The sequence below is a fragment of the Pararge aegeria genome, chromosome 21 (assembly GCF_905163445.1).
Source record: "Pararge aegeria chromosome 21, ilParAegt1.1, whole genome shotgun sequence".
NCBI lineage: Eukaryota > Metazoa > Arthropoda > Insecta > Lepidoptera > Nymphalidae > Pararge > Pararge aegeria.
Window position 1 is genome coordinate 14,216,460 of NC_053200.1, and position 108,809 is coordinate 14,325,268.

Below are 108,809 nucleotides of genomic sequence, written 5' to 3' on the forward strand. Positions count from 1 at the left end.
ACAGAAGTAGGTACCTAAAAAAATCACCAAAAGTACAAAATCCCACCACCTCAAGGTGTGTACTACCTAATTTGGTTAAACTAATCTAATCTTAACCTAATTTGGTTATGAACTTTGTGTTTCGATATTCGAAATCGAATTCCATATTCAGCCCGAAAATTTAGACCGGATTTAGGCCGGAGTCCTGTGCTAGCCCTAGACTCCGGTCTGATTGAGATGAATCTTCCAAGACTTCTTCCAGCAATGAAATAGCCAGTACTTGGTTCTTATTGGATATTGAATGACGTAAAGAGGTCTCTTATTAGACAATAAGATACCTCTTTACGTTATTCAAATATACCTTAATAAATTATTAATATTAATATTAAACAATACCTAAATATATAAACAAAAAAGTATATTACTTTTTTTTTAATTTAAACGTCCAACAATAGATTCATTACACTTTGACTTCACAGTGATACTTATTTAGTTATAAAAAAAAAACTACGATAAACTGTTACAGGTAGGCATAACTAAATTTTCGAATTATGAGAACACCTAAATTAGCTTTTTACTTCTGTCACGAATTGTCTGTGTTTCTAAACTATAAAGGAAAATTACTGGAAAGATTCTCAAGCGCGCTCTCTGAAACACTATGATCAAAACTATGTTGTCCAGAAAAGTAACTTCAAACCCATGCGCTTTTACAAACTTTTAACACATTTATATTACAAAAAGCAATGACTATAAAATTTAATTTCCGATAAAGCATGCCATAAAAATTCATTGAAGACGCATCGCTATTGAATAAGGAATTTAACCTTTGAGACTATCACTTCACGTAGGTACAGAGTTAGTCACTGCATCCATATCTTAGTCTGAAGGCAGTGAAGGTTGCTATTATTGATGCATTAAAAGGCTTGGTTTTAGGGTTCCGTACCCATAAAGTAAAACGGGTCCCTATTTGCAATACTCCGCTGTCTGTCCTGTCGCCGTCTATCACCAGGCTGTATCTCTTGAACCATGATAGTTTCCCAAATGATTTTTCTGTTGACGCTATAACAACAATTGATAATGCAAAAAAACAGGATAAAACAAATAATTAAAGGGGCTCCCATAAAAAAGATAAGTTTTTTTTTGCCGTTTTTATAGATAAATAAATAAATATGCTATGACAATACACACATCGTCATCTAGTAAGTAGTAAAGTAAGCGTAGCTTACTTTACTACTTACGTAAGCGTAGCGAGTTATGGGTTTAGGATGTCTGATGAATATTTTTTTAAATAATATACCGTACCGGAAGAAAAAGACTTCGAACATTGCGTGACTTATGGCTCCGAAACGTGGTCACTGACTATGGGTCTCATAAGAAGGCTCAGAGTCATAAAACGGGCGATAGAGAGAGCTATGCTCGGAGTAACTTTTCTGGATCGAAACAGGAATGAGGAGATCTGTAGACGAACCAGAGTTACCGACATAGCTTAACGAGTCGTTAAGCTGACGTGGCAATGGGCGGGGCACATAGCTCGGAGAACCGATGGAAGTTGGGGTCCCAAGGTGTTGGAATAGGGACCTCGCACCGGTAAACGCAGCGTTGGTAGACCCCGACGAGGTGGGCGACGTTAAAGGGAGGGTGTTACCGGAACCAAGCGACACAAGACCGTGGTATGGAACTCCCTACAAAAGACTCCCTATTCCAGCAGTTGACGACAATCGGTTGATGTGATGATGATACATAACATTAACTGATATATAATAATATAATAGTACGGCTTGCACAGACATAATCAAGAATATAATAGGGTAATACATCAACTACTTGCTCTTCGGTATGGCCTTATCGATTTTGAGATGCCTTACTATAGGTGCGACCCGGCGTCAGTTCTTGAAAATTGCATTACTGGGATCGAACGATTATCACTGGCAGGTGTCCAACTAAAAGACCTGACATAGTGTTTGTCGATCGATCAGTGCGCCGTGCAATGATTGTTGACATTACTATTCCACACGACGAGAATCAGGTGATAGCTGAAAAGGAAAAAGTCTCAAAATACTTGGACCTTGCTCACGAGATTAACGCCGTTATTGTTCCGATCGTCGTTTCAGTCAATGGTCTTCTCACAAGCTTCGATCAAGTTTAATAGTGTTTTTTATTTTTCTTTTATAACTTCACTGTTGAAAATTTAAAAAAAAAAGTAGGTATATAAATAAGTGATAGATATAATAGTACGGAACCCTTACTATTATATACAGCAACCTAAAAATACAGTCATACATGAGTCGGACTCTTGTATGACTGTATTTCTTAGTTTGCCGTAAGACGGTGCCATATGGGACCTTAATACCACAAAATTACAATAACCATACAGTAGCAAGACGCGTATGAAAGTGGAATCGTTTATAAACTGAGCAACACTTCACAGAGTATGCAAGGAACACGTTCTGTAAATTCCCGCCCTGTGTACGGTTGATGGCAACCGTACGTAGGTATCTTAAGCCTCCGCGTCTGCAAACAACCCATTAAGGACACGGGTCACCTCCTAAATGATAAGGGCTTCTGTCCAACACGCTATTCAAGTCCGGATTTTTATTTTGACGGCCGATTGGCGCATTTTGTAGCGACCCTGCTTTCTGAGCCCAAGGCCGTGGGTTCGATTCCCACTACTGGAAAATGTTTGTGTGATGAGCATAAATGTTTTTCAGTGTCTGGGTGTTTATATGTATTTTCTAAGTATTTATGTATATAATTCATAAAAATATTCATCAGGCATCTTAGCACCCATAACACAAGCTACGCTTACTTTGGGGCTAGATCGCGATGTGTGTATTGTCGTAGTATATTTATTTATTTTATTTTGATTCCACTACAAGTTAGCCCTTGACTGGAATCTCACCTGGTGGAAATGATGCAATCTAAGACGGTAGCGGGCTAACCTGTTTGCGAGTATGGTAGTCATACCCCTAATCGGTTTCGACGCGACATCGCACCGGAACACTAAATAGCTTAGCGGCAAGCCACAGCCGAAGCCTCCCAGACCATACCACAGAAAATTCAGAAAATATAGATTCCCGAATAGCCGGGCGTCGAACCCAGGACCTCCTACTTAAATTCACAACGCTCACCGTTGCGCCAGAGAGGTCGACAAAAGGACAAGATTGGTGGACTTTACACGCTTTTGAGAACATTATGAAGAATTGTCATGCGCTTATCATGTGCTAGTAATTACATAGGCAACTGCGTCCTTTAAACTGGCAGCAATGTTTCTTGACGGCACAAATAATACCCAAAAAGCTCTACAAGTAAATACTACAAAAAAACTCTACTACTAGAACTCCTTTATAGCCGGTTTCATTATAATTATAATAAAAATTTCAAATCCGTGATATTTATGACAAAATTTAGCACGTACACATAAAAATTGCATTTCGTTAAAGTAGCCTCGCTTTGCTGTCTGTAAATTTATTGTTATGAATCAATAATATCTAGTTTCCCGTCATACGATAAACTTAGAAATGTATGTGACCGCAAGAGGTCAAACGGTGTTTTGTAATGTTGACGCCTTGGGAACACCTATATTTTGTGCCTCAAACTATTCTGTGTCAATTTATCTCCTCGGTTAAGAATTTTTGATATCTAACGTAGGTATAAATTAATGTAAGGTACATCCACACTAAGTTTATTTATGTTACGCGTCACATTTTTCCGTTACGCGCCATCTTTTTCTGTTACGCACCATCTTTTTCTGTTACGCGCCATCTTAATTTCTAATACATTGAACACGTGGGTATGGTAGTTTTTTATTCGTTTTTGATTGTAAATCAGTGAATGTAATTAATTTCAAGCGGTAATTTTTAGTGGAAGAGCACTGGGCCAGTGGTGGAGACCCGTGCTCTGTAGTGGGCCGGTAATTTTATTAAAACTAGCAATCATTAATTAATACAACTGTAATCTAATAAATATCAATGAATTTTAATAATGAAATAAAAAAGGATGTCATAAAGAAGTTACACTTCTTACGTTTGTACACTAATACACACACACATTTTTTTAATTCCACTTAAAGTTGGCACTTGGCTGCAATCTAACCTGGTACATTCTGACTAAAAAATCGGTCAGGGAGAATCTGAATTGAGTTTTTTATTACTAGTTAACTAAAGATGAACGAAAAATGTAAGAGGACTTTCTCAGAAGTTTTCACATAGGTTGGAAGGTTAAGGGTAGGCAATATGAAGTGTATGCACATCTATGTTTGAACTGTTATTACCGGTTTGCACATAAAGATGAGATTGGATGGTTGGTTTTAGAGTGTTTATTAAATTACCAATTATTCTACCTTTTGCTAAATTTACCACAGCCTATTATTTTTCTGGCCATCGAAAAGTATACCGGAGAGGGCTTAGTGATCAAAGTTTTTTTCTATGCACAATTTTGCCAAAGACGGTGTAACTGTGAAGCTGTGCATGGGAAAAATGTTCCTTTTTTATATGAGCCAAATTGTTGCCGGGTGAGATAATAAAATTGAATCTCTCGCTACGCACACTTAGAATGCTTTGTTTCGCTTTGAATTTCGAAATAAAGCACTGCAGGGCTAGCACAGGCAGGAGTCAAAAATTATATCCCCGACTATATCCCCTGGCAAGGGATATAAGTGTTAAAACACGGGAACATGGAATAGGAGAAGCTGACCCACGTTTATTTTTTCATAAATATTATTTGGATATTATTTCCACTTGTGCGTCAGTGCTCTGAGAGTTGATAAAGCTGTCGGAGAAAAAAACTTTTATCTTTTACCCAGAGAGATAATTGTCCCCTAAATGGCTAGCCATGCTGGAGGCACAAAATATAACTTTGGCCACAAATAAATCTAGCACGCCAATTATAAACGAAGCTTCTGTTAGTTTTATTGTTTGTTACGCACTCAAGCACAATATTCATTTTGAAATACACTAAGCAGAGCTGCAGTTAGATCGTTCCAAAGCGGCATTGTGTTGTTAACACCCGAATCCAATCTTAACGCGCGGAAAGATTTCCCAGCGTCTGTATTTCTACATGCTGGTTAAAGCTAGAGCTAAATATTCTAGATCTTTAGGGCTTTCCGAAACTATGTTTGCAGCGTGTAACAAAATGAAGAAATAATATTGAAGGATGCATACGCATATTTATTTATTTTATTTAAATTAATATTTATTTATTTTATTTAAACAACTTTATTGCATAATAAAGGAAACACACACAGGAACACTTACATTAACATAAATTATATGCAAAAGGCGGCCTTATTAGGCGGCACTAACAGCGATCTCTTCCAGGCTACTTTAACTATTGGAATAAGGCAATGAGAGACGGGAAATCGCAATTAATACATATATATATTTTATATACATAAATAATTAAATAAAATAATAAATGTAATGATGATGATGATGACGATGATGATGTCCTCCATGACGTATCCTTCAACGGCGACACCTTGGCTTTATCGTCTCGAGTGTGCACGGATATGACTAGCGTAGCCAAATTTAGTTTTGAAGATTCGATTGCAGGACCCGCAGTAAAGTTGACCGCTGTTATTATAACTATACGTATAGGAAGGCTTAGGCCTAATTTTTTTGTTGTAGCGCTTTGAGTCAATGTGCTCTAGACGTTTCATTTCGAAGGTTTTACATTTTTCACTTATGAGTTTGCGCCATTTAGACCTCTGCGTGGCAATTCGCTCCCAATTGCTCCATGGTATATTGCATGATATTAGATTGCGTTTTAGATCCTTAAAGCGCAAGTACTGACCACCAGACTTTCCAATAAATGTAATAATATAATATATATTAATAAATATGCATAAATACACATACATATACATATAATATTAACATGTTTATAGTGACAAATAGTGCCTCCTTACACGACTTTTAATATTTTTGAATGTATTTAGATTTTTCGATAAATATCTAGTGAACAGTGGTAAATTTTAATTTCTTGGTTCTTGACAGTATAAATTGAGAAACGCCTCTAAGACTTTGCAATGAATAAAACAAAATCGTTGCAGTAGTATTTGTCTAAGGAAGGCTTCGGGCGTGGCTACTTACCACCCTAAAGACAAAGTCATGTCTCATAGGAGTAGCGACAATTAAGATAAGAGGTCATATTAAATACAACTGCCAAACGCCTAACATGTTATTTTATATATAAATAAATAAATATACTACGACAATACACACATCGCCATCTAGCCCCAAAGTAAACGTAGCTTGTGTTATGGGTACTAAGATGACTGATGAATTATGAATAATATACATAAATACTTATAATATACAAATAAACACCCAGACACTGAAAAACATTCATGTTTATGACATAAATATTTTCCAGTTGTGGGAATCGAACCCACGGCCTTGGACTGAGAAAGCCGGGTCGCTGCGCCAGTCGGCCGTCAATTATTTTTATTATAGTATTAATTGATGGATGAATTAGAACGATGATAGGTTAGGACTCGACTTCACTTTCAAGGGTCGAGTTTGAATCCCAGCCGCACCTATAACTTTTTTAAGTTACATGCGTTCCAAATTCAAATTTCACTTCTTTTAACGGTGGAGAAATACATCGTGAGTAAACCTGCATACCAGAGAGTTCTCGATAATGCCCTCAAAAGCGTGTGGAGTCAATTGACCGACCAAACAAATGACCCATCTGATGATAAGCGGAAAACCATCTCACCAGTCAATCTGAGGTGTAGGTGTTAAACTTCATCATCACATCAACCCATTACGTATCACTAAAGAGCACGGTGGGTTCTCCTTCCACAATGAGAAGGGGTTAAGGCCGTATTCCACCACGCTAACCCAGTGCGGATTGGTGGACTCCAGACACCTTTAAGAACATTATGTAGAACTCTCAGGCATGCAGGTTTCAGCAAGGTTGAAGCAAGTGATATTTTAATTAATCAAAACGCACATAACTTCGAAAAGCTAGAGGCGAGTGCTGGGATTCAAACTTGGGTCCCCGAAAGTGAAGTCGAGATCCTGCCGCTAGTTGAACCTCATGTGCCTGTAATTACGCCCTACAGACCGGAACACAGCGTCATAATTAAAGGAAGGAAGAGAACAGTAACAGTACCATAACCTCATACCCCAAGCGTTGAGTAACCCTTCAACATACTGTGGTGGGTAAAAAATATGGTGATAGGATGAAGTCAGTCGTATTACCCTTTTATATGCTAAATATCCACGAGATAGCATCAAAACTGATGTAACTACGCCCATTGTTCTCAGGCCACAGACGAATGAACCTTGACTTTCTGATTTCTATACTTTACGTGACCTTGAACTTTTTGAAAATGGTTTTTCACGTTTTCTAACTAAATTGTCTTATAAAGAGAGATCTTATATTTTATTGACAGCCTTTAACCCATTTGCATTTAAATTTCTGAATTTAATCCGTAATATAACCAAAATATGTTCGCATGAAAAGTTTGGATTGACAAAGCGAAAGCGACAAGTTTTCAAGATTATATTTCTGGACTTGAAAAAGTTTAGAAATCTAATCTTGAAATCTTTCAGAATTAGAAGAGGCTACATTTAAGAAAGAGTCACTAAAGCTATCTCTTGTGTGAATAGGTTTTATATAACTCTTTTTGGGACTTAATTGATTTTAAAATAAACTAACTGCCTTCTTTAATATCTTGACTAGCAATAGTACTGTAGTCACACATAAAACTTTGGAAGGTCTCAGTTGTGTGGGTACTTAACTTGACCCAATTTTGCGAGCCAACTTCTAAAACTTTTTCAACCGGAAATCTAAAGCTCTCGCTACTGAAACATTCGCAAAGTGTTGACAATGATCAAAAAGCATAAAAACTTAACTAAATAGGCTAAAACTTATCCTAATCCTACACAAAAAAAAACTTACGCAAAAAAAGTTTCTAAAGTTCAGTTATTTATTGGGAAAAGTGGTTTCATTATACGTGGAATGAATTTTGTAACCTACACGATGCGTATATATAAATGTGAGTACCGATGTCGTGGCATCACTTGTGAGCTCACCTCCGACCTGATCTAACACATTGCAATATGCAGCTGGTGAGTTATATCGATTATAATAAAGATCCATCGATCACATTAATCGATTGAAATGTCACGGAGAGGCACTATCGGTTTAGGATCGGTTCTTGCGGATTATGTTATCAAACTTTGTGACTGTGAAGTGTTTCAATTTTGAATTTTTAAACTTAAGTTTTTTTTTGTTTTTTTTTAAGTTTTTTTTGATAAAGCTGCCTTTGACTACGGGACTAAATCCGTTAAAAGAGACTTTGGCAGTCTTTATATCTTTTTTAAAGTCCTGTTCTTACTCTTTTTCTAAGCTTTTACAATAAATACCCCAGAAAAGAAATAGTTGGGTGTCTGTTTACCATTCCCTATTTTATTGTATATATATGCGCCCCCTTTAATTATAGCTTTTGCAATTAATTATGTTTTCGGTTATATATTAATTGTTAAATAAAATTATTAGCTGTAAAAAAATACATTTTGCAGACGGTGCCAAAATTGCTAAAACTTTGTATTACCTTTATGTAGATAAAGATTATTTTAATATTGACGGCCGAGTGGCGCAGTGGGCAGCGACCCTGCTTTCTGAGTCCAAGGCCGTGGGTTCGATTCCCACAACTGGAGAGTGTTTGTGTGATGAACATGAATGTTTTTCAGTGTCTGGGTGTTTATCTGTATATTATAAGTATTTATGTGTATTATATTCATAAAAAAATATTCATCAGCTATCTCAGTACCCATAACACAAGCTACGCTTACTTTGGGGCTAGATGGCGATGTGTGTATTGTCGTAGTATATTTATATTTATATTAATATTTTCGATCTCCTTTGATGAAATGTATAATATATATACTAAATAAAATGTTCCTTAATAACTACTGACCTTATTGTTGCCTGACAGACTGTCAGAAGAGCGGACTGGGAAAATTTACACACAAACATAAAAAAAAACCCTGTTAGGATAAAAAATGCTAATTATTTTATTTAACGAGATAGTGCATTACTTAACCATAACTTAACTGACTTTTGCGGTTCACAAAAAGTCTATTTATGTCTAAGAATCGATATTGTACAATTGCAAATCTAGCACGCGGTCTCGTTATACAAACTTGGTTAACTTTGCGGTTTGAAAGATATAAATATATAAATTGCACTTTTTTTCTTTAATGAATAGAAGCTAATTATTTTCAAAGCAACGTACTGTCTGTAGTACTGCCTGCCCGATCCTTTTTTTTTCGTGGGGTTTTTGTCGCTTGGATTAATTGTTCACGAAAACCCTTATAACGTTTATAATATAAACATAACTTAACCTAAGGCACAGATGATACAGCTTTTTTGGACCTCAAGGCACATATCCTAGAAAACTTGTCAGATCCTAAGTGCGCATCCTTACTACGGGACCTCTCACGGAACCTCCTTTTTTTTCTCTCGCTGGGAAAACCTTTTCCCTCCCGGACATGAAGCAGACAAACATTTCCAAGCCTCATTTCCGAGATGGTATGTTGGACACTGACCGGACTAGATTCCTTCAATGTCAATTACAGTGACTTGAAGTTGTTTTTATTTGTTTAGTATTCTCTTTTGTTTATTCGTTTTGACAATTAGACAAGTTAGGGCTCTATCCTACTTGCGAAAGCATTTCGTTAAATGGTGTAAGCACCGTTTTTTGAGCGCGTCAAGAAGATCTTTTTTTTTATTTTTATAAAAGTAGTAAAAGTTAAAAGTTTTAGTAAACTATTGAAAACCCTAACGGAATTTTTCTAGTTAGCACCGATGTCACATAAACCTGTAATTGTGTGCAGTTTTGAAAATAATCGTTTTGACGCCAATATCTGTTTATTTGACCACTTACTCTTGTACTGGCACCGCGAGCTTGTCAATAAAAAATTGTATGTATGATTAAATAAACTTTAACAGAAATCCTTACTTCCTAGTTGGATTAAAATTTAAAGGTTCTTTATTTAAAAATAATCGATATATAGTTGTAGCTGTGGTTATATTCTTCATCATCAATCATCAATGAAATAAACTGACAACAATTTTACTCATTATCAGTTTACAATAGTCTATTAGTTTACCTACCTTAAATCCGCATAAAAGAGTCATTATGGCTAGGCTGTTATTTTAACACGAATTCGTTTTCAATTTACTTAAAAACTACGGCAATGTAATACTTTCCATACGTCACATTGGGATTAACATAGCTAACCTTTAAAACGGCCGCAGTTAGGCAACAATCACATTTATACACAATAATATTTTAATGAGATTTTGAATACGCCCATCTGCTCATTGCTTAACCTGTGTCGAACTTGAAATTTATGCATTTCCTATTAGCATATCATTAAAATTTATTCACACGATATTGTGCCTTTTACGAATAAAAAGAAGGGTCAATATAACTTGCGTTTTTATTGTGATTTATGTGATATTCTTTGTTTACGGTCGTAAGAGATGGTAACATTAAGACAATGACTGTGTTGCGTTTGTTTTTAGATACTTGAAGGATGATTAATTGTGGGAACAGTAGCAGAGATCGTGATATTTGTTTGTATATTTCGTTGAATTACAATTATTAGGTCTTCGTCCGCGTTTATTTCGGTGTTTTTCAAATCCCGTGGGAACCATTTGTTTCTCTGAGATAAACAGTAACCTATGTTACTCCCCGTCCTTTCAACTAGTCTATGCTAAAAATCAAGTGTATCGGTTGCTTAGTTAGGGCGTAAAGTGAGGACAAATAAACAAACAAACAAATGTACTTTCGCATTATTAATATTAATGTGGATTACAAAGTATCCAATGCTTTGTTCTTTTGACTTGTTGATTGTTTTGATTCATGTAGACAACATGAATGTTGTGCTCCTGGTGAAATCTAAACTTCGCGCTAGTAAACTCAAAGTCTCCATCGGCTTCTATAATACATTTACTGATATCAAAAATCAAAACATTTTCTTTTTAATTTTCAGTTCATTGTCGCCACCGCCCTTTTCGGCATCGCCGCGGCCGCGTATGCGCCCTACCCAGAGCAATCCAACCGCCCACAGGCTGCCTTAGAAAGAACCGCGCGAATCCTTGCCTTAGACTCCGATGTGAAAGAGGACTCCTACAGATACAACTTTGAAACTGAAAATGGCATCAAGGCTGAGGAGCAAGGACGTGAGGTACGTAAAATTTCTGAATTCTGTTTTTATATACAACTTGTAACGAAATTACGTTAAGTACTGTTGAAGGATGCATAAGTGTATTTCCTGAGGATCACCCTGTAGAAATATTAAATCAAAATAAGCATATTTATTTTTCCATACAAACTAATTCGAAACATTCTTAGTACTTACTTATGAAAACCCTATTAAAGATAAAAGACCGACACGAGCATAGTTCCTACGCTACTTGAAGCGTACCTATTAAAGTGGCGGGAGTCACTCGATTTTAATTGTAACATGTAATGTAGCGCTGTATCTGATTTCTTTCCGTAAAAACTATGGCAGTGGTTTACTGAAAAACTATTAGCGTTTCGGTTTCACAGATAAGTCTCAAAGACGATAAATACAGTACCTCTAGTGTGTGTTAAGTAATGTTTTGAATTTCATATACACGTTGTATTTTACGATAAATATATATACCTCGTCAACCCACTTTAGAGCAGGTTGTGAACCTAAAGTGGCCAAGTACGCTCCAACGGATCTTAGGGTCGAAAGGTGATTTCTTCGAAAGAATGGCTATCTTATAGCATTTATCATAATCATCAAACAACCAATTGACGTCCACAGCTAGACATAAGTCTTTTGTATCGAGTTCCATAATCCAAGGTTCTGGGCTGCTTGAATCCAGCGGCTCCCATTGACTCGTAGGATATCATCTTTCCTCATCGTTAGGGTTGACCAACGCTTCGTTTACCGATGCAGGGTTGCCATTCCTCTGGACCACAACATCCATGAGTTCTCTTTAAACGTTGGTTAAACCCGATGGACAGATTACATAAAAGGAGTCTCATAGGGCACAACATTGTAAAGTGGGAAAATCATATACTATTATAGCAAGACCTAAGACAGAAAAAGATGTCCATTGATGAAGATAAATACTGATGAAGCACACGATAAATTGGATGTATAAACCTAACATTTCTGTAACCATATAGATATATAGGTACTGTAAATGATGGTGGAAAGCTGTTGGTCCTCCAACAGCTTATAGATATTTGCACTTTGACTTTACATCTAACCTCCATATCATACTATATGGAACGAAGAAAAACCCAAGGCACATACTAGATACAATCTCCGGACGAAAGGGCACTGGCCAGGATTGCATTAAAGGTCAACATTGCCTTAACATTTTTAGATTTATTGTAACATCTTCTTGGTTCTTTGGGCAATATCGCTATGAAAATTTGATTTAAATTACACGTATACAAAGCTGAGTACATCGTAAGTGCTTTGGTGTAACTACAGTTACACCCAATGGTAAATCGCGATGTAGATGGAACATACAACGAACTTGAAGGACATAAAGATTAGTAGGTAACAATGCATCTATTGAGTCTAGATACGCTTAACCTTGCAGTTTTGGAAGAAATCTGTGCCAATAGAATGTTAGGATCGCTATGAAAAACACTATTTATATTTAAACAAAAGGTTGCTCAAGATGATGTACGCCGGTTTGTCATCAGACCATTCCGTTATTAAGAATACCATTTTGGAACTGCAATGCAATAGTTAAATTAGTTTCGTTTACATTTCAACATATTATTTTAACTATTTCCAAAGCCAACTAATTTATGGGAAATTTAAAAATTAACCTACGAACTTAATAAATTAGAAATAACACTTAAAAAATAAATTAGAATATTTTTTAGGAAATTCAAAATAAATGTTGCATTATGAAATAAAGAAGCCTTAAGGAAATATAATGATTCCGACTTATTGCGTAAAATAAAACGAAACTCCTACTTTAAAAAGCTAGGTATTTCACGGTAAATACTGGCATAGTATAACGTTTTGTACATTTGTGCGTGCATAATGAAAAAGCCGAAAGAAAAGTGTTAATACTCGAAAACTTTATAAATCTGTTCCAACTTCGTTCCAAATCCATGATAAACTTTTACCAAATCCAAAATATGAGTAATGTTAAAAAGAATAATTTACTTCAATTAAAGTATACCCTTGTATTAAAATTTGTAGATGAAATTTCTATTTGAATTTTTATTATTTTATTGAAATTTTATTCTAATTTGACATATTTACGCTACTCATATACTCTATTGTCTCTTTGTCAAGTTTAAACTTGACTGAATAACAGTAATATTTCAATATTACGGTTAGTCGTTCTTTATTGTAATCTTTATTTTTTGGACGTCAAGATATTGTTATATAAACATTTAATTTTCAATTGACAGTAGTAAGCCCACTGAAATTATTTCAAAAGTCATTATGTATAAATCATAAATTTACTTAAAGTACGGTAATAATAAATTTCAGGCTGACGGCATCGAAAACCAAGGCTCATTCCAATACGTCGGCGATGATGGTCAAATCTATGCCGTGTCCTACAACAGTGGTCAAGGAGGATTCCAGCCTGTAGGAGCTCATTTCCCCACACCCCCACCGACCCCGGAAGCTATCCTGAAGGCTCTGGAGCAGAACGCCCGCGATGAAGCCGCTGGCATTATTGATGATGGTAAGCTTACTTTTAATGTTTATAGCGAAGGAAATGAATAGGAGAATCTTTAAATTTGCTAATAACAATAGTTTGCACTTTACATATAATATGCATATCAGCACTGAATATCTTTATTTATCCTGCTAATCTTAGAAAATGATAAGGAGCTATTTTAATTATTTCAAAAAATATTAATTATATAATTTTATGCTGAATAATATATTAAACTAATTGTAAAACAATATTTTTAAATATTGTGCTATCAAGGCTATGCATATATTAAGTCATGAATTTTTATAAAATTTTGAATAGACTTGGTTGGCTAAACCCTACAAGATAGATTAAATTAATGTACGGCGGAATTTTATTACCAACCACTCCCGACTGCTTTACACTAATATCTACAATCGCACACTTGCGAGGCAAGGTGGATCACTAATTACTATAAAACACCCACACAGTCCATCCAGAGGTGTGGGAATTAAAAACGATTTAACCTTAAATTTTTGAGTTTGATGTCTTAAAGGCTCTTAGAAGCTGCACAGGGAGTGAACTACATAAATTTCTTTACTATGGTGTAATATTATTTGTTGTAACTCGAGAATAATTCAGGGCCCAGTATCGATGCGGCTTTACGATCACAAATAAATGAATAAAATTTTAGTACAATGGATAATTTTCAAGATGCTTACGAATACAACGCCTTTATAATTTTAAAAGTGAAAGATTCTAGCCTTTGAATTTTAATGGCAATATATTCCGAAATGGTCAATAGGTTATCGAAAGCTAATTATACAATTCACAAAAGCCTTGATTCTAATACGGATGACCTTTCCTGCATTGTAAAATGTCTAATCGGCGTATCGTTGCAAATATTTATGTTCATAGACCACTCCATAATAGATACTATGTCCGAATCAATAGAGTTCTTTTGTATTAGACTCTTTAGTATTGCAGGCACAGGTAAAGATTGACTCACTAATTCATAATGTGTTGAGGGCAATGCTTTCTTCCCTGGAGTGTTAAATATAGCCACTAATATTTAAAACCAATGGTTAAATAATTTAGTAAAGACAACACGTTTTTATCATTGAGTAAAGGTCAAAGACATATCATAATTTCCGATCACACTGACAGCTTCTGTTTTATTCGATGTGGAGATTTGGGAAAGTATCCTAACCGTTCCTTTGTTAACAGCTCTCTTTGTGCCGTTTAGTTTTAACTTAAGACACTTAGATTGCTAAGAAACTTAAAAAAAAAAAAACACTACAAGTTGACTGCAATCTCACCCGTAGGTGATGCAGTTTAAGATGGTAGTGGGCTAACCTATTAGGGGTATAGCAGTTTTATAAAACCCCCCCTAATCAGTTTCTAAACGACATCTTAACGGAACACTAAATCGTTTAGCGACACGCGTTTGTCGGTAGTGTAGCCACTGCTGAAGGCTCACACGAGACCAGACAAAATAAATTTCTGAAATTATGAATTCCCTAATTGCACCTGCCGGTATTCGATCCCTGATACCAAACTAAAAACTACAGCGCTCACCACAGCGCCAGGGAGATTGTCAATAATATTTTTCTTGTCTGCATTTCCAGGTTCATACAGCCCCGGTAAATATGGTGACGGCGGTGCTGCCGCTCCCTTCGCTCAACAAAACAACGCGCGCGCGCAAGCTTCGGCTGGTTTCCGTCAACCCTACAAATTCTAAGACGTAATTAAGCTTACAAGTTAAGCCATCTTTACATTTAGATTAACGGCTATAGAAGCTTACTCACCTCCGAATACTGAATAAAATCCTTCTGCTGTTTTTAATGTTTTCCTGGAAATGTTAATACAAAAACGTAAAAAATAACTTTCTTATAACAAATAATTTACTTTTGGCAGTTGGATGGTTGAAATCATTTTTGAGGATATAGAAGATAATTAATTCATGATTCTCTAAAAACTGTTTGTCATATTAATTACCGAACGAAATCTTTAAAATGTCAAAATGGAACCTCAAAAATGGTTTCAAAATCGCTCTTCTTGATTTCTATTTCACTTAGGGGTTTTTAATAGTTCAAATGGAACTAAAATTTCGTTCTTTAGATTGGTAAAATGAAACAAGTATTTACGAAATGTCACTTTATATCTTCTTTATAAATTGTAGCAGTACTAATTTTAGATATTTCGTTTATAAGTGTTTCTTGTGTTTTATAATCTGTCATATTTGCTTTTATACTGTCATTTGTTATTTCCTCTACTTTTGTTGGGGCGATGAAAATTTGAAAAGTATATTAGTAAACGACAGTGTTTTCTTTGATGAGGCTATTTTTTCTTTTCTCTGTCTTATTTTCTCACTAACTGACCAACTATCTTGATGTAAAAGCGGCTTTATTACGTATACAACTTAGCTTATATTCAGTACGAAACGTTAATGTGATAATAAACTAAATCCCGTACATTTGTAGTTATACCGGTCCAATTAATGGATAGATAATAAAAGACTATTTATTCTATGAATAAAAAAATGAATTTTCTAAATTACTGTTTTTGTTTAGTCCCTTTAACTTTTATTTACTTAGGAGATATCAAAGTCAAAGTCAAAAATATCTTTTTTCAGTATGCCCATAGGTGGCACTTTTGATGCGTAGGTACATTATATGAGAAATGTGTACACGGTAGTAAGATGATTGCGATAACCATATTCGCAAACATAAAACTAAAGCTACGAGGGTTCCAAACGCGTCCTTTCTAAGAAGAACCCCACAACTAACTTAGCCGGGTTGTCTTTTTGTTATCTCACATTGTCATTTAAAATTATTAGAAGAGCAACCTGGTTAGAGCAATAATTCGCACTTAACCTTTTATATCGATTACTTATTCCTTTATACTAAAACAGGACTTTTCTATAAGCTTACGTTTAATACAAACTTTGAACTTTTTAAGAGACATCTCCAAGATGTCAATGGGTAGTTTACTGAAATATAATAGCTTAAGGTTACATAACCTATATCCTTCGTAAACGGGCTGTTAAACCTTAAAGTGTTCTTTCAATCCTGACAGATCGTAATATCGTAAAGTAATCGTAGAACCAAGTTTTTCTAAATTTTCTCTCTCTTTGGCGAAATTCTACTCACTAAGTAATAAGATATATATGAATAGAAATCTCATTAAAAAGATTTCAGAAATGCCCTTTAGCACTTTAGGTATGGAAAACAATTGTCGCAGAGCGACGGTTCCCAGCGGCCTACCACTAAAAGTTCAGAGTGAAAATACTACGACTTTGGAGTCACAAATTTCGGTTTTGTACTCTCTACAACAACGGCGCAGCGTACACTAGTTTTTTTAGAGCATTAGAGGCAATGTAGTTTAAGAAGTACAATATCAATAATACTGTTACAATTTTTTTTTAATTCGAGTCCTCCGAGTCTCCTTCACGGCGACAAGTTCACGCGTACACGACATTTCCAGTGTCTTGTTCACTGGCGTAGAATATTTTTACGGTCTTGATAATATTAGCTATTAAGATTTATATGGTTGTATATGTTTTGTGTGACACGCTCATATGCCAGAACGTGGTAGCCTGTAATATTGGTATATTTCATCTTAAATGAAGACACGAACTTATACAGTGTATTTCGTGTAGGGTTCATTCACATACCCTACATTTCATAATAGCTTTGGGGCATCGTCGGTGCGAGCACCTTGGCGATGCTATCGGTTAGTAACTTTTCACTACTATAAATTTTTCCCGCTCTTCAACTTTTAAACCCGTTTTGGCGACGACATTTGATTGTTGAAAAGTATTAGCTTCAACTATTTTGAATTACTTTGTGTAACTTGCGGAGTCATTTCAGGTGGACATTAGTATGTGTACTCTGGATCTTTGAAGTATAGCAAACGGTGGTATGATTTTGGCCCCCAAAATAGTCCCTGTGCCGTTGACAAGCCTGCACATAGTTAATTACTATATATTAGTAATGTGCAAGCTGTAATAGCCTAGTGGTTAGGACTTCTGCTTATTTACATTATTTACTTACGAACATTATATACGTACGTACATTATTTCCTTAAGATCAATTATTTACTTATTTGCTTTATTTACTTACGTACATTATTTACTGAAATACATTATTAACATATATTTTTACTTAGATTATATACTGGTTTATTTACTTACGTACATTATATACGTAAGTGCATTATTTACGTATATTATTTACTAACATAATAGTATTATTTATAAATTTTTGTTTTTGAGATTTCTTGAAAATAGATTCCGAATCAATCTCGAAATTGTAGAAAATCTTAGTTTTGCGAAGCCCTTTCGAATGCCGCCAATTGCGATGCAATCGATCAAGCCGTTTTAAAGTTATGGGAGGTTTACATACATACATACACACACAAACACACACACACACACACACACACACACACACACACACACAGACACATACATACATACATACAGGCACGATGACACCATCGCTGGAATAGTCAGGTAAGCTTTCTAGGACATCAAAACGTCGACATGAAACAGGAAAATCGATTTTAGAAAAAAAAAAATTCTTATCGGGAAGTTAATAATGCAAATAAGTAAATAATGTACGTAACTTAATAAATAATGATATAATGTTAGTTAATAATATTGGTAAGTAAATTATGCACATAATGCATGTAAGTAAATTATTTTAATAAATAATTTATCTTAAGTACATGAGTAAAAAGTAAATAAGTAAATAATATATGTAAAGAAGATTTTAAAAAACATAATTCCAAATTCAAATTAGAAAAATGTGTGAATTTTATTTGTTTTTCTTACTACTGAAGATGAGTGAATTTAATGAAGAAATTCGATACATTTTAAAATTTTACTACAAAAAAGGTAAAATGGAACGCAAGCAGCGAAAAAAATTTGCGATGTTTAGACCTAGTGCAGCGTCTGTGAGAGTAGCACAAATTTGGTTTAAGCGTTTTCAATCCGGACATTTTGATGTCAAAGATGCACCTCGCTTAGCACAATTTAATTATTGCACTATCCCGTTTTCTCTAATATGTTTCTTCAACCAAAGGTTGTCTGGAGGAGATCGCTTCAAGCGATAAGACCGCCTTTGTGCATATATATAGTTTTTATTTTTTATTTTTTTTGTTAACCTGATTTTATATTTGTTTGTGCAATAAAGACTTTTTCTTCTTCTTCTTCTTCTCGCTCTGGTCGCCCTATTACGGATAAAATGGATGCCATTTTTTAAAAAGTGGAGCAAGATCATATCAGTAGTTAAAACGTTAGCTACGTTTTAAGAACTGGGAATTGACCACAAAATAGTTATGGCGCATTTGAAAAAAACTGGGTACACAAAAAAAGCTGGATATTTGGGTGCTTCACGAGCTCACTGAAAGAAACCTAATGAACCGTGTACTCATTTGTGATTCTTTATTACGACGTACCGAACCATTTTTGAAGAAGCTGATAACTGGTGATGAGAAGTGGATTATGTACAACAAGAACGTGCGAAAAAGGTCGTGGTCAAAGGCCGGTCAGGCTTCACAAACTGTGGCGAAACATGGGTTAGCTCGCAACAAGGTGATGCTGTGTGTGGGGTGGGATTGGAAGGGCATTATTCATAATGAGCTGTTACCATCAGGTAGGACCATCTATTACGAACTCTACTGTGAACAACCGATGAGAATACAGCAAGAAGTTGAGAGAAAGCGGCCGGAATTAATCAACAGAAGGGGTGTGGTTTTTCATCATGTTAACGCTAGACATCACACATCTTTAGCCAATCAGCAAAAATGATGAGAGTTTGGCTGGGAGGGGTTAATGCATCTGCCGTATAGTCCTGACCTTGCACCTTCAGATTTCCACCCGTTTCGGTCTCTTCAGAATTCTCTAGGCAGTGTCAGTCATCACGAGAGGACTGCCAGAACTACTTGTCGCAGTTTGATCAGAAGCCCCAAAATTTCTATAGCAATGGGATTATGTCCCTACAAGATGGCAAAAAGTTATCGAACGAAATGGTATTTACATACTCTAGTTAAATGTAAATAAACTATATTAAAAAATGTTTGGTTTTGAATTTTCTTCAAAAATGCCAAAAAACTTTTTCCCCAACCTAATAAATAGTTGTTGACTCTTCCAACAAGATTTATATTTATTTATTTATTTAGTACTAATAGAAGTGATAAACTCTGATAGTCCATATATTGACAAGGAAAAACATTTTCTTTTTATAAATTTTTAATTGACAAGGAAACGCTTATAACTGTCTGTAAGAGATCACTACCAGTGGCCCTTTTTCTTCATTTACTTCTACGTTTTCATCTTAGTAGCTGTACCCTGAGTTAGGATTGTAGTTGCCTTGATGATTAGCCGACCCAAACCCTCGGCCTGTGGATCTTTGCCCAGCTTTACCTCCATTTTCATTATTTTCTGGATGATATAATCCTGTAAAGAAGAAACAACTAAGAATAAAACCCAAGAATCCGTAGAGTATATTTTTACAATAAATTAAGTATCTAACACTGGCGTAATATCTAAGAATATTAATTCGCAAGCTAAGACGCTATATCAAGCATTGCTAAACTATAAAACAATTTATGGCGACATTATTTACTTAATATCGTCTGCTCAACAATATACTCGTAGAGTTCTAAAAAGCTGGTTCAAGATTGCTATTACAAACTATAATAAACGATATTGCTAAAATCAAAAATGAAGAAATCGCAGATAAGTTACAACAATGGAGTTTTCCAATTATTTTGAAATAATTCATCATATCATACAACAATACTGGGTGATTACACGAGTTTCCTCTCAGAATGAGAAGGGTTTAGGTCGTCGCTTACCACACTGGGCTAATGCGTATTGGTAGACTTCGCACGCCTGTGAGAACATTATAGTTAACTCTTAGGCTTGCAGGTTTCCTGAAGATGTTTTCCTTCACCGTTTAAAGCAAGTGATTTAAATTGCTTGAATTAAAAATGCACATAACTCCGAAAAGCCAGTGGGGCGTGCTGGGGCTCGAACTCGGTCTCCACGAAAGGAAACCCTGACCACTAGGATATCACCGCTTCTTCTGAGATAATTATTTTATACTCCAACCTCCATTTTCCACAGCCATTCTAATTTTAACGATAATTTAATAAATTCAAATAATTTATTTATGTATTCAACTAGGCCAAACCAACCTTTCTATATCGCTTTCACAGTGAATTAGACTGCGGCATTATTATAGTTACCATCATCAAAGATCCCAGCAGCCTCATCTTGTTCATTTTGCTTCAAAGCGAGTAGTATCTCAACAGGAGTAGGAGGCGGTACGGGAAGATGAGCTCCTTCAGGTCTGAAGCCATTCTCTCCAGCTGTAAAGGTTACGGTGTAGACCTGACCATCGTCTCCTTTGTAGGAGAACCCCCCTTGAGTTTGAACCGCGTTGCCAGATTCTTCCGCTTGAATGCCATTTGATGTCTCATAGGAGTATTGAAAACCTGGAAATTATTTTAGTCATAATGTAATTAAGATCAGGCTATTGACCCACTGATTTGCTCAAGTATTGCTCACATAGAGAGAGTTTTTTTAAATAAAGATCCATCGCGCTACTTTTCAATAGGTTGTCGAGCTTAATAATTAAGGTTTTTTTTATATATGGTTTGGTTTTTACTATTTTTCTTTTTGTGTTAAGGCAAATAAAAAAAAAAAATTAAATCAGTCCAGCTATTTTTGAGTTCTTCTGGCACACACGTAATGGGATAGATTCTAGGCATTACATCTTTCTTTCTCTTAACTCAACCTGTTTCAAAACTTTACTCGTAGATTTCAAAAATGGTTTTTACTTAACCAAGATAAAATGTATGTATCGGCAAGGACGAGGAAAAATTTGGCGTCTAAGCAAACATAGAATGTTATATACATATTACTTGTTCATAGTCGAGTATAAGTAAAAATAATTAAATTACCATTCTCATTAGCTTCATTACTCATTTTCAGTATAGCTGCACTCTTCTCCAACGCTTGCTGAGGACGAGTATTACCATTGCCTTCCTGTCTTCTGTTCCCATCGAGCTGATTCCCATAGTCAGATCCAGTTGGACCAACTCCTGAATCTCCTGGGAGATACTTTGCTGATGGTAGCTGGGCTGCTGTTGCTATTGCTACGATTGTGGTGGCGACAATCTAGAAAAGATAAAGTGCTTGATAAAATGATGTACCAGTGGTAGCCATATCATCATCATCAGATGGTAGTTCATCATCATCTAAGCCAACCAATGCTATAACCCTGGGTAGGCGTTGACGTGATCAGCCGTTTTCTTCATTGGTGGCTGTCATAAGCAGCTTCCTTTCATCTTTCAACTCCCAAAACCCTCATGTTCTTGTCTACACCATCACTCCATCGACCTTTTAGTCGTCCTTTAACTGTGGCATCTAGGTCTTTCCGATTTGCATCCATCAAGTTCTTGGAAATTTTCTTACCTATCATGCGTTGTGCATGTATTAGTTGATACTAAGAAATATTTTTGAAACTGAATTCGTGTTTGAAATGTCTTCAAAACAATCAAGCTTTATTAAAACCCTTCGGCCATTTAACCGTGTGTGAATTTTTAATTAAGAATCCTCAATATAAGAAAGCGATTTCAAAAATTAAAAGCTTATAGGGTTAAGAGTTCCTTTCATTTTCCTTTTTTAGCCAGTCAGCAATAATTTGGTTTGAACACTGTTGCTCATTGTAATAATATCGGTAATGAGTCAATTCTGTTTATTTTGTAGCTAAGCAGCGGTTTGGACGTCTGCCATACTTTCCAGGGTGCCCGAGTTACTCTTCAGTACGCTCCTCTAACTTCTTACTAACTTTATAAGCTTAAAGGTTTAAGCAATTAAATATTATTTGCTTTATCGGTGAAGGAAAACACCGTAAGGAACCCGCATGCCTAAGGATCCAAAAAAAAATCCAAAATCCAGGATGTTTCCAAAGGTGTGTGAAGTCTACCAATACGCACTTGGCCAGCTTTGTGGACTTCAGTCAAAATCCTTCCCATTCCATAAAAGGATACGAACCATTAGCCCACAACAGGGCACGGGTGCCTTGTTGTGGGTTAATGGTTCGTATTGCTATACTTGGTTAATATTGGACTTAGAATATTTATTATATATTTTTTTTATGTCTAACTTACCAAGTTATTCATTTTGTAGTTTTTATTTCTTAACTAAATTCAAGTTCACTTGTTAATCCGAATTGTGGAATTGAACTGTGACTTCTTGAAATTCCGATGCCCTTATATATTTACCAAAACAATATTGAATTAACAATTAAGCGATCGTTTTGTCGCTGCTTCTGCAAACCTTGGATATTAATAGTGTCAAACTCATTACTTTCTAGTTAATATGCAATTTAATGATTATTTTTCAAGCAACTGCTCTACTAGAGTGGGTATATTTTAACAATCTCGTTGGACTAGTAGTTATCATGATCGACAAAGGATTACTAGGTTCTGGGTTTGATTTCCGATTTGTTTAAGTAGGTACAGCTAGCTTAGTCAAGAGATAAAAAATATTTAACGCGATTATATCCCCTGACAAGAGGGGGGAGAGGGTACTGTATGTTCTGATACAACACAAAATCAGAACATACAGTACCCTCATTCAGCCACTTTTGTATGCAGTCAATTTGTTCCAAAAAAGAGAAAAGTCCCGAGCACGTCTCACTTCACACCCGCGGAATGTTACTAGCTCACAAACTTTTCACATTTTCCCCTTTTTATGGTAAACATTAGTGGCAAAATAATATAATAACCGAGAAACACTTCAAAAGTGGAGTGGTTTTTAATGCTTCAATATTAGTCGTGTACACGGTTTCTGTATGTTTTTAAGTCTGTGGGACACCATTTGTGTATCTACTTGCCCAAGCACGTCAACAGGGAATAGGAGAAGTTTACCAACTTTCATTATTAATATTACATTTGGATATTATTTCCACACGTGCTCTATATTATTTCCGCTCGGAGAGTTGGTGACATTGTGGGAGAGGATAAAATTTTATCCTTTCCTCGGCGAGAAAGATGTCTCTTGCTCTTACTGTTTGAGTAAGGATGTTTTTTGCTACTCACGTGAATCATAAAGGTAAATTAATAATTACATCCGTTAGGTTTTATAGCAAAGGCTGACCGCATCAACTTCTTACAACCCAAATGTTACGACGTTGATGCATTCTTCAGATCATTTTATACCTTCTGTCTATTTTGCTCTATTGTATTTATATTTCTTTAACTTTTTAAATTTTCTTTTTCACTCTCACCTAACCACTAAAAGACATTTTCTTTACAAAAAAAAAAACCGATTTTGTGTTACAACTAAAAAGCAAGAAATAAATATTTTCTACAGCATTTTTAAGTTCTAAGTTAAATGTAGTAAATTACTAGGTATACCTAGTAATTTCGTATTTCCATTTATATAGTAGCAAGAAAAGTACCAGTAATTTTCTACATTGTATTTGGGTCAGATTTAAAAATGTTATATTTATTTCTTCATTTTTGGTTTTTGACGCTTTTTAGTGGTTAGATTTGCAATTATCTACGTTGCATAACTGCTCATAGTAATTTTAGGTACCTGCATGCATGCCGATATAGCTGTCAACATTTTTTTTTATACCACTACAACTTACAGCAAGCCCTTGACTGGAATCTCACCTGGTGATAAGTGATGATGCAGTCTAAGATGGTACCGGGCTAACCTGTTAGGGAGTATGGTAGTCGTACTCAGTTTCTAAGCGAAATTGCACCGAACCTAAATCGCTTAGCGGCACGTCTTTGTCTGTAGGGTGGTAACCAGCAACGGCCAAAGCCTCCCACCAGACAAAATACAATCATCATCACATCACATCAACCGATAGACGTCCACTGCTGGACATAGGTCTTTTGTAGGGAGTTCCAAGTTCCACGATTCTGAGCCGCTTGGATCCAGCGGCTACCTGCGACGTGCTTAATGTCGTCGGTCCACCTCGTTGGGGGTCGACCAACGCTGCGCTTACCAAAATACAATACTTGCAGAGTTTTCTCGATTTCATTAGCAACCACTTCAACGGATCTTGATCTGATAAAAATGGAACCACATGGGACAATTTTTCACATCGATTTATAAAAAAAAAATAAAGAATTGATAACCTCTCCTTTTTTGTTAGTCAGTTAATAAGTCGTTAAAAAAATAAATAAAACGGAATCATATGTATGTTCATTAAAACTGCTAAAAGACTTAAAAGTGGGTCAATCCACGTAAATTCAAGGACGAATGTTCCAGCAAGTGAGCTTTGCTAATGAGAAATTGTAACAAAACCAATTACGCCAAAACGTGTATGTACTTCGCGCAACCTTGAAATCTTGATACGTGACCTTCTTCGGTTTGCGAGCTTTTTAGTGTAGGTTACAAAATTTCTTATTATTTTGACTGTATGGGAACTAGTCTATTTTAGTATGAGCAATGTGGGAATGGCGACTATGCCCAGCCGTGGGATATGAATGGACTATAATGATTATGACTGAACAGCGATAAGTTTTTTTTTCTTAACAAATTAATTACACAGCCGAAAACCGTTGATTTTCCGGAAGTATTTATGCGTGTCTAGGATGCATGAAATCTCTATCTAAAATTACGCCAACGTCGGTTCAGCTGCCTTGGGTCACAAAGGCAGGTCACAAAATCTGTTTTATTTAAAGAACATACCAATAGATGCATAATATTATAACATACTATCCACTATTCTACGCCTGCACGCCTGTGCTATTTGGTTTCGTAAGGCGTTATATCTGTTTATTGTCGTGAGTGTGATTTTTTTTTCGTTAGACTGATAAATAAACATCTCATAACCTTTATCGAAAAATAAGCTATAATATTTAAAAAAGATTTATCAAATCCAACTGATTGTTCCAGAGGTAAGCGCGTTCAAATAAAAGAAAAAACATGACCTTAGAATGTTATCCTGAGTTTATAGAAAAATATATCATTTTAAACAACTAAATGAATTATAACGCGATAAATTATTTAACCTCAGGTAACTCTCAGGTGTACAAAAGACAGCCCTTCATCTTAACAAACCTCACAAGGAGTAGTGTCAAGTAATAAAAAAATACTATCATGTTATTCAATAAAAAAACCTCTTGAGTTAGTTAACAAACGTAAGTATGAGTCTATTATAAGGGTAGTATAACATCAGTATCGCATATTACCCATTACAAAATTAATTGATGCCACCTGTGATTGTAAAAATAAACATAACATTAATTGGTAGAAAAAACAAATCTACTGAAATCTTCCTTAGCTCCAAATTACACCACTACACTACACACAATGAACCGTAACTAAATATTAATTGCAGATATTAATGATGATGTGAATATGACGTAATCAGAATAGGGCATTATGCTATCAGACGATACAATTTTGAATCTATGTATAATTCGTGATTTAATGTTTAGATGTTTTAATTTTGCCGTTTACACAATATAATGTCCCATGAAATCTTATAGCTTATATCGAATTTTAAGACTTATGACGCGAATCACTGAGAGAAAGATTTAAAGTCATATGTTTTGCTTCGTAATATATTTAAGGTAATAAGTCTTTATTAGAAGAAATATTTGTCTTCATTATTTTACAAAAAAAAAAATGATACAAACAATCGACTTACTAAAAATAGACTCAAATTAATAACATGTTCTCATTGCCTGCAAAAGTTCATAGCAGGTATCGCATTAATAATATGATTTCAAAGGTAATATAACAGGTATCATGAACAACTTACTCGTTTAGAAATGAATTAGAAGCAAGAGTGTATTTAAAAAATCCTCCCTTTATATTATCATCGCTCCTAAACGACTCTCGTCATAGGTACCCATTAGAACTAAAAACCTCATTCAGTAAGATTACTTATTCTGGACTACTTACTTCGACTCCTAAAATAAAAGTTTTTAATTTACACTCTTAATTTCATTTCGTCATTAATAGTCAAATTAAAATAAAACAAAATAATAAGAGAAAATATAAAGAAAATGTATTTATTAAATTATGTTATATTTAAACACATTTGTAAAATAAAAAACCGACTTTTCTTCTAATAGATATAACCAAATTTTTCGTCAAAAGGCTGCTGAGGAGGGTTCTGAGATGAAGGTTTCGGAGGCAAATATTGTCTGATGCCTGCTCCTTGAGATCCAAACGATCCTTGAGATCCCAAAGATCCGCGAGAACCAAACGATCCTTGCAATCCTTGAGATCCAAACGATCCTTGTAATCCTTGAGATCCAAAAGAGTTAGATCCAAAGTTACCATTTGGAGACGTAGCACCAAAGTTAGAATCAGAAGGTTCAGAACCGCCGAACTGGGATCCAGTTGATCCAGATGTAGATCCAAAGTTTGATCCAGTATTGGTACCATGGGAAGAACCAAACTGTGGCACTCCGTAGCTGGTGCTTGGTACTGATGCTGATCCTTGATTATATTGCTGAGAGAATCTGGATGGACCACAGGACGAGCACGCGGCTGTAACAGATTTTTGGTAAATTATACAGTGGAAGTATAAATGATTCTTTCAATTGGAAGCCTATGAACTAAATCTGGTGATTAGTCACTTTTTCCATCAAATAAAATAGGAAATATTGGCTGACTGTCTGATCCATCAACGCAGATCTCAGACTAGTGAACGGATCGGGCAGAAATTTGGCACAAAAATAGGTATTTTAACGGCAACTGGAAATAAGGATTTTTTATCGAAACATCCGATACCCTAAAAGTTTTTGCCTGATCCAAGAATTGAAACAAAGACCTCATGATCTGTAGTTTAACAGGCTAAATATTGTACAACGTATCAGTTTGTAACATAAATATATTACAGAAATGTAGAGGTACCTCACTAGGATTTACTAATATATAAAAAATAAAAAATTTACCACGATAATACACACATCGCCATCCAGACCAAGACTAAGCATTGTGACGCATCAATACTTATAATTTACAGATAAACAGCCAGACAATGAAAAATATGCATCACACAAACATTTTCCAGTTGTGGAAATCAAACCCATGGCCTTGGACTCAGAAAGGAGGCTCGCTGCCCACTGCTGCTATTTCATAATTTCTTTAGGTGCGTACCACTGTGTCATATGAACAGAATAATCACCATCATGATTTTTAATAGTCAAAATTAAACAATAACAAAAATACTAAATAACACTCTACTACTTTTCAAAGAGGAATATTAGGAAAAAAAATGTTTTCTTCTAAACATTTCATCATATCAAACCATTACCACTACACGTCGCTGGTATCCTCCCTCAATAAAAAGGGGTAAAGACCGTAGTCCACCACGCTGGCCCAGTGGATTCCACACACCCTTGTGAACATTATGGAGAACTCTCAGGCATGCAGGTTTCCTCACAATGATTTACTTCACCGTTGAAACAAGTGATTTTCTTAACTGATTAATTCGCACATAATTTTGAAATGTTAGAAGTAGGGATTCGAACTCGGCCCCCCAAAAGTGAAGTCGAAGCTCTACCCACTGGGCTATGACCGTTTCTCTAAACATAAACGAAACATTTACTTACGTTTAATAGAAAGTCCTCCAAAATTGAATCCCGCTACAGATCCAGAAGAAACTTGGCCAGGTGGGAGATACTGGTTGGAAGTGGCTCCGGAGAAGCCATTCGTTCCTCCGTTGGAACCAAAACCATTGGTACCTTGAGATGCCCTTGAGAAACCATTACCATTTGTACCACGGGCATTTGATCCAAAACCATTGGTGAAAGAGGAGCTATGGCCATTTGATCCAAAGCCATTGGTGCTGTGGCCACTTCCTCCGAACCCATTGCTTCCAGAGTTACCATTGCTCAAGCCATTGCCAGAGTTGAAGCCACTGTTGCCGGAGTTACCAAAACCATTGGAACCCAGTCCATTACTGCCAGAGCTTCCTTGTATATTGTTGTCCGGAGGAAGGTAGGAGCGTTCGAGGTGTTCAAGACGAGCTGCTGAACTGACAGCTATTACAGCGGCGACTAATAACTGCAAATATAAATAATAAATAATAAGAAATATACTATGACAAACACATCGCCATCTAGCCCCAACGTAAGCATAGCTTGTGATATGGGAACTAAGATAGCTAATCAAGATATTTACGAATATAATATACATAAATACTCTTAATATACAGATAAACACCTAGACACTGAAAAACATTCATGTTCATCACACAAACATTTTCCAGACGGTCAAAGCAAGGTCCTACTGCGCTATTCGGGTGTATATATTTAACGATTTTGGAAAAAACTATTTAATATGAAATATTAATGAATGTTCGAAAAATTATATTTGCAAGGGATTCGCTCCTATAAACAGTAATAGTTTTCCATTTGGAGGTGGGCACATTAAAATATTGACAATAATTATGTGACATAAAAAATATATTTATAGGCATTTTTGAAACGTTATATCTAAAGAGATAAATGGTTAAATTAAAAAATCTCACTCTCTCGTTGGTAAAATTACATGAAAAATTTACTAATCGGTGCAATCTAAAAAATCTTTCATACGGCGTTCATCCAACGGGATTCTTTTAAACATACGCACTCAAATTTTACAGTTAATATTATATTATAAAGACGTAAGTGTGTCTTTCTTTAAGTATAAAACCTAACTTTTGAACTAAAGAACTAATATGGATGATAATATGAATTGTTGGAGCTTGCTTTCTGGAGACCGGAGATTAAATAGATTTCGAATTTTAAATTATGCATTCAAGCCTAGAATTTAAATAATTATTGTAAATAATTAAGCTAGTAATTTTATTACACTTTACTGAATGCACATTTTCACAAACATTGGAATGTAATCTCTTTCAGAAAACCCCTGAGAAAAGTTATTCAAAAATTAAAAGAGTTGCGGCAAAACAATCTTTCTATAGAAATATAAATGGTATTTATTTGCTCGAACAAATGTTTTTAATGTAAGTCACAACAACTTTCGTTTGTGACAATATATTACCATTTCAATCATATAGTACTGAGTATTACGAATATTTATTAATATTAATTAAAAATAAGGTACCCATATTATAAAAATAAATATTATTATATTATTTAATTCAATAATTGATATTGTATTTAAACTATGCTTATGAAATTAAAAGGTTTACCAATTTCATTTTTAGGTCAGTGTATGTACAACCAAAACTGATGCTCGCACAGAACTGTGTGTTCGAGAGACAATTGACCTATTATATACCAGATGATCTGCTCCTAATCCTGAGAATCTCGTACGTGGCCTGACGTAATGGTTTGTGACGAAGGTAATTCATATCCTTGACTAAATTCAGCCTGGGACTTTATACGCATAACTTATCATCTCGATTTTGGATACGATTTCTTAAACGGATATTTTTCTCACATTCGAGGGCTTCTGGAAGAAATTTCTTTAGAGATTGTCATTATGCACGTCCTGCACTTTTAATGTTAATTTTTAATTTTTGGTACTAAATAAGTAAATACATAAATAAAGATGAGGCATCTAGAAACTGTTCAATGTATATATTACGGAAATTAAACTTAATTTTCATAAGATACCATCTCTATGTTTTTTTAACCCCCGGCGCAAAAACGCGAGTTTGACGTGTCATGTGTATGTGTATGTGTCTGTTTGTCTGTCTGTAGCATCTTATTTCTTGAACGGTTATTTTTCTCACATTTGAGGGCTTCTGGAAGAAATCTCTTATAGGCAAGTAGTCATTGTGCACGTCCTGTCCTTTAAATGTTGATTTTATTGAATTTTTTGGTACGAAATAAATAAAGATGAGGCAGTCTATAAACTCTTAAATATATATAGATTTAGAATTTAGATATGATATACATGGATAAGTAATTAGTCGACAGTTGTTTCTATGCTCCCGGCCTCAGCTGTCAAAGTATGTATTACATTCAAGGGTAGGCAATTCATAAAATCGCGCACAATTGTAGCATCCGTTTAATTATGAAAGCTGTCTTAGCTGTTATCAGACCTTTGTACGTCGCTGATCTTGGTGAGATCGTGATTTTAAATGTGCTTCGTGATTAGGAAAATATTATTATGCCTAGTACTCATGTATTATTTGTAGCAGTACAGCACAGTATTAGTCATTTTTGCACAAACTCCGTTACATCTTAAAATGAAAAAAATTCCACTTCTAAATGGTGAAATGCGTTTAGAAGATTCGTGACCATAATGGGAATGAGTCCTACAAAAATTACTTAAACTATAAAAAAGCTTGGGTGTGAATTGCTCTAACTTTATAGCTTCATATTTATTTACTGTGAGATGGTGATAACATAAAAAACTGGCTTAGTTTGTTGCGGGCTCTTCTTAGACCAGGGCGCGTTTGGAACCCTCATGGCTTCAGTTTTAAGTTAACGAACGCCGTTATCACCATCACCTAACATTAGCGTTAACATTTTAAATGTATGAACGCTTTAAAAGTGCCTGTAAAAGGTCTACATGAATAAAACATTTTTGAATTTTGAATTGACTGTAAGATGGTGATAACAAGAAACAAATCTAATTAAGTAAAGTTTGTTGTGGGCTCTACTTAGACCAGGGCGCGTTTGGAACCCCTTAGTTGAGGTTTAAGTTGTAGAACGATGTAATCACCATTACACAGTTATGTAAACATATATGTATACTAGCTGTTGCCCGCGACTTCGTCTGCGTTAGATTTTGTTTTTAAAGTATTCAGTATCGCTAAGCCTTAAATGAGTATATATATATATAACATGTGACTGTCAATTAATTATAGACAAATAATTTGCAATAAAATAAAATTGCGACTATAATTAAAGATCTAAGCTATCCTATCTCTTAAGTTGGACCAGACTGCTCATGGTGTGCCAATTTAATTTAAAATCGGTTAAGTAGTTTAGGAGTCCATCGCGGACAAACATCGTGACAGGAGATTTATATATATTAAGATAAGAATACTTCATAAGTTCCTGCAAGAGGTCTACATGAATAAACAATATTCGAATTTGAATAGCTACTAATACGCTTTTAAATCTTTTACAGTCAGTTGCTACCTTAGGATTAAGCTAGGAGGGTTCCAAACGCGCCCTGGTCTGAAAAGAGCCCACAACAAACTTAGCCAGGTTTTTTTTTGTTATCACCATCTCAAAGTCCATTAATATTTAGCTATGAAGTTAGAGCAGTTCACACCCAATTTATTATAGATATGTACATGTGAATACTCGGCTTTAGTAAAAAATATGAATTAGCTAGTTTTCTGTGATTTTGCAATCAACTTTTTTTGCACGTAAGCAAGCCTCTAAGAATGTTTTGGCAAATCGTGTAAATACGTGAGGAAGTGGCAGATGGTGGGTCACGTAGGAGCTCGAAAATTTTGAATCGTCCTTGAAAAATACGCTGCTAACCGAACTTTTAGAGAATACTTTGTCATTGTTTGAAATTGTAATGCCTTGTTTAGAAATATGATTATCTTAAGATCAGATAAGAATTTTTTTTTTAAATCCCCACAAGTTAGTGTAGTGATGTCTAAGGTTAAAACGGGCTAACATGTTAGGGGTATGGCAATTACATTCAACCCATACCTAATTGGTTTCTACGCGATATCACTAAATCGCTTAGCGGCACGTCTTTATTGGTATAGTAACTAGCCACGGCCGAAGCCTCCCACCAGACCAGCAGTAGCGTGCATAGAGGGTATGCAAAGGGTATGCAGATGATATAAAAGGAAGGAAATCTTCAGTACTTGTTATAAATACTAGAGGGTAGGCTTTTTATAACTCTTACAATGCCTATCCTTAAGTTTTTTACATACCCTCTGCATACCCTCTGTGCACGCCACTGGGAACAGGAAATAGGAGAAATTTACCACCGTTTATTATTACACATACATTATTTGGATATTATTTCCACTTGTGCGCCAGGGCTCTGAGAGTTGAGTTGATTAGAAAAAAACTCACCGAACACTTATCGGTGAGTTAAATTTTGTGTTAATTTTTTTGTAAAATTAAGTTTACGTTACTTTGTCAATGCTATGTGCACTTGTCATTGACGTGCATATCAGTCCATGTTTTTGTGTGTGTGTGCTATGTTAAAAAAAAACGTGTAATATGCATGTTGTTAGTGCTCTTAATAAATAAATAAATAAAATAAAGCTGTAGGAGAAGATACATTTTCATCCTTTCCCCGGGGAGATAATTGTCTCTAGCCCATGCTAGCCGTACTGAGGGGTAGGTGCTAAGCCTTAATGTGCCTGTAATTACAGCGACAACTACGCTTTTCAGACTGGAACATAGCATTGCTGCTTTGCGGCAGAAGTAGGCATGGCGGCAGGACTTCCCCAGACGAGCTCTGTCACAAAAAGCTATACTGTGATTCAACCGAAAGTAGGTGGCATACAAACAAATAAGTTTGTTTATTTATATCATACTAGCTGTTGCCCGCGACTTCGTCTGCGTTTGTTTTTGTTTTTCGAAAGACATGTGGCATTCAATTTAGGTGTCATTCTACTGAAATATTTAAGTTGTGTATTCTTATATAAAAAAGTAAGTAAGTAATTATTTCAATCAGTTATCATTTGAGCGCGTTATTTTGTAAAATCGTCAAACACTTTCGTCTCCACTCCCAAAATAACTGAGCTTAATTTCAGGATAAAAAGTATAATATATTACTTCTAATACCTTCAGGAATATTTGTACAAAGTTTGAGTGTGAAAGCGTAACAAACAAACTTACATTCGCATTTTTAATATTAGTAGGGATAGGGATAGGGTAGCCATGGTTTTCCTTTTTGTTATATCTCCAGTCCCGACCTACAACTACCAGCTCTCTTATTAGTTATGCAGCTATACGGTTCGTTGTCAAACATAAAATTAATACCAGTAATTAGGTATGCAAATGTTAAAATACCTTCCTCGTAGGTTGTATGACGTCACAGATGATCCAATACTACAGACGTTAAAGGCAAATTTTAAATCATTCGTAAGATAAATATCGCTTGCTTAAACGGTAAAGAAAATATCGACGGAAAACTCGAATGCCTGAGAGTTCTCCACAATTTCCTCAAAGGCGTGGAAGTCCACCAATCTGCATTTGGTCAGTGTGGTGGACTACGACCTAGACCCTTCCCATTGGAGAAAGAAATCCGTGCCCTATAGTGACCTCTAATGAGATAGATATGATGATGATGATAAAAATGATTAAAAATAAACTGATTTCAAAGTGTTATCTGCAAGTTAAGTAATGAGCGAAGGTAGGATAATAAATGTTTATCTACGTAAACTATTCCATGTATTGGAGTGATGATCATTGAATGGATGAGGGAATGAATAAATATCAAGTTATCATAATATTGTCATTTTTAACAAAAGGATAAATATTTTTAAATATCACTAAGCACTATTCCACATAATCTTTAGGGAAATTATATAGATATTATTAATTTTTTGTAGTGTTTCTTTTTTGTTTCAACTGTAATTTTATCTGTAGGTACTTTTTGTTTAATTAAATTCCAAGTTGTGTACACATTTGGGTTCTAGCTTAGAACAAGACCTGTTATTACTTATATTTAGATCTTCTTATAGTTAATAACAGTTTTGTGTACCTAATAATAATAAACAATAAACAATACACTATTATTTTTCACCACAGAAAAATAATATTAGAGAAAGCAAGAAGGCATAGAGGAAGTTAGATTGGGTTTTCCGTTGAGTACTTCCTATTACATCTCATCTTCAAACCTTCACTAAAAAAAAGTGATTGAAGCTTCAAACCATATATTTTCCACCTTATTTAACCAGGATCTTTTATACCTGACAATGTAAACTAACAACTGATAGGAACATTTTGAAAATCAGAAAACAGGATTTGGTTTTCCGATTTTTAAAATTGATAATTATAAAATACATATATACATATATTCTACGGAGATGGCATACGAAAATGTTGTTATTTTAATAAAATCTACTTTAATAGGCTCTATGGTAAAGTTGTATCTGTCTATTTGTAGTAAAAACTAATGAATCCAAATGTATATTATATTGAGAAATAGAATATCTTTATAAAATTTTGTGTGCTTGTATAAGCGGAGCTATATTTTTCATTAAGAATACAATTAGATGGTCTTAATAAATGTTTTACCGTGTACCTAGGACACACGATACAGTTAGGTAGGTCCAATTTCGACAAGGAGGTGAACCGCCGAATCCAACTCGGATGGGCAGCGTTCGGGAAACTTCGTGACATCTTTTCGTCAAAAATCCCTCAGTGCCTGAAGACAAAAGTCTTCGAACAGTGCGTGTTGCCAGTGATGACCTATGGGTCTGAAACATGGTCGTTAACTATGGGCCTCATAAGAAGGCCCAGAGTCACTCAACGGGCGATGGAGAGAGTTATGCTAGGTGTATGTCTACGCGATCGAATCAGTAATGTGGAGATTCGTAGAAGAACCGGAGTTACCGACATAGCTCAACGAATTGCGAAGCTGAAGTGGCAATGGGCCGGGCACATAGTTCGGAGAAAGGATGGACGTTGGGGTCCCAAGGTGCTGAAATGGCAGCCCCGAACTGGTAAGCGCAGCGTTGGTCGGCCCCCAACGAGGTGGACAGACGACATTAAGCCGCAGGTAGCCGCTGGATCCAAGCGGCACAGAACCGTGGAATTTGGAACTCCTTACAAAAGACCTATGTCTTTTATAGGGAGTGGACGTCTATCGGTTGATGTGATGAATAAATGTTTTTGGTACATGCTTAAACCATAATTTGCAAATTTAAACAACAATGTCTTAAAATTGTATGTTCCATATATACCATACCATACCCATATTTTTGCTCTTTGCACTGTTGCAATAGTTTGTCTTTATATGGTAAGTCGATTGTTCGTACGTTGTACAAATATTTTGTCTTACAAAGGCTTACTCAGTTAAATAAATGCGATCTGAGATACAGCGTAACATCGCTTAGATCTGCGACCTACTTACACCGTAGAATTTATAATAATAATAAATATACCACATCACCAACCAGCCCGAAAGTTAGCTTTTGTTAGGGATACTAAGATGACTGATGAATATTTTTATGAATAACTAGCTTCTGCCCGCACTTGGTCTGCGTTGGTTTCAGAATTGGGTCTCACTTGTTGTTAACAATTTTTAATCCTACCACGTGAACTATTTAAGAGATCGGGATTTGAAAGTACATGTCCTTTTCCATATCATAGGTGACCAAAGGTCCATGAATACCAAAGTCCTGGGTTCGAATCCAGAGTCAGGCCAAATTATATAAGATATTATGTATTTTCTATTAAAGAATTTTCGGTACCAATCGGATTTAGGAAGTTGGTGAGGTCAGCCCTCGTGCCTCGAAGAACCCGTGAAGCCGTCGGTCCCAGTTATAATCACTAAATTGTGGTAATAGTAGCTATAGCCCACTAGCCCACATTGGAGCTATGTGGTGGGTCTATGCTCTAAAACCGTGTCTCCTATGAGAATCGAGGCCTGCGCCCAGCAGTTGCACGTTAAAAGGCTGCAAATGATGACCATGATGCTATTTAATAGCATGAGGATTGTATCTTTGTGGTTGATTTTGGTCCATCTAAAGAAGATCACTAATAGGTATAACGACGCACTCACACCCACACAGGAACATACATGCATACGCACACTCATCTAAAAATTCACACACAGACACACACGTACGCCCTACCTACGTACCTACCAATGGCTCGCTATCCCTACTTCCCTATCCCTACTAATATTATAAATGTGAATGTAAGTTTGTTTGTTACGCTTTCACGCAAAAACTACTTAATTATTAAGAATGTGTGTACAAAGTTTCATGAGGATCGGCCTCATGAAACTTTGTACACATATTCTTGGAAGGGTTAGAAGTAATAAAGGATACTTTTTATCCCGACATTAAGCTCGGTTCTTTTGGGAGAGGGGATGAGTGTTTGGCGATTTTACACCGACAAATTATAACCGATTTAAATAATTGTTTTTGTACTAAAGAGTAATATGTGCTTAATTTAGCCCAAACTGTGGTTGGAGATAGAGGACAGAACTCCTCAGCGGACAGCGGCAAACCCAGATACTGAATACTTTATTTTATTTTTTTTGATCTACAACTATATTTAATGCCACATCAAAAAACTAAATTAAACGCAGACGAAGGGAAGCAGCTAGTAGTAAACATAATATAAGTAGATGTCAATAAAATCATTTCAGTTAAAGTAATTTTATTACTGAAACTTTTAAATATTTTAAGCTCCTTTCATGCAAAGGTGATTTTCCAGAGCAAGCGCTCAAGATTTTTTTTAAATCAATCAGCAGGACTGTAAACTGTCTTGTTTGTCATAGCGTGACATAGGATAACTTTCCACGTTGGCCAATGAACATTGTCAGTTGTTGGGTTTATAGCTTTTCGATACCAAACTCTACGAGTATCATCACGTACTACTCGGTGACACTAACTAGAGGAATAAAAAAATATACTTCATTTATTTATTAACTTTCCTAGGGAAATAAACAGTACGTTTTTTTTAAATAAGAGCAACATAGTTTTTTAATATAAACCAATAAAGTTTCCACAACTTAGATTATATAAACGATAGCATTAACCACAAAATGCTTAGGGATGAACACCAAGCAAAATTAGCATAGCAATGATTTCTAGACTAATACGGACCAAAGGTAAATGATTCCAAAATGAGACAAAAGGCTTTCAAAATAAAAACCCCGACTATCAATATAGTGTAATTACATTATTCTACTATTCAAGCCCGTTCATTTGATATCCATTTTGATTTAGTTGTGAAAAATTTCGGATTGGGATTTTTCTTAGGTAGAACTATCCCAAATAATTCACCTTTCAAACAAAAAAAAACTATATCAATATCCAAATACGATGATACAGACTGACATACACACAAACACACACAGACGCAGACACAGAAAAGTCGAAATTAAAACACCCTTACGTTTTTGCGTTGAGGTTACAATAGGGGTAGTGTACCGGCCAACTAGACTGGTCTTGAGACACGGATGTAGTTTCATCGCTTAGCTTCGTAACCAAACACCACGCACAGCTTTAATGAAAAGGCGGATTCAATTTCCATTCACCTGCTTCCGTATCAGAGGAAAAAAAATATACCAGACAAATTTAAAAATATTGTTTTCAAAATAAGAATGAGTTTAAGTCTTTACTGTATATCTAAAATAAAATTGTGAAGAGATTTTTTTTTTCTATATCTGTGAGCTTGTGAACAGCAATTTAGACGTAGTTACGGTCTAAGGCATAGGTCACCAAAAAACAGAAAGATTGCATCGAATTGAACTTGAAATATGTATATAAAGTTTATTGGCAATACAAATATCAACGTACCTTATTTGTTTCGTGTTAAAATAATTAATGACGCCGCGCAGCCAATCAATTAAACTATAGTCTTTTATAGCTTAGGCTACTTGCTAACTAAAATCTAGGACTAAAATTTTACATAAAATACTCACTCGTTTTATTTGTCTTTATACAATGACAGACGAAATAGAACGTAAAGGCGAGTTTTTAATTGACAAGAAAAGAATTGCAATGAAGCATAGCTTAAATTGCTCTGATCATCATCATATTATACAGGACATTGCCAACTAAACACAGTCCTCTGTGCAGAGCATGCATGGAGGCATGATGAACACCGACACACGTAATGCTCCGATGTAGAGGAGTAGCAGAGCAACGCGCAGCATACCTTGGCTCCATCACTCCCTGAAGCACTTGGCGGCCTGCTAAGCTTCTGGAGTGAGCTCGGCTGGCTGGAGTGACCCAGCGGGGAGCCGTACCAGTGGCACTACGTACAACGGAAGGTTCCGGCCGACCAAGTACGGAGACTAGCCCAGAGAAAGAAGAAGAAGAAGAAGATTATATAGGGCACGGGTATCCGCCGTAGTCCATCGCGCTGGCCCAATGCGGTAGACTTCACACGCCTTTTGAAAACATTATGTAGAACACTCAGGCATGCAGGTTTCCTCTCGATGTTTTCCTTCACCGTTGAAGCAAGTGATATTTTAATTACTTAAAACGCACAAAACGCACAAAAGTTAGAAAAGTTAGATGTGCGTGCTGGGATTCAAACTCGACCCCGCGAAAGTTAAGCCGAAATCCTTACCACTGGGCTATAACCCTTCAATCCGCGATAATTAAGCAACATTTTATAACACAATACAGATTTTCGCCCAATGTAATCAACCTGATGCGTAGGTGTTAATCCTTTTGGGCCTGTAATTACACCAGTGACCACGCTATTTTGACCCGCAGGGTGATTACGTATCTCGTGACAGCAATGTGACAGGCGTAAATCTTGCAAACACTGCTGTCAAAGGTCACTTTTCCATACAATAAATAAACAAAAGTGACGTTTAAGCAAGCATTGAATTTTGAATTGAATAAAAAGTATTTGTAAGTATTTGTAAAAGTATTTTGACTAAGGATTTGGACTATTAGGACCAAGTGAAGGCTACAATCGAAGCTCCTCTATATGAATGCGCAAGAATGGCAACCGTTAGAGAAGAGTGGCGAAGTATTGTCAAGCGAGCCACAACACCCAGATGACGACCACGACCAGTCTGTCAAGACTGAAACGACTAAGAAGAAGAAATTCTCTCTGTGGTGTAGGTACAATAAAAGTGTATTCATTCATTCATTCATTCAAAAAGCATTACTGCGGCACACAGAAATGCTTGCAGGGGGCTAATTAAAAATATTGTTTGTAGAAATCTTTATGCGTAAAGTGTATTTGATTTGACCTTTTCATAAATTTTGTGATATACGGAACTGATCGGTTTCCATACAATATTGTTCACGAAAACCACTTATTATGCTTGTTAATAAAGGTATTTTTTTTGTCAGCACGTTAATGAACCTTTGCAATTAATACCCGAGTGGTAAAAAAAGATTATTTTATGTACAGGCTGATTTTTTGGGTAAACAAATGATTTCATTTTAATGAATATGGCCGGCCCGCTATTGGTGGGGGGGGGGGGGGCACAAATGGTCATCTATATGATGGTCATCTATAGATGATGAGGATGATGATTTCATGTTCCGTATTAAATAACACGGTTTATGTTATATCTTTGAAATCATTGAAATCTGAATTGGGTAAAAACTCTCGAACGACGAAATGACGAAAAGCCTAGTGGTTAGAACTTCGGACTCCCTTTCGGGCAATCCAGTTATATATCCGACGCACAAATCTTTTCGGAGTTACGTGCTTTTTAAGCACTCAGTTTTATGTACTACTAGACATTCCCTGCGGCTTCGCTCGCGACATTTTCGACAAACTTTATTTATATTTGGAAAAAATAATTATTTTTTTAAATAAAAAGTATCCTATATTACTTCTGATACCTTTAAGAATACGTGACAAGGTTTCATGATGATCGGTCAAGTAGTTTTCGCGCGAAAGCGTAACAAAGAAACGTACATTCACATTTATAATATCAGAACGATGATATTTGTTTAATTTTTTAGTTTCAATAGTACCAACTCAATAATCTTCAATAGTATTTTCTTCTACGCCTTTGGTTGCGTGGAAGAGATCACTATATAGCGATAAGGCCGCCAAATTGTACCTTCTACCTTCACGCTCTATTATATTTGTATTTTGTGAATTTTCTGTGTGTGCTTTACAATAAAAGTTTATTCATTCATTCATTCATTCACTCATATAACAGTGAAGGAAAACTTGCATAATTTGCACAGCATAACGTTTCCCCATTATGTTTTTTTGTTATTATAAAAGGGTTTGTTCAACACGTCACCCTCATAAGTTTACAGTTTGAAGTATCAACACTTACTTCTAACTACTCTCTACGCCGCATAGTTATATAAATCATTTTGTATAGCTTCTAGCTTCCCGTGAAAGTCGAGAAGCCAGAATTCTATTAAAAACACCAGAATTCATACGTTCTAGATTAATCTTAATAAATAAGTTTGTACTTTAATATATTATGTTTAATTCGTGAGGCCTAAACAGACCTGGAATGCGTAGATCGTGATTGCGTATCGTAAAAGGCAAGGCATTTTAATCCTAGGTCAGTTTGAATTCACTGATAAGTGGCGTAAAAGGCTACTTTGAAGATGTGCCCCGCTACTTATTTACTAAAATTTTTGGAACAATGTGGCGGCCGACTGGCGCAGTGGGCAACGAAACCGTGTGCTTTCTGAGTCTAAGATTCAATCCCCTTAACGGTACAATGTTTGTGAATGTAAATGAATTGTACATGAATGTTTTTCAGTGTCTGGGTGTTTATCTGTATATTATTAGTATTTATGTGTATTGTTCATTAAAATATTTATCAGTCATCTAAGTACGCATAACACAAGCTACGCTTACTTTGGGGCTAAATGGCGAATTTAAAATTCAAATTCAAAATTTGTTTCCATCCAGCGGCTACCTGCGACGCGCTTAATGTCGTCTGTCCACCTCAGTGATGGCTGCCATTCTAGCACCTTGGAACCCCAATGTCCATCATTTCTCCGAACTATGTGCCCGCCCATTGCTCTGCACCTTCGCGACCGATTTTATATATTTATTTGAATTTCTCGTACGAGTATTTTAAAATATTATTTATCTGTTCCCAGTTGTAGTCCATCTTTGTACTAACACGATATATTGATAATATTGGTTCACGGGTTGCCAACAACCGACAAAAGTATATTTCTTTTACGAAACTCTTCTTTTTTTTCATTTTATATTATAACTACCTGTTGCCTGCGAGTTCATCCGCGTTCGTTAATGTTTTAAAGCATCCCGTAGGCACAGTTTATTTGAGTGATGTGTGGCATTCAATTCGGTGTAATTTTTCAGATAACTTTAAGTTATTTATTCTCGTAAAAGGAAACTGGTTGGTTGGAAGTAGATTTAAAAAATAACTTTTTCAATTAAATTAATCTCTAGAAATAACTTTTTGTTAAGTTTGAAGTCCTTAAATTTTTTTTAACTCGCGATAATTCTTTATTGCGTTTGTTTAAACTTTAGATCTATTGGTTTGTAACTTTTTATTGAAAATGAGAAACAAAAGGCTTTGTGTTATGTATTTAATTTTAACTGTGCTTATTATTTTTATGTTTTAAAGTTCATTAATTGAAATACTCCTAAAACTTATATTTAACAAATTGCTAACTACTGTTTGAATGTAATAACATCCAGTTAACATGCCACGAGAATCACATAAATATAAAATAAATAAATATACTACGACAATACACATCGCCACCTAGCCCCAAAGTAAGCGTAGCTTGTGTTATGGGTACTAAGATGACTGATGAATATTTTTATGAATTATATATACATAAATACATAGAAAATACATATAAACACCCAGACACTGCAAAACACTTAATGCTCATCACACAAACATTTTCCAGTTGTGGGAATCGAACCCACGGCCTTGGACTCAGAAAGCAGGGTCGCTGCCCACTGCGCCAGTCGGCCGTCACATAATGCACTCATGCCCTTAAAAATAAATAGCAATAGTGATATGTTATCTTTTGCTCATAAATATATAAAAGGGAAACCCAATGACTCATTGACTAATCACGAAAACTCGGCAAGTTTAAAGCCTACAAACCTCAAATTTGAAAGTAGGTTCCTTTTAGGACGTACTCGTAGGTGGCAGCTAAGAAATTACCCCCTTAAAGGGTTACAAATGGGTAGGAAGTTTGTATTAAAGTATCAAGCATCAGCGTCCTCAGTGCCACCAACTCTCTACTCTTGGGCTCTTTGAACCGAAACCCTCCCATTGGAAGTGACTGTTAGTCTACCATTGGACTGGTACGGGCTATAGATGAAGAGAATCTACGCAGACGAAGTCAGAGGTAAATTCATAAACTAAGGAGTGGCAGGCTCCCTATATACCTAACGGACAAAAAATAATAAAATAAATGTCTATCGGAGGATTTGTCTTCATTAATTATTGACAATTAAACTCCGACAGTTGATTCTCATGGCTTCTTTAGATTTCATATTTGGTATAATGCGCGTTAGCAAGATTTACTGGTTAACTTTATTTAAGGGAATTCTCGCACTTATTCGTGGCTGCATTGTTGTAAATAAAAGGTTTTATGTTATTTGTTGTTGTTCATTGAGTTTTTTTTTACTCTCGTGGGTATTCAGAATAACCCAATGACATAGAAAGAAAGTAAGAAAGAAATGATATATTTGCCCACATAATTGCTTCAGTCGGCCAGTGTCCATGGTGACGCTAGATACGCCCTCTTTACAATCCACCAGAAATAAAGTACGGCCCTGCTACTATAGTGTTACAGAGTAACCTCACATGCAACAACTCTTGTTATTCCTTGGTACAAAGTATTTTAAACAATTAAAATTTGTTATTTTAAGAAATTTTAATGATTTATTCAAATTTTAAGCACTTAACCAATAAATTTATCTATTTTTGTTTAAGCACGTTTCAATGCAATAAAGTATAGATGTTCTACAGCTGCACTTAATTAATTAAACCATTCGAAGCCTTACTTGCATTGCTTGCTTAGGTAAAGTTGTAGAGATCAGCCCTATACGGATGAGATCAGAAAAAAAAACATAATTTTCTTCAAATTCGATGCTTCTTGCTGGTTCTTTATACTGTTCTAAAACTTTCAAGCACCATATTAAGTAGGTAAAACTTTTTATACGACTAAACCATATATCAAATCGGCATACCATTTAGGACAAGAGACTTATGAAAAAGTGCTTATAAACTAGGCCTACAAATAGAAATAAATTCATTTTGAATTTTTAAGACAAATTGTAGATCAGTAAGAGTGCGATAAGTGTGTGTTCTCCCTGACGCGTTATTTCACCATTTGAAGCCAAACTTGGATATCTTCGCATACCGCTGTTAAATACAGCCATATACATTCGAGATGAGCCTTATGACTATGCATGAGTAAAGATTAGTCTTTCTTCACATCTTTAGTTTAGATAAGTAAGGTAAAGCCTAATATGCCAATAATGTGATTCCGTCAATCAAATGCCTCTTGCCTCGTTATTTCAAAACTTCTAAACGGCCGTGCGTTTAGAAATTTTACAAAACCAAATTTTTAAGAATAATAACTTCAAATGAAAACATGTGCGATATTTTTTGCTGTGCGTGCAAATGTCTAAAAGTTGGTGTAATTTCGGAGTTATGTGCGTTTTTAATATTATAAATCAAAATATCACTCGCTTTAACGGTGAAGGAAAAATTTCGCGGGACCTGCATGCCTGGGAAATCTCCATTAGGGCCTCAAAAGGAGTGTGAAGTCGTAATTCTTCTCATCCTGCACGGCTAGCATGGGCAGGAGACAATTATATCCACGGGGAAAGGATATAAATTTATCTTCTCCCACAGCTTTATAAACTCTCAGAGCACTGACGCACAAGTGGAAATAATATCCAAATAATATATGCGTATTAATAAACGGGGGTAAACTTCTCCTATTCCATGTTCCAGTGATTTAGGTGGGCACTTTAATTATATCCCTTTTCAGGGTATATAATCGGGGGATATAATTTTTATCTCCCGCTCGTTCTAGCCCTTTTGAGCGGAGACTCGGGCAGTGGGGATTGTTAGTGAAATGAAAATTACTACAATTACATTTTTAAATAATAGCTAATCCTTCAACTATATTGCTCTTCCCATTTTTAGCAAATTGCACAGGCCATGTTAATTACCATACTTAAAAGAACGCTGCAATAAAAGGCATATAAATACAGCATCATCATCATATTAACCCATTACAGGACACGGGTCTTCTCGGCTCATTGCTAATGAGAAGAGGTTAAAGCCGTAGTCCACCGTGCTGGCTCACTGCGGATTGGTGGGCTCTACACACCTTTAAGAACATTATGTAGAACTCTCAGGCATGCAGGTGTTTCTTCACCGTCGAAGCAAGTAATATGTGTGTATGCCTTATCATAGGACAAAATTTTAGAAGCGTACGAGCTGTGGAATTGTGGAATGCGCTTCCATTGAGCATACGACGATCCAAATCACTGGCTATATTTAAAAGAGCAGTTAAGGCCCATTATATTGTTAACGACTTTTAATAGTATGTATATACTTACTCATTTATTGTATGTTAAAGTATTTAATTATGTAAGTGTTGTTATTATATATATTAGTTTATTTTTATATTTATTTTTTTATTATATTATTTACTTTTTATCTATTTGTGCACACAAGTTTATGTATTAGCATGTAGTTATTTGCATGTATGTATTTTAATATTTGTACCACCAGCAGTCTATTCTCCTCTTCTTTTTTTTCTAATTCTAAGGTTGCCTGGCAGAGATCGCTATCAAGCGATAAGGCCGCCTTTTGTATTACTACTTCTTTCGCTGTTTCTGTTTTTGTTATATTTTAAATGTTGTGGTATACAAATAAAGAGTTCAATAATAATAATAATATTTTAATTACTTAAAACGCCCATAACTTACAAAAGTTAGAGGTGCGTGGAGTTTAGTAAAAATACAAATGAATGCGAATAAGTGTATGACCTCCCCAACGCGTTATTTGTAGCTAAACATGGATATCTTCGCATACCGCCGTAGAATCCGGCCATATACGTTCAAGATGCTCCTAATGACTATGCATGAGGTCAAAATGGTCTTTCTTCAGATCTTCGTTTGGACTACATAGATAATTCAGCTTATGTAATGTCAAGAAGCGGTGATAGCTTAGTAGGTAGGATTTCGGCTTCACTTTCGTGGTGCCGAGTTCAAATCCGGCTTTATCTTTTCTGAGTTATGTGTGTTTTAACCAATTAAAATATCACTTGATTTATTCCCATTAACGCCTGAGAATTCCCATTAATGTTCCCAAAAGCGTGTGAAGTCCACCAATCCGCACTGGTCCAGCGTGGTGGACAACAGCCTAAAGCTTTATTATTAAGGAAGGAGAAACGGGTTGAGGATAATGAATATTAAATGCCTCATTGGTGCAGTGGTTAGCATGTCTGACTTTGGATCACTAGTGCATGGGTTCGATTCCCGAAATAAGGAAATTAATTAGGTTTTTTATACAAGTTAGCCTTTGACTGCAATCTCACCTGGTGGTTAGTGGTGATGCAGTCTAAGATATTAGCGGGCTAACCTGTTTGAGGTATGACAACCCCAATCGGTTTCTTTGCGGCGTGTACCGGAATGCTAGATTACTTGGCGGCACGACTCGGTAGGCTACCCAGCTCACCTGGTGGTAAGTGGTGATGCAATCTAAGATGGTAGCGGGGTGACCTGTTAGGGATAAGACAGTTATAACCCCTGATCGGTTTCTACTCGGCATCAAATGTTAAATAGCTTGGCTGCAAATCATTATCGCTATGGTGGCAACTAGCCACGGCCGAAGCCGTCTACCAGATCAGACCATAGGAAAATTAGAAATTATGGCTGTGGCCTCAACTCATAACCCCACATCACTCATCACTGTTCCAGGGAGGTAGTCAGATCTCGAGTGCTAACTTGTGGAATAAAAAGAAAACAAATATATATTTATTTATATTAATAACAATTATTGTTACCATTAACATATTTCTGTACATAATTTATGTAAATATGAACACTTATTCAACAATTTAATTCCGCATATTCTCTTATGGAAGCTTTCCAAAGCTTTTTAAATTGATCCTTACAATATTTCCCTATATTCTGAGTACCTACAAGTTTTTATTAGTTCAGCATATACTAATACTACAGACTACTACAGACTACTACTACAGACTACTGGTTTCTCTTGAAAGGTTTGACTTAGTTAGTCGCTACTACAGACTACTACAGACTACTACAGACTACTGGTTTCTCTTGATAGGTTTGACTTAGTTAGTCGCTACTACAGACTACTACAGACTACTACAGACTACTACAGACTACTACAGACTACTACAGACTCCTGGTTTCTCTAGATAGGTTTGACTTAGTTAGTCGCTACTACAAACTACAAGTTTCTCTTGATAGGTTTGACTTAGTTAGTCGCTACGACAGAGATTGTGAGGAAACCTGCATGCCTGAGAGTTCTACAAAATGTTTTCAAAGTGTGGGGTCTACCAATCGGCATTGGGCCAGCTTGGTGGACTACGCCCTTAACCCCTTCTCATTGTGGGAGGAGACCAGTGCCCTGTAGTGGGCCGGTAATGGGTTGATATCATGATGATCATTCAATTCGTAAAGATTTACAATTGGATGGTAATTATCTTTTTAATACTCTCTAAAACTATAACCTTATATATCTTTTTGCTGTGGCCAAAGTGAGTGAAAGTGACTTTTAATACACACACTGGTATATTTAGCGGAACACAAAAAAAAATCAGTATCATAATATAAGGTTGCTGGCTGGTTTATACGTCATTTAATTTATAAATAAATATTTTTTAAATTAAGAAAACAACTGAACATCACATTTTATGCAATTGTTTTAATTTTATTCAAATACACCTGATCTGGAGAGAACTTCAAGTATTTCATCCTTCTGAGTTTGATTCAATGAAAATGAATGATTTGATGAAATACTGTTTTTTGTTAGTTTTTTTTTAATCGCGTATCTTTCTGGAGTTGAGGACTGAATTATGCCTGACTTAGCCCCAACGGAGATTGCCAGGGCACTCGAAATGCGAAGAAATGGTCAAACCAACAGAGTGATATCCAGAGATCTTCATCGACCAGTTTCAACGATCCATCACAGTATCCAACGGTTCAGGGAGGGTACTTATGTGAGACGAGCAGGACAAGGCAGAAAAGACGCACTTCGAGTAGGGATGGTCGTTATTGATATAGAATTAATTGTTATATATATATATATATATTAATTTTCACTTTTCCCGGTTACATGAAAAGTTCCGTAATGTACCATTTTTCACAAATAGCCTTTACTCGGAAAATCTGTTCTTAATGTGATCTCATTTTAAGTAAAACAAATGAAACTTTAAATAACAAAGGAAGTGTATTAAGTAGATTTTAAAATAAAACCATATTTTTTTTAATTATGGACTTGTTTTTTGTGTTCCGCTAAATATGCCGGTGTGTTTATATATAATAGATGGCGATACAGTTGCTATAAAACTGATATAAAAGGCATACACTAATTTTGGTATCGACGGTAGGAGAGCCGTAGATTAATTGAAAAAAAAAAAACTTTTAATATAGAAAAAAAAAATCCGTAGCAAAATAGGACATTAGAATCTTAAAGCATCTTAAAAATAAAAGGTGATGTATGTAAATAAAATAGATTAAAATATTGCTTTAAATATCATATAATATTTATTCATTTATACGTTACACCATATATTTACAATCGTTATAATAATTACAACTACGTACATGTTTGCTCGCATATATTTTTTTTCATACATTTTTCATCTTACGCCCTAGTACTGTCCATTTACATAGCCGCGTACGAACTAAGACTTATCAACTAACAAGTATTTAACAAGAAGAGAACTTTAGAGGGAAAAGCCAATTGCACATTTATATACGCCAAAATTATCCACTGAGAAATGCACGACGTGAAATTTTAAATCCATACAACGTGTCTGCAAGAAGTCCTATTCCAACATAAAATCTTTAAAGAGTAAAATAAATTTCTATGCACGACATCAAAAAGTCACAAGCGTGGTTTGTGGCTGAGGACATTGTAAGACCAGAGAGAATAAAACCTAAATTTGGGTTTAACCCCAAATAATTTATGAGACATGCCATATAAATGTCACATGTCTAAAAAGTTATAGATTATGAAAGAAGATCATGTTGTGAAAGGGAAAGAAAAAAATCCCTGAGGGATGCTCTAGGTAGCCACGGATATATGAAGCTTTTAAGGACGAGGCTTCCAAATAAAATAAGCAAGATTTGCTTTTGATGTTGAAAAAATATCTTCTAGTCATTGAGCCACTAAAGTCGTAGTAGAAGAAGTGACGTCAGCAGAAAGAGTTGGACTGATGACAATAAATGAGTCGCAAGGAGTTGTTGGGATAATTGAAATTGTTCAAGAGATAGGTTGTAAAAAAGTAGACGTCTATCGGTTGAGACGTTGACGTTAATTTACAAATGTGCGACAAGCGATGTGTTAATGAGATCATAAATGAATTGACAGGCAAGAGGGGACATGTAAACAGACGAAATGAGTATTAAAGTCAGCGCACGGCAGTGTATAGCCAAGTTCTTCAACTGCCTAGCATTTATACAAAGCATCACATAAACGTTTCACAGCTTAAGTCGTTTTCGCTACAAATAAAATAACAAAGAACAAATTGATTGATTAGCCACATTTTTCATATAAAATTGCCGAACTTCTAGCTTGCTTTGAACACGTTTTTTTAATCTACTTGCATTGCATTTGCGAATCTCTCCATTCAGAGCAAACCAGAACTTTGGTACGTCAAATTTACATCCAGATTAGTGATGTTTTTGTGTCAATTTAATCGCACTAAACCTAAACTAAATTAAAGCTTGGTTAAGTTAAAAATAGGAGTTAAAAGGACAATGGAGGATAGATGGGAAAAGTTAAATAACCAAGTTGAATGTAATAAATATCGAGGATAATATTAAGAGTCAACTTATTTCTCTGGACTACATAAAATACAAGATTATTCTTATTAGATGAGAATGAACTTTTTTTAGTGTAGTTTTAGTGCGTTTAACAAACACCAATGTTCGGTGGTTTCAATATAACATCACCTCTCTGGAGCAATAAAGGAAATACAAATAGGAAAAAGTAGCTAACTTCGTACAATCAATAATCCATTATTTAGTATCGGTAACCAGTCTGGGAGTTGAAGTTACCGTTACCGGATCCACGAGAACCAGCGTTGGGCGCCAAGTATTGTCTGGATGCAGCGTTACCGAAAGATGACGATGATCCAAAGCCTGATGAACCACCGAAACCTGATCCACCTGATCCGCCGAAGGCTGAACCGCTGGAGGAGCCACCGAAACCAGAGCTGCCGGTTGAGCCGCCAAAGCCGCGAGAAGGAGCGCCGTATTGTCCACCGGAACCGGAGTAACCGCCAGCGCCAGCACCAGCTCCAACGCCGTTGGCACCCTCACCGCGGTAAGAACCTGTAAAAATGGAAAAACAAATTGAAACCTAATAGCAAAATGATTGTTCTAGTTTTAAGGATGCTTGATGATGAGAATGTTTAGACTAGGAAACCTAAGGAGGCGTATCCTCTCATAGAAGACTTAAGTTAAACTCGAAGCATTTCCAGAATATTAATCACAATATTATATTCTTTCTTTGATAATAAGGATTGGATGTAATGGATACCAAAAATCTTGATATTGTTGCTAATCGGAACATTTCTCTGCTCGACTATGGGACTCTCCCAATGGGAGGGTTTGCTTATACTCACCACGCTCTACCGAGCTCTACCATGTATGTGCTACTACCATGTACTGCGATCATCAAACGGGTTGATGATTGCAGTACATGGTAGTAGCACAGACAACGCTGCTTCTCGTTCTTCAGTTTGCTTCATTATTATATTGCCTTTACAAATGCTGATACTTTCGATATATATCGGCATAGTAGAGCGATATCGTTGCTACATTTAGATGTTATTAGACTATTTCACGTGTGCAATATTCCATTAAATAAAATAGCAGTAGCGTCTTCAATCGTGTGACCTTTCGCAGGCAATAATCACGGATAGTACAAGTGGGGCGGTGATCGTGCACCATTTTCAATTACGACAGTGCCCCAGTCATGAGGTGCACGCATATAATACTGTCTCAATTGCTGAGTTTATCCACCTATAATAATAGGTGGGTAGGCCCCGAGATTAACGGGTTGCCATAAATATTAAGGAATGGGAAAATAATGAAAGAGAGATAAAAGTAAAGTTGGGAAGAGGTTGTAAAAGAGGTTGCGAAACCATCGTGGCGCGGAGAAGCACAGGAGAGGACCATGTGAAAGTCATTGGAGGTGAAAGTCACAACGGTCTTTGAAGGGGCCTATCTCACAGGACAAGTTGATGCATTGTCAGAATAAAGGCTATAATTATGATTATGACTATTAATGAACATTATTTTACCCTGTATTATAAATAGAGGGTAAAATTGATTATTAAAGTCAAAGTAGTAAAATTAAAAGATAATTCCTACAAACTGTTCCAACAATAAGGCAAAATAGTTAGTACCGATTTTGCATGCTGTAGATTACTGCGTGCAAAAGATTTTCTAAAATTGTAAGATACAATCAATGAAATATTTAAATTTTTAACATTAGTGAAGTTTAAAATATATATTCGCTGTTTTACTGGCCCCTACGTGACCGTCTCTTCCGAAAGCTCTCAAGGCCATGATCGGAAACGAATCTAAGCCATACGTAGTAACAGGTGACCTTTTAAGGTTCCGCACCTTTTACGTTTATTGCCCTTACAGAGTACATCGGGCGACGCGAGAATATTTTAGCAAGTTTGTCGTAATTTGCAGGATATATTTTGGTAAATGTGCTCAGGAAATATTTAGCACCGCAATACAACTGGCCGAACTGGGTATCTCCTGTCGCCAATATTCTAATTAAACAATAACTTTTTAATTTTTTATGGTTTATCATCATGGAGGTACCTTGGTTTATATGTGCATTTCTCCCTAATTTCATAAGCTCGTCCTTAACAGCTGGATAGATTTTAATTAGTTCGTAACCCAAGCTGAATTACTTTACTACCATTTCCAAATGGTAATTTCCTGTAAAATCCACTAGTTAATTTAAAATATACTAGCTGTTGCCCACGACCTATTCCGCGTTTTATTTCGGTTTTCTTATTATATTACCTTTAATATCTAGGTCTGGAAAGTTTCCTAAGGTCTCCAAGGTGCAAGTTAACTTCGAAATTTCATAAAAACCGTGGTTTTATCTATGATAGTTAAACATATTCCGATGCGAACTTTTTTGTAGGTACTAATGGATACTTTAATTATATATTATATCATTTTTATGTATCATAAAAAGTTTTCACAGCGAACGCCGAATAATAAATTTTGCTCATTTGGGTTACATTAATGCAATTGTCTTAAGGATCTCCAATTTTATTGAAAATCAATCATAGCGTATGTTACTTCTTCTTTCTTTTGGCGAAGAAATGGTTAGGTAATCGATCATCACTTTCGGAACCTATTGGGTACAAACAAACAAACAAAAAAATATTTCCTCTTCATAATATTAGGCTTGCCAAAGTCTTGAATCCTACACTGTTGTAAATTTGGCATTGCGAGATCCTCCCTTCACTCGACTGGCAGACACAAATACGGTACATTTACTCTGTTAACAAATAAGGAAGATTACCGTGAAGATGGTGCCATTACAGTTCATTATAAATGAACAAAGCGGTCATAGCTTAGTGGTTAGGACTTCGGCTTGACTTTCGGGGCGCTGAGTTCGAATCCCAGCATGCACTTGACTTTTCTAAATTACGAGTATGTGTGTTTTAAGTTATTAAAATATCACTTGCTTTAACGGCTAAGGAAAACATCTTGAGGAAACCTGCATGCCTGAGAGTGCTACATAATGTTCGCAAAGGTATGTGGTGTCCACCAATCCACACTGGGCCAGCGTGGGGGACTACCTACTTAGCCCCTACTCATTGTGGGAGAGAGACCCAAAGAGTCTGTAGTGGGCCGTTAATTGCTTGATATGATGAATATTGCAGCCTAGGACTAAAAAAATCGCGCACCATTAAATCATGGAGATCATAACGAAGTTTGAACTAAACGCTATCCAATCTCAATTCTTCATTAAGGTTGTAATGTCTAAGCACAGATTACATTAAAGGACTTGACCGACTTAAGAGAATGCGTAAGAAATTCTCGCGATGTTTTAATTAAAATCGGAGATGTAGCCGTATTAGATGATTGCAAGAACTTGGAACCATTTTGTAAAGTAATTAACTGAATTGAGTTCCTAGTTCTAAGCAAATGAATAAGTTTCTTAATTAAACAAAATCAAAATAACCAACTGAAACCTGAGTTTTATTTCTTTTAATTAGTTTTTTCCATTCCATATAAAATTCTTTGACTCAACAAAAAGGCTTTCCAAACAGGAAATCAGTTTGCCAAACTTCGTAAGTGTGAGAATCATGCTAAATTAAAGATTTAACCAACATGCAAGATAACCTGTGTTGTCTCATGTCTTTGTTGCGGGTTCCCACGCATTTCCCACTTATGGGAAACGACTGTGTCACGCGATTTCTATCGTGTGTCAGGCTAAACGGACGTGTCGAAATAATGAAATCTCTTTGTTCAGCTAAGTAATCGTTTAATATTGAGCAAAGGTGTTCTTATAAAATGATTTCGAACTAGTTATAATATTGAATTACCAATTGCCGTTATGGTTTTTCGGTAAGCATGTTCATCTACGTTTCACCTTGCCTGGGTTCGATTCTAATGTATATGTAATAAACTAAAAAATAACAATATTCATCTATTTTGTCAAAGGCCAAATTATTTTAAACGTGCTATTATTTTTGCTTTATCAAGCAATCCGGACTGCACTTTTGGATCATAATTTAATTTTCTAGTTTTTCTTTTTGTAATATTACTGTTGTTTAACTTTTTCTTTTGTATTTTTGCTGTGAGTTGGTAAGTTGGTAGTCAAACTGATTAGAAACAAAATATTTATAATTTTCCTTTAATATTTATTGTAAACACGCTGTTGGTGTTCCTTTAATAAATAAAAATATAAAAAGATATGAAATCAAAGTCCTGACTCACTGATATATCAACACACAGCCGAAACCGATGGGGTTAGAAACTTTAGAAACATTTTGTCAGTTCGGTATATTCTGTTTAGAACGTAAACACCCACGGAATTAAATTTAAATGAAAGTCCGTATTTTTAAATTTTGTATCCATAGTACTTGGTGTTTGAGTTTTCGGTTAGAAATAAGGAGTAATCCCCAGTTTTCGAAAATTCTAATCCGAAAAGTGGCTAAAAGGGTATGCAAATTAGTATGAAAGTCCTTTATTTTTCATATTATGTCCATGAAAATTGGTATTTTTTTTATAAAAAAAGGATATATATCACAGTTTTTTGGTGGACTTCACATGTCTTTCAGAACATTATAGGGAACTCATGCATGCAGGTTTGTCACGATGTTTTCCTTCACCATTGAAGCAAATGATATTTTGATTGCATAAAACGCACATAACTTAGAAAGTTAGAGGTGCGTGCTGGATTCGAACTTGGCCCCCTGAAAGTGAGGCATTTATCCTAACCACAAGGCTATCAACGCTCGAATTATACTGAGCTGGTATTTAATTTTATGCGTGATTTAATGGCTCTACCAATTAGCATATACTATGAAAATCTTTAACATGTCTACTGATTTCATTTGAATTCAACGAAACAATGGTAGTCAGAATGTGTTAACTTCACATAAGTTTAACAGCCTACTAAAGCTATTCACTAAAGTTTTGATGATTATACAAATGCCGTAGAGGCGTGGATTGCACTGACCTGTCAACGAGTTAGCTAATACAAATATTTTCTTTAATATTGTATTGTAACGGTGGCAGCCTAGTGGACAAAGTAAGAAAGGCTTAGGGTCGATTCTTGGAACTGAGTTCATCCCCAGCATTCTAGAGTTATGTGCGTTTTAAGCTATTAAGTAGGTACTTCACTGTGTTTAACATTGGAAAACATCGCGAAGAAACCTGCATGCCTTAGAGCTCTCCATTGTTATCAAAGGCGTGTGAATTCTACCCATCCGCATGATAGCATGGTGGACACCAGCACATAGTATATCCGGCATATTTGTAGTAATAAAGAAGGATAAACTTCATAGATTGCAGGGCTAGCACGGGTGCTAGCCCTGCAATCTATGAAGTTTATTAGGAGACAAATATAATAAGCCCCAATTATATCCCCTAAATACTATATCCCCAGAGGATATATTATTATAATTCACGGGTCCACCTAAAGCTAAAGCACGGGAAAATATAATAGTTAACCCCGTTTATTATTACACATATATTATTTGAATATTATTTCCACTTTTTCGTCAGTGCTCTGTGAGTTGATCAAGCTGTGGGAGAAGATAATTTTGTATCCTTTCTGCCCATGCTAGCCGTGCTGTGTCTTGCTTTAGCTGGGGGATACGGAAATTTTATCCAGTGGCATGGGATATAATCTGGGTATATAATTTTTTTATCACTAGGCTATGATAATATATATGGGTTATCGCGTAAATACAAATATATTTTTTGATTATGATTATTATCTCGGTAATATTTTTTTATCCCGGGTAATTATTTACGATTTAAGTAAAACAGAAAATTGATGCAGCAAAGTTGCGGACGAAATGTTGCTGTATAAATGTATAATCTAATTTAAACTAAAAGCATGCATTACCTTTTACAAAGCGGTAATTTGATACGGTGAAGTACATCATCATGAGAGGTCGTTAAGAATCCATTTTTCCATTTAAAGATAGTCTTCACTGTAAAGGCTCCGTTGCTAAATTAGACTCATCTCGTTTCGCAAAAGGCTATTTTCTTAGACTCCCCTGATCGTTGGAGCAGTAAGAATTATTACCTAGAACTTCTAGTGATTTCGTAGGCAAAGCACTGTAGATTAGAATAGTTACCTACTTGCTTTAAACCTTTGGTATTCTTTTAACGAAGCGATGATATCCCAGTGCGTAGGACTTCGACTTCACTTTCGGGGGGCGGGGGGTGGGAATTCGAATCCCAGCACGCACCTCTAACTTTTCTACGGTATGTATTTTTTAAGCAATTAAAATATCACTTGCTTTACCGGTGAAGGAAAACATCGTGAGGAAACCTGATGCCTGAGAGTTCTCAACAATGGTCTTAAAGGTGTTGTGAAGTCCACCAATCTGCACTGGGCCAGCGTGGTGGACTACTGCCTTTAACCTTTCTCAATGTGGGAGGAGACCCGTGCCCTGTAGTAGGCCGGTAATGGGTTGATATGATGATGATAAAGGTTACTGAAATTCACCTTTTTAAAAGTTTTTTTTCTCTATTTATATGTTAGCCTAGTTAGTGACCAATTGCTGCCTACAGCCATACTATCTTACAAGAGAGTGGGCTGTGGATCTTAGCCCAACGCGTGATCATACTAGAATTGACTGAAACGGCTGTTCGTAAGACAAATACGAATTGTTGATCGGTATAATTATGAAATAAGATCACATAAGTATAGGTTATTTAACTCCAGAGAGTCTAAATGAGTTCAAACTTGTACTAATTATTTGCTTTTTATAAATCCCGTCATGACATTTGGGGATATACAGTTACGATAAAAAACCACCTACCTAAGCTGTTCCTAAAACCACCTATCTAAGTTGTACCTACGTAAGTTGTTGAAATTTGTATCAATATTTATTATTTACACTATTAGTCATATTCTATAAAACCCTAGCTATCAGAACCAGACTAGTTTAGTCAACTCAAGTTTCAAACTAAAATTTCGAGTGCCTACGTAAGTGGTAACGCAAAAAAATCAAGAGCAGGTTAAGTTGATTTTTTTTGAGACCATTCGCGAGTTATCGTGATATTATAAACGAGATATCGATATGGAATTTGCAATGATCTTTTCCTAACATATGATTACGATAAGTATGAAGTAATTCCGTATTACCTACTTACAAGTAATTGTATTACATTCTCACACACGCTCTTTTGCTGTCATATTATGTCTTATTATATGAGAATTTGAGCTTCGCAATATTAATACAAAGGTAGTTGGAAAGTTTGAAATATTTCATATGTAATTTTATTATATACTATACTTATAAATACGAAAATATGTGTATGTGTGGGTGTGAGTGTGTATTCGTTTGTTTCTATTCTATTCTGTAAATACTTATAATATATCGAAAGATAACCACTCAGGCAATGTAATACATTTATGTTCATCACACAAATATTTTTCAGCTGTGGGAATCGAACCCGGCCTTGGACTCAGAAAGCAGGGTCGTTGCCCACTACGCCAACCGGCTGTCAAATAAGACCGTCTTTGGATTTTTTTTATTTTTTATTATCTGACTAATATCTGCAGGTAAGACGGAGTACAAAAAAAATATAGTCAATTTTAGATTTGTTAAATTAAAGGTAGGTTCATATTATGAAAGTTACGTCAGTGAATGAGGTCACAGATTGCTGGAGTTTAGACGTCGTGACCACTTGCAATCCGCAAGGCGTGGCTATAGATTTCGATACTAAACTGTGCATAGGTATCCTTTAAAAAGGTTATATCATAGACAAGAAGGTATCTAATAATGCATTATGGACAAACCATAAATTAAGAAAAATTAAATTAATATTAATAAAATATAGCAAGTAAGGTTAGGACTTCGGCTTCACTTTCGGGGGGCCGAGTTCGAATCTCAGCATGCACCCAGTGGCGTGCACTTCATACATGCACAAAAGCACTGCATACCCAAATTATTTTACATCACTCGTATTGGAGGAGAATTTTTCAATTTTATGCCATGTACCTGCTTTATGCACACCCTGTTCAAAATCCCTATACACGCCACTGCACGCACCTCTAACTTCTCCGAGACATATGCGTTTTAAGCAATTAAAATATCACTGGCTTCCACGGTGGTCCAAAACATCGTAAGAAAACCTGCATACCTGAGAGTTCTCCATAATATTCTCAAAGGCGTATGAAGTCCACCAATCCGCACTGGGCCAGTATTGTGGACTGCGGTCTTAACCGTTCCCACTGTGTGAGAATATGTGCACATTGAGAATGGTTCAGGCCGTAGTCCACCACGCTGGTCCAGTGTGAAGTCGTGGACTTCACACCCCTTTGAGAACATTATGTGAACTCTAAGGTTACCTCAAGACTTAAAATTGAAAAAAAATTAGAGGGTGCATGCTGAGTCTAACTCGGCCCCACGAAAGTGAAACGAAAGTCCTATCACCGAGTCCTACATATCCGCCTGAAAATGACGAAAATGACGTTCAGAATGCGTATATGCATTTGTGATAAAAAATACTAGACTCAACCAGTCTAAGTATAAAGTAGTAATAAAGAATGCAGTAATACCTAAACAATTAATCCGGTGACCCTTTGCCTGAATGCCCCGATTCATATACTAACTGATGCAACTGGAAACTTGTAACTCATCAGTGTAATGTTTGTAGGGTGACCACATTGGAGCTAATTATGTACTAGTCTATAAAAAAAAACCTTCCTTAAGTCCCTTGAAAAGCTATTTGAAAGTACCTTCTGAAACAAGTTACTGTTGATATTACTTCTGCTTTTTTTTTCGACACAAGCACAAATGATTCTTTTCCCAGGATAAAATGTATCCTAAGTCTGTCTCCAGGATGCAAGCTGTCTGTGTACATATTGCCAATCGTATATAGGTGTGAAAGACTTTTTTTTATATGTTGCGGGATCAATCAGATGTTTTTTTGTCATACAATTTGTCCGACTCTAGGTCCTGATCTACCTTGTGCCTTTCGTCAAAAAAGCGGCAACCAAAACAATTGTCTTTTTTCTATCCAAAAGATAAGCCTCGCAATTCAAAGGTTAATAACGTCACGCCAATTTATGGAAAGGAATAAAAACAACAAAACCATAAGGTTAATATTGTATAGTAGCAGGTGATATTTTGCGTAAATCTACATTAAACTGTGATCAAAATATGGACATAATTTGCCGATAAAAAGTTTCTGCAATAAATTTGCAGTGAGTAATGTATTCTTTTTCTTAATATATATTTATATAAATTAAAACGAACAGATTGTTTTGTTTTATGCGGATTATAGCATCGTAGAAACATCTTAAAAAAAGTTCAATAGTCTCAACAAAAATATTTAACTGTCACCCTACATCTGATGAACGAACGGTACCTAATAGCCTACAGCAAGGTTAAGATGCGGTTATATGCCGTACCCAGTTGAAATTGCCGCGATCTTAACAGCGGCAACACTTAGCGGTTAAGTAGGCTTTATAAACACGGGTTGCGAATTTATACTCATTAGCTATGATGGATAGTCCGATTGTTTAGATATGTCCAAATGATCTAGCACGATAAACTAAGAAGAGCTTAATTTACTTTAATTAATAATTAATCTATTTATTTATTTAATAAAATTTAGCGCGTATTAAAAGAGGTAAAAAAGAACAAATTTTATGGCGACCGTAGCAACAGTGATTTCTACCGAGCTGCTTATGCGAATGGAGCAAATTCTTTTCAAAATGCAATAATTACAAATATTTTTTCTATTGATTAATTATATATATCCTTGCTATATAATATATAAAATAATATTAATATTAATTTTATTTTATTAAAAAAAAGCAAAACGTAAAAAAATTATATTTTCTTCACCTACACTATATGTATTTAAAAATCAATCGTTTTGTTTCTGCACATTTCGCGCTCACACATAAAAACAATCTAAAAGATTTTATCTTTAGAAGTCGCTTAAAAATATTGTACCAACCAACTGTCATGTACTGGTAAAGTTTGCAAAAAATCGCGAGAGGAATCTTCATTATATATTCGGATGTTTCTAATCAATTGAGGTTAACATACATACTTGTTCTAATAAAGACTTTTTGTGTAATCACCATCAGTGAAACTGCCGGGTTTTTATAGCAAAAAAAAAACCTTAACTGTTTTTTTTTTGTATAACACTCTCATTGACCCATCAAACGACTTAACGAGTTAGTTACAAAAAAGCGGCATAGATATATTATTATTGTTGCATTTACAAAAAGTTAGATCTATGAAACTCGAGTAACTCCCACTATATAATCATAATTAGAGCTAGTATAATTTAGGTAGACATCAACTTTATTAAGATTACTAGCTGTTGCCCGCGACTTCGTCTTCGTTTGATTTTGTTTTTTGATGTGGCATTAAATTTAGTTGTAGTTTAAAAAGTAGTCAGTATCGCTAAGGCTTAAATGAGGGGTTTGCTGCTGTCGGCTGAGGAGTTCTGTCCTCTATCTCCAACCACAGTTTGAGCAAAATTAAACATATATTATAACCTCTATAGTATAACAATAATTATTTAAATAGGTTATAATTTGTCTGAGTTATGGTGTAAAATCATCAAACACATTCATCCCCTCTCCCAAAGAAACCGAGCTTAATGTCGGGATAAAAAGTATCCTATATTACTTCTAGCACTTCCACAAATATGTGTACAAAGTTTCATGAGAATCGGTTAAGTAGTTTATTATTACACATATATTATATAGATATTATTTCCAATTGTGCGCCAGTGCTCTGAGAGTTGATAAAGCTGTGGGAGAAGATACATTTTTATCCTTTCCCCGGGGAGATAATGGTCTCATACCCATGCTAGCCGTGCTGAAGGTGCACAGAAATACTTAAAGTACCTACAGTAAAATATCCCTATCCCTACTAATATTATAAATGTGAATGTAAGTTTGTTTGTTACGCTTTCACGCAAAAACTACAGACCCATCCTTCATGAAACCTTTTATACATATTCGTGGAGGTATTAGAAATAATATAGTATAGTTCTCATTGAAAAGAAAAATTATGTAAGAAAAAAAAATGTTTGTGAAAAAATCTCATATATGACTATGGGTCTGGGACTATGTAGCAGTACGCTGCCTCCCAAAATTACGCGGGCGAAGCCGCAGGGCACATCTAGTTAAAAAATAATTCACTACAATGGTGAAGGAAAAATTCGTAAAGAAACCTGCATACAGATCTCTCAGAGTTCTTTATAATAGTCTCAAAGGCCTGAGTGGTTTCCATAATGTTATGTAATGAGTACACCAATCTGCACTGGGCCATCGTGGTGGACTTCTCATTGTGGGAGGGGACCCGTGCCCTGTAGTGGCCCGATAATGGGTTGATATGATGATTACGATTATATAATCTTGCCCTTAACTGCAATAAATACACCTGAGCGATCGCGTTTGCCTAAAAATTATCTATTCACTCTTGATTTCAAAGTACTCAAATTATAGGTAGGCTGAATCCAGATGATATTTATGAATCCGTGGGAATTCTGATCGAGCGGAGTTAAAAGCTGTACTCTGTGCTGACCCTTATGCAGCGATGAAATGATTTATGACTTCTACGCCACACATAGATATGAGTGGGTAGATAAACGCTGTAGTCGGAAAATCAATAGATATTTTATATGCTGTTGACGTGTAGAAAACTGTAATCATATTGCTGGATTGAGCGATGATATTATCTACTAGTATGTAGGTATGATTGGCTTTTCATCACATCGCGAATTATAGAGTGAAACGCGTTAGGGAAAAATGGTGAGAGTAAATTTTTAAGATGCGCGCGCACACCGTCACAGAAAACCGACACCACGAAGTTAGCCATAATCAATATTTTACTTTTTCTAACAAGGGTTTTTTCTATTGTTAGTGTTGTTTTTTCTAAAACGTAGAATATGGCCAAAGATAAAAAAATTGAAAAGATTTTTATCTTGTTACGCCAAAGAAGTATAAATTCTAACGCGTGTACATAAGTACACACACGTTTTGTTTTGTATTTCAAATAATTGAATAAATTAAAATAGGACTTTCACGGACAATTTTTTACTTCTTGCGATATTATTATTATTACGTAAATTTTAAAACTAAAGATTCATAAGCTAATGTTATATTAAAACTGGCACGTATTGACATACATCCCTAAGAATTTTCGGATATTCTATTGATTATCATTGAATTTTCCACCTCAGTTTTAAGTAGCACAGTGAGGTCAGTGTGCTACTTAAAACTGAGGTTAAATATAGTTTGAGCAATTCATGTCCTAGCTTTTAACGGTCTATTGAATCCTTCTATGCTAAGTTTTAATACTTGCACTTATTGACATACATCCCCCAGAATTTACGCATAATTTATTGATTATCAATAAATTTTCCTCACAACCTCACCGTGCTAATTAAAACTGAGTAGGTTAAATCTAGTTTGAGCAATTCATGTCCAAGCTTTCAACGGTCTATTGAATCATTTATATTATAAGAGGATTTTTTGAGCTAGCATTTTATGAATATTAACATTTATACTCTTTTTATGTAGCGTCGTTAATGTAACTAGAAGTTTACTTATGAAGTTTTCAGATCATGTCAGTTATATGATATGTCACATATTTTTGATTCTTTTATATATTGTTGACGGACCGAGAAGATGGTCCACATTGGTGTGAAAACTTTCGCTTTTACCATTTAGCATTTTACGAAAATGCTCTAAAAATGCCGTCCTATGTCCACAGGGGTTAAACTTCATGAGCCTGTAATACCACTAGCAACCACGCTCTTTAGACCAAAACAAAACAATGCTGCTTGACGGCAGGAATAAGCATGGCTGTAGTACTTCCAAGCTCGAGCTCTGTCACGAAAAGGTCTACTACTACTAAAATGTTTTCATGAACATACATTATAAATGAAATAAATATAACTCACCATCATCGATGATACCAGCGGCTTCATCACGGGCGTTCTGCTCAAGAGACTTCAAGATCTCCTCTGGGATGGGAGGAGGTGTGGGCAAATGGGCACCCCTTGGTTGGTATCCATTCTCATCAGCAGTATAAGTTATGCTGTAATCCTGACCATCGTCACCCTTGTATGAGAAGCTTCCTTGGGACTGTACACCGTTAGTGGCGACTCCAGATGCGTCAGCGCGGATACCGTTCGAGGTTTCGAAGTCGTAGGAGAAGCCTTCAGCTGTGACTTCGTTGTTAAGCCTTAAGATTTGTGCGTTGGCGTCAGCTGGATTACTTCTGCCTCCGAAGTTTCCTTGGTAACCTCCCGCGCCAGCTCCCGCCGCAGCACCTCCTCCGAACCCAGCGCCACCTCCGAATCCAGAATTCCCAGCACCACCTCCGAACCCAGAACTTCCAGCGCCCCCAAATCCAGCGGCACCGGAGCCCCCAAATCCAGCCCCACCCGCACCTCCTCTACCGAAGTTCGGGCCGTTGAAGCCGCCGACTCCAGCACCGCCACTGTAGCCTGCACCAGAACTTCCTCTTGGAGGTAGGTAGGCGTTATCCAGGCGGGCTGCTGAGCAGACTCCGAGAACCGTGGCTACAATGAACTGTAATACAAAAATAAATACTCTTAAAATAATGATACCAGAAATTAGAACACGTTGAAATAAATTGGGACATCTGCTTTCAGAGGTCCTGTTAATATTAGTTATTCAAACTCTGTGACAGAAGAGAGAGTTTTTCAATTAATAAAATTTGCCATAAAAAGGCTTCAGGCACTTTTATTGATTGATGATTTTACGATTTTAGGGCTTCGACTTCATTTTCGAGGAGTTCAATTCTAATCCTCTGACCTTTAACTTTCTTAAATTACAAGCAAGTTAGTTTTAAGCAATTAAATAACACTTGCTTTGACGGTGAAGGAAAACATTTGTAAGGAAACCTGCATGCCTGAGAGTTCTTTATGATATTTTCAAAGGCGTCCACCTAACTGCACTAGGCCAGTATGGTGGACTACGTCCTTTCTAATTCTGGAAGGAGACCCATATCATGAGATCTTTAATTTGATTAACCCAAAAAAAAATCGTAGCTTAATTTACTCAGTAATAAAAAGAAAAATATCACTGACGATAGCTTGTATCTAATTGTACAAAGCTGCACCATACAAATAATTTAAACTAATCCATTTCCCATTCAAAGGTCGAGGCTCTTCATCAAAGGCCAAAAGGTAAGTGAATTTTAAATGCTATAAGAGTTGATCCGCTATTGCTTTCGTAAAATGGCTGGGAGGTAAAAAACATCTATTCTTACTAGGTTTAGCCCGCGGCGTCGCTCACGTTATGTTCGATTTGGAAAGGTTTCTGGAAATTACATACAATTTTGAAGTAGAAACTTTGCTCGTTAGGTATGAATTTCAAGAAGTTCTTTCATTCGGACTAGTAGTCTGTATGGTCATAATAACAACTAATAACATTTGTATGACAAATTTCAGCTCGATCCGTTCTGTTGTTTGAGGTATGTGTTTATTATAGATAAGTCAGTCAATAACTTGTTCCTTTAATAATTCTCTGCTACTTTGACCACCGCGTAGAACTTCTGATGGTATTTTTCCATACTTTATCTGATATTCTACACAATATAAGGCTCTTAAGGGAATTAAGATATCGTATCTTTAAAACATTCAGAAATAAAAGATTACCGCTTTCAAACAAATATAAATAAAAACTTGACTATTATTATTATTAGTATTAATAGATATATAGTTATAGTTCACTTTTACTTTTATTTAATAATACGTTACGTTATTTTGCGTGTAAATTGACATTCTATCGAGTCTTAGAATATAATGGAAACGTATTTCTTTATTCAAATAAACTTTACAAGAGCTTTTGAAATGTTTCGAATTGTGAATTTGCGATAGATTCATTATCAACAACAACATTTGGCGATACAAACGTAGTTATATAAATTTTTTTCAACACCTTAAAATCAATTACGATTTACAGTTGGTTTGAGTTTGAGACGAAATATAAAAGTTAGAAAAAAATGTTCTTTTCATATTGAATTACAAAATTTTAGCAGAAACAACAATTGATACTGTAAGATAGTGGTAGCAAAATACCTCGCTAAGTTTGATGTAAGCTTTTGTTTTTAGATCAGAGCTTATTTGCAATCCTTGTAACTTTAGTGCAAAACTAACGAATAAAATTTAAAATCAGCACACACTTCATAACAATGCAAATAATTTTGTACGTACGATTCCTATATGAGCATTTGATCGGTCAATTTAAATAAAAAAGATTCAAACCCGCCCCTTCAATTGAAATGATATTGAGTCAATCGCTATCTTAAAGCTAATTGTTTTTATAACTTTTATATCAAATAAGAAAATCCAAATTTCTTAAAACTGTAAAATAAGATCGTGTCTGTTACACATTATATTAAACTAATGACATGCAACGTAATAGTTAAAAAGATGGATTTGGATTTTTTTTAAAGAGTCATCCCTATTTGGGTTAAACGGGGGTTGAACTTTTGAGTGTAGGTTATATTATTTAAACTAGCAGTATTTAGAATATTTTAGACGTTCTTCTATGACGGAATTAACCTAGTTTTTAAAACATTTAAAGTTTTTATTACGTTTATGAAAATGAACATTTTATAGAACAATTTTATATATATATGACATATTATGACTGATAACTAAAGCAAAAAACTTTCTAACCGAAAACCACCTTTAATATTATTTGGTTTAGGCAGAGAATTATCGATTATTTAATTTAGGAAATTTCGGATACATTTTTCGGATTCCTTTTTTGGGATGAAAACGGTGCTGAAGATGATTAACCAAAGTGTTATTAATTATATAAAGTTAAAGACTCTCCGTATTTAAAGTCGTTAATTTCGGGAACTACAACAGCGAGTCCGAAAATTTATTTCGCGTTAGAACCTATTTCTGAGGGATGGATTGGATTTTTTTAATGGAGTTAAATCGTGGGGCACAGATATTTGATAAAAAATATCAAGTAAAATTATTTAAAATTATTATTGCAGTTTTTATTTATAGGCCGCTAGGGATGAAAAAAGGGATGAATGATTGACTAAATAAAATCAATCGATGTTTATATATTGATCAATTATTAAAATATATAAGGGTGTTCTATTTTAGGAGTATGAAATCACAAATTACACTCACCAGTTTCATATTTGTTTTGAATATAGAATAATAAAAATAAATAGTTCTCAAAGTGATGCGCCTCGCAAGTTGAGTTGTACTGTGCTCTGTAAAGATGATCTGATGGTTATATACCTCCCATCTTACCTTAGAATGCCTGCACTGAAAAAGGTATCACGGCCATGCGTTGCGATGTAGTGTATCACGATGATAGTAAGGTTACACTCTTCCAATAGCAGCCGCGATATCAAAGGGACGAGCGGTCATCTTTATGAGGAAAAGAAATGATTTTTTTCTCGTTTCTTTTTTATATTTCAAATGAACTAAAGTAAATGAGAAATATTTCTTTATGCAAATGGGTACATAGATGGTACTTTTTATGATTACATAATTTTTTTAACAGAAGTGAGATAATGACAGTAAATACATTCGTAGAATTAAAACGAAATCCTCGAGCCATCTCACCTGCTGGTAAGTAATCTGTTAGGGGTATGGCAGCTTTAATAAACTTATGTCCCTCAATCGATTTCTACGCGACATCGTACCCAAAAGCTTGGTTGCTTAGCGACACGTCTTTGTCGGTATGGTGATAACTATCCAAGGACGAAGCCTCCTACCAGAAAAATTATATTTCTCAGAATATAGAGTATTTTTTCGTTATCAACCTTTCAGGAAATGAGGTCTATTATTTAGTCCCTACTGGAAACTAATGTTGCAGTATTACCTTATTATATATATAGCCTTACCTTATTTAAATCACCTTATTAGCCTTATTTTTGATTATTGTAACCGAAATCAAAGTTTTGTTGTAATATTGAGGTTTATAATTTTTTTATTGCAATAACGTGTACGAGCTAAATTATGGCGGATTCGCGGAATACACCACGAGTTTGCAGCTAATATAAACCTAGTTTTAGGTAAGTTTGACATCTCTATTACTAGTTATAGGTCATCATCATCATCATCATCATCATCATCATCATCATATCATCATCATCATATAAATCCATTACCGGCCTACTACAACGCACTTGGCTCCTCCCACAATGAGAAGTTGCTAAGGCCGTAATACACCTCACTGGCACAGTGCGGATTGGTGGACTTTGCGCAACTTTGAGAACATTAAAAAGAACTTTCCAGTATGCAGATTTCCTCGCGATGTTTTCCGTCCCCGTTGTAATGTACATAAGTAAGAAAAGTTAGAGGTACGTGCTGGGATTCGAACTCAGCCCTCCGAAAAAGAAATCGAATACCTACCCACTGGGCCACTTAAGTTAAGTAGGAACCACTCAAGTTATCTCATCGACGTGAAACCAGTTTTTCACAAATCGCGCAGGATTCATGGATTTTTTCTGGATATAACTAGCTCAATTTTAAATTTTAGTTAAATCGGTTCAGTAATAAACTTCCTTCATATTTTTATTTGAAAAATAATATAAACTTCCGTAAGAATAAGTATGTTTATTTATTTCGGCATCGAAATATTCCAATTATGGATTTAACAGCAGTATCAAAATAGGTGCCATAATATTGGATAGAAGTACACTTTACTTTGCGGAATTCCATCCATCCATGATATATTAAGAAATTAAGCTTAATTTGCAATGGTCTGCGAAAAGCAGGATAATCTGTATGGTTTTATTTATAATTTCTCCAATCTTTATACTCCGATTTTACACGAAACAGATCCACGGCAATGAACTCTTTACACAAGTTTCGCTCCTACACCGAATAAACCACCGATAAATAAAAAATAACCAAGTATTGCTTAAAAAATAAGTTATTTATTAACTAGGTTAACTAACTTTGTCAAGATAATTGAAAATTAATGATAACATCGCCGGCAATGTAATGAAATATTGAGGTACTCTTCCTTTAAAATCTGTAACAATGAACTCTGTATATCAAAGTTACATCTGCAGCACGTTTGCGCAAGGTAAATTAAATTAGTTGGTAATATTTATTTCTTATTTTCAACTGACTTAAAAAAAGAAGGAGGTTCTCAATTTGACTTTATGTTTTAATGTTTTTTTTTTATATTTGTAATTTTTAAAATTCCGCCAATAATAATAATCTTTATTTTAGGTAAAGCCCATAGTTATGTACCTGTACATTTAAAAATGACATAATACAATATCAAATTTAACGGACTAGTATCAAATTTAAAATTAAATAAAATATATTTAAAATGGCATTTCATAGCCAATGCCGATTTTGATGATTATTTTTTTGTTTGGTACGTTATATATACATCAGAGGTGGAAGATTTATTGAGCTTTTGCCCGCGACTACGTTTGGATTTATTTTGGTATTAATGATTCTTTTCTCTACAAATTTATTAAAAATAACTAAGAAAAACGTTTTTCAAATATTCTTTAAAAGTCATTGTGCCGGTTTTTTTCATTAAGAAATTTTTAGTAAATCGTATCTTTTTTTCGGATCGGATGTCTTATTTAGTATGAATTATGTTCAAGATTTTATTTTTTGCCGTTCAGAACAACTTAACATTTACGACTATTATTAATATTTTAAGTTCTTTCAGCTTAATTTAGCAGCACTCGGTACTTTAATGGATATTACTGAGTTTATGTGACAATAATTTTAATCTTCACGGAACTTTTAAAATAAGTACTTAGTTATTTAAAATTTTAATTATTATGTATTAAGTGTTTTGTAACACTCAATACATAAAATGGTGAGCCGAAAACAATTATTTTCAAGTTAAATAGTTTTTACGAATAAAAATAGCAGTAATTAGGTTATTTTTTGTTTTTTTTTTTAATTACAGAAACGCATTTAACAAGGGTATATGCATACACATAATACTTTGATATTGTCCTCTTCTGACCGCCCGTAATGGAACGCTTATTGGTCTGCAAGTCCGTCCGTCAGTATACAGTTCAGTATCCGGAAATGTACACTCATATTTCCGGATACACACATAAATATGTCATTATCATCTTCATCATCAACCCACTGCCAGTCCACTACAAGGAACATGCCTTCCTCTCAGAATGAGAAGGTTTAAAGCCGTTGTCTACCACGCTGGCTAAATGCGGTTTGTTAGACTTCACACGCCGTTGAGAAAATTATGGAGAACTCTCAAGCATGCAGGTTTCCTCACGATGTTTTCCTTCACCGCTTAAAGCAAGTGATATTTAAATTGCTTGAATTAAAAACGCACATAACTCCGAAAAGTCAGTGGTTTGCGCCGGGGCTCGAACTCGGGCTTCACTCGGCTATCACCGCTTTATATATATAGCAAACTGGATATGCTGGATACACGGAATACCCTTTATCCTGGAAAATGAAACCGGATTTTTTTTCTGCCGGAACGATGTTCGGGTAGTTTACCAGGAAAGAAAGTCTTTGTTGCCAATGGATCTCGAATGGACCCATGTACGTATGGACTTTTAAACAAATGAAATTAGTTACCAATGTAATTTTAAAGAAATAGCCACTTTTAACCAATGTTTGTAGCATATATCGATGATAATATATCGGCGAGCCGTTAGTCGGAACTGTCGAAATGTCAAATACTGTTTGATAATTCACGTTTTAGTTCTTTTCGTGAATACCTAGGCTAGGTACACGTCTGTGACGTACCTTTACTTATGTGACCTAGCAAAACAAGAAACTGAACCATTTCTTTTAAGCCTATAATTTGTTGTCCATACTGATATTATAAATGCGAAAGTGTGTTTGTTTGTCCTCACTTAACGCCCTAACTAAGCAACCTTGATTTTAAGTATGGAGTTAGTTGAAAGGACGGAGAGTAACATGGACTGCTTTTTAACTTAAGAAAAAAAAACGACTCCAACGGGATTTGCAGCTAAAGTTATGATTTTGACTTTTTGTATATAAATACCTGTGATATGCTTTTAATGGTTTTCTTTAAAAGGAGTTGGTGAATTTTGTTTAAAATTAATTCAAATGCAGTATTAAATCTATAACAATATATTGTGCTTAAACATACCTTAACATGTACACTCCAAATGGATTAAGGAATTATTTTTAATGCCCTCTTGTCTGTGTTTTCATGTTTGTATACTCTCGGACACTAAAAATAAAATCCTTTACAGCCTTCGTCAGAACATGGGTTCCAGACGGACGCTGTCTCTTTGCATAGGCAAATGAAATATTTTTTTCCACAACCCCCGGGATATGTTTTCCACTTTTTTTGGGATAAATAACCTGTCAATCTCCAGGATGCAAGCCAGATATATTTTAACCAAATTGCACCAGGATCGGTGCAGTGACTGATCTTAAAATAGGTAACAAACAAATAAACAAACATACACACTTTCAGAATGTAGCCTACACCTAGTATGGAAGAAGCAGACTAGTTAAAGCCAGCATATAAATGGAGATGCAACCCCGGGACCTTTTGTCCTAGCATTTGCATCTACGTATGCCCACACACATATATAGAAAAATAAAGATGACTTCATAATGCATATTATATTAAATTAATCATCAGATTATTAAATTGTCCGTAACGTATGTCCGTTACCCTAGTCACACTGCTACGCCCTATAGTAAACACAGAGACTTGTGACGTCACAGCTGAAGAATGATGACGTCATACATGAGTGTCAGTTGAAAATCATGCAAAAGTTTGCGTTAGCTAGTTATTACTTCGCACGAATGCTTGTAGTTCAAAAAATAATGTAAAAAATATTGGCCATAACCGATTGAGTCGACAATTTTCTCGTCTTATTTCTATGAGATGAGATGAGTCTATGTTTAGTCATAACTGTAACTTGGTGCGGGTTATTAAATAGGAAATTATGGCACGACCACTAATTATCCATAAGCGATGATTAAATTCAACGTTGGCAACACACTGTGTCAACAATCCATATACTCCCGGGGTTGCCTGTAGGATATTGCTTCCAGCAAAAAAAAATCCAGCAAGCCTTCGCATGCTATTTTTTTCATTGTTTTTATCTTATTTATTTTCTGTACAACTTTGGGTGCTATGAAAGTATTTCTTATTCTTCTTCTCTGTCAGTATTTAGTAGTCAGTGCAACATTGTCATTTTATACTAATTGTGTCATTATTTTTCAAAGTATAATGTAGCAATTGTATAATTGATATAGATTTTTAAAGATATTTTTAATTCGACTAACAGTCTTATTTCACAAACATTTGTTATCGCAATTTGTGACAATGGTTACAGGCTTATATACTTTTAGAATTTCAGCCCGAAAGATTGTATGAAATTCCGTCAATTTACAAGTTTTATAGGTGATTAGTATTAAAATAAGCGTTCCGGGATTGAAATAGTATATTGTTTATTATTTATTAATTGTTTCATACATAAGAGATTACAAGACGCCCTGTCGGTGCAATAAAATTTGTCCAATTTATTTTTATTCCATTTTTATTATTTATAATAATTCTACCCTAATACGGATCAAATAGGCGATAAGTGTTTATTTTTCAAAGTAACTCAGGGTACATCAGTGTAATTAAAAACACTTTAATGCATTTGACAGCCCAATTCTTGAGGAAAGCAGTAGGTAAACGCGGTGGGTCGGGGTATATTGTGTACGACAGCGGTAGAAAGTTATTATCGGAAATTTATCAAAGGCTAGCTATAAGTAGTTTTTTTACACATAAACATAACAGACACGGGTGGACCCGCGGGTAAAAGCGTGCGATAATGGACATAATGAAGTGGTTATGCAAACCGGTTCCATCTTATTAATCGTCGGATAAATATGTAACAATCAGTAGTTCACGTTGCTTGGGCAACGGCGGAGATGCGATTTTATATTATCTATTATGTTATTGTGATGACAGTAATTACCTCAGCCACTTATTGTGTGTACTTACGATCGGTTAGTCGCACGCGCATTTTATTGGAGATATAGTAATAATAAAGCTAAATATTTAGTATTTTTACTTGTTTGATCAGATGAATCCTGGATATGGATGGATCTTTTGCATTTTAATAAGGTCTTTGGTCATTAAAAATAACATCCGTGCGATGAACATTGCACGCCAAATTACTGGCAATACACAGTGTATATATTACACCTTAAACCAACATGTAAAACCTTATTGACGTGTATTTTGCAATAAATGATTATGATTATGATTATGAAAGTTATATTTATTAGAAATTGTGATTAGATGAAGTCACGAAGAAATACGAGCCTTTTGATACAAAAGATTCATTATTATTTAAATGAATCTTTTGTAATATACTGCCTTTTGTCAAAAATAATCGAAAAACATGTTCTGATCCATGAATTGATAAATAGTGTGCTATCGTACATATCATATGTAGATTGATGTTATCATAATAAAAACTTTTCTTGAACTCAACGCTTACAATCGTACAAGCTATGTATAGTTTTAATCGGGGAAAGAGTGGGTAGCAGCATCTTTTGCGCTACTAATACCATCAGCGTGGTGATTGAGGGCAAACCCTCCCGATAAGAGACCCCTTTAGCCCGGCAATTGTCTGCTATATTCTATTGATTAATATAATTCTTAGGACCCGCAGCTTATTTATCTCTCACAAACAAGCTTAAATAAATAAATAAGGTTCACTCATATATTATGAAACTCAAGCTTAATTAATACTCCGCGAAAAGCAGGAGAATCTGTATGGTGTAATTTATAATTTCTTCAATCCTTATGCTCCACACCAAACAGAACAATGTACCCTCCACGCACGTTTCGCTCCGGAGCATCCACAGAAGATTTTACAATGAATAATTGTTTGACAATTATTTATTGTCTCAATCGAAGAAATTGTAAACACCATACAGATTCTCCTGCTTTTCGCGGAATATAGCAAATTAGGTTTAATTTTCATAATATATCATGGATTTTTGCAAAGCAACGCCTTCTTCTATCCAATACTGGTTTATTCAATCATCGTGAATGCAATTCCGAGCGCGCTAGATTTCCAAACCGTGTGTTCTCGCTCTCGTGAGAATACCGTCTCGGAGTTTTGAAACGTTTTTATGCATCTGCCAAGTTTTAGTTATTTGTGAATGGTTCTGATGTCGTGCAGTTAAGAGGGTGTTGGGAGTTGATTCAACTACGGGTCAATTTGCGCTTATTACTGACCTGTTTACCACATTACCGTCGGTGGGATGTGCTTCGTTTTATTGTTTCTAGAAAATGTGTGGGAACTATCAAAAATTGAGGCTTGAGCGTTCACCGATGTTCGCAATAAATTGATTGCTTCTGCTTTTGTTGCGCTAGTTTTCCAGGCAGTCCCGTGATTTGCCTCGTTGGTCTAGTGGTAATATTCGACAGGCGATTACGAGGTCCTGGGCGACATTTCCCGGTCGGGCCAGTGAAAGAATGTGGGCTTTGCATGGAATTTCTAAATTAACGGTGATTCACCCCCGTGTCTTGAAGATCTCTTTCTGGTTGTCTCCGATATGCTGTCCCAGTGGACTACGAGAGTGAAGGAATAGAGAGAACAAGTGTTTGCCCACACACTAGTGATTTATAATATCTCCCGCGTTGTTGTAAACTGTCTCTGGATATTGACCACCGTGAGGAAATCCGTGTATGTCTAGTTTTCTAGGAATACTATACTATTATAATATTATAAATGTCAATGTAAGTTTGTTTGTTACGCTTTCACGCAAAAACTACTTAACCGATCCTCATCAAACTTTGTACACATATTCTTGGAAGTGTTAGAAGTAATATAGGATACTTTTTATACCAACATTAAGCTCGGTTCCTTTAGGATAGGGGATGAAAGTGTTTGACTTTTTTACACCATAACTCCGACAAACTTTAACCGATTTAAATAATTATTTTCGTACTATAGAGGTTATATATATAATATGTGTTTAAATTTGCCCAAACTGTAGTTCGACGACAGAACTCCTCAGTGGACGGTAGCAAACCCCTCATTTAAGGCTTAGCTATACTGAATACATTAATTTTTTTTAGAACTACAACTAAATTGAAAAAAATAAAATCAAACGCAGACGAAGTCGCGGGCAACATCCTAGAGTAAATAGATGTTATAAAGGAAGCAAGTTTTACGAGGAATAAGAATATTCCTAACTATGCCTTAAACTATCAACCTGGTAGTTAGAACTTTGGCTTTCCGTTCGGAGGGAGCAAGTTTAATCTACGGCACGTATTTTAAGCTTTTCGAAGCTATGTGCGTTTTAAGAATTTCAATATTAGTTGATGCAACGGTGAAAGGACCATTGAGAGTTCTCCATAATAGTATTAAAGGTTTGTGTCTACACTGAGAGAAGACCCGTGCTCTGTGGTGGACCAGCAATGGGTCAGTGGCGTGCATAGAAGGTACGCACAGGGTTCATACTTGAGGGTAGGCTATTATAACTCTTACAGTGCCTATCTTTAAGGTTTATTATAACTCTTACTGGAGATTCTCTTGCATACCCTCTATGCACGCCACTGCAATGGCTTGATCGTGATTGATATTAAAAATCACAAGTAATATTGAGACGTGAACGTAACTAAGGTGAATAAGTTCACAAAAAATGAACAGTGAACGAGAAGTTGATGAAATACGTATTAACCAAGCTTTAACACCTTATAATATAATCGACGTCTAAATCAGCTCACTCCATTTCTAGCCGCGAGCCATTTTATGTTTTATGGCGTGTTGCGTTATTAAAGGTCACTATTAGCCCTAAAACTATAAAGATGGACGATAAATATGGTATGGAATGCACAGTCTAGACTATAGATGGGTACATCTGTTTGTTTCTGGTCTCTGGTTTATGGGACTTACCGTTTAACTTTTAAAAGTTAAAAAAGGGCTTTATCGCTATGTGGTGGTATTGTCAAACCATCGCCTGTAATCAGAATAACACTTCGCCGAGCATGTAAGGTGAAATTCAAATTCGAATTCTTTATTAGGAAATTATATGGTAGGTATCCACTAAATACTTATAAGAAGATGCTATCATATTGTGTTTCAAGCATATTATGTCGTTCACATCGACGTCCAAATATTAAGGTAAATTAAAAAGTATAATTGTAAGTAAAATGTCTGTAAAGTTAATCAGGTATATAGGTATATCTAGTCATATATTTCTGCGCGCTAAAAATTCCATGACTGAATAAAATGAATTTTGTACAAGCTATTTCTTCAAAGCTAATTTGAATCTTCTGAGCGGTAAAATCTATATATTATGTGGTAACAGGTTGAAAATTTTAATGCATATTGCAGCAGCTTTTTAAATAGGTAGCGGTCTTTATAGAAGCTTTATAAAAGATCAATCTTTCTAGATTTCTAGCATTTCAAGGGAGCTTGTCATTCGATTTTTAAATAAATGTACATTAGATTTAACAAAACTGCCAATTCAAATATATGCATTGCAAAGTTAGTATGTAATGTATCTATTATATCTTAACTTCCAAACTTTGAACTGCTTTAAGTCATTAAATAAATTAATATACTACGACAATACAAACATCGCCATCTAGCCCCAAAGTAAGTGTAGCTTGTGTTACGGGTACTAAGATTACTGATGAATATTTTTATGAATAATATACATAAATACTTATAATGTACCTATAGATAAACAACCAGACACTGAAAAACATTAATCAAAATGTTCATCACAGAAACGTTTTCCAGTTGTGGGAATCGAACCCACGTTCTTTTACCTACTCAGAAAGCAGAGTAGCTGCCCACTGCGCCGCAGACATACATCGTCATTATAATCATGATGATGTAAGTACTAGCACCTGGACCTTTGTAGTCTTTAATAAATGCAATACAATACAAAACAATAACGAACAATTTTTTGCCAAAAAAAAAACCCGACTGTTTTACAACTATGATGCAAGAAATAAATATTAAGTTGGTGTCAAGTAACATGAGAAAATTACTCTGAGGTCTAAAATACCAAACCAAAAAAGGGTTGAATGAATGAATGAATGAAGAATGAATACACTTTTATTGTACACCACATTAAGAGACATAAAAATGTAACGCAAAGTATAAAATTTTATCGCTACATAGCGATCTCTTCCAGGCAACCAATGGCGTAAAACACAGCTCGAGAAGAGATATCATAAAATCGGTTCTTATGAAATAATTATTTATTGGCGAAGTAAACGCGTAACAAATATACAAAAAGAAAAAAAAACATACAGTCCAAAAATCGAATCGAACCGACCTCCTCCTTTTTTAAGCCGATTGAAAACTACTTTTACAGCACCTTATAGAGCCTTAAACTATGGTACGTCTTTGCCTACATTATTTTACACTTATATTGAACTTTAAAGCACAAAGGTTTAAAAGTAACCTTGTATACAGACATACATACATACGAGGAATTCGTTCAATTGACCCGCCCTTGCTAATCATTTCGCGTGATCGGTATCACCTTCGATTGAAATTGTGCGTCTTTATAACGCATCATATTAACCGTGACCTAAAGCCGATCCGAAGCGATAATAGCCCAGTGGGTAGGACTTCGGCTTCACTTTCGACGGACCGAGTTCAAATCCCAGCACGCACCTCTAACTTTTAAGTTATGTGCGTTTTAAGCAATTAAAATATCACTTGCTTTTAGAATAGACTTCGCACGCCTTTGAGAACATTATGGTGAACTCTGGGCCAACTTGGTGGTCTACGGCCTTAACCTTTTGGCTATTGTGGGGGGAGACCCGTGACCTGTAGTGGGCCATCAATGGGTTGATATGACGATGATGATGATGATAGTATGTTTGGAGCTGTAATAGCTTTGTGGTTAGGACTTCTGCTTCACTTTCAGGGGGCCGAGTTCGAATCCCAGCATTCGTAGGTTATATTCTTAATAAGCAATTCTAATATCAATAGTTTCAAAAGTGAAAGAAATTATCCTAAGAAAACTTGCATGCCTGAGAGTACTCCATAATGATCTCAAAGGGGTATGGAGTCCACCAATCCGCACTGGGCAAGCGTGGTGAACTAGCCTTAGCCTCTTTGTGGGAGGAGATTAGATATGACGATGATTACAAAAGCAGACCACCTAAATGTCCTAGTGGTTGAAAGGTTTAACCACGGTTCAGCCTAGGTTCTCAGATCGGGCCCACAAATTGCTACTAGGGTTTTCTGACAAGAATCTCCTTAATGGTATAGTAGGTGTAGCGTTGGTCCACGGTTCAGACATAGCTTCGATTCTCAGGTCGGACCAAAAATTAACTAGCTGTTGCCAGCGACTTCATTATTTTCCCAGGATAAAATGTATCCTATGGCCGATTAAAGGATGCAAACGATTTCTTTGCAAAATTTCAAGCTTTACTAAAGCAACAAATGCGAATTTTCGGCAATCTTTCACCAGCAGCTCTTCTGGCATAAATATAATCCATTTCAATTGTGCAAGTTACATGCGTGCCAAATTTCATCAATATCGATTTAGTAGTTGAGCGGAACACAAGTTACAAAAATACACACAAACAAACAAACAAACAGGCACACTTATATAATATTATAATATCACTTATACGCATTTATAATATCAGTAAAGGTGACGTGGAACCCACCTTACCGTATTGGAGCAACGTGGTGGGTCAAACTATCAATGCATAATTTTCTATAACAGAGGAAGGCTGAGTCAAACAAACAGGCTTTAAAGAATGATGATGAATTCAAAGACTGAAAGCAGTTTAAAGTTGCGAAGTTAAGAAATAATACATTTCACCAGTTCTAAATCGTGTAGGCCAAACGATTAGATGAGCGAAGTAATTTTGCAAGGAAGATTTGTGAAGAAATTAACGTAGCGGTAAAACTAGACAGAGCTGACTTAATAAAACATTCAACACTCATACAAGTTTTCATCAACCTATTAACGAGGCACATGAATTAATGAATGAATACACTTTTATTGTACACAAAAGAAAAAAGAAGTTACAGATATATACACGTAGAGTAAGAGAGAACAATTGGTGGCATTATTGCTATATAGCGATTTCTTCCAGGCAACCAAAGAAGCAAAAGGAAATAATAATAATAAATATATATGCGCTATAACGAGTCATTCACTGTTAAAGCTGTAACACTGTGGAACTCGCTCCTCTGGGAAATACGTCATTCCGAAACCATTCACCTGTTTAGACATCGCTTAAAAAATTATTACTTATCTATGTAATTGAGAATTATGTAAGTTTATAATAACATAAATATATATCATATATATCTATTATAGTATATATAAATTTATATCGGTATTTGTGTATTTTATATGTAAATGTAGTATGTATGTTCATGTAAGTTTATATTATTTTTTTGTAATAACTGGCATTCCCTAGTTTGAGATTAGGGATGTTAAATAGAAAAAGGCACGGTTTTTTATGAAATTTGACCCCTAATTGACCCCTTCGATTCCCACAAGAGGAAAATGTTAGTGTGTTGGACACTAATATTTTTTAGCGTGTTGGTGTTTATCTGTGTATTATAAGTATTTATTTTTATTATTTATTAAAATATTCAAGTATTCTTAGTACCCATAACACAAGCTACGCTTACTTTGGCGCTAGATGGCCATGTGTGTATTGTCGTAGTATATTTATTAATTTATTGTGACTAGCAATAGTCCAACAACCAGACCAGACTGGAATCAAAATTGCCCTCATCAAGAATCGAACAGAGGACTTTTCACTTCCAACGCAAAACGCTAGACACTAAGCTAGACAGTGCGAATTTACTATCATGTAGAAATTGAATTTGGCTGGTTAACATATTCAAATGGTAATTATTTTACGTTTCGAGTTCCAAAAAATGTATCGGTTAAAAAAAAAACTTTTTAATTACCTATTTGCCCATAAAGCCTACATAAATATAACTTCGTGAATTCAGATGTGAGTTTATTAATAAATTTCAAAATGAAATTGCACTGGCACGAATATATTTTCGCAATTCACCATTTATATGGGCCAAATTAAAATTGTAAATACCTAATCAATCAAGAGCAATCAGTGCTTTTGAATATCCTTACTTGTCTTGACTTATTAGCATACTCATTGCATTAGTTCACGACCACACTAGGTCCTCATCTTCATTGTATTGACGGCCGAGTGGCGCAGTGGGCAGCGAACCTGCTTTCTGAGTCCAAGGCCGTGGGTTCGATTCCCACAACTGGAAAATGTTTGTGTGATGAACATGAATGTTTTTCAGTGTCTGGGTGTTTATCTGTATATTATAAGGGTTTATGTGTATTATATAAAAAAATATTCATCAGCTATCTCAGTATGTTGTTGGAAAAGAGCAGATACTGAGTTTCTTGCCGGCTCTTCTCGGTAGAATCTGCTTTCCGAACCGGCGGTAGAGTCACTACAAAAATACAAACTCCACGTTTCAAAAGTGCTAATAAAGTAGGCCTACACTTTACTTCAGTAAATGAGTTTTGAATTTTAATTTGAATTTGAAAAATGGTTTACTGTGTTTATGTCGTAGTAAACCTAAATATTATAAGTTCAATAACTAGGTTCGATTCCCACAACTGTTTATATACATACTATAAGTATTTATGTATAAAACAATATATTCATAAAATATTCATCAGTCATCTTAGTACCCATAACACAAGCTACGCTTACTTTGGGGCTAAATGGCGATGAGTGTATTGTCGTAATATTTGTATTTATTTATTATTATTGATATCCCACTGCTGGGAACAGGCGATGAAGAAATATAAATTTTTTGGTAATCTGTCTTAGTAAGTATAACTTAAGTCATAAACATAAATAGACTATGACAATACACACACCGCTATCTAGCCCCAAAGTAAGCGTTACTTGTGTTATGGGTACTGAGATGACTGATGAATATTTTGATGAATATATTGTTTTATAAATTTAAAGATGTTAAAATAGTGATACTCTACAGCCAATACATATTTGAAAATTTAATGTATGTTCACAAAAATGTATTAAAATTTAAAAGAAAATGTGACTGCAATAAATTGAACGTTAGAAGCAAAAATAAACTTGCCGTGCAGTACACTAGACTACACAAAATAAGCAATTCATTACAGGTTGATATCTTGGGGATGTCACTAAAGAAGTTCAAAGTTTGTATTAAGCGAAATCTTATAGAAAAGTCCTATTATAGTATAAAGGAATACGTAAACGATAAAAAAGCTTGGGTGTAAACAATTGCTCTAACGAGGTTGCTTCTTAAATATTTTCTAATGACAATTTGAGATGGTGATAACAAAAAGAACACCCGGCTTAGTTTGTTGTGGGCTTCTTCTTAGACCAGGGCGCGTTTGGAACCCTCGTAGCTTTGGTTTTCAGTTTACGATTGTAGTTATCGCCATCACTACTCACTGCTATGTACACATTTTGTATATAATCAACGCATCAAAAGTGCCATCTATGTGCCTATTTGAATAAAGAAATATTTGACTTTGACTTTGACTTTGACTTTGACTTTGACTTTGACTTTGACTTTGACTATACATAAATACTTATAGTATACATATAAACAGTTGTGGGAATCGAACCTACGATATTGGACTTATAATATTTATATGTTTATTGTTAATGGATACTTTACACTGACGTGTCACAGTAAATAAATTTCAAATTCTAATTCTAATTCAAAATTCATTTATTTCAAGTAGGCCTACGTTATTAGCACTTTTGAAACATGAAGTTTGTATGTTTGTAGTGACTCTACCACCGGTTTTGAACCACCATATACTGCGATCACCAAACCGTCGGCCCAGCTTAGCGATTGTAATTACATTATAAATAAAAACTTAATTTGCTATAACTCCGCGAAAAGCACGAGAATGTGTATGGTGTAATTTATTATTTCTTCAATCCGTATTCTCCACACCAAACAGATCTTCGGCAATGTACCTCTACGCACGTTTCGCGTCCTCAGGAGATGTTGCCTTTACAATGAATAATTGTTAAGTACAAAATTATAAATTACACCAAACAGATTCTTCTGCTTTTCGTGGAGTATAGCAAATTAACTTTTTACATAATATATCATGGATTTCCGCAATATAACGCCTGCTTCTATCCAATATGTACTTACGTTGTTGAATTTTACTTATGCTTGTTTTTATTTTATTAATGCTATTTACATGTTTCCTTAAAGTTAAAGGTGAAGAAGAGTAAAATGAAGGGTTATTTATTTATTAACGATTTATTATTTTTGTGATGAACGGCGGATCCAAACCACAGTGAAGCAATATGTAGGATCTTAGAGAATAGTCCTTTACCAATAACAATACGTCTTTAACAATATAGTATTTGTAAGGCAACATATTAGTCTTTATAAACAAAAAGTGGATATAAACAGTCGACTTACAAGAAATGGTCATAAATTAGTGACATCTGCATATCGTCTGCGAAAGGTGCAGAAGTAATTTGTGGGATTGAGTATACGCTTTTATAATATGATTCCTAAGGTAATTTTAGATCTACCAATGCATAAGTTTAAAGAATGTGTTAAAACACATTTATTACAGGGAGGTTATTATACAATTGATGAGTTTCTTAATGACAAGGTTGCTTGGAAGCATCCGGCTCCGCTTTCATCTCTCACAAGATAGAAAAATGAATGTTAAAATGTAAAATGTAAATTTTTGATGTTAGAAAAGAGTAACTGCTGAGTTTCTTGCCGGCTTCTTCTCGGTAGAATCTGCCTTCCGAACCGGTGGTAGAGTCACTACACACGGACAGACTTGACCTTTCAAAAGTGCTTGTATTAGGCCTACTTGAAATAAATGAATTTTGAATTTGAATTTTGAATTTGAATCTTTCCTTAGGCTGCACACTTTGTTTGATGTAGTATGGCAACTTTTTGTCGAGCGACACGTCGATAGCGTGGTAAAATTATTAGCATACTCATTGCATTACATTATGTAAGCGGCGAAAGGCAGATGTTAGGTCAAGTGTTACTAGAACAAACATTGTACATACAGACAACACCATGTTGCGTTTAGCCTTAAGCTATGGCTTATTTGGTAAAGATATCCTTTGATACTTGCGTCTTTATTGAAAGGTTAAGGAATACACCTTTGTGCTTAATGAGGCGAAGATCAGCTTCACTCAACTGATTTTGCTATATTTTTTTTAATTCCTCTACAAGTTACCCCTTGACTGCAATCTCACCTGGTGGTAAGTGTTGATGCAGTCTAAGATGGTAGCGGGCTAACCTGTTAGGGGTTGGTTAGGTGGTAACTAGCCACGGCCAAAGCCGCCCACCAGACCACACCAGAGAAAATTCAGAAATTATAAGTTCCCAAATTGCCCCTGGCGGGAATCAAACCCTGGACCTACTTAAATTCCAGGAAGGGTGCGCCAGGATGGTCGTATAAATTGGGTTAGTATGAAGGCTACATTTACTAGTAGGTATAGGGACGTCTTTCTAGCGACTTACTACCATAATCCCTAACAGGTTAGCCCGCTACTATATCAGACTGCATCATCACTTAACACCAAGTGAGATTGCAGGCAAGGGCTAACAAAGTATTGGAATAAAAAAAAAATTAGATAATCATACGCTATCAAACAGAGAGTTACGGAGAGTCGCTGGATAAATAATGTATAGATTGGCAACAGACCAACAGTCCAACAGGAATTACTAAAGATAAGTCCTATTTGTTTGACTGTTCGTTGAAATTAATCATGTCTTATTGGATACTAAAGCGTGAATCACGAAATATACCAACTCGACTTTGATAAACTGAACACCGGCTCTACCTAGCTCTTAGTTAACTGTATCCACTCATACTAACATTATAAACGTAAAGTTTTGTTTGTTTATTTGTTTGCCAAAATCTCCTGCAAACGTTCAAAATTTCACCCATTTATGTTGTATTGCTTATTTAATCAACATTGCTTACCCAGCAAAATCGACTATTTTCAATGCTCTGCTATTAGGCCATTTGCTACGGAATTTAAGGATAAAAATCCTATGTCCGTCTCGGGGATGCAAGCTATATGTATTTGCCAAATTATATTAAAATTGGTGTAGCGTTTGTTTGTTTTCCACGTTGGGCACACATTCCCAATCAAAATTGCCAATCGTAAATGACCGTTACGGGACCTTCTGGGGTTTCAACTTACCAATTATACTTTTCATTCCACATCACAAATGATTGTTTAATAAGCGAGAGATGTGTGACCTAGTAGCAGAGCATTGAAAATAGTTATTTTATTATCAAAAAAAATCCTATGTCCATCTCTAAAGATCTTTGTAACTTAAGCACAGCTTCATAGCCTTAACCAATCTTGGGACTGACATACTGACTTTTTACCCCAGGAAAAGTAACTGTTACTGTGGGATTTTAAAGAACTGAAAAACACTAACTAAAAGTTTGGGGTGTAGTTAGGCTGACAAATGTCCTAGAATTCTACTAAGGAACTTTTTATAAAAATTGATAAAAATGAACTAAACGAAATCGCAAGGAAAGCTAGTTTAATTAAAATATGCATTTCGAAATTTCAGAATTGGCGGGATTTGTACCCGCATTTCTAACAATGGCGGCCTAAGAGCTTTGCCTTAGAAGCAACAGTCCCTGGAGGTACCTACTGGATATCGAATAGATTAAATATTATTTTTCTAGGATGACGAAAAGTCGTGCGTAAGTTAAACCAAATCAATTTAGTTTGAAGCGAATAAAAGTAATAAAACATATTTAACTGATACTCTTAAGTCATCTTATAAATTATTCATTGGACGAGTAATTCTCTTTACATCCGTTAGATAAATCACTGTTGTTGTCATTACTAGACACTGCTGTTTTGCTGAGCTTTTTCCAATGGCACAATATATATATATATATATATATTAGTATTAATATTATTAATATTAATATTACTATTACTAGTAGTAGTAGTGCTATTCAGTACGTAGAGACTGGGTAAGGTTCCAGAGTTACACTTAATAATTAAAAAAACAAAATTAGAGTATTTTGGTCATGTGATGCGGAACACCAAAAAGTATGAACTTCATCAGCTTATCGTACAAGGTAAAGTGGCAAGCAGAAGAAGGCCTGGCCGAAGAAGAATATCATGGCTCAAAAACCTACGACAATGGTTTGGAAAGAGCACCAAATCATTATTTAATGCAGCGGTGTCCAAAGTAGAGATAGCCCTAATGATTGCCAACCTTCGTAAGAAGACGGCACCCTAAGAAGAAGATACATATATATATATATATATATATGTATCTTCTTCTGTTGTCTATTTCTATAGTTGGACCTTTTATAGTAATCATAGGACCACGGACCAAGCACACGGCCAACCTGATAGTAAATAGAGAACTTGCGGTAATAAATCAAGCTTCACTTCGCAGCGTATTTTAGGAACAGTTCCTAAAACTACCTTATGTCTCTTAACCTGAGGCGTAGAGTCTCATGTGGCTGTAATTACACCGGCAACCACGTCCTTCAGACCGGTACTCTTATATTTCTAAGTAATGTGTGTTTTAAGCAATTAAAATATAACTCGCTTCAACGGTGAAGGAAAACATCGTCTGACAGTTCTCCATAATGTTCTCAAATTTGTGTCAATTGTGGCTCTCAATTGTGTCTACACTGGTTGGTGGACTACGGCCTTAGCCCCTTCTCATTGTGGGAAGAGACCCGTGCCGTGCCGAAAATAAGATAACAATGTTATAATAATTCGAGTCACAATATTATTATTTATTACACAGTAGTAAAATAACAATGTAACAAATTTGAATAGGTACAATAATTATCACATCGCCACATAATAGGTATTACTACCTACTTATATTTTCGCGTTGGAATTTCTTCATGTCAGTGTGAACAAACCAAAATGATACTATCTACATTATATAGTTAACTAGGCATTTTATCTTTAGACCGTAATCTCAAGTTTCACGCGTTTTAAATTAATGTTTGAACAGATGAAATAAAGTAAATTTGCAAATGTGCTTTAACAGTTAAATACCGCAATTTTAATCGCGTGTAGCTTATTCTTATAATTCCTTAATGGATTTTAAAACCTTTTTTCGTCAATCCTTTGTATTTAACGAGTTTTTTTTTACAAAAACTAGAGTGATTTTTCATCGAATCTGTAATGTCTAAACTCCAATCCTAACAGTAGACAAAATTCAAGAAAAAGTGAAATTCATTTATTTAAAGTAGGCCTAGTTTATAAACACTTTGGAAACTTCAAGTCAGTCTATTTGTAGTGACTCTACCACCCGTTCGGAATGCAGATTCTACCGGCAAATAAACGTCGTCATCGGTCTTTAGAAGCCCACCAACTTGCTTTGGTGGAGTCAAAGCCCCAATTCTATTTTAAACACAAATCTTTAAACTAAATGAAATTGACTGCTATAAAAGTAGTACATAAAAAGTATAAAATTTCTTACGCTTTCCGACAAATTATAACCGATTTAAATAATTATTTTTGTACTATAGAGTGTACATTATGTGTTTAATTTTGCGGAAACTTTGTGTAGATCTGAATGTGGTTAGATATAGAGGACAGAACTCCTCAGCGGAACTCCTCCTTTTATTTTTTTAGAACTACAACTAAATTGAACGCCACATCAAAAAACAAAATCATGCGCAGATGAAGTCGCGGGCAACAGCTAGTATTAATACTACTAGTATAAAACGTATTTCTAAACAGTGGCAAAAATTACAACATATTCCGAACCTGAAATAATTTAAAATAGTTTTATTTGAATGTTAATTCATTATCGCTTTTGTTTAATCTGTTTCTTTTGAATATGGGTGAATTTTTTTTTTTTTTAATATGCTCTCTGTGACTCTAACTGCACTGTAAGTCTAACCCTAAGCTAAGATTATTCACAATGTTTTTTTATTTAACTTCACGTTTTTTTTACGCAATAAAAAATTATTATTCATCACAATAATGTAAAGCAATGAACGTCAACTGCTGGACATAAGTATTTAATAGTTTTATTTGTTTTTCTTTTATAATATACACTGTTGAAAATTTAAAAATAATACATAAAATATCAATTTAAAATGGCGATGTTTGTTGGCTGGTGATTGTCACCACAAAAATACTTGATCATGTCAACCAATGACGTCCACTACTATCATAGCTCTCTCCATCGCCCGCTGAGTGACTCTGAGCCTTCTCATGGAGGAATGGAAAGGAGGATGAGGCCATGTCTCATGGAGCTGACCTTTGACGGCCGATTGGCGCAGTTTGCAGCGATCCTGCTTTCTGAGTCCAAGGCCGTGGGTTCGATTCCCACAACCGGAAAATGTTCGTGTGATGAGCATGAATGTTTTTCAGTGTTTGGGTGTTTATATGTATATTCTAAGTATTTATGTATTTTATTTATAAAAATATTCAACAGTCATCTTAGTACCCATTACACAAGCTACGCTTACTTTGGGGCTAGATGGCGATGTGTGTATTGTCGTAATATATTTATATTTATTTATATTTATGTTCCGTAAGTCATCACTAGACTCTTCCAGACCTTTTAATTTTAAACAATGTACAAGATTATTGGGAATAACCCCTGTGGTAGAAATAACGATAGGAACCACATACACTTTGCCTTGTTTCCAGATTCTCGTAATTTCTTCTTTAAGTTCAGTGCAACAATATCCTAAGAAATGTAACTCAGAGCCTCAAAAAATCTTAAATGTTGTGTCAAAATTTTCTTAAAAGGTTGGTAATATAATTAGAACCTCTTACTCGCATATTGAAGATTTAGTATCCGCATCGCGTTACAGAAAAGACAGATGACTCTTAAGTTAAATTGATCGAATGGTTTATTTACAAGAAATTGGCTGCCAGGTCCGCAGTGAGAGGTGACCTTAACATTTGTAAATAGTACCGGGTGCGAATTGGGTCACGCTTCTATGGTTTTATGATTTCCTGGTATTTCCTCTATGCCGATTTAATAAGAGAAGGTTTTGGCTCAATTTTATGTATGTGATCATCATCATTACCCTCAGTTCGAAGCCTCTTTCCCATTGCTGGGCAAATTACTAGAGATAAAAATCGAGCTAAGCCTGTTCACAGTGCTCTAATGAGGGTTGGTGGGCTTTAGCATTATATTTATTTTATTTATTTATTTAATGGTCGGAGGTAGCAAAAAAGCTTTTCCACCACGCAAAACAAAAAAGGGTTCCATACGAGAAGGGTGCCAATGGGGCCTTATTACGAATCCTACGCTGTTCGTCCGTCCATCAGTGGCGTGCACTTCATACTTGCGGAAAACCACTGCCCACCCCAATTGTTTTATAAAGGTCGGTTAAATGAAGTATTAATCAATTTTACGCCATATTTCTACTTTATGCATTGGTATCCTGGGAAAAACCCTGTGCACGCCACTACCGCCATTCTCCTATATTTTGCTTTAACCACTTGTAAATGACATTACTTACCTATTTATATTAGTTATATTTTCATAAATATTTATAATAGTTCGGAGTGAACCAATATTAATAATTGAAATGAGCGTAAGCATTAAATTGAGTAAGGGATTTACATTAAAATTGTGAATATTTAGCGCAGACCATTAAAATGCATATAAATTACATATGAATGGATCTCTCATGAAATATAACCAGAGATTCAATTAAATTGTTATTCAGTGTGTCCTAGCTTTAACGATTATTGGGATATTCCTTTCGTCAGATAACTTTGTTTAATGAGATCGGTATTCGGACCGTCTCAATTATAATATCTTGGAAAAAGCTAGTTTCACATGATTCAACGTTATTGGTTTGACATGGGGCTTAAAACCGGTTATATAACCGATATTAATTTAGAACTAATTGTGCTCCACGATTTTTGCAATTACGTGTACAAGCTTGTTCATAGCGGGGAACACTGCGGGGCGCAACGAGTATAAATCTGATTGCGAAGAAGTTTGCTATGGCGAGCTATCGTTATAGCTCATCGACATGAAATTATAGTTTTTTTTCGGTTAAATAGTAGCTTATCTCATAAAACAGGGTATAATGTGTCTCCATTCTTAAGTTCAGTAAAACCCGTTCAGTAGTTTTTCTGTAAAGGAGTGACAAACATCCATACATAACCACAAACTTTCACGATTATAGTATTAGTAACCGAAACTTTGCGATAAGGAAACGCAATATTAAATGGTTTTCTACGAAGGTTGCCTGTAATAGATTGCATGCAGCTATAAGAACGCCTTCGCATGTCTTCATTGTTTACTTTATACTCCTTACTGTTTCTTTTCCTATATGTTATACGTGCAATAAAGTGTTTCTTCTTCTTATTCTTTTTCTAAAAGATTCATCGAATACATAATATCCTGTCAATCTGTATTCGAGTGGCGTGATGGGTGCTGAAACCCACCTATATCCCTTTCTACTGACGACTGATGAAAGACGAGGCTTTTGGTCAGCAATGAATAGGTCAAAGTTCAGAGTTTATTAAATTTTCAAATATTGCATTGATTTTATTAAATGTTGTCCATTGAAAACTGTCTTCTATTTTTAACAAATCATCTTATATCTTGTATATATTAAATGCAAAGGTGACTGACTGACTAACTGACTGACTGATCTATCAACGCACAGCTCTAACCACTTGACGGATCGGGCTGAAATTTTGTCCCAGATAGTTATAACAACGTAGGTTGTTATAACTATCAATCAAAAATACTTTATTGCACACAAGAAATAAAAAAAAAGAACGAAGGTACAAGTCATTTAAAATTTTGTATCAAAGGCTGAAACTATCTGGGAAAAGATTTTTTAAAAATTCCAATCCTAACCCTCCTTCATTTATCAATTTATTTTTAAAGTTACCATGAAACTTTAATCTTAGGTTTTCGATTAAAAATAAACAAATACGTGTTTCACAAATTTTAAAAGTTCCAACTCCAAAGGCATCAAATAGGGGATGAAAATTTATATGAAAGTTTCTGATTTTCTAAGTAATTTACGTTCATATTTTTCTATTTGCAGCAAGACATTTTTTTAAACCTTTGTAGTTAAAATTAACCAAATCAAAAATGTAACTAACGTGAGCGAAATAAATGAAGACGACGAGGCGGCCTTTCAAATGAAAAAATATTATCAAAATCGTTTCGGTCACTACAAAAGCATAAAATGTATTTACGCGTGAAAAGTGTTTCTACTATCTATTTCAATAGATAAAGAAATGTTTCCAATTGTTTTTTTTTGTAATTTTCTTACATATATTTTACCGAGTTTTAAGAACTTAAAAAAATTCACTTCAAAACCCATCAAACTGCTTTCGTCAACACCACGTTTTGATTTTTTTAACCATAAGCTTCTAAGTCGGTTATGAAACATGGTCAATTAAAACGCGTGTAGGCATCCGTAGAACATCTCTGACGGGTTTTTTTCTCAAATCAATTAGTTGGGGTGTAATTAACGCGTTGTATCGGACTCATAAATAATACATAAAGCCATGTAAGGGCCATGGTATGACATGTGCATCAACCACATGTCTGAAATACGCATCCCGGCATGCCAATTATTGAGTGTGATTATTGGTATTAGCACATAACAGTGACTATATATATATACTAGCGGATCCCAGCGCCATCTGTCGGGCTGATTTGTGAATCTTAACCATCCAGGGTGCCACCCAAACCCATACCGAAAAATTCATTCAAAACGGTCCAGCCATCTAGGAGGAGTTCAGTGACATACACACGCACACAAGAAATATATATAAAGATTTTTTAATTCTACTACAGCCCTTACTTACTTAGCCCTTGACTGTGATCTCATTTAGTGGCAAGTTTACAGTCTAAGATGGTAGCGGGGGTAAACTGTCAGGGAGTATGGCAGCTATATTTAACCTATGTCCATAATTGCTTTCCAGTGGCGGTACTTCCATATAACCCGAAAAGCTGGGCTTACGTTACAATCTCTTTTAAACCAATTGACAAAATAATTAGCACTAGATAGCAAAGAAGATTTGAACACAATGTTTTAACTTTTGCACAGTAATTTATGGAACAAAAATACTCTTTCTTTCTCTGCGTTCCTGCAAGCACTACGTTACTCTGGCAGGTAGACTCTGTGGTAGCAACCAGCCGAATGCGATAGAATTCATGAGAATGACGGCGCCGCGCTGAAATATAACAATCCCTGTCGGTTTCTACTACGATATATTAAGAATGTATTGCCAGCCTACTACCGGGAACAGGTCTCCTCCCTGAATGAGAATTATTAAGGCCGTAGTCCATCACGCTGGCCATGTGCGGATTGATAGACTTCAGACATCTTTGTGAACTTATGGACAACTCTCTGGCATGTTCAGGTTTCGCACCTTATCGACAAAAACGTGCCAAAAAAACAACGTGACTCATTGTGAGTGAAGTTGTTAGTTGTGATTTCCTGCAAGCAAGATGAAAAGTGAGTGACCACAGATATGTCACTGCCGACAGGGAACTATATTTGTTTGTTTTTAGCATATTTATTTTGTAACCTAATTTTAAGATCCTTTCTTTTATTTTTAAAATGATTAATTTGTTAATGATAACTTTATTTTTTATTTTTTATTTGTGTAACTCGTGCCTTATATGTTAATTGCTATGTGTTGTTTTTATCCCAAATAAAAGATTTTATTTTATTATTATTATTATTAGTGATATTTGAATTGCTTGAAATAAAAACGAAAGAAACTCCGAAAGTTAGCGGTGTGCTGGGAATCGAACTCGGTTCCCCAGAAAGAAATGCTCACGTTCTAACCATCAATGGGATAGAGCTAGACATACCCAATTACTCAGGTAAATGACCAATCAGAGAAGGTACTTTTCCATGCATGCTCGTTTTGTTAAGGTAGTAGTAGAGCTTTTTGTGACAGAGCTCGTCCAGGGAAGTACTAGTGCCATGCTTATTTGTGCCGCTAAGCAGCTTGGTGTCAATGCTGTGGCTCAACAAGTGTGGTCAAGGCTTAACCTATGCCAAATTGATGGACACAGGGCGGCATGTTGCAGGACGTGATCGTTGCATGCCCTGTGAAGTATTGCTATGTTTAAATGCGATGCTTGCTGTTGAAAGCCTGCATGCCTGAGAGTTCACATAATGTTCTCAACTTTTGTGGAGTCCACCAATCCGCACTGGTCAAGCGTGGTGGATTGCGGCCTGTACCCCTTCTCATTGTGGTAGGAGACCCGTACTCTATAGTGGGACGGTAATGGGTTGATCTGATGATGACGTTTTCTGCAAAGTTTGTGGACATGCTTTGGTTTGAAACAAGCATTTCAATTAAATAGATTTTTTCTTTTAAACACGTACCCACGGTATATCTTCAGCTTTATTCTAAATGGGAGTGTTCAAGGATGGTTTCGATCCAGTAATTATCGTAGCATTATATTTACGAGCGGCCGGCATCAATTGTAAATAAGTGTCCCAATGGAAAGTCTTATGAAAGGTCAGAAGGTAACGGATTCCAGTACATTTCCCAAGCGTAGTACATTAAGCGGCATCTTCACTACTAATGTAGCTATTTGTCAATGTTCTAAATGATCCGTACTTAAGTTACTTTGTAAATAATAAATCAGAAACTATGATTCGCCGTTTCACAATTGGTTGCTTTGTTACGTTGTATTCGAATGATATTATTATTGGCATCCTATACTTAAATCTTAGGATAAATAAAATATATTATGATTTATTTTAATCTTTCTAAGACCGCTTTGAATGAATGAATACTCTTTCATTTCACCACATAATAGAGAAAAATTGAAAATAAAATATTTACACAATTTATACAATTTGGCGGCCTTATCGCTACATAGCGATCTCTTCAAGTAAACCAATGGCGTTAAACACAGCTTTACAAAGTAGGTATGTGCTACATATACATTTTCATATATACCTATATGTATATTCATTCATACTATACATTTAATATAGTTATACACAATATTATATATAGATACTAATATTGGATAGAAGCAGGCGTTACTTTGCGGAAAAACATGATATATAATGAAAATTAAGTTTAATTTGCTACATACTCCGCGAAAAGCAGTATGGTGAGACAGTATGCTCCGAGAATCTGTATGGTGTAATTTATAATTTCTACAATCCTTATACTCCACACCGAACAGATCTTCGGCAATGTACCCCTACGCACGTTTCGCTCCGAAACCGGAGCATCTTCAGGAGATGTTGACTTTACAATGAATAATTGTTATTCTTAACAAATATAAAAAAAATGCTATAGCCAAAAAGTTGTTTCATTCTTACACAACTATTTCTTATAAAAACACATGGGATTACTGAGGCTCCGAAAGATTTAAAAAAAATTAAAAACATTAAATAACTAACTAAAGCACCGGCTTTTCAATATTTTGTACATTATTCTACAAGCCAAGCCTTTCTCTGAAAAATATGTAATTCGCTATTTTGTCGTGGCGTCCATCTTTGATATGAAAATTTTCATGGTGTATAGTATTCTACTAGTCAAGCCCTTACATTTCTTTCTCATATTGAAAGAGTCGTGAAATAATATGCAATCCGCTATATTGTAGCGGTGGCGATTTTGGACTGATTTTCATAAAACAAAGCTAAAAACACTCCAGATGAATTCACCTTTCAAATGAACATAGCAGAATCAGAATCGGTTTATCCGTTCGGGAAAAATTATGCCACAGACAAAAACACACTCAGGGGGGATAAGAAGGAGGGAGAAAGGAGGTTTGTGTCCAGCAGTGGGATATCAATGGGCAGAGGATGATGATGAACTATATAGACATGAGTAAATATTACTGTAGACGCGACATAATATTCTCTCAATTACTATAATTGTGGGTACGTCGGATAACCTTTGCGCATTAAAAACGAGAACGAAAGGCATCGGATCATCGTGCAAGCATTTGACGATTACAGACGTTTAGGCCTCCGATACGTGAACGCAACGTACGTATATTTAATAAAATAAGCTAGCAGATGATCCATAACTTAAGTTACTTTGATTGTTTTTAGTTTTCTTAATCCTAAGGTTGCCTGGCAGAGATCGCTACTTAGCGATAAGGCCGCCTTTTGTACCCTACTACATACTTAAAGTGTTTGTTATTTTTTTTGGTTTAAAGAATTTGGTATAAAGAGTATAATATAATATAAAGAATATAATTAAAAGTAAATGTTCTTGAACTGAAATTGTGGTGTATTTTTTTTAAAAAGTGCGACATGTACTTATTTAATAATAATGGATAGCCAACGCCGGATAACGCCGCCAACAGTGGACGTCAATCGGTTGATTGACGATGAATTATCACGGTTTATGAGATACTTTAGGTACGATACCAGCGGAATCCGACGTTGTTACTAATTTAGTAATGTCGATTACTCAATAACGCGTTTCTCGAACTCTTCTTTCGTTTGTTTAAGTATCCCCTTCTCCATAGAGTTTAACCACAATACGAATTTTGGTGTCTATGCGGTCCGACTGGCGTAAAAACGCGCGTTAAATGGTGACAGCAGCATCTCCCTCCAGAAAGCCCCAAACGGACACTAGCGAGATACCTGTAGCCTTAGTACGAGATATTTTGCTCGCTCGCATTCGAAGAGTCGTTTTCGAGCATTAAAGTATGTGTCTTCGAAGTGAAATGTGCCTAATGTTCCTCGTTTTAGAGTCGCAAATCCTCTACATCAGCTTTAAAACAATACTAATAAGATCCATTTTATTCCAATGTTCAAGTTTTTGACAGCCTGGTGACTGACGGACAGACAAACAGACGGAAGGACATCGGACATGTTTTACCCATTGGATCCAGTGGCCTTAGGCGTGTCTCCGCCCTAAGCCGACGAAGTACAAAGATATAAAGTAGTGTTTAAGGCAACTCATCTAATTGTGGATGGATGCCGAGAATGGTCAATAAAATAGAGGCTGCTTTGCATTTACTTTTGTACATGCCCTATTTCTGTTGACCCGCTCGTCATAAATGTCAAGGAGTAAGATGTGCTAATTAAAATGCGGCCATTCTCATCCTATTTAATAGGAGATGCTGACTACAATACAATTAGAACATCCTCCATTTTAATAGAGGGGAAACTATCATGTAAAGTGTTAACATCAAAATTGAATGTTGCATTTTCCCGTTTTCCGTAACATGTTTATCGCTTTATCGCCTCAAGCGGTGATTTTACCTTATGTTTTGTTAAACTTTTTTTTATGTAAACTTCATTGCACAAGAAAAAATACAATGTACTTAATGCTTAGCACTCTCTACCAGTCAGCCTTGGGGCATTCAAAGAATTTTTTTGCGCCTACGACAGGCGCAAAAAAAGTAATAATAATAAAAATAATGTATGAGAAATATTAATTTTGTGTAATAATATTAATAAACTATTATTCTTAGGAACTCTGCCTCGCTGCGGTGGTTTCGAAGACTTTTTAGATTTTATTTAGTTTTACATAGTTTATTTTAGGTTTTAGGAAATTTGTATTAATAAATATAATAATACTAGCTTTTGCCCGCGATCTTGTCTGCGTTTGATTTTGTTATTTGATGTGGCATTCAATTTAGTTCTAGCTCTAAAAAAAATTAAAGTATTCAGTATCGCTAAGCCTTAAATGAGGGGTTTGCTGCTGTCCGCTGAGGAGTTCTGCCCTCTATCTCCAACCACTTTTATCAGAGCTACACAAAATTTTGGGCAAAATTAAATATATATTATAACCTCTATAGTACAAAAATAAGTATTTAATTCGGTTATAATTTGTCGGATTTATGGTGTAAAATTGTCAAACACTTTCATCCCCTCTCCCAAAGGAACCGAGCTTAATTTCGGGATAAAAAGAATTCTTTAATACTTCGAACACTTCCAAGAATATGTTAAAAGTTTTTGCGTGAAAGCGTAACAAACAAACTAACATAGACATTCATAATATTAGTATAGGATAGGGATAGGGATAGGGATAGGGATAGGGATAGGGATAGGGATAGGGATAGGGATTGTGATAGGGATAGGGATAGGGATAGGGATAGGGATAGGGATAGGTATAGGGATAGGGATAGGGATATTACTATACATCTAACTATCTTGACCTAAGACCCTTTCATCATATTACCGGTCCACTACACGTATAGTCTCAGAATGATAAACGTAGTCCACACTAGCCAAACGCGTGGACTACACATACCTTTGAGAACGTTATGGAGAACTCTCAGGCATGCAGGTTTACTCATAACGTTTTCCAACATCGTTAAAGCAAGCGTTATTTTACTTGCTTAAATTAACAACGCACAAAACTCCGAAAAGTTCGATGTGCGCTCGAGTGCGTGAAGGATTCAACTAGGTCTCACCGAAATGGAGGTCAAAGCTCTGTAGGCTACTATCGCAGCGTTATTTTTTACAAGCAATTTTTGAATGCCAATATTCAGTATGGAATTTTCGTAATAAGTACAATACACATATCCTCGTGCAAGTTACAATGGATATTTTGTTTTCAACATGCTCCATTTTTAAATCCAAAAGTCAAGGTCCTATCTGAAGGTGCTATTTTGGAGAGCGGACAGAAATGCAAAAGGATTTTGTTTCATTCAACTACTATTATTATCGTTCTATCAACTCCGGCAACTTACTTAACTCCCACTGCTGGCCACCGGCCTCCTAGCTCATGGGAAATATGGTTGCATAGCCTCGCTGCTCCAATGTAGGTCGGTGGGCTATAACCTTTAAATATAAAGTGTTACTAATAATGGCACGGCTCGACTTAACGTCATCTTCGAGGAGACTGTCAATTCGACAGTTTACCTCCTAGACAAGATAACATACCCAACTAACAAGAATACGTAAACTAGTCATCGTAAAAGTCCATGAACCCACATTGGTATTACGTTGGGGTCTGTGCTCTAAAATCCTGTCTCCGATGAGATAAAATGCCTGTGTCCATCAGAAGGTCGATGAACCATGGTATCTGTGTACTCGGGGCATAAATTTGAGTTTTTAATACATAGGAAAGATAAAATCTCCTGGAGATAATACAGTGTCGGAGCGAAACGTGCGAAGACTGTCTTCATTGCTTAAGATTTGTTTGTTATGGACTATAAAGATTGAAGAATTTATAAATAACCGTAAAAATTCTCCTGCTTTAGAAAATAAACTTTATTTTCATAGCATAAAAAGTATATAGCCGCGGCTCGCGTCAGCAGTTGACCGTCGATATGATTTTGAGACGATGGGGCTTCGAAACTACCCATTTAAAATTTACAATTAATTTATTGTGCGCTGGAAGATGCAATTTTATATAATAACCTTGTTTTTGTAAATTTGCCTGCAAGTTTTAATATAACTCGCGCAAAGATCTGGAATGCCCTTCCAGATCCCGTTTTCACCACGAACTATAATGTGAATACCTTCAAATCAAGACTGAATTAGTATTTCCTAGGTGAGAACGCTCCATCTTGAGCTGTATCATAAACAAAAGTCTCGTGTTATTGCTGTATTACAAAAAAAAATTATTGCAAAATAATCAGTTATTGTTGTGTAAATGCTTTGTTTGTTTTTATCACTTTGTTTGTATTACACATGAGAAAAAATAAATGTTCATCGGCGAATGCTTAATGCCCAGAGGCATTTTCTGACAGTCTAACCTTTAGTAAAGTAGACAGGGTTATAGCTGTTGTACTTAAAATGTATGCAGGTTTTCTTCTTTTATTTTATTTATTGTGTATAATGTGGTTAATTATTAGGGTATCACAAGAAGGCTCAATCAGCGGGCGATGGAGAGAGCTACCTTAGGAATATCTCTACGTGATCAAATCAGGAAAGACGAGATCTGTAGAACAAAGATGTTAGGACCCCATCTTTTAGGTGCTGCTTATAATGATGACTGTAGTGGTCTCCACATTACCGAACTAGAAAAATCCTGCATCTCGCTAGCGAAGTGTTCACAAAATTTTACTATATATACAACTTCCAAAGATGAATGTTGGGACCTCGGTCCCCGAGCACGATCACCCGCTCGGAGGAAGATTGTTACGGTTGAGCGTATCACCATAGCTCCCTCACATGATGTTAAATATAATACCAATACACACTTGGCCAGCATGGTGGAATACATTGGATAGAAGCAGGCGTTACTTTGCGGAAATCTATGATATATTATCAAAATTAAGCTATACTCCGCGAAAAGCAGGAGATTCTTTGTGGTGTAATTTATAATTTCTTCAATCATTATACTCCACACCAAACAGATCTTCGGCAATACACTCTCTATGCACGTTTCGCTCCGAAACCGGAGCATCCTCAGGAGATGTTGACTTTACAATGAATAATTGTTAAGTCAACATCTCCTGAGGATGCTCCACACAGATTCTCCTGCTTTTCGCGGAGTATAGCAAATTAAGCTTAATTTTGATAATATATGGTGGAATAGAGCCTAAACGCTTCTTATTCTAAGAGGCTACCCGTGCCTTTTAGTGGGCCGTTATCGGGTTGATAATCATGAAATGGTCTAACATTAAGATAGATAGATAGAAAAGTCTCTATTGCCCTTACAGAGAGAGAACAATTTTAACGAAATAAATGGTAAAATTATAAGGCGGTCTTATCGCTTGTAGCGATCTCCTCTAGTCAACCTTTGGTTGAAGTAACATGTTCCGGAAAACGGGACAGTGCTTCATTCAACTTTGAAAATACATTAAAAAGATAGTCTAGATTCCTTTCTCCTATTAAACAGGATATATCTGCTACCAATTAAACCTGGTAAGTTTGTTGTGGGCTCTTCATAGACCAGGACGCGTTTGGAACCCTCATAACTTTAGTTTAATGTTAACGAATGTAGTCATCACCATTAGCTTACATAAGTGGTAACATGTTAAGCGTATGAACGCTTCATAAGTGCCTTTGATAAGGACTACATGGATGAAAAATTTTTTTTAATTTTGAATTTTAATACACACTTTTCCAGCGTGGTGGACTTCTTACTGAGAGGCGACAAATGCTCTGTAGTGGGCCAGTAATGGATCTTATAAAGAACTCTTCTACTTATATTTATCTCAAACAAACTCATCGGATCTATATTATCCACTAAGCAAATAGTCTTCACTCGATTTTGAGCACATTTTATAAACACATTTTTAAATTGTTACAAAGTCATGTTGTTATTAAAATTGATTCAAATGTTTGGCTCATCAGTTCACGTTATAAAACAACTTGTGATTTATTGAGTATGTATTACCGTTTCCTAATATATAAATACTATTGAATGCAATCATGACCGATAGCTCTTATTTTATTGCAAGGCTGCCTAAGAACTAGGCGTTTTTTAGAATTAAGCTTTTAAGAAATTAAGAGTTCTCGTATTGTGTATATACGCCTATAGTTTATTTTATTGGTTGCTCTTTAATAGAGTTATTGCGTTGTATTAAGAGTAATTGCTTTAAGAAGTTATATTTTTAGATGACACATCTTGATCTCCTTAAAACAAGAATTGTAATTTTAAAACAGAACGTCTACAAATCTGGAATGAAACTGCTTGTTGATAGGGAATAGTAGAATCGCCCCCATTAAATAGTAGATCAATCGTTTGTATGGAGAAATGAGCTGTTTTATATTTTTATTTCTTTTTTTTTATCTTTTAAAATCCTTTTATTCTTACAATATTTTTCACCTAAAATTAAATAGGGATGGAACGGCACTCGCTATTTCGTACGCTGGATAACCCATACCCATGTTTTAACATTTATAGATTCTGTCGATTCATATCATATTATTTTATGATATGAATCGACAGAATCTCACACTGATAGATTTAATTTTACTCGAAAAACAAAGAAATGCATAAAACAAATAATTTACAAACTAATCACTAAATCATGGCGGCGCAACGCCACTATTCGACGGTAGACGACAAAAGTCTCCAAACGAATGTGTCAATCGCCTTTTATAGGAAAATTGCACCCTTGGAATTGATTTTCAGCAATATAATAATTCAATCTGGATCCATCACTAAGCCCTCAGGGTCAGGTCATCATCAGTAATCACTCATCGAAAACTTTTTAGCTAGTCCAAATATAAAATAAAATAAATAAATAAATAATAAATTTTATTTTTATATTTATTTATTTATTATATTATTTACTTTTTATCTATTTGTGCACACTAGTTTATGTATTAGCATGTAGTTATTTGCATGTATGTATTTTAATATTTGTACCACCAGCAGTCTATTCTCCTCTTCTTTTTTTTCCTAATTCTAAGGTTGCCTGGCAGAGATCGCTATTAAGCGATAAGGCCGCCTTTTGTATTACTACTTCTTTCGATGTTTCTGTTTTTATTATATTTTAAATGTTGTGGTATACAAATAAAGAGTTTAATAATAATAATAAATATACTACGACAATACACACATCACGATCTAGCTCCAAAGTAAGCGTAGCTTGTGTTATGGGTACTAAGATATTGAAATTATGATATGTTATGGGTATAGCAGGTCCACGATATTAAATGTAGCGATCCTTATTTTACCTTAACTCTGGTTAATGGAGAGGTCTGGTTTCCAAGCCAGTAGCTACTTGAAAAGTAAATTACAAATTTTTAAAACAGAAATAACAAAAACAGTTTGTAAAAAGTTACTTTTTGAATGCGATCAGTATAGAAAAACATAAGTTGATGTTCTATTGCTGTAAAAACGGCCGTCTTCGAAATTCTTTCGCGAAATAATTTTGCAATAACCGATAACTCGACCATCCCACGCGGCGGAATGCGTGCATTAGTATGAGCAATCTCGTTGAAATTCCCACATAGTTATTATGTCTGTCTGTCAATCATATACACATTTGTTTGATTTTTATTTCATACTAGCTCTGCCCACGGCTGCGTCTTTTCTTTTGCACAGAAAATAGTAGAAAAGAATAGAATTTTATTGTTCACTGTTTACACATAGGAACGCAGTTGACAAGGCCTAGAAAAGCATTCAAAAAAGTATACCCACAGCAATTATAGTATTAAATAAATATAAAAAAATCTAAGTATAATCACAAAGTAGAATCAATGTCAAATATATATATATATATATGATATATATGATTACTTATTAATAATTATAACAAACGTTAAACAATCGAAAAAGAAAAAAATCATTGCAATACAAATAAATTGAAATAAAACAGATCCTTATTTTTTTTTTAAATCTCATCGTGATGACTAGCAGAGTCAGCAGAATAAAATTCTTCATGTCCCACAGCCACACAAACCAATAATTATGCAATTAAAAATATACATAATACCACCGAATGAATACTAGTTAGCACATAACAGCAAGGCTGTTGTTAAATCCGCATCGCAAAAGTAGTCTATTTAAAAAAAAAAAGCAAATAAACTTTTTTTTGAAGTACGTATGTCCAAAGTCATATTTAACAGATGTTCTCTTGTTTCCTATCAACCGAGATCAACCTACAAACAGCTTTTTTAATAGTAAGTTAGTTCAGTTTTTATAGTGATATAATGTAGCAAGTAGGTGAGTGGTTTACTGAACGCGTAGGATGGACTTAATTTTTTTGTGATTGTTTTGCGTGGATTAGATACCGCGGTTTGGAATCTAACTCTTTTTTTTATATACTTTGATTGCGTGTGGTAAAAAAGAGGCCAACGCTTGCTGTTTATGAGCACCATGAATATAAGTAGGAGGGGAATTTATAATTTCTAAATTTTCTCTGGTCTGGAAAAAGACGTGCCGCTAAGCGATTTCGTGTTCCGATGTCGCGTGGAAACCAATTAGGGGTATGACAACCATTCTTCCTAACAGGTTAGCCCGCTACCATCTTAGACTGCATCGTCACTTACGACCAGGTGAGATTGCAGTCAAGGGCTAACTTATAATTTTTGACTTTGGACTATTTTATCATTATCAGCGTATTACCGACCCACACTTGTTTATCCTCTCAGAATAGGTAGGGTTTAGGCCATGTTCAACCATGATGGCTAATGTGGATTGGTAGACTTCACACACCTTAATCGTCGGTTTAGTGCTTATCTGCCCAAATGACCAACTTACCTTTCTTTGTTCAATCTCCAAATAAAAAATGAAAAATAAAACTGACCTTAAGTAAATATTAAAATTATTAAAACTTTGACTTACTCAAACTTGAAAAAAAATAAGTATTTTTTGTAAGTTTGTTAAAAATAGCCTTTGCAATAAAGCTTGAAATGTAAACAAGACAAAAAAGCTCTTCCGCAAAGTTTTACCACGTCGGTAGATTGATCAATTTATATTTTTTTCTTATATGGAATCTAAATCAGCCTACTAATATCCCACTGCTGAGCCACGGGCCTTGTCAGTCTGTAAAGAGCAGGGACAGAGCTAACATTTTATTATCATTTATTTGTTAGTGATAATAACTGGATACGGTAGCTAAACTTACTCTGGAGAGTAAGTTAAGCCACCATGAGGGTATATACCTTCAAGGGACTACATCCTAAACCCGTAACCCATACCGTATGGGTTACGGGTTTAGGAGTAGTCCACCACGCTGGCCCGGTGCGGATTGGATGACTCCACACGCCTTTGAGAACATTATGTAGAACTGTAAGACATACCGGTTTCCTCACGATGTTTTTCTACGCCGCCAAAGTAAATGATATGTTTATTGCTTAAAACGCACATAACTCAAAAAGTTAGAGTTTCGCATTGGGATTCGAACTCGGCCCCCCGAAAGTCAAACCAAAGTCCTAACCACTGAGCTATCACCGCTATTAGTTCAGTATCAGTATCAGTACCTAAACCTTTTAACCCGATGCATTTGATAAATCTAAAGCAGTCACAATTAATTATTTCTACTTGCAATAAAACTGAACTGCAATAACCAAGCGATCTAGGTTTCCACATGACCTTTATAAAGTATGTGAATCCGAGTAATTATATCATCATTTAAAATCCAAGCATCGAAGTCAAAGCAGGCTTTGATTGAATTGGTTTAGTTTCTAGTAACTACTAAAAAAACTAAAAATTATTATCTGACTAACATACTTTTCCATTACTACTTAAACAAAAATGAATTTTCATCTCCTTTCCATAATGAAGTTTACTTTCTTTTATCAAGTTTATATATTTTTTTTTTTTTTTTTTTATATGTGATTTCATAACCGGACTTCCCTCAACTAAATAGGTACTGACAGAATACCAGCGTTGTGGGTACATTAGTATCCGGAACATTAAGCTGAGTCAGAACCTTTTTATTGGCACGACACAAATCTTAGACTTAAGCTATTATTAAATAAGTACTACCTAAATGTTTAAGTTACTCCGTATGTAAGTCTGTTTGTGTTGTTCTGATAAATAAACAAATTCTATTCTATTCTATTCTATTCTAAACCAATACACCTCTTTGATGACCTCCCTGGCGCAACGGTGAGCGCTGTGAATTTGAGCACAAGGTCCCGGGTTCGGTTCCCGACAGGGGCAATTTGGTCTGGTCTGGTGTGAGGCTTTGCTAGCTAGGCAGGCTACCACCCTACTGAAAAAGACGTGCCGCTAAGCGATTTAGTGTTCCGGTGCGATGTCGCGTAGAAACCGATTAGGGGTATGACCACCATCATTGGCGTGCATAGAGGGTATGCACAGGGTATACAGATGATATAAAATGAAGAAAATCTCTAGTACGAGGAATAAAAAACTTAAGGATGGGCATTGTAAGAGTTTTTCTTAATGAGAGAGATTTCCTTAATTTTGTATCATCTGCATACCCTATGCATACCCTCTATGCACGCCGCTGAGTCCACCATACTCCGTAAAACGTTAGCCCGCTATCATCTTAGACTGCAGCATCGCTTACCACCAGGTGAGGTTGCAGTCAAGGGCTAACTTATAAAAAAAAACAATAAACAAAAAATTAACCAATATTACAAGCAAAACGAATAGTGCATAGTAACACACACGTGCATATCCCAAGGCTCTCAGCGATCCACCCGAGAAAATGTGCTTAGAATGGTGAAGTGTAACTCTCGCAGTTATTCGGGGTCCTTTACAGCAAAAGCGGCAATACTGTGGAATGAACTCCCTGATGACATTCGACGCTTTAAATCCCTTGCGATTTTTAAAAGTCGTGTAAGGAGGCACTATTTGTCACTATAAACCTGTTAATATTATATGTATATGTATGTGTATTTATAAATATTTATTAATATATATTATATTTATATATATAACATTATTATATTTATTATTATATTTAATTATTTAAGTAAAATATATATAAACACACACAGGAACACTTACATTAACATAAATTATATGCAAAAGGCGGCCTTATCACAATTAAAATATTTATATATATATAAATATTTTAATTTTTTTTTTAATATATGTATAAATATTTTAATTTTTTTTAATATGGAATTGCGATTTTATAGTTAAGGTAGCCTGGAAGAGACCGCTTTTAATGATAAGGCCGCCTTTTGCATATAATTTATGTTAATGTAAGTGTTCCTGTGTGTGTTTCCTTTATTATGCAATAAAGTTGTTTAAATAAATAAATAAATAAATAGTCTTAGGCTACTAATAACAAAGATATATTATCAACACACATCGTCATCAACCCATTAATGGCCTACTTCAGAGCACGGGTCTCTTCTCAGAATGAGAAGGGTTAATGGTTTATTTATTTTCTTCAGACTAAGAAACAAATAAAATTCGATACAAAAATGTAAGATAAAAAAAAATCACTACATAAAAAAAACATATTAAGAGACTGTACACAAATATAAAATAGTTCTAAAAAAGGCTAAAAAACATACTTGACATAAAAAACCAAACTTTTATTTAGTTATTAATCGGTTAACCATTCACCATGGTTGGAAATCAAAAATAACATCATTCCTGCCTTATCGACTAGGTATAGATGAAAATTATATTATACTAGCGGACCCCAGCGCCATCTGTCGGTCTGATTTGTGAATCTAAACCATCCAGGGTGCCACACAAACGCATACCAAAAAAATCATTCAAATAGGTCCAGCCGTTTAGGAGGAGTTCAGTGACATACACACGCACACAAGCAATATATATATAAAGATAACAAAAATCTTATTTCGCAAATTGAAAAATGGAATAATCTTATCAAATTAGTGTAATGTCATCGGTGTCATCTACAAAGTTTGAACGAAATCAGACTGTTTGAAGTGGTCAAAATCAAGTCCAAAGGAGTCGATAACAACAATACATATAGATATACATACAGATGAAGCTAATATAAAGCGTGTAAAAATAAACAAACCTAAGAAATTTGGAGGTGGGGGTTTTTGGTGTCGCTGTGCGGAAGTAGACTATAGCCAATAAAATATAGGCCAAAAGTCCGCAATAATGCCGTAGTCAACCACGCGGGCCTAGTGTGGATTGGTATACTTTCCACGCCCTTCAAAACATTATGAACAATTCAAAGGGAGGTACGCAGATTTGAACTTCACTTTCGGGGGGGCGAGTTCGAATCCCAGCACGCACCTCTAACTTTTCTAAGTCATGTGCGTTTCAAGTAATTAAGTTGCTTCGAAGGTGAAGGTAAACATCGTGAGGAAACCTGCATGCCTGAGAGTTCTACATAATGTTCTCAAAGGTATGTGGAGTCCACGGTGGACTACGGCCTTAACCCTTTCTCATTGTGGGAGCAGACTCGTTCCCTGTAGTGGGCCGATGATGGGTCGATATGATGATGATGAAGCAGATTTCCTCGCTAAATAACTTGGCGGTAATTATGACTTAGCAGTACATTAACCTATACCTCTTTGGCTATAGCGGTATTTATTAGAAATATGTGTTGTTCGAATTCCCAAACAGGTAGGTAAGTCGTGAGAAGTGGCAGCCAATACCAAAATTAATATAACGCAAGCGTCTTTTGTGTGAAATTATCCGCCGCTGATGATCTATATTGTGCAACGAGAGACTGATCGGAGGAGCACAATTCATGGACAGCGGAGCAAACTTGCGATTTCCTTGCGACGTCTTTGTCGCACACACATTCCCCTTTATTGATAAACGCGGTGTAACGTTGGAGTAGTTAAGTAGTTATTGTCACGTTCTTTCATTTTAAAGGTGCTGTTATGAAGAGATCTTCTGGACAGGTTTTAAACTTAAGAAGTTCTCCGCCTTATCTGCTATTGTTATATATGTGCACAAATAAATTTTCATTTCATTTCATTTATGAAGTGTGAAAAACACTGCTAAGGTAACTATTCTGCAACAAGACGCGTTTATTAATAAGGAGCAAAAGTTAAGTGCTATTTGTCCAAAATTAAAAATCTACCTCAAGTACAATGTTAAGATGCAATTTACATGTAAAACAAACTTTAACCCACCTTGGAATTAAAATAAACTTTTATGCCGTCACGACAAACGGCACGAAACTCTCTTATGCCGTCACACCCCGCTGCGTATTACTATTAATAAAATAATATACTAATAATGATAACATAATTATATCTATCTAGGGTTCTGCTTATAAAAAAGGAAATCCTCGTAGTTATTTTCTGTTTTTGTTTCTTTTAGCCATTGGTTGGAAGAAATTGCTATGAAGCAATAAAGCCGCCAAATTTTATACGCTATGTTTTGTTGTTTGCTTTCTGTTTTTATGTCCTTTTTGTGGTGTGCAATAAAAGTATATTCATAAATTCATTCAATCATAGCTTCGCCATTTCCGTCTGTTTGTTTGCCTGCCGGTCCAGCCGTGGCTCAGCTCCAAGACACTTAAACCTAAGAGGCTATATTTGGTATTGAATGTATGTTAAAAAAATACTTGAAAACACTATTTTTTTATCCGCCTTCTTTATTCAATTTTCACGTAAGGATTTAAAATTCAATAATATAAGATAATTCAATAAGATATAAAAAGGTTTTTTCTAATACAATAAACACCTGGTGGTTAGTCATGCGGTCTAAGATGGTAACGGGCTAACCTGTTTGGGGTATGAAACCCCATTCGTTTTCTACACCGTATCTTACCAGAACCCTAAATCGGTAGGGTTGTAACTAGCCACGGCAAAAGACTCGTACCAGAGCAGACCAGATGAAATGCGATAGTTCTAAATTTTTAAATAATCCCTACCGGGGATTGAACCCGGGACCTCCAATTATAAAATCACTACGCTCACCACTGCGCCAGGGATGTCTTTAACGATCTAGATAAAAGTAGTGCAACTATAGTACTCCCTTATTTTGGCTTTACAGTAAACAGACTGTCGCTCGTCTACCGCAACCATCGCACGCGCTTCCCCCCAGGCGAAATTCGTCTAATAAGTTTGACTTATAACGCTTTTAATATTCACAAATATAATAACTCACAACTTGCGCGAGGTCGACAGTAATTGCTCTATTTAAAGATGCCGTCGTTATGTACGATACAGAGGTTAAGTGATGTTAATAACAAAGAACTCTTAATAAGATTTTAGAATAAGTCTTGTAATAATGACGGGGTGTTTCTTTGCTAATGCATATATTTGTAATAATTAAAGACATCTTTAAAAAAGCCTAATAAGTTATTAGAATAGAATCTTCTCGAAAAGGGTTCGTAGATTTAGGTTTAAGTTGGCGAACGTAGTTATCACCATCCTCTTACAGTTATGTAAACATACATATATGTATGAACGCTTCATAAGAGACTGTGATAGGCTTACATGAATAAAGAAATTTTGAATTTGTAATAATTGGCTTTAGGCCTTACAAAATGGTATGGCACGTAATAGTTCGACGGCCTATTGGCGCAGTTTGCAGCGACGATGCGAAATGTTTATGTGATGAGCATGAATGTTTTTCAGTGTCTGGATGTTTATATATATTATTTATAAAAATATTCATCAGTCATCTTAGTAAGCTATGCTTACTTTGGGGCTAGATGGCGATGTGTGCGTTGTCGTAATATATTTATTTATTAGTATGCGTTTTATCTATCCCCAAGAATTAATACTCAGAGTCTGAGTCATAAAGTACTGTATTAAGCGAGAAAAGATTTACCATTATTAAGAATACTCGAAGCATCTCCAAGCTCGAGGTCAGAGGTCAAGATGAAATCAGTACATTCCGTTACAAATAACAATAGAGTAGCATTACGACACAATGAACTTCATTCTATTATTTATGCAGCCTTGGTATTTTTTGGACAATGATTTGTCTATATTTGTAATAGCTTTTTATGAATGTGAGTGTATTAATTTTTGGTTCGTCGATGACAGCTGCATGATATTGATCTGATATGTATCCGGAGTTTTTTTTTTTTTATTTACAAAAAAATTATTTTGACGCAATGCTTTCGTAAAACTAGGATATAACAATTATTTATTGGTCGATCGATCAGTGCGCCGTCCAATCATTGTTGACATAACTATTCCACATGATGAATTCCACAAATTTGGTGAAAGCTGAAAAGGAAAAATTCTTAAAATACTTGGACCTTGCTCACGAGATAGTTGTTACAGTCAATGGTCTTCGCGAAAGCTTCGACTAATATCTTACGAAGTTTTCGCTTGGTTGTTGAATCAAGGGTCGTATACAGAATTCTTGAAACGGCACGTATTGTGAGATTGTACCTCACTCTGGAACTCTGACTGCTGGTTGCTTAGGTACTCAAAAGCCCCGCCAGCGGAAGAGGGTTTTTTTTATAAATGTTTTCTTGTGTTTTTTGATTTTCTTTTATAATTCACACTTGTAATAATTATAAAAAAAAATCTATAAAAGTAAATGATAGAATAGTAATTTAGTAGAAATGTAAGTAGGTCTCAAACTTTAAGCCAAACCGATTATAGGCATTCTACCTACTTATCAGATATAATTATGTCGTTAAACCAAGAACGTTTATGTTCAAAGTCGTTAGTTTAATAATATCGTTCCGGCAAATTGGCTCAAAGTTAACTAAGACCAAAATAGATCTGTTACTCATCGTAACACATTTAATGCAAATTAAAGAGCCACAATAATGCATTTGATGTCGAAAATAATTGGAAAATTTAATGATGTATTTCAATAGTCGTTATTAGGCATTTATTAGATTCCTAAAAAAAAACTATCTATAAATATATATAAATTAAACTTAATTAACGTAATGAAAATTAAAACTAAAATCACAGGTCGATTGGTAAGTTTGAGTGCGCGAAACACACACGTTTATTATTCCCTCTTCTCCATTCTTCCATCACACCGCAAGACACCGGGCGGGTTTACATCCTATGTTGTCAATATCGCATCTTCTTTTCCTATACGCATGGCTGGGGTTTGGAACGCCATTCCTAGTTCTGCGTTTCCTAGCTCTTACAAACCGGATTTCTTTAAAATAAGAGGGAATAGGCATCTTCTAGGCAAGCGCGTACCATTTTAGTCCACGGTAAGTAATTCGAACTACCCCCCCCCCCCGAAAGTTAAGTCAAAGTCCTACCCACTGGGCTATTATCGCTTATTTATTTATAATTAGTTAGTGAAATTAGCCGGGGACCAACTTTTTCATGTACCTACTATCCAAGGCACCGCGTCGGATAGTACTCTAAGTACTATCCGACGCGGTGCCTTGGATAGTACAAACAAACACAATATCTCACTATTTTTATCCCGATCCGCGATTCGAACCGAATACCTACCTCGCGATCTGCCGTTGAACAGGCTAACAACTTCACAAACGAGGCAGTAAGCCCAAAGGGGTATGCCCACCTTCTTTGTTACAAAATTTTCGTTGGTAAACTATTTTTACAGGATTTAGACCAATCCACGACGATAGGTACCTAATACCGAGCCACGTTGCAAAATCCACATGCATTCACGATGCGCGATTGCATTAATGGAACGTGTCGAATTGTCACAGTCTCCGCCGAGACTCCTCTTAAATAATGATCGGTCCATTCAGACAATGCAACACTTACCTACTTCAAATCAGAAATGGGATACTAGCTGTTGGCTTTGACTTCTTACGTTAATTACGGTTTTTGAAGGTATATTTAGAGTCGTTGTGATTTGAAACTGTATGTAACAAATATGCGTCACGTTAAGAAAGAAACACATAAATGTATGGGAAGAATGACATAGAATACATTATTTTTTCCCATTTTAGTTACAATAAAAACTGAATAGGTACGATTATGTAATGTATTTAATATAATATTTTACATTAAATTACACCTTCAAAGAAGATTTTACAGATCCCACGGGAACCGTTAGTTCTCCCACGTATTTCGTGTAACTTATAATGAGTAGTTTAAGTATAGTTTAATAGTTTTCTCAGCGCACGCCAAATAATTAGTTTTAAGAGCAACATAATGCTACTTTACATATATAGGTAATATGTAATTTTCGCAAGCATCTCTTAATGTTTGAAGCAAATTAAAACCTATGCTATAATATTAACCTATAATTTAGCTTCCTAAAAAGAAGTAAAAGTGGTAAAAAATTGTCAAAATTAGTCCAGTAGGCTATTTTTTTTTTGTTTGTTCGTACCCGAACAAACAAAAAAAAGTCCTCTCCTCCTCATAATACATAAGACTTACTTTTGCCTGAGAATTCGTTTAGAATTATCTTCGTAGAATGTTATAAACGTATATGTCTCATTTCCTTTCTGTGAAATTATTTTTTGTCTTACTTCCTAAAAGGGTGATAAAAACTAAACAAGATGGTTGGA

The 108,809-nt window shown here is 35.4% G+C and overlaps 4 protein-coding genes across 4 annotated transcripts; 1 reads left to right on the plus strand and 3 right to left on the minus strand.

Annotated features, from left to right (window-relative positions):
• Nucleotides 1–8,021: 8,021 nt before the first annotated feature.
• LOC120633229 (cuticle protein 3-like) lies at nucleotides 8,022–15,826 on the plus strand. Its single transcript, XM_039903382.1, has 4 exons — nucleotides 8,022–8,057; nucleotides 10,992–11,186; nucleotides 13,503–13,701; nucleotides 15,282–15,826. The coding sequence occupies exons 1-4, from the start codon at nucleotides 8,049–8,051 to the stop codon at nucleotides 15,392–15,394; spliced, it is 516 nt and encodes a 171-aa protein (XP_039759316.1). The 5' UTR covers nucleotides 8,022–8,048; the 3' UTR covers nucleotides 15,395–15,826.
• Nucleotides 15,827–19,994: 4,168 nt separating this feature from the next.
• On the minus strand, nucleotides 19,995–21,892 carry LOC120633463 (pupal cuticle protein 27-like). The gene is given in 3 exon segments (XM_039903672.1): nucleotides 19,995–20,116; nucleotides 20,911–21,159; nucleotides 21,628–21,892. Coding segments are annotated over 3 exon segments (636 nt in total).
• A 4,876-nt stretch (nucleotides 21,893–26,768) lies between these two features.
• LOC120633464 (ATP-dependent RNA helicase glh-2-like) lies at nucleotides 26,769–29,710 on the minus strand. Its single transcript, XM_039903673.1, has 3 exons — nucleotides 29,699–29,710; nucleotides 28,264–28,717; nucleotides 26,769–27,196 (listed from the first exon to the last, which is right to left on the minus strand). The coding sequence occupies exons 1-3, from the start codon at nucleotides 29,708–29,710 to the stop codon at nucleotides 26,769–26,771; spliced, it is 894 nt and encodes a 297-aa protein (XP_039759607.1).
• An 18,319-nt stretch (nucleotides 29,711–48,029) lies between these two features.
• Nucleotides 48,030–65,402, minus strand: LOC120633347 (pupal cuticle protein 36-like). Its single transcript, XM_039903539.1, has 3 exons — nucleotides 65,335–65,402; nucleotides 62,113–62,746; nucleotides 48,030–49,776 (listed from the first exon to the last, which is right to left on the minus strand). The coding sequence occupies exons 1-3, from the start codon at nucleotides 65,341–65,343 to the stop codon at nucleotides 49,466–49,468; spliced, it is 954 nt and encodes a 317-aa protein (XP_039759473.1). The 5' UTR covers nucleotides 65,344–65,402; the 3' UTR covers nucleotides 48,030–49,465.
• Nucleotides 65,403–108,809: the final 43,407 nt, after the last annotated feature.

Excerpts from the sequence above, each read along its gene's own strand:
- LOC120633347 (XM_039903539.1), bottom strand. Across the intron at positions 49,777-62,112 it reads CGCTGGTATCATCGATGATG|GTTCTTACCGCGGTGAGGGT; the intron begins GTGAGTTATATT and ends CCATTTTTACAG.
- LOC120633464 (XM_039903673.1), bottom strand. Across the intron at positions 27,197-28,263 it reads TGGAGGACTTTCTATTAAAC|CCGCGTGCTCGTCCTGTGGT; the intron begins GTAAGTAAATGT and ends AATCTGTTACAG.
- LOC120633229 (XM_039903382.1), top strand. Across the intron at positions 11,187-13,502 it reads CTGAGGAGCAAGGACGTGAG|GCTGACGGCATCGAAAACCA; the intron begins GTACGTAAAATT and ends AATAAATTTCAG. Across the intron at positions 13,702-15,281 it reads CGCTGGCATTATTGATGATG|GTTCATACAGCCCCGGTAAA; the intron begins GTAAGCTTACTT and ends CTGCATTTCCAG.